The sequence below is a fragment of the Curcuma longa genome, chromosome 9 (assembly GCF_044706935.1).
Source record: "Curcuma longa cultivar G26 ecotype Majalengka, Jawa Barat chromosome 9, ITB_CL_G26_1.1, whole genome shotgun sequence".
Taxonomy (NCBI): domain Eukaryota; kingdom Viridiplantae; phylum Streptophyta; class Magnoliopsida; order Zingiberales; family Zingiberaceae; genus Curcuma; species Curcuma longa.
The window spans coordinates 8,624,844-8,740,991 of NC_133869.1; the positions used below are offsets into that span (position 1 = coordinate 8,624,844).

Here is a 116,148-nt window from a genome sequence, read left to right on the forward strand (position 1 = left end):
GGCTCACGAGTGGCTGGCAAGGCAACGAGGATGACATTGTCTTCACTTTGAGCTCACGCTTCTTCCCTCCCTAGGTAGAAAAGTTTGTTGACTGTCATTTGAGTATGATTAAACGTAGCATAGGCTCTCAGTTTTCGAAGTCGCAGCATCTCTTTCCAACTGTGCAACATTTCTTGACTAGAAAACTGATCACAATTGAAATTAAAACTCATCTGTTCCAAACATTCCAAACAATTAATGTGCTCCATGCTTGAATAATTTTATGTAATGGATAAAGCAAAAGCAATGATTTGGAATGGGAGTCCAGCTGCCATGAAAGTGAAATTTGATGAGGAAAACTACTAGTCCAAGGAAAGTTCAAGAAATCAAATATGGCCTTCAAGCCTACAGCTGCAACAGAAAAAGCAAAGAAAATATGAGAACGAGATCTTCTTTTAAATACTATACTTTCATTTGATCTGGTAGGAGCACACCTCTTAACTGAAGACTTTGTATTGAGTTTGTTTTTGAGTAGCAACATGTGAAGACTTTGACCTTGAGTGCAGCAAGAACACCTTAAGGCATTGTCAGAATCACCATATGCCTTAATTTTCTCAGGTCGTTCCTTGTTGGTTTGCCTTCAAATAGAATGCCTTTTGTTGGGCAGCATATCCTAATGCAATAGCTTAGGATTAATGGTTGAAACATGTCACTCTTTTTATTTGGTTTCATTAGTTGTCGTATTGCATCACTATTTCATTTAGTTATTTTACTCGATCGGTCACTTTATTACTTCTGAGTTAGATTAGGGGAGGTTGAAAAGTTATTTTATTTGAATGTGAATGAGTTTACTAAAATTAAATGAAAGTGATTTTATGTTGGCCAATCATAATATTTTATTTATTTCAGGTTAATTATATTTTAGCATCTTAGGCCATCTTTTTCATTTTTAATTATTGATATTTTGTTATTTATAATCTATAACTAACTATTATTTGTAATAGGAATGACTCATAAGTATCGAATTAATAGGAAATCTTATTTTACTATTCTACAAAAAGGTGGAATCTGTCACCTTAGCAACCCCACACGATCGGCTCCACGATCATCTGTGAGGAAGTGAATCGAGAAACTACAAGGAAATCTTATTTTACACTTCAACCTGAGGTAGATATACAACAACTAATTATAAGTACAAATCACACAAATAGACATTCAATTGAACAAGATAACATCTCATTTTATGCATCATAAATTTATTTATCGATTGTATTTAATTCTTATTTATCTTTTTTTAATAGAATCAATACTTTTAGAGACGGTCAAAACATACAAGGTACCTTAATAAGAGAGGTAGCTTTAAATCTACTACATGTTAATGTGCAAGGTAATATCCCACATGTTGAAAACATGTCTTTAGTTTTAGAGCAGAGTAATGATATGAACGAAGAATCTAATGAAGATAACATATATGAAAAATATAATAATTTATTTTAATATTTTTATTCTGTCTTATATTTTTGTGTATAAATAGTGAAATTGAATTTCGTAATATTAAGAAGAAAAAGGAGGACTTACATTTATGAAAGAAATTTGGGGCCAACCTAGCACACTGTCACATATTAAGATTCCATATGATGATATAGGACATTATATAAGAATAAAAGGAAATAAATTTATTGATTTTTTCGGTTCTTTTGGAAAAGAATGATAAATATTTCTTTTCTGCAAAAAAGGTGAAATCTGCCATCTCAGCAGCCCTACATGATCGGCCCCATGATCATCTGTGAGGAAGTAAAATCGAGAAACTGCAATTGGCCATGATGAAGAAGGGCATTGCCTCGATTTTGATGCTCACCCTTGCCCACTTCTACAAACGTAATCAACTCAACTATGTCCAAAGGTAAATATTTCTCAATTATACTCGTTGTCTTGAATATCTAGCCATGTTTCCCATTATATTGAAAAATTGGCAATTGATATATATATATATATATATATATATATATATATTTTGTGGTGGAGGGCATGGCTAAGGCCAAGAGCACTCAATGGAGAGAGGGTGATATTAAAAATAGTAGTGAAACTATATTGAGAAACATACTTGTTTCTGAATAATTTCAAAACTTGGTGAAGAGTTCATTAATACTGACATCAGAAGTTTCCACAAACTGTAATAACAAAGGTGTCATCACAATTTAATTTCTACTCTTTAATCCTTGTTTCTTGTTGTGTGCTAATGCTTTATGATGGTGAGCAATCGCAAAACTTTGTGCCATTTGTGCAACAAAAAACACATTATGTTGGACTTGACAATACATCTACAACTAATTGGATATCAATTCTTCTTAGTTCTAAATTTTTTTGCAAACTGAATGTATTTCAAATAAGAGTTTAAGCTCTCATCCTATCTCTTCACCTGGGAATTTAGTTCATACTTCTTCATGCACATTCTTAAAATATACTTACTCCAAGAACCAAGACATTTGTGTATGTATCAAGGTGAGTTTGTTGCATATGATCCTGATCCTTATCCTGTCCTCCATTTCGGTGCAGCAAAATGGAGGAGACAAGCGCATGTTACAGAGACATAATTGCAGGGCACTCAAGATTAATGGGCTGGAAGTAGCTCAGGAGCATGCATGCATGCATGGCTACCTGACAACCATCCAATGTTGCTGCATCAACAAGAATTAAAGGTTCTGTCAGACTCACTCTTTTGCCTGTAAAGCCTTGGCTGGAGCTGTGTGGGTCCTTTCTCCCCATCCTTTCCCATGTTTTCAAATTTGAACAATCTGATCTATCCTGTCTGTTATGAACTCAGACCTGCCTGAATTAGTACTCAGAGCAGCAAAAGTGGAGAACAGAAGCAGCTGGTGCAACTAACAATGTTATGTTACAGCAGGAGCACGATATCTTAATGCCCCTAGCAGCCACTATGTCCCCCTCTAGGATCTCCCTTTTTCTTCTTTCCTTTGATTAAAGCACTTGCACATCAGAGCTGGTAGTTAAAGGTTTGAGTTGACATCATTACAAAGGTATATGCAATTTCTCAGCTTTCAGATTTAAGAGTATAAACAGTGCCCTATCTATTCTGCAACAGATACCAAGTCTCTAGGTCTAGAGAAACAAATTAAGTATACAGAAATGACAAGAATATGAAATTAAAAATTGATATGACTAGAAATCACACATTGTTGTCCAGCATTTGTAAAGGAAAAGAAAAATCAGGAAAGGAATTAACAAACAATGGTTCAAATTTAAGCATTCAAAGATCATATTAACCACCTCAATCCCATTAAAAGCAGCAAATTGTTAGAAGTAATCAGAATGTTTGCAGTTTCCAGCTTTATAGATGCTAATAGCTAAACAGGAGTATGATCACATGTTCTGTATCAGTAACTTTTCTGATAATCATGTGTTCCTGACTGATATTCCAAGATTCACTATTGGACCTCCTTCAAGTTTTCTAACAAAAGTTTTGGGCACCTTGAACTCGGCAAAAAGCACCCTATTACTCTACATCTGCAGCATGCTTGGGCTGCCAATGTGTAACTTTATATGCACAGATTCAGGAGGAGACATTTGATTCCAATACAGCAATCCTTATTCGATAGATTATTTTCTACACGTACACTATACATAGACCTCAACCTTTCACAACCCTAGACTTCACATCCCAAGTCACTTTGGACTTGCTCATTTTGATGGTATCCTCTGTCAAATGATTCATTGGCAGATCAATTGGGAGCCATCGAAAACAACTATGACATTTTCAGTGGTAGGGAAGTACTTGAGTTACTTTGCTAAATGGCTTTTAGTAAAAATATGGCATATGTTTCTCAAATAAGCTTGTAGTGATTATTGATTTATGAATGGGTGCTAATTTCACCATGTTGCAGCTATATATCATAATTGTTTGATTTAAAAGAGATATTAGAAATTCAACAAGAAGATTTTATTTATGGATTTAGAAAAAGAAATCTCCAAGCTTATCTTGATTGATTTGTTGGGAAAATGGTTTCTTATCAAATCAAATCATTTACCTATTCATTCCTAAGGAGGTATATGGCCCAGAAACCCACAACTTTCTCATCTTCAAAGGAGCTGCTGCATAGCCCCAAGTCCAACTCAACCCAGCCTTGAGCAAAACTGCTGATCGATGTTCAGTGTTGGTAGTCAGTCCATGGTAATGATTCTGTAACCTCATCTTGCTCCTGATACAGTACTGTTCTAGGACAAGTATTAAGCAACACAGTTTCCTATTACTAATTCAGATCAAAGAAAATGTGCATGTTCCCATACTTCTCAAACTTCAAGCCATGACAGTCCAATGCTTTTGAAAGCTAAGGAGCCAAATCAAGAAGGTTAGAGAAGTATTTGTATCCTGTATTTGGCTTCTCTGACTTGGAGTAGTAGCTTATAGGACATTTCACCAAAGACTTCTGCTCTCTTGGCAACAGACATGCCAATACTACAGATTACTCTGACATATATTAGTATTTGATGCCTATAACAGAAACATTTCACATAAACAAATACTTAATAGAGAATGTAAATTTAAAGGTGATGGATGAACAAAAACTTTTTTTGTATATATCTCCTTTAAGCAATTGTGTCCTAAAGGAGGCAAACATATTCGAAATCGATGAAGACAATGAGGAACCAAAAATACATATTCTTTCAACTGAAATTCACCCCAAGAGTTTGTAACCTCAGCTGTGATCGACAATAACTGACTGCCATAGGCAGATCATTAATTTATAACAATCATAATGTATAGGGAAGTTGTTCATGTGACGAAGGTGTTCTTAGATTCTGCAGCTGGTGGAACATTGATGAATAAAAGATTGGATGAGACCGAAGAGATTATAGAAAGTGTAGTGCTCAACCACCACCAATGGACGATTAAACGAGGTAACCCCACGTAAGGTACGCACGTATTGCTGCAAAGATGGATGTGCTCACCAAAATATTTGACACTTTTAATATTAATGTGGTGAACGTAACTAATGCAACTTTTGAGATTTGTGATTTGATAAGATATGCAGCGGATGGTTGTCAAGTTGGAGTCACTTCTGCATAGGTGGCCCAGATTGAATAAGAGGACACCATCAATAACTTCAACAAGAGACAAAATAATCCTTATTCAAACACACACAACTCTGATCGGAGGAATCATCTGAACTTCTCTTACATAAACAATCAGGATCAAGGAGGGCAAGGCAACGATAGGAAATTAATAGGAGAACAGCAAGGACCATCGAAGTCTAGACTGAAAAATATGATCAAAGTCTTCATAACACAACAAGCGCATGCGAACGAGGAGTTCCAACAGTGGCATTCGACCACTGAGGCGGCCATCAAGCAACTGAAAGGTACGGTTGATAATCTTATAAATCACACCAAAATGCTTGAAACTCAAATTGCACAAATTTCTAACTCGTCATCAAGGACTTTGAGGAGTTTTTTAGGATAACCAAAAATAAAACCCATTGAGCATTACAATGTCATTGTTTTGAGGAGTGGAAAAGCCTTAACCGAACCACATATGCCCAAAAGAGACAAGGATAGTGATCTAAACAACAAGGACAGAGCAACTCCGATAATAATTGATGAAGATGACAATTCCAAAGAATTTGAGGAAAAGATAGAAGAACTTAGCTCCAAAACTCTGTTAAGGACGTATGCACCACCGGTGCCTTTCCCTCATAAATTGGTCAAAGCTAAGAAGGATATGAGCAGTTTGAAATTTTTTTAGAGATGTTCAAGTCATTCTGCGTGAACATACCCTTACATGATGCTCTGCATTAGATGTTGACGTTCCCAAAATTCATGAAGGATATTCTTGTGCATCGAAGGAAGGTTGAAGACTTCGAGACTATCACTTTGACGGAAGAGTGCAGTGCGTTGATTCAGGATAAATTACCTTCAAAACTCAAGGATCTAAGGAGATTTTCAATTCCATGTACCATTGATGCGACCAAAATAAGTAAGGTCTTTTGTGACCTTGGTGCAAGCATAAGTTTTATGTATTTTTTTAATTTACAAGAAATTAGAGTTAGGGGACTGGAAACTAATGACTATAACCTTGCAACTTGCCAACCACTCTTGTAGATACCCATTGGGTACTCTAGAAAAAGTGTGAGTAAAAGTAGGTGAATTTGTGGTACCTAGTGATTTATCATTTTAGAGATGGATGGGGACTCTAGAACCCCTATCATACTAGGGAGGCCTTTCCTAGCCACCGTCGGAGCGATAACTGACATGAAAAATCATAAGCTCTCTTTGATAGTAAGCGAGGACAAAACTGAATTTAACTCATCTTGAGCCACTAATGTTTTGCATGACGAGAGCGTTTGTTATAGGATAGATGGTGTGTAGAAGGAAGAAAAGGGTGCACCCAATGAGCAACCACCGGATGGACCCCGAGCTCAAGAAGTCGAAAAGTGGAATTGAAGGAGAAGCCTAACAAGTACATTATTCCAACAAGAGCAAAAATTATACTTAGGCCTCATGATGGAGTTATCTTCAGCGGAGAGGAACACACACCCTAAAGGCAAAAGCTCTGAGCTAGAACGGAGATAGGAGTTGAGCTAATGATATAAAATAAGTGTTTCTTGAGAGGCGATCAAAGTTCATTTTCGTTATTTGTTTAATTTTTCCTCTTAGTTTCTCATTTTAGTATTTATTTTTAACTTATCTTAGGGCCAAGAGCACCCATGAACAGATCGTGGCAATTGCCACGGCGTGGGATGGATCCAAAAGGCAACATGACCTGGTTGTGCTGCCAAGCATGATCGTGCCCATAACTCCCGTGAAGAACACTGTCGTACCCAATCACGGCCGCAAAAAAACCCAAACGGAACACACCTAATCGTGCTTTTTGTCATGGGCATGACCACTGATGGACACACCCGCCAAGTGCACTTGAAACAAACATGGCACAACTGTGCCCTAGGGCATGCTGATAACCATCATTTTATCACGGTATTTAGGTTTCTAAATTCATGATTTTAATCCTCCTGTTGGTTTAAATTCACGTTTATATCATATTACACAAGTTGAATTCATTCTTGGACTTTGATGTAAATTATCTCATATTTGTGATATTTTATCTAAATATTTAAATGTGATCTTTGTAGGTGATCAAAGGGCCATGAACTCAAGTTAGATCGAAGCAAGTTGAGCTCAAAGTAAAGGTTAAAGGAGGAGGACCCATCTGGTTAATCTGGACTGTTCATTTAAGATCAAGAGTGATCTAAGCCATTCATCAAGATCTGGTCCATCCAAGTCAAAGAGGGAGTAGATCATGATCGATGATGAAAATCTAAGCCTTTGGATCATATCTGGAATGATCTCAAGCCTTGGATTGGATTTGAAAATTTCTCAGCCATGGATGCAAATCTAGATCAAGGGTTTGAATTTAAATGAGAACACTACAGTAATCACTATAGCTTCATCAATAAAACAAAGAGATCGGCCAGAACAGAGGGCGGAGGTGGGAAACAGAGGATTGCCACTCCACTTCCCATCTCCAACCATCGAAACTCCACCGGATTACTCTTCTACAACTTTTAATTTTGTACTTCGGATGCACCAAGCTCGTTGGCTCCCTTCTCGTGTCATCCTTTTCGCTTGCTTACATCTTCTACTAAGGTTTTGTTGTCTCCAATGCTTCTCATTATTTTTTGTTCCTCAAGTGTCTCATTTCATCTTTTATCACACTCCATCAGATTCTGAACCATCGGATACCTGTATAATATCCTAAGTCCCTACATACTTAGATACACATATCAATAATAAAAGCAAGGTCTAATTTAAACTAGTTTTACAACACATCAAAATAATCGTTGTTCACACCATTTGGAATTTCATAGATCTCATCCTTAACCACTTGGAGTACTAACAACATGGACTTATATGAATAGATAGCACGTAACAAAATTATATTTTTGTAAGATATGTTTTTATGGAGAAAAACATATTTTGTATAAAACTTTATTTTGTCAAAATGTAGTCCATGTAAAATGTTCAAATGTTCTCATTTTATGAAATAATAATAGCAATAATAATAATAAAGCATTAACTGTATTCATATTATTTTCCTTGAATTTTGTTATCTTGGTAGCATAACTTTACATATGAAAAAAACATAAAGTTGTAGTGTAGGTTTATATAGGAATGCTCTAATTTTCAGTAATTAGATTTATGCTATTTCTTTCAAGTTTGGATGCTTGGTTAATACATAATAATAAAGCCTTGTGTACACTATATAATTTCATAAGAAGTTAAAGATAACAAATGATTCATTATATATGAATGTCACTTTCAATTCTAATTTGAACACTATAGATGATGTGTTGTTATATATATCATTATAATTAATTAAAACACTTATATTTGTGTTAAAGAATCATATTCTACTGGTGGGAAGTCAAAGAAATTGTATAAAATTAAATCATTTGAGCATTTTGTAACCATACTGATTAATTGGATTTTGGTCTTCAAGTTAATTAATACCTGGTCGATCTAACCTAGCATTAAGGAAAATATCATGAAAAACAAAATAAGAACAGCTTTTAACAGTGCAGTTAATTTGGATGACTAGCCAGTTGCCTCCCAATTAAAGCTCCTTTATGATAAGCTTTTTTGTTGGTGCAACCTCATTCAATGCAGTTGAGAGCGAGAGAGAGAGAGAGATCCATTTGTTTTGATTTCTTCTTCACAAGCAATCCCTGCGTATTTTTACTTTTCTTTTGTTTCATATATTGATATCTTTAATTTGCTGACTAGAGTAACTTGATTCTTCCTGCTGTCTTGTCTGACAGCTCTTTCTTGGAAGAAGAAATAGCAACCTGTTCCTGTAATATATAGTCAAAGATCTAAAATTAAGAATCGAGTGGAAAAAATTGATAGGATAGCATTTCATGGGAAGGCCGCCTTGCTGTGACAAGGAAGGAGTGAAGAAGGGGCCATGGACGCCAGAAGAGGACCTTGTGCTCGTCTCCTACATCCAACAACATGGCCCTGGCAACTGGAGATATGTTCCTACAAACACTGGTAATTAATTTCCTCTTCTTTAATTTCTTTGAGGATTCGATCGATCGGTCTAAATTAGGGTTTTCTCGATCCTGCCCTACTTCATTATTAATCTGCTATTTCTAGGGCTGCTGAGGTGCAGCAAGAGCTGCAGACTCAGATGGACTAATTATCTGCGGCCGGGGATCAAGCGTGGCAACTTTACAGATCAGGAAGAGAAGCTCATCGTCCATCTCCAAGCTCTTCTCGGCAACAGGTACACGGATCGATCGATCGTTCCTTGCTTTTTTCTCATTGTTACTACTGTTTGTGTTTCGGCAGGTGGGCAGCGATCGCCTCGTACCTTCCTGAGAGGACGGACAACGACATCAAGAACTACTGGAACACTCACCTCAAGAAGAAGTTGAAGAAGATGCAGAATAATTATCCTCTTCAAGATGGCAGCCTCCAGCACAACCTCTCAAAGGGCGAGTGGGAGAGGAAAGCCCTCGCCGACGCCATGGCCTTGCAAGCCAAGCCTAAAGCTCCCCTCTCGTCCGCCGCCACCGCTTCCACTGCCGCCGCCAGCAGCTATGCCTCGAGCACTGAGAATATTTCGCGGTTGCTCCAGCAGGGATGGATGAAGAAGCATACTCCCTCACTTAAGACTATGCAATTAGGTGGCTGCGCCTCTGCGAGTACTGCTGCACTTAGCAAGAAGGACTTTTCGGCGATGGAGTCCTCCTTGTTTAGCCTTGATGACTCGCCGTCGGCGGGGGTGTCCGACACTAGCTTTTCTCATGATGACATCGTCAAGGCGGCGATCCTTCCCACTTCTGTGTTTGAGACTTGGCTATTGGAAGAAGAAGAGAACTAAGTGGTCGATCGATGCCATTAATTAGTTTGTGTGCTTAGCTTGTTGTTACAATGAGTTGTGTGATGGATCACAAAGATCACCTCAGCTCATATAAGAAAACTAAGTGTAAATATATATAGATAGATATAGGTTGTCAAGTGATGCATATTTATTCAACCTATTAGTAGTACATACTAGAGGGAATATTGCTCAAGAAATGTGTAATTATTATTATTATTTTTTATTTTTAGGGGAATTATGGTAGTTTAATTTGGGTGATATAAGTGGGAGCATGTGCTTGTGGCTTGAGCTTTTGCATTGATGTAATAAAATGTAATATGAGTACTTTGTGTGTTCTTCTATTGTATTGAAAGATCCTTATAAATCATGATTTATGTATACAATTAGACACAACAGTAGTAGTTACTTTTCTCTATGATGCTATAAGTTATAAGACAATTGATTTGGTACTTTCGATCATTGTTTAGCTATATATCTTAGCCATTATATGGATCTTTGTCATACAAATTATGTTGGAGGTGTTTATATATCCTCTCGAGTTCGGGCATCATTGAGGAGGAGGTGTTTCTCCTCTCGAGTGTGGGCATCATCGAGGAGGAGGAAGTTATGTTGAAGAGGTGTTTATATATGATCCTCTCAAGGAAAGAGTAGAGAAAAATATAAGTTGCACATATATAGTAAACTTTGTTTTGGGGTTTTCATGAAGAACAAGAACTAGTAATTAAGCCACATAAGCCACATAAGCAATTGGAGTGCAAATGAATTGAACATATTACCTTTTGCGAGCAGCAATTTGGGTAGCTAAATTGTTTTAGCCAAGACTATCGAACATATAATATTTTATTTGATTGTTACAAATATAGCCAAATTCGAAATGAATTATTTTGATAGTGATTTTAATTTAAATATGCTCAAATTAAGGTTTGAATAATTTAAACTGAATTTGAATTTAAATCATTTCGAACTCTAGTTCAATTATGCTCAAATCGAGGTTCAAACAAGTCTAACCATAGTTAAATTTTATTTTGATCTGACCAAAATTATTTATATTTTTGAGCTTTAAATAGAATTTGAATATCATTTATATTTTTTGAATTCAAACTCAAATATCAATGTTTTCATATTATTCGATTTGATTTGATTTGTTTGCACTCCTATAGGCAACAATATAATATAATTAATAAAATAAAAAAATATATAAAATCTTATAATCATTTAAAGCACCATAAAATAATTACTTTACAATTATTTCAAGTTGATCATCAAGTACGATGAGATTAATCTTGAAAAATCTTATGGATAAAACTCAGCTAGTTGCATCAATTTTTTTTTATCAAAAGTCAAAAATGAATTTTGTGAGCACAAACAAGCTACACAAAGGAGTAACTCCGTACCAACCTCTAAAAAATGATCATTTAACTTTTGAAATTGCATATCAATAATGTCATAGAATAAATCAACATGATAGTGATGCAAATTTGTCACTTATGATGGATTGCGATGGAATATTGTAAATCAGTAGAAAATCAATTTCAATGTAATTATATCTATCTATAAATATCTTTATGAAATAGTGAGTTTTAGTAGACTACTTGATTTTGAAGATTCATTGTATACTCTTTTATCTAATGGGCTCATCATTTAATGATTATGTTTTTATTCTTAAATATTTTTTTAATTTCATGTATCATTTTTTGGGGTCTAGTGTGGACCCCACACTAGCTAAGCCTACATTAGCTCCGGCCATTATTGTGATATAATTGCATATTAATAGTCACATTAGTTGCATAGTTAATAAATAATAAAAATCATAAAAAAGTACTACTACATTATATTGGATTGAAAGTGGCTTCCAACTAACTGAGTTGGCTGCAATTTGAATGACAAACTGCAGTTTCTCGATTTACTTCCTCATAGAAGAGAGAAATTCCACCTTTTGCAGAAAAAAAATTAACAGCGCTGCAAAGGAGTTCATTAACAGAAAGGGGAAGGAAGGGAAAGAGAGGAGAAGTAAATTATTTATATATATGTTCCTCTTTGTTTGGTATGGATGGAAGATTGTTAATTAATGTAACATGTGTTACCTTATTTAGGAGGAAAGGAAGAGTTTAAATATATAAAGTTGCAAAAATACTCTAACTTTTTAAAAAAACCAACGCATGTAAAGGACGAATGAGAAACTATAAAATTATGTCAGTATTGTATATAGAAGCTGGAATATGGAAGGTCCTAAAATAGACAACGCATGTTCTTTGGATAAATCTATGCCTTGGAGGAGGAGGAGGAGAAGATTAGTGTTATCTGTCTCTCTGTAAAATTCTGTCAGTATTACATATAGAAGCTGAGATATGGAAAGTCTTAAAATAGACAACGCATGCTCTTTGGATAACTCTCTGTCCTTAGAGGAGGAGAAAAAGAAGATTAGTATTATCTATCTTTATCCTCTTGAGTCTTGTCCTCGAAGAGATTTACGGCGAGGGTTGGCGCCGACGTCGTGGATTGTGAACAGTTGGACACTGGATGGTATTGACGCGCGTTGTGTGAGGAGCGACGACGCAAAGACGAGATACATAAATAAATAAGTTAATTTAAAAATTAATATTTTAAAATAGGAATAAAAGTGGAATAAAATATTTTTGAATTTTATTTCCCATTTCTTATATTCAAATTGGAGTGTAAAAAATTATAATGATTCATGAATATGCAAGAGTAAAATTTATCATTTCCTCTTCTTCCCCTCCTTAATTCACTTCCATCCTCAAAAATTTTCTTTTCCTTATTGACCCTTCCCTCTCCTTCTTTCACCTTCTCCTAAACAGAGCGTAAGGGGAAAGGAGGGTGAATACTAAAAAATCTGAAATAGAAATACTAACTCAAAAGGAAATCTTAATTAAAATTTTAGATAATGCAATGGATAATAAAAATTGATAAGCAATGTCAACAAAAGTCATTTAACTTTGTTTTGAATTTTCAAATCCTACCTCATAGTCTATATATTATTCCTTTTGAGTGGTCCTACTCTTATATCAAATGTAAAATTAAATGTAATGGTCATGAGAATTAATTCTCCATTTATTACTTAAATAAAAAATATTAATTATCAAATAACAAATAAATTAAATCTCTAATTGTCATAGTCATTTTATTCTTAAATATTTTTTTTATTATTGAAGCGTCAATTTGAAATCAACTTAAAATTTTTTTCCATCAAGCGTTGTTTGTATTATTTAGAACCACTTAAAAAAATCATGTAAAAAACATGTTTGTTACACACTTACGTACACATTAAGTATTACAATTGAAAAAAAAGTCAATAGATCAAATATTATATTATATAAAACTCTTAAATCAAAGTTAATTGGAGCATGAGTTGAAAATTGACTTGACTATTGTTTTAGATATAGAGAATCACATTTTAGTTTTTTTTTTTTACCCCCGGAGCATAGCTGAGTTGGTTATGTCAGAGAAAATTTACAGAAGAGGACAAGGATTTGAATCTCGACGAAGTCGAGCAATACTCTTCTTGCATCGTGACCAACTGTAATTTTTCGATTTATTTTCTCATAAATGGTCATGAGATTGATCATGTGAGGCCAGTGACAGATTTCTTTTTTTTTTTAGAAAATAGAAGAATAACATTTAATTTTTGAATTAAAAAGAAAAAGAAAGAAAATTTTGGACCGAATGATTTAATTGTTCAAATCAAATTCCGTTGAGGATGGTTCCAGGAAGCAACGTTTTCTTTTCTCTCCTTTGATTCCACCAACTTTCCACGCCCCCGCACCTTCCGCCCTCTTTCCCTCCCCCACCTTGTCTCCCTCTCTTTAAGTAAACGCAAGCCCCGGGCCGCCCTAGACAGACGGACAGACTTCTTCTTCTTCTTCTTCCCTTCTCTCAACGCCATGGAGAAGTCGTCGTCGCCCGCCGCCGCCGCCGCCTCTCTCGCTCTCGCTGACCCCATCCTCCTCCTCCTCTTCCAGACCCTCTCCTTCTGGTTTAACCTCCTCCGGAAGCTCGCCCTCCGCCTCCTATCCTACCGCCGCTCCGCCGTCCCCAACCTCCACAATCTGGAAGACCGCCTCGATCTCGCGCCCGAGGACGTGGCGGCGGTCATGGAGGCCATCGGAGTCGGGAGGGATGGCGCGGATGGAGGGTTCGAATTAGGGGCGGGGGACCTGGCTGGGATGTTCGTGGAAAGAGCGCCCAGCCTCGAGGAACTGGAGGCCGCCTTCCAGGTGTTCGACGAGGGGCGTGATGGGTTCATCGACGCCGCCGAGCTGCGGTGCGTGATGGCCAGGCTAGGGCTCGTGGAAGGGACGGGGATCGACGCGTGCCGGAGGATGATCGCGGTGTACGACAAGAATGGCGATGGCAGGATCGATTTTGAGGAGTTCGTCGACTTCATGGAGACTACCTTCGTCTGCTGACGATGATTCCATTCATTTTTTTTCCTTATTTGGGAGAAAAATTAATTTAATTTTTTTTTTCTCCTTCGTGTTGATATCGAAAACGAAGGATTTGATCCATCAAAAGTGGGAATACAAAACATAAAACATGTTTATGTGCATGGCCGCGTGTAAATTGAGTTGGCTCGCTCCTTTTTGATGAATCAATTCAAAAGAATTGAGAAATTATAATCGACCATGACAACAAAAAGAATTTTAGTTAAAATTTAAATTTTTGTTCTCTTCTATAATTTTATTTTATCATAACCAATTCAATTATATTTTAGTAAAGCTTGAATTTACTTTGTCTAATAAGGTTAGGATTACATTTGGATACATATTTTAATTCAGTTCACCATAAGCAATAACTTATGCTTGGTTACCATTTGATTTTTTTCCTACTACCTCAAACATGAAGCATACAAATTAATGGTCGTTGCCTGAAATTATGAGTCATTAAGAGGTGATTAATGGTCATTATTTAGGTTAATTGTAGAGGATTAATAGCTATCATGATTTTTTTTTATACTAGCTATAATGATTTTGAGTTTATGAATAGAAGCTCTTCCCTAGCAAATGGATCATCTAGCAACAAGTAAATTGTCTTGTCTTCCTCTATTCTTTCTTCGACTTCCCAATCCTCTTCTGTTCTTCAGTGCTCTAGTGATAGAGTTTGGCTGACACACATGGAACAATTCTGGAGCATTGATTTGGCGTGATCAGGACAACATGGAACCTTCTGGATAAAAAAGATTGCTTGCAGCAGACTGAGGGATCGTAGGATTAAAAGCATCTGCAACGCGCTGTTAATCGCGCGTTAACAGCGGACGTGGAGGAGCGAGGAAAGGACGTGGAGGAGCGAGGGAGGAGTGAGGTATTTAACGCGTTCAGAGTTCTGAGTTAATCGGTGACTTCATGCAAGAAAAGTCGAACCTGATCGACTACCATTGAGCCCATGACGTTATAACACCAGTCGTGGGCTCTAAGATGCAAGTACATCTAAAAAATATAGGACTTGAAGGAAGAGGGCTTCGAGGTAAGGGCAAGCTAGAAGGGCAAGTTTTTAGTGAGCACTGACCTGTACCAATGGGGCACAAGGGTAGAACTTAATTTAGGTGGACTCGGCCTTAGGAGGTCATCATAATCGGTGTTCAATTTGTATATATGGTAGATCCTACACAATTACACACACACATCAAATATAACAATAGACCTAACATAAACTTTGTCCAACTCATCAAGAATTATCAATATAAATGTAGTTATTGTCCCCGGATCATAATTGAATTGGTTACGACGAAACAGAATTGCTGAAATGGGTAAAGGTCGAATTTTGACGAAATCGAGGCAATGTCCTCCTTTGTCGTGATCAACTGTAGCTTCTTGATTTACCTCCTCACAAATGATCGTGGGATCAATCGTGTGGGCCGCTGGGGTGGTAGATTATATCTTATGTTGAAGTAAAAAAAGATAAAAGTTCTAACATCAAATACCAAATTTGACACGTTATGCATGTTGACTTCGTTAATGAGTCAAAATCCTAATTCTGACACATTTTATTCAACTCTGATAGCTAGAGATGAAAGATGCACCAACAATATACTAATTATTTATTTGGTGCAACCTCCAAAATCAATTCTAACATGAATAACAAGTTTGTTTAGATGATTTTCTAAGTTGAAAAATCTCAATTTAGCTTTTTCTTCCTTCTATTAATTGACTCGTGCTATATCCTAGTCAACTGCTTTTTTGAAAATCCTAGTCATGCTAATATTAGAAAATCATCAAAATTTCACAAACCTCATAAATTTTTTAAAATTTCCGGAGTGATTTGTTTAACTCAATTTCAATAAATGAAGGTTGAAGATAGTAAAAGCTATAAAAGGAGGATAAAGAGGAGTTTTTGAAGGTTAGAGAACAAAAATATTGATAATATAGTCGTTCTCATGCAATCAAAAGCATATGTAAATCTTTATAAGAAAAAACTGTTATAAAAGATTTCTCTACCTTTGAAAACTATTAGCAATTCACCAAGGAGTCATAGGTTTGATCATAGCAAGCCGATCAAGATGAGCCAACTGTGACGAATCAATCTGAGTCAATCAGAATGAGTGGGAGGGTAGACAACATGAGGGAATGGATAGATCAAGGCATGTAAATCATGCCCCCAATAGGTAAAATAAACCAATTGGGCTAAACAAGTCAATCAAGCTAAGCAAGTTAGGTGAACAAACTAGTCAGCTTGGTTTGACTATAATTAATTAATCAGACACACCTAGCCAACCAATCAAGACAATTATACTAGTCGAACAAGTCAAAACAAACCAACCAATTAATTGAGTTAATCGACACACTTAGCATATGGGTCAAGCAAATCAAAGTGATAAGGACAAACAAACCAATTGAGCAAGTCAAATTAATCAACATAAACAAACACAATTGAGTGAGACATTTAGCTAATCAATATAATCAAGTCAACCAAGCTAAATGGTCTAATCAAATAGATGATAATGTGGAAATTGATAGATAATTCATAAAACATAAGCTTGATGCAAGATTGATAAACATAAAAATTCACTTACTCAATAGAACAAATTGAAGGCCATATTGATGAAGGGATTCCTACTCAAGAGTTTAGGGGTAAGTGGAACTGAAGAATATTCATTAGACATTAGTTCAATGTTCATTCATGTTCTGGGCCAGCCAAATGAAGTCCAAGATTTCCTCATCATTTATCCAGCGAAGTTCTTAAACTCGGTCCACATTTTTGGTATGTAATCCAAAATTTTCACAGGTAGTTGAGGGCATTAAACAATTACTAACAGTGCATGGTTGTTTAATTTAGTCATTCTAAAAACGCTAGTGCATGAACTGTTCCTGCTTCCAGCCACTTGACAGCCATATCTACCAAATTAATATCCCTGCCTCAACTTCTCTTCGTGCCGATTCTTCTCGTCCTGCAAATAGGTTGCTAAAAGTGAGCTTCTTCACAAATTTTGTAACAGAAATGACGCACTGTTCTTATGATGCATTACAGGAATGGGAACCATGCTATTCATGAATCATTGTGTCGACATAATTGACAATTTGAATTTAAGAGCATAATTTTCACCAAAATAGACTTTAGGAAAGCTAAAGAAAAAACATGAAATTAGAACAGCGCTAACATATTTTACCGAACTAGTCATTGATAGGACATTCAATCCTCCTCCATGATCAGTTTCATTACTTTTGAATGTCAATGTTCATATGAGAAGGAATGATGTCGTTCTTGGCCTCAACCTTTCATCAGGCTAGATTAAAGATCGTGCTTTCATCCTCAGGAAAGGGCACAAGAAGATACAAACATGCTCTAGATGATTAGAAGGTTTCCTTCATCAGCCAAGTTGGTTAATTAAACTTTGTATAACCTTTTGCATTGTTATAGGATAGTAGAGCTCATAATAAAGTCCGTTTGCTTACTCTATTGCTGGTGTTCTATTTTCAAGTTTCTTCTTCAGAATTCAATAAATGTAATAATGAATTTTCATTTAAGAATGGACTCAATAGTTAAAATAACCATGGGTGATTTGTTGGCTTCTGCGAACTCAATTCAATCTGTTTCATGATTTTGCAGAAAATGGCTTACAGATAATTTTGTAAGATTCAGTTTTAATCAAACATAAATTCAGCAGTAAATGTCTAGATGAGTTAAATTTTTTCTAACCAATTAGTAGCCGGATACATTTCAGGAGTTAACAAAATAAACAACTCTACTTGAAAAAGGAATGGGTATTGAGCACCAGACCTCAAAAGATTTCTTCAGATAGTCAAGCTCCTTGTCAAGATCATCAATTGCCTGTGTATAAGCTTGTGTCGGAGAAGACTGACTCGTTGTTTGGATCTGGAAAGAACAAACCGATTTTATTTTCTCTTTTGCATGAATGCATACTAAAGAAAAAAAATTGATGTAACACCACATTGACTCCTCAAAGCACACAAGACTGACAAAATTGAATTCTAACCAATGCATATTCCTTGTTTGCATTAATTGTGTTCTGATCTAATCTATAAGAATATAAAAAATGACTGTAATACGTACCCGAACTATAATTTTGTACTGCAGAGGATGAGGGAGCTTGTAGCCTGCGAAGAGCACATTAGGGTCCCTGTGCAACTGCCTACAACGACAATATGTTTAAAGGATTTTCATTTTTTTAAGAAAAAAAAGTAACATTAATAATAAAATGAAAAAGTCACATTCGAAGGATGTTTCCTATAGTGTGTTCTTCACGTTCAATAGTGAAAGCAGCTGCATTAACAATCTTGGTGTCCCTCTCATATGAAACCCTATTTTTCAAGCAAAAGAAAATTCACATGATAAGGAACCAAAAGATGCTTGACAAGTCAGAGTAACCAAGCTACAAACATCCAACTTGTTTCATATCACCAAATAAGAACTAATTTATCCATAGTCAAGCAAAAGCATTGACAAAGAAATTGGGGCAAGAGGAAGAAAACAGACTAGCCGTTTTCCTTACTTTTTGGTGCCTTCAGGCACAACGAATCGCTCATAACGGTCAGGAGCATTCATCCTTCTCTGCCTCTAGATATGAATGGGAAAGAGAAAGATGTGATTTGCTGCAAATCAACATAAATAGAGATTGAGATAATCACATGACACTAAATGGCAAACATTCATAGAGCAGAACATCATCAACAATGTCATGCCCTGCTCAATTTGGGTCCACCAAATGGTGGACTTTCTTCAGAGTGCATGATTTGAAGTAATGTCAGGGCAAACTTAATTCAAGCACATACCTCCAACAAGGAATCACGACCTGGGTAGAAATGTAGTCGATTGAGAAACCAACCTGTAATTAAAGACAAAAAATCATCAATAATAGTGAATACAAATGTGCACAATGGATCAACAATAAATGCAAATGAATTAAATTTCTTCTAGAAGAATATCTAAGTAGCATTAACAAGATTAAGTTACCAATAGTTTTAAGATATCACCAATTACCAAGTTATCACCAATAATCAAGCTTTATCACCAATTATCCAGCTTTAGGTTCTCACCAACTAATAAACTTTAAGCCAACAGTGATTAGCAGCTTTATGTTAACATCAATTGTCAGCTTTAGGTTATTAATAATTATCCAACTTTAAGTTGACACCAATTCTCAATATTAAAATTATCAACAATTTATCAACTTTAATGGTACATTTACTTGCATTGAATGGAGAGAGAGGAATTTCAGAGAAAGGAAAGAATGAATTCATGAAGAAAAGGAGAGAAAGAAAGTAGGGTAAAAACTTGATTACTTCAAGGGCAGAAGGGAAAGAAAAGAAAGCCTTGTTTCCACCATTCCTGTGCGTAATTAAAAAGAAGGGAAATAAACAAATAGTAAAAGATTAAAATACCCTTAACCAGTTTCATTACGATTGATATAATCGACTTGTGTCAGTTTGAGATCAATTTATGCCATCTCAATTATAGCACAATTGGTTTTGGATACAATTGGTTCTCATTTAAGGAATCGATCTTGGGTGTAAATTAAACAACAAATCATGGAATGGCACATTTGTAAATAAGTAGATTAAATCATTTAAGTAAATGGAGAGTTCATACAAGGAGAGCAATTATACATTGTAATGCTATAATAATCTCTCTCTCTCTCTCTCTCTCTCTCTCTCTGGCACTCTGATTCTCTTAGATGTTGCTCCATAGCCACACCACTCATCGTCAACTCATCCCTTTTCTCTCAATTCAACAACTTTCCATTACAAAAGGTGGCTCTTTGAGGGAAAAAGAGGGGTCTCAGAACCAAGTCCAAATTACAAACACTACTCACAAGTGGACTCAATCCATCGCATGCACCCATAACAGATGGGTATCAAAGCCAACCATGGACAATGACATCATGCAACACTTTCTTGATAAATCTAAATAGACAATCAAAGTGTTAGCGAAGATTAACATCGATTAAACACATTAAAAAAGAGAAGCAAAAAAAGCTACCCGCAACTATCACATCATTGGCAAAGAAGATGAAGACCGAACAAATGGCCCTCAAAAGGATTGAAGAAGATTTTCACAGACCTAACTGTAATCCCATATGACCGAAGCACTTAGACGCATAAGATCACACTAGTCATCCTTTCTTAGAGCTCCTCCCTATGGTATAGGACTAGCCAGGGGACCAAAACCTTTAAAAAAAGCTATATGCAACTATCACATCATTGACAAAGAAGATGATGACCGAACAAATGACCCTCAAAAGGATTGAAGAAGATTGTCACAGACCTGACTATAATCCCATATGACTGAAGCGCTTAGACGGATAAGATTACACTAGTCATCCTTTCTTAGAGCTCCTCCCTATGGTATAGGACCAGTCAGGGATGCAACATTGAAGATACTCTTCCTTACCTATCTAAGTGCAAGCGCTATTTAAGGCACAGTCATTGAAATGCCAGGGAAGAAGAAATAATGCAAACAAGGTAGTGAATAATGTGAACAAGGAAACAACTATCACGAGAAAGAAAATAATTTTGAAGAAAATAAATTAAAGATAAATTTCAAAATGTTTCATGCACGATAAAAAGAAAGAAATTGAAAATCCTCAAGAATCGAAAATATTTAAGATTGATGCATCTACAATAAATGAAAATAAATTGAAAAATATTCAAGATTTACACATCTACAATAAATTTGAAATTTAATTCTTGTTATTTGTTAATTAATATTTTTTTAATAATAAATAGGGAATAATTATAATGTTTATTAAGATTAGCATATTTTATTTATTTAGAATATTTATTTCTATATTTGCTATTGAGTTAAGTCTATAAAAGAAGTCTAGAGTCCTATATTTTAATTATCTTTGAATTAATATAATTTTTAATTTAACTACTCTAGGTGAGGTTATTTGCATATTCACTCCATCAATTTCATCCTAAGTTCCAAGACTCTTATGGTTAACACAATTAGCCATATTTTTCACCCTTAATTATCAAGCAACCTTGATCTACTAGTCTAAAGAAATTAAACAAGCAACAGCTGCCGGCAACAGAAAGGAGAAAGGGAAATAACACCTAAATAGCATGATTCTTGCTTAACTAAAACTCTTCAACAACCATACTTGATTTCTATGATAATGCTTTAAGAATCAGCAGGGAACTGCTGCCTCCGTCACACATCAAAGTTTGCTCCCCTTTCAAGCAATCCAGCTGGCTTGCTGTACCACTCCATCGAGTTCTGTTCTGTGCAAAAACCACCACCTCAGTACGAACCGTATCACTAGCATAAATCCACCTCCCCGGCAGCATCCCACAATGCACCACTGGAAGTGAGAGCTTCCGATCGAAGATCAAGCGACTGTAGCCATGAAGCACTTCCCAAACTCTTGCACCATTTCCCTTCTGCTTCTAGCTGCCTTCGCTTACCAAACTCTTGCTCAGACAGCCACAGCTCCGGCCCCTGCAGGCCCCAAGAACATCACGGCCATTCTGGAGAAGGCTGGCCAGTACACGACATTCATCCGCCTCCTCTGCAGCACGCAGCTTGGCGACCAAATCGACAACCAGCTCAACAACCCCAATACCGGCCTCACCGTCTTTGCTCCCACAGACAACGCCTTCTCCAACCTCCCTCCCAGCACGCTCAATTCCCTCTCCGACCAGCAGAAGGTCTCCCTGCTCCAATTCCATGTTCTGTCTACGGCCATTTCGATGCCACAGTTCCAAACGGTGAGCAACCTGGTGAGGACACAAGTGGGGGATGCTAACGACGGCAGGTTCCCGCTGAACGTGACGACGACCGCAATCCAAGTGAACATCTCCACCGGCGCGGTCAACACCCCCATTTCGAACACCATATTCTGAGGTGGTTCAACAATTTGCAGCACCAAATTCGAATTATCAAACTAGATTGGCGTAGCACTAAATTCAAATGTCAAACTACCCAGGAACACAGACAAAATTGATGGAGTAAATAAACAAAATAACCTCACTCAAAGGGAAAATTCTTGGCACAAAAAAGTCAAAATGGAAATTATATTAATTCAAAGATGAATCATCTTTGAATTAATATAATGATAAGGATGATTTTGCAAAACTATACCAAAATTTACTTTTTATTACACATTAATGACAAAGCTTTCTCCAATGATCTAAATAGATCTATGTGGAATAACACACTATTATAAGCGCTAGAGTGGGTACCAACTCGACTACGCCCTCTAATGGATCCCAGGGATCTCGGGTTCAAGACTCAACTACGGCATACTGCAGGGGTGATTTGCCTCCCGTGAGTAGAGGGCCAGAGAAAGGGGTTGTCTGGATGAGCCACCGCAAGCGCTTTCCGATTTACTCGGGTGGTCGGTGGGAAACTTCCGTCGGATTGGACCGGTTATCATAGGATTAGTCAACGTAAGCTAGATATCTGGTACCAACTAAAAAAAAAAAGTGGTCCAATAATATCCCTCTAATGCTTAAGTTAGACTCTGATAATCCAACTTGAGAGAAAAAATAAAATGTATTGGGAGAGAAAATACGAGATTAAGGAACATATCCCTTTACCTTTACAAATGTTACCTTTTTTATATAATTGGTCTATTGGGTCCTACAAGTGGTTGTTTCTTAGAGCACAGATTGACAACGGTATGCCCAAGGATGGTCTAGGCTGTGCAGACCATTCCCATGTCAGGTGTTTATCAAATTATAATTTACTTGTCTTAGGCATATGCCTTGATAGCTTTTTCTATTAGGATGCCCACCTAATTATGGTCGGTCTACTCTAGTCGTACTTTGTAGGAGGCAAGGTTGTTCTTGCAAAAGCATGCCTAAAGACACCTAGGGCAACAAGGCAAAAGAGATATGGGAATTGGAAGGGTGAATTATATGCGGAGCTCAGCCACAACCTCGAGTAAAGCTTTGTGAGCCTACGATGATGGTCTAGGCTTGCACAAACCATTCCCACTGTAGTCTCCATGTTAGGTGCTTATCAAATTATGGTTTACTTGTCTTGGGATACCTTCTTCTAGTAGGATGCCCACTTAATTATGCTCAGTATACTCTATCGTACTTGTTGGACAATATTCCACAATCTAGTTACCGGAAATACCATGGATGTTCTAAATTGAAATTATAGAAAACCAATTCAGACTTATTTGTTGAGATGGTTTGAGTTGATAATCTCAAGCTGTAAGCCTGGGCTAATTAGGCCAAGTTGTTAGGAATTCGTTGACTAACTGTCGAGTGCTCTGAAGCGCTTCCTGAGTCTAAGTGAGAAGTTGAGATATTGAGTCTAAGTTAGGAAGTCCAGTGCCCAGTCGACCGAGTTGCCCAATTGCCTAGTCTAAATGGCTCGTTGCCTGAGCGCCTAGTCGGGAGACCAAATCCCACAACCGCCAAGTACCTGAGTTGTCGAATGTTGAGTACCGACTTGGACAAGTCGCGCCAAGTCATCGAGTCACAAAGTGCAGTCTCCGAGCTCCCAAGTACCAAGTGGGGCATCAAGTGCTCAGGAGTGGAGTCACAATGCTGAGGAGGACGTTCGACCGGTAAGGAATCGAGGCTGAGTACTCGGGAAGTAATCCTGAATCCGAATGGGTCGCTGCCACCTAAGCGACGAGTCAGAACAATGACGAAACCATGTCAACAACCAAGCATAGGTTGTTCGTGACAAACTGAGCATATACCCTAACGTTATAACGGGTAGACCTATCGAGTGGTATATACAACAAGGGAGAACAAAGTAGATGGAGTTTCAATTTTTCATCTGTATCCTTTCCTCCTGCTAGTAGCCTCCCTATATAGGGGCTCCAATCCTCAACCACATTTAAATGGCCGAATAAAGGTCATTCAATGCTTGAGTGTAAAGATAGTCGCCGACAATCAATGGTTAGCCATTTCTATCCGATGATTACAAATTCGTCATTAACATCCAATCATTTCAGATCTGGCACATTAATGCGTCTGCTACCCACGTGAGCAAGAAGCAAAAAGAAATTCGGGTCGCAAATCTCGGTTGATTCAACTTGGGCAGACCTAACCCCATTCAATGTGTGCAAGTAGTGCTTGGACACGAGCCATGTTGGGTTAATGCAATCTTAGCCCTAGATTCTCACCCCCTCTTGCAGGCTACGCATGCACATGCATCCACAGCTTCCACAATTGCAATTTATTTTAAACCAGACTTAATGTCACTCAAACTCACAATGTGGAACTAAAGTCTCATTCACAATGGAGTCGTTTTCCATCCACCACTTTTTCATTCACATTTTCCAACATAGCTTGGGTTTGAAGGGGCAGTGAAACAATTCAAGTATCAAGGGTATCCACCTACCGACCAACCTGATGACTTTTTGGACTATGAGGTAGCTTTACTTAACTATCCTCCAAAGGCCTTCAAGGCCGAATTAGATTAGGATCCTTATATTTTATCTATAATGTCTTAAAATTAGCCTTATAATATCTGCAATTTGAAACATTATGCTTTCTGGATCACTTTATTGTGTTAGCATCCTTACATGGCAAAGTACTTCTAAATACACTTTGATGCTAAAACTTGTTAATTTGCATCCCTTAATGAGTTATCTAAAGATCAAGATATTTTTATCCATAATCAAGCCTAAGACTTCAAGTATATTGGTGGGCTAATGCTCCAAAAGAATTTTAAGTAAACAAAGCAAACATCAAGTGTGTAATCGAGCTAAGAACTTGAAAACTTATCAATCACTCGCATGCTTAACTATACTGAGGATCCACTCGAGTTGTCAGATATGTAATCGCACTAAGGATTCGAACAGTTGTTTGTGGGTCGAACTTCTCAAGTATGAATCTCAACCAAGGACTCCGAAGGTTTGGCAAATCAGTTCAGGCTTTATCCCACACAACTGAGTCAAGGACTCAGAAGATAGCCAACTCGGGATTGGATTTTATTTTATGCAACCAAATTAAGGACTTGGAAGGTTACCAATTCAGTCCGAGCTTATTTTTAGGCAACTGGGTCGAGGACTCGAAGGGCTTACCAAATCAGTTCGGGATTTATTATGCAATCGAGCAAAGGCCTTGGAAGGTTGCCGATAGACTCAGAAGGTTGTCGACTTAGGGTCAGGCTTTACTACGCAACTGAGCAAGACTTAAAAGATTGCTAACTCAATTCGGGCTTATTTTTGTGTAGCCTAGCCGAGGATTTAGAAGGCTTGCCGAATTAGTTTAGGCTTTATTATGCAATCGTGCCAAGGACTCAGAAAGTTGCTAAATCAAGGTTAGGATGTACTATGCAACCGAGCCAAGGACTCGAAAGGTTGTTGACTCGGAGTTGACTTTTATTTTACAGAACAAGTCAAGGACTCAGAAGGATCAAGCCGTTTTTCATTTATCATCAGTGGTGTGGTCTTCTGGCTTCTGTAGAAGCATGGTGATCTATTGGGCTACTTTGTCGTTGAAGCACTTCTTCCACGGTGGCCCGAATCAGCTGCACTAACGAGTGTGATCTAAGGGGGCCTCTCCCCCTTCTAGAGTAAAGGCGCGAGGCGAAACCCCCCCTCTGACTGGTAGTACGGTGTGTGTGTACCATCGACAATATCTTAATCTCAGATGTTTCCCACAGACAACGTGAAGCTCCTAGCTGAGTAACGTTGATGACCAAATGCTTTTTGCCTTCTCCATACCAAATAGAAGTGTTCATGCTCAAAGTTTCTCCATACCGAATAGAAGTGTTCATGCTCAAAGTCAACACAAAGTTAGAGGGTATCGATCTAGCCCTGGCGAAGACCCTCTGATGCTAAAGTAAGATGACGAGAGTAGAAAATAATAGAGTTGTAGTAGATGATGTTGGACAACGTGGCTGAGTTACAGGAATATTCTGAATTTGAAATTACTGAAACAACTCAGACTTATCTATCAAGATGACCTGAGCTAATAATCTCAGACTGCCAAGCTCGACTAGTTGGGTTGCGTTGCTTGGTTATCCGAGCTGAGCTGCCGAGTGCCCACGCCATCGATTGCTTGAGTTGTTGAGTGCTCAAGCAGCCGAGTGCTTGAGTTGGTCGAGGAGCCCAAGCACCAAGTTGAGTTTGGGTGTTGACAATTCTCACAAGGGTTTGTGTTCTCTTTTAGGGAATTATCCTAAGTTTCCTTATGATATCTCTAAATTTCAAGTTGTCTATTGTAAATACCATTAATAAATTTTAATAGGGGATAACAATTTGATAAAACGATAAGTGTATAAAAGGACAAGCAAAATGTAAAGGATAATGATCAAGCAATAGAGATATATAGAAGGATGCAATTTATTATTTTCTAATAGATATAATCACATTATTATTTACTTATTATCATAAGCACTAAAGCAACTTGTAACATTAGTCAATATTTGAAATTAAATTGTTAATCAACTTTCTAATCAAACGGAAAGGTACTTTGAATTGAATCAGAAACAAGCTCAGACATTCCTTAAGTAAATGAACACAGCATATATTCTCTTGAATGGAAGCTACACCTAATGGTGTATATTAATCATGCACGAAGGTGATTAAAAGGGATCGAGTAAGAAAACTCCACCTAAATCGAAGTCTCTAAGCGCGTGCACTACTGTGTAGCGTCGGTGGGCCACAGCGACGGTGCGATGGCGGTGACGCGACGACGACGGCGCTGGAAATCACTATAGGGAGGTGGCTGTCGGCGACGGAGGCAACAGCAGCTACACTGGTTGGCGGCGGCGGAAGCGTGGGCGAAGGGTTTGAGGGTGAGCAAAATGGGTTGAGGAAGATTTAGGGTTACGGCGACAGAAATAGGAAAAAGGCTGGTGAAGGAGGAAGATAAGGTTTGCTCCCGTGCGTGTTTTCTTTTTTTTTCTTTTTCTTTTTTGGCACTTTTACAAAAAAAATCTAGAATGTTTTAAAGTTTATAACTAAATCCTTTTTAATTTAATTAAAATTTTCCTAATATACAACAATCTTCTTCACGAACCATTTATCATTTTGACCATAATATATAAAATTACTTTTTTAATTTTTTAGCATATATTGGATTTTTTTTAGAACATTCGCGAGTACAACTTCATTAATTTTTTACTTATTTTTATAAAATCCTTCACCAATTTAAAAAAAATTCTTACAGTGCATTTAAAATGAAGATAGAAGTACAATTTGTCTCTTTTTTTCTTTTTAGATTGATTATGCATTACATTATTAATATGTTGGGATGACCCCATCAAATTTTTATTCCTTCTCTCACATATATGAAGCAAATAGGTGGTTCTATCATTTTAGTAAGATTATTAAGCAAATAGCTCTATCATAATAAAATCTTTAAGAAAAATTATAGTAAATTTATAGGTGGTTCTATCATTTTAGTAAGATTACTAATTATATACAATTTGATAAAATAACTTCTAATTTGTTTCTAAAAAGTTAAAACAAACCCTAGAAAATTAAACTCAAACAATTAAAAGAAGGAAAGATAATAAAAGATGAACCGAGCAATACCTCGTGGAATATGGCAGAAATAAAGAAGGAAATAAAAGAAGAAACTCCCTGCAATAAAAATATGAAGCAACATATAAGAAACCAATGTTTATAAAGAAAGTGCTTTGTTGCACAACAAAACATTTTACAACTTAAAATGTATAACAGAAACACAAAGAAAAGTATTAGTTCTACTTTGTCATTAGCTATTTTGGACAAAAATTACTCATTAGGGGGATACAAGGCATGATACTTCATTAACATTCTGGATAGCTATCTGTACAATCTTCACAGTGTTATACAGCAAAAATCCCTATTATGCAGGTTTAATATTGCTATGTTGCTGAAGATTACAAGACTGAAGATGATGTGGACTTACAAATTTATTTATTTTTTTAAATGCAGAAGCTGCATTTTCTTTTTGTGTTAGAAGTCTCAAGGCTCCATTAGCAGAAGCTAACTTACACTATGTCCTATTGGTAGAGTTATGAACAATCATGATTTATTATAATTATAATAGCACGAAAGCACGAAAGCACCCGATTTCATTAAAAGACTGAAGATAGATTAAAAGTCACCCAAAAGCACGAAAGCACCCGATTTCATTAAATCGCCCGAAAGCACGACCTTAGTTCCGAAAAAAATCAAAAACAAATTTCTCACCTTGTAAGAGCTCCTCCTGCTCGTTCGCTTGGCCGCGTACACAGGCTCCCACGACCGGCGTTGGTGAGGGGAGAACAAATGCGAGGAGTCGCTAGGGTTTTGACGATTTGCAAAGCGGAGAACAGATGCGAGAGGGGCGGAGCGGTGGGTTTTGGAATCGCGAGTTGCAAAGGCTAGGGTTTCGGAGATGCGAAGGGTCGGGGGGTTTTGGAATCGGGAGTTGCAAACGACGAGTTAAAATGGATCGATGGGGATTAAAGGGGTATTTCTGTTTAAATGTAAATATTGAAGGATATTTTTGTACTAAATTTGTTGTTAATCCCGGATTTATCAAATACCTTAGTCTGCTTAGGTAATCAGATTACAGGCTTATAACCCTTTTACTGATGTGGCGGTCATATTATATTACTTGAAAATTATTGATAATCTAAACCAAACAAGATTATCATTGATAACTTGGACAGATAACCAAAATTATCAAAGATAATTCTGAACCAAACGTCCCCTAAGAGACAAAGAAGATGCACAACCAATATGGATAAAAAAAAATACACATACATATTTTTTAATTTATCATATTTCAATTATCAAATCCTTACGAATTAACATCATTAAGAAAAATAAAATAATAAAGATAATATATCTTATTTGATGAAAGTGAATACTCTAATGAAAATTATGAAGTCAATTTTTTTTAAATCAACAATTCTAACTTTCAAATTTTTTATCCGGATACTTCAACATATTTAATTGATAAGGCTTCATCTTTAGATATAAATATTTTATTTCATCTCATATATTAATATAATATTGATATAAATATTTTATTTCATCTCATATATTAATATAATATTTACATATCTATTTTTTTCTTGGATCTCATTTTTTTCTTGGATCTCGTTCTTATAGACGGTTGATCATCGCTAAGAGAGGAAATTGAAGAAATTTGAATATTAAAAATTGAAAGATTTTTATTAGATTGAAGTTCCATTATTAAAGATGGTAAGAATTGAAGTACAATCTTTCATTTCTTTACAGTGAATTGATGTTTTATTTTAATAGTTGAAGTTATATCTTTAAAAAGATAAAAATAAATAAATAAATAATAATTGACTCAATTACTTTATTAAATAAATTTAAATAAAATAAAGATTAAACCAGTTTAGCATTCTCTGAACATAAATTAATAATTTTGTTTTTTTCCTAAAATAATAATAATAATATAAAAATGAAAAAAAAATCATGTTGAATACTATTTTGAAAAATGATACGCTATATGAAAAATGTAACATGAAATTCAACATGACACATTCAACTCTAAGCCATGAATTAAGAATTGAGAATTTTGACTCGTGTAAAATTCTAAATGTTCTCGTGCTTATGTTGTTTTATATTTATTTCTTTTATATTTTTACTACGTATTAATTTTTATAGACGAGGTCATGACCGACCAACAAAGAACTAAATGGATAAAACTTTTAAATGGGAAGAATTAGCGAGGACATGAAATTTAAATAGAATATATAAATTAACATTTAATTTTGCGAATTAAAAAGAAAAAAAAATTGGACCGAAGGATTCAACGGTTCAAATCAAATTCCATTGAGGATGGTTCCAGGAAGCAACGTTTTCCTTTTTCTCCTTTGACCCCACCAACTTTCCACGCCCCCGCACCTTCCGCCCTCTTTCCCTCCCCACAGAGTCTCTCTATAAGTAAACGCAAGCCCCGTACCACCCTCTTCCAACTGAAGACAGGCTTCTTCTTCTTCTTCCCTTCTCTCAACGCCATGGAGAAGTCGTCGTCGCCGGCCGCCGCCTCCCTCGCTCTCTCTGACCCGATCCTCCTCCTTCTCTTCCAGACCATCTCCTTCTGGTTCGTCTTCCGCAAGCTCGCCCTCCGCTTCCTCTCCTACCGCCGCTCCGCCGTCCCCAACCTCCACGATCTGGAAGACCGCCTCGATCTCGCGCCCGAGGACGTGGCGGCCGTCATGGAGGCCATCGGCGTCAGGGGGGACGGGGTCGATGGAGGATTCGAGGGGCCGGGGGACCTGGCCCGGATGTTCGTCGAAAGGGCGCCCAGCCTCGAGGAACTGGAGGCCGCCTTCCAGGTGTTCGACGAGGGGCGTGATGGGTTCATCGACGCCGCCGAGCTGCGGCGCGTGATGACAAGGCTAGGGCTCGTGGAAGGGACGGGGATCGACGGGTGCCGGCGCATGATCGCGGTGTACGACAAGAACGGCGATGGCAGGATCGATTTTGAGGAGTTCGTCGACTTCATGGAGACTACCTTCGTCTGCTGATGATGATTCCATTCATTTTTTTCCCTTATTAAAGAGAAAAATTAATTAATTTTTTTTCTCTCCTTCGTGTTGATATCGAAAACGAAGGATTTGATCCATCAAAAGTGGGAATACAAAGCATCAAACATGTTTTGTGCATGACTGCCTGTAAATTGAGTTGGCTTGCTCCTTTTGATGAATCAATTCAAAAGATGTTCAAAAGATGCAAAAAAAAAAAAAAAAAAAAAAAAAAAACAAACAAACAAACAAACAAAAACAGATGTTTGTGGATTTGATATTGAAACTGAAAAAGTGATTTTGTTCTCGTATAAGAAACAAAGTTGCAACAAACAAAGTTGCAACATGGGGGGTTTGCTCTCAGGAGATAACTGAGTTGATTACAATAGAGTAGAATTGTAAAAGTGAGCAAAGATTTAAATCTCAACAAAATCAAGATAATATTTTTTTTCTTTATGATTTACTTCCTTACATATGATCGTGAAGTCGATCATGTATGACTGATGAGGTGGTGGATTTCATCCATGCAAAAAAAAAAGTTGCAATATGGTTCAACCACTACCTTGGACCTCAAATTCTATCTTTGCAGAAGAAAGTTGCAACATGATTCAACCACTACTTTTGGACCTCAAATTCTATCAAAGAAAGTTGCAACATGATTCAATCACTACTTTTGGACCTCTGAACAAACTTCTACATTATAAATAATTGTCGGAGGAAGAATATGTCTTAATATTTTATACTTTGTGTCTGTACATAATTGATTATGACGAAGTATATTTATTGAAATGGATAAAAATCAAATTTCTTCTGCAAAAGATAGAATCTGCCACCTTAACGATTCTACACAATCGATCTCACTTTTCTTCTGCAAAAGGTGGAATCCCTCATCTTAGCGGCTTCACATGATCGATCCCACGATCATTTGTGAGGAGGTAAATCGAAAAACTACAGTTGGTCACGACGTAAGAGGGTATTGGCTGACTTCACCAGGATTCGAACCCTTGCCCTCTTCTGCAAGTCTGCTACGTCGTAACCAACTCAGCTATGCTTCGGGGGCCCACACGGTCAGTCTTACGACTATCTATGAAAAAATAAATCGAAAAATTACAATTGATCTACAGAAAAATATTATTGCTTGACTTCGCTATAAAAAAAAAAATCAAATCTCGATTAAGTAATTCAACGTATCATACACGGAAAATAAAAAATTATTTTAATATTATTATAATTATAACAATAAAATAAAGGCGTTGATACGTAATATTCACGCAGACAACGACACAAAGGCCAAAGGGCCAAAACCACTCTGCCTTCTCTCTTCCTCTTGTTCGTTCTTTAATAATGTTAATGTAGCTGTAGCGATGGGAGACCAAGAGCGTAACCACCCGGTCGTTTCCGCCATGCGGCCGTCAATCGCCCGGCGATTTGATCGTGAACTGGCAACTTTAGAATTTGGGATCGCTGTAATCGGCTCGCGACAGCGATTTTGTGCATGAAATTGAACATCTGGCGACGGTTTTGGAGCAGTTACTCTAGGGTTCTTTGGCCGGAAAGGGCAGATGAAGGTCGTGTTCGGAAGCCCGGGGACTCGGAGCGGGCTCCTGCTCAGGACTGGGCAGATCGCCTTCGCTGGAGTTTCAATCGCCTTCATGCTCTCTGCCTTCGGGTTCTCCAATTACACCGCTTTCTGGTACCGATTGTCGATTTGTCTGTATGCTTGTTTCTTTTCTGGAGTTAATACTTCTTCCAATTTTAGTGCCTAGTTAGTTTGTTGAATGTTTCGATCGTTTAGTTTTAAAATTTAATATTGTCTTATTCGGATCGTATGGGAGCAAGGTTTCAAGTTCGAGTATAAAAAGTGAGTTCCACAATGTTGGAATCCAGAAGTGTCTCTTGATATCAGCCGAGATAATTGACTTCAGAAATATCTAGATCGATTGGAGGGGCATGGTAATTGATTTGCCTTACTAAATTCAGTTAAGGATACACGATATGTTCTCATAGGATTCAATTTATCTGAACCAATATCTCAGCGGAATTGCAGGGGCCGCTGTCCTAGTACCTAAGAAAATTTAACATCGGGATGAGGAGATTTTGATAATCAATATGTTCAAGCAATGTGTGTAATGGTCTTCACAAGATTGCTTGGAGTTCTTGAAAATTCCATCCTTTATCATTACTTGTTCTATTCTAGGATCTGTGTTGACTATATCTTGAGTTCTCTCCATCATATTCTAGGATATCCAGAATTCTTTTCATCAATGAACCTCACCTATTCCTGCTCCCATGGAATGATCTGCGACTGTAATGATAAGATATTAAATCATACAATTACAATTTAAGTTTGAATCCTAACTCACAACACTAATGATGCTTTTGTTACGGGCCCTTGTTTAGGTATATAACACAACCACACTGGACTCATATGAAGCCATGCATCTTTAACTTGCATTCTTTTTGTAAATTCATTGTTCAAGCTTAGTTTAATGGTTTTGTTAGTGAGGAGAGATGCTAAATTATGTATATAAATTGGTTCCTTTTAAACTTAGGCTTCAACCAGTAGAATTTTCTAACAGAATCAATTGATACAATGAGAACTTTAGACGTCATATATTGTTTGAATGGTCAAACAAATTAAAAAGTAGTACTGACAAACATGTCCTTTTAAATGATTGATATATGTATATAACTGCACTACATTCAACTTTAGGAATCATCTATTATAGAGTGTTGTTGTGTCAATGTTGATTAAGATACTTGTTTAACCTTTATTATTTCAGGAATGAGCATGTTGATAATATCACCATAAGAATAGATGAATTACAATGAACTGGCAGTTTCAGAGTATTGTCACTGATTTGAGAAGGGAGATCTTGTACATGACACTTGCTAGCTATTTTATTGGTTTAATCAATCGGCCAGTTTATAGGTTAATGGTTAAACATAATTTTAGACCTTTAAGGTAGTTATTATTCACCAATAGATATCCACTACTTTTCCATTTATTTATTTAATTTTTTTATAAAAGGTTAGGGTGACAAATAGATTACCTAAGCTTTTGTATTATGGACAAGAGAAGAGGGACTACTGCCACCTGATAACAGAACTCATATAAAAGACAAGTAGAAGCGTCGTGTCAACTATTGCCAGTTGATATAAACATAATTATAGATTCATTCCATGCATTATCTCAGAACTACTACTGTGCTATCCAGATACAAATACTCAGATAAAACACCTTCAATTCAAGAAACAGTGGAAATGGGCATTGAACAATAAAAACACAAGATTCAGAAAGGTTAGGAATTGGTCGACCACCAACAGTAATCTTATTAGTGGTAGTAGTGAAAATAAATGCAGCTTAACACTGATCTGAATGGACTGGACAATCCAGCTGAATAGAGTCATGCCACCTGAAAAGCAAGCTGCACAAGTCATCCCACTTGACTTTAGAGGTTATGCTGCATGTAGCTTTCGAAAGGGTAAACATCCAAGCTTAAAATGAATGAATTTTCCATAATGGATTCACTTCTTGTTAAAACTCAAGGGCATATGCCCTGTGCTCTGGTGAGCATGATCCTCCCCATGCATATAATTTAGCTTTACTCAAAGTGCATTGCATGGTTGAGCCTCCTTGGTGGAAAATTTTCAGAACCTGTCAGTAAATAGGTTGAACAAGTAATCATAACTTTGCTGCTTACTCTAGGTATTGTAATGCTTAATATATTGTGGTGCCTATCCAAGAGTGAAAAAAACAAAATTCCTTACAGCTTTTATCAAATTATCCTCTTCTTCATCAAAGTTTTCTGACTAATATGCATATTTTTATCATTAATGTCTATATTAAAATATTAAAGGAAGTCATGAACTTGCAATCTGATAAAACCAGATGTCCAAAATTAATATTCAAATGTAGTGGTATTATTCTTTCTATAAACATCAATTTCAAGGTCTTCTATTCTGATTAATATACTACTTTGAGGATTATTGTTCCTTAGATCTGATTCTGGTACAAACAATATGTTACTGAAAATTATTTTTAAAGCACTAATTAGATTATTAGTGTGATCTTGCTCATAAATTTTAAGAATGTTTGTTTTGCATGCAGTTACTTGGTTGCTTCTATGGGACTGCAAGCTCTGTGGAGTTTGGGCCTAGCATGCCTTGATATATATGCTATAAAGGTCAAAAGAGATCTACACAATCATTTGCTAGTAAGCTTGTTCATAGTTGGTGACTGGGTAAGTATGTTTTAGTTATTTGATTTTTTTTAGCTGAGTTCCTTTTTTATGATTTTTTTTTATGTTAAGATCATAGTTAGTTTGCCAGTTGTGAATCTATATATTCAATTAGTCATTCGTATGTGATGCTATCATTGATCTTTATTTCACTTATTTTGATCATATATACACTGAACTTTTAAATAGTGCATCAAAGACATGTCTACCTAATGCCATCTTAACAATAAATGACAGGTATATACTCCCATGAACTGATCTATTGCTTAAACATGATGCAAGCATAAATAACAAATGTCCTGGCATGAAAGTATGGGATGCCATGGTAGGCAAGATCTGTATTTGGACTCAGCCATAAACCATGTGAAGACAGCATGGCGATTTTGACTTCATTTTTCAAGATGCATCATCCAATTTGACTAAACCCATCTACTTATAAAATGCCATACAGTTCCATGAAGAATAAGTGAAAAAATGTGAGAAGTATGCAAGATAGGTAGTTTATTGTCTGATTGCAATATTCTAGACAATCCATAATGTCATATAACAACAACAACCACTAAACTTTTATTCTATAAATAACCAATTTTCCTTATTTGACTGTACTGTGTTTGAAAATATGTTGTTATGGCATCAACTCTAGGCTGAGAAGTTGTCATAATCTAATGATTACATCAGTGTATCTGTTCTCGAGACAGATGTCCAACCCATTATTAGTATGAATGCAAACAAATAAACACACATATTTCAAGCGTTGCGATACTTACATTCATTCATTGTATTGTATAATGCAGGTAACAGCAACTCTGTCTCTGGCAGCAGCATGTTCCTCAGCAGGGGTGACTGTTTTGTTTGCGAGGGACACAAACTTCTGCAAATCATATTCTCAGTTTTCATGCGGCAAATATCAAGTTTCTACCGCCATGGCTTTTATCAGCTGGATGTTTGTCTCAGCATCTGCTCTAGTCATGTTTTGGATCCTGACATCTAGCTGATCATAAATATGTTTATTCTTTTTCTCTTTTTTTTTGTTGTCGAAATATCAGTTCTGCTCTAGCCATGATTTGGATCCTAACATCTGGCTGATCATACATGTACCCTGTTTTTTTTTATTTTTAAAATTGTAAAGATACTGCAGAGATTTGTGTAGTGAAATAGTTTGAGTTAATAGTGTTTGAGACCAGGAATTTGAATTTTATGAAGATTACAGAAAATTCATGATTCTAATATGCCACCATAATCGTCGTTAACAGTAAAATTACCAGTAATCTTCAATGATAGCGGCTTTTGATCCACCACCACCATTCCCCACCTCATGCTTTCCACTTTAAGCTTCCCCCATACATGTGCCATTGTCTTCCGGTGCACTACCACCATTCATCACCTCATTCTTTTCCCCTTTAACTTCCTCTATGCACATGCCATTATCATCCCTCGTCTCATACATATAATATTAGTCGATTGACACTCTAATTTTAGTCATTCTAAGGATAAATCCGTGTTATGCCAATATATCTCATGTCTCTAGGACTTTACTACAAGTTGATTTTAACTTATGAGAATTTTATTTTTGTTTAATATTCAGTCGATCTCAACCTACCAAGATTTATCGTGCCTTGAGACTTCTCACCTTTGAGGCTTCCAATGCATGGAGACTATTTCTCTAGAACATCCATTATCAATGTTGGTATAAGGAGCATCAGAATCTATATTTTAATGTTGGCAACAATTTAAGGTTAAGTATCATTGTGATCTAATGGCTCTATTGAATGTGCAGATAACTCAATCAAGAAAGTCCTAATAAATCAAATCGACTAGGCAAGTGAACACTACTACCCCTGACCTAAAGAACAAAGCAACTAGTACACCTCGAGATGCATGGTTGACAAAGGACTTATCTCTCTTGGTAAATGTAAACATATAACAATTTGATAAACAACTATTCTAATTAAATCTATGCATAGTTGAGAAGGATTCATAAGTTGGTATTGTTGGTGTAATTAACCTTTGATCAAGGTTGACTAAGTTCGAATTAGATTTTGATGTTTGATTAATATGTTAAATGGTTAAATGAGATATTAAGAAGGTTAAATTTGATTGGATACTTGACAAAAATCTAAGAATATTATGGAGGATTAGATACTTACCTAGAGATATTTGACAAAAATAATAATAATAATAACACTAGGGGTTTATGAAGTGCTGATAGATGTATAACATGATAACATTTTATTTAAATTAATATTGACTTCTTCAAGGTAAGAATAAAATTATTTTATTTTAATTTGAACTAATATTATAAAAAAGAACATTGTCAAAAAAAAAGACAAATACATACGCAATAAAATTAATCTCCAAGCAATAAATGTAACTTAAATTATCTTCATAAGTATAGTACAATGATAAAATATTTAAGATAATAAATAAGAGGATCAGAGAATTCGAATCTTTACTTGGATTATCAAAAAAATATAATTGAAATTGATTGATTGAATTTGATTACATCAAAGAGTTTGAAAAAAATAAAATAGAAAATGTAGTCAATATGGTGATAGCAATGACCATCATAAATTGCCTAATAACTACAATGGGTCTAAACTATTAACACTGACTCAACACATGCCTCGAGCTAAATTATAGATATCTGTTGATGATGCTCAACTTATTATGCAAAACACTAAACATAAAAAATAATGATTAAGGTACTTGATAAAAGACATTGAAGACACTGGTGCACTAGTTGAAAATCTCCCCTTGAAAACTACAAGTGTGGATGCTAAAATTCAAAATAATCTTTTTTCCTAAATTCCCTCAAATTGAAACCCAAAATACTGTCTAAAATGAAGAGGCGAATCGTGAAGAAAAGAAAAAAATTCTAGTTCAAATGGTTATTTTTTACTAGATAAAGTTCCAATGTCTGTTTGTGATTAAATGAGCAGACAAATGATTGTTTGACAATGAAATATTAGAGAAGAGATGTCGTCTAGCAAGGTCATTGTGTTTTCTTTTTTCAAAATTCCAATTAATAGAGTTCACTAGCAGCACTGTGAGAAAAACAAAACAAAAACAGATGATTGGCATATGATTAAATATTTTACTCCTTAAAGTCAAATAGTTAGGTAAGCACTTATTTATCATTGCACTAAGTATTTATTTGAATACAGACATAAATCTTCCACCATTATTCCAATAATTTAAGATTCTGATATTTCAGTTCATGTAGTCACATTTAAACTTAGAGAAACCAATCAATCACATTCAGAAAAATTCTCTCATCCAGTATCAAAATATATCCCTCGGTGATGAAGCTGGTCGTTCATGGTTTCACACGATAAAATTGTCACAGTCCATTTACAAAGAATCTCAAGTAAGGAGCGGATGTTTGCATCTACAATTTCTTAAAACGACAACAATTTGCAGAAAAAACTTCTTCCTGACAGACAGATGGAGTATAGCAGAGTATTTTTGCAACTGCTTATGCATCCAGACGGAAGAAGGGAAATGGAAGATCCCAAGTCTGGGGGAAAAAACTCTATGTAGCAGGTCTAATTATCGAAAGGACAAATTTCTAACTGGATTCAATTACAAAAGCACAAAAATAGCAAAAAGAAGAAAGAAGCTTTGGGTGTTCTACTGAGCGAAAATGTTCCAGTGGTGATCTGATGGCAGGCTCTCTTTCAGCTTTTCAAGTGTCCTGAGAATCTCAAGAAAGGTTGGCCTCTTATTCATATCCATAGCCCAACATTGCACTGTCAAGCTGCAAACAAGTCACATACCAAATTATGTATCCTATTTCCCTTCGAGGAAACATTAATGGATGAGTATCCTGGTGTACTACAATCAAGTATGTATCCTATTTCCCTTCGAGGAAACATTAATGGATAAGTATCCTGGTGTACTACAATCAAGACAGATGGTATAACAAAGTCGAGCACTAGGATTGAAACGTTCTGTTGATTGCTCATACCTGTGTCCAAAGGTGAAGCTTGGTTTTTAGTTTCAATATAGTGATTTACACTCTGCAACTTTCACCATTTATAGTAATTTAACAAGTCTCAATCCCATTTAAAAAATATATGAAAGATATTAGTGTGTCTTTATTTGTCTTCTAATTTGTGTGTAGTTGAAGTTGAAATATAACTCACAAGTCATAACCTTAAGTCTCCTAATTTCTTTCATTTCTAAGGCCTTACTTCTTAGAAAGGAAGAAAATAGTTAAGGAAAGAAAAAAAGGTAGAAAAAATAATGTCATAAGAAAATATTTTTCATCAGATTGCTTCTTTTAAAGGAAAGAGAGAGATAAAAATTAAATTTTATTTTATTTATTAGTACCATAAAAAATATTAATTAAAAATATATTTGAAAAGATTTAAACTTTTCTAAATTCGAATTTGAACTATATATTGCACACAAAAATAAGTTTTCCAAACAAATCGAAAGGATACAATATAGAAGGAAAAAAACTAAGAAAATGTCTTGTCTTTTCCTTCCCTCTCTCATTTTCGTCAAAGGAAATGAAAACAAAGATCAAGAAAATATTTTTTCACTTTTGTACAAGAAAACAAATTATATATAAACATCAAGAATAGAAAGCAAGTATAATTAATTTATGAGAAAAAATTCCTAATTTACCATATCCAAATCTTTGATATAGTCAACAAAAGTATAGGCTCAGTAGGCTTTCCGCTCATATTATTTTACAATTTGACCTAGAACGCTAATAACACCGTCCATTGGTGAGGGAAGAGTACAACAAAAGACGGAACTGAAGTTGGTTGCCTTTGCTCTAATACCATTAGACACAACATGAGTAAGGTTGTTTGCCACAATCAACAATAAAGCTAATACTATATTCCTTGAAGGCTAAAAGATGACCATACTTTTTCTTAGATTATTCTAAGGAAAGACCAAAGGAATATCATGACAACTCATATGGAGTCGAGCTCTCTTGGTGGAGAATGATATGATAAAAAAAAATGAAATATTTAAAAAGCTAAATTCAACCAATAAAATAAATTAGCACGTGATCTAAATTTTATTTTAATTTTTTTTACTATTTTCTTCAAATCTATCACATAGAGTCAGAGATCATGATATTATAACCTACCTCTTTCATCCAAGTTACATTCATTAAAGAATTAAATATTAATAAGAAAGTTTTCTATTTGGAATTTCTCTTTTCTATTTCATGATAGCAAGGAATGAAGGCACACGGTATTCTAGATGGTCACTAATGCGCTTAAATTTATCCCTGCATCACATAGAGTCTCATGAGATTGCAAAACGAGGCAGAAAACCTTGCTCGAGTCTGTCAGCATGACTCGTCACTTAAACCTTCAAGTTTATTTGTTTCAAGCATTCATATAACTTACATCTGATCCAAAACTAAGGTTATGTTTAGTTGGAGGAATCAAGATTGACGAGAAAGGATCAGACAGAGAGGGAGAGTGGGATAGAAGGGAAGGGAAGGGAAGGGATGGGAAGAGGAGATAAAATCAAATTTACTTGGATGAAGAGACAAAAGTAAGAGGTAAAGAAAACTTTCATCTAGATTGACACCCCTCATCAACAACCTCCTATCAACTCCAAGATGAGATGGTAGGAATGGCTAACAATGTCCTACGATGTTCAATAATTGCACACAACCAAAAACTAGTTTGGCAACTGCCAGTAACTAGAGATTAGTAACAAATGGGAATGGTGTTCATTGAAGAAAGGGTATAATGTACTTTATCACTTCAGTTCATTTTCCTCATCGATCTGTCCAATTTTGGATGGATCAATTTTGATGGAGAGGCTGAGGTATTCCTCCTTGGTTCAGATCCATAGTAAAAGGTTTTTTATCTCTCCATTCAGGATCCATTCCCTCCAAGTAGACACTCTAAAAGTGGCTAAACTAGAGAATTAGGGTTGATGAAATATCATATGGCCTGCTCTAATCGTTGAGGAGATTAACCATTCAGTAGGTCCATTTTCCCATCCAAATAGTGACGATTATAGAAGTGGGCAATGTTGGAATATCAGAGATGTCTAAGTGCACTTAAACTATGTCTGTTTGGTAAGCATCCTATTGTGAGAGAAATAAATCTTCTAGAGCATCCGCACAGAAACAATGGGAGAGCCATAGTTGGTCAAAACTATAAACCCTTGGCCTTATCCTGTGTTTAGTAGTAGTTACAGGAAGAGGGAAAACCACAAACCTTTGTCTTATCCAGTGCTTAAATGTACTTACAGGAAGAGGAAAAACCTGTAATTAAGTATAGCAGTATATTCAGAGGCCATAAGTATATAGTTTCTGTTAATCAAATGACTGGGCAAATTGTTCCAACCAGTTGGTGATTTAAAATTTGTGGTGGTTGCAAGTGAGGAAAATGTATCCAGATGGTCCCTTGTGGCAAGTTTAATCCTCCATAACAATGCTATGACGTACAATCCAATAATAAAAACAACAACCAAACCTTATCCCACTAGGTTGGGTCGGATGGTGTACAATCCAATGCAAGTGTAATTTATTAAATTTCATTAGGAAAAAAAAGTGAGGAAAAGGTTTAAATGAATGTGAAAAAAAATGAAGACAGTTTCAATACTTACTCCCTCAATTCCTGAATATATCCTTTATTATGGAACAATGGACGTTTTCCCTCAGCAACAAGCTTGGCAGCTTCATAAGGTTTATGGGCTGAAAATGGGGGAACACCTTCCAGCATCTGAGTAAATATAAAAAATTGTTAAGGATACATCCAAGCATAGATAAGTCAATTGCTACTCAAAAATATGCATACCTCATACAATATCATCGCAAAAGAGAAAACATCAACTTTCTTATCATATTTTCTATGCTTGAATACTTCAGGAGCCATGTATCTATCTGGTTTATTTGAATACAAATCAGAAGTTAACTAAATCACGTGAAATCAATGTTGATAAACTGTATTTGCCACTCACAGCTTCCAGTTTCTCCAGTCATTTTGTACACATCGTGCGAATGTTCTACTCTAATTAGCTTGCTCAATCCAAAGTCTCCAACCTTCAAATGGTCTGCATTTGAATTCACCAAAAGGACATTCCTGATAGTACAATTAGCAAAATCAACGTCTGAAAGATCTCCAACAGCAGAATGATCATTAAGTGAACTTACCTTGGTTTTAGATCTCGGTGTATTATAACATTTGGTTCATTATGGAGATACGCCATGCCCCTGTCTCATGGTATAAATTAAACATCAGTAACTACAACTTACTATGCCCGGTTAAAAAGTTGCATAATCAACTAGTATTCAGACAAGTGGGGAAGATTTGATTCAAATCATATATAGTTTAGGTCCGAAGTGATTTGAGTTGTAGATACTTGCAAAGTAAGATTTACCTGGCCATATCTAGGGCAAAGTTGATGGCCAATGATGGACTAAGTGGACCTTTATCCTCTAGAAACTGATGAAGGTCACCCTGAGACAAAAGGGATAAAAATCACTCAGCAAACAAGATGATCTTGCTGTCCCTTTGGAGGGGGAAAAAACAGGCTACGAAAATTATTTTCAAACCCCTCTCAAAAATTCGGTGATTAACATCAAGGGTTTCCTATCTGTGACAGCTCCAAGAAATTGGACAATATTAGGATGGCGTAGCTTTACAAGTAAATGTACTTCATGCCTGAAATCTTGGCTGTATCATAACAAGAGAACAGTAAGAAGATACTAGCAGAGTTTTCATTGTTAGAACAAAACATATTTTTATAAGGTTGAATTAAAACAGAAAACTGTCACTAAACTGCTAAAATGATAGTACAATAATATCATGTTGCATTCTTGATGAAAAATGTCAAGGATTGTGCTAGGTCTTGACAGCTAGCATTAAAAATATCAAAACCATGAGGATGGATCTTAATCCACTCCAAATAGTTGGATGAAGATGATTTTGGAAGATCCATTCCAAATATGGAAATGTCAATTGTATGGAAATTCAGGTTTTACTAGAACACATTTCTCTGACATAAAAAATTAATAATAAAAGACCAAACCAGCGTAAGAAAGACTATTCAGATTTTTTGAGGGATGAGGATGGAAAAGAAATGAACTGTTGCATACTTGCATAATTTTTAACAAGAGATCTCTCCCCTTCATTGAAGAAACAGTGTCATGGCTTTATGTGTTTACCATACAACAATTATGTGGTAGCTTAGCCATAGAAATCTCTCAAATTCCTAATCAAAGTGAGACACACAAAACCCCCTATTAAAGATTTGTTGAAACTATCAAGATTGATGAACCGGCTAGAAGGACAGTGAATAGCTATGACATGAAATTGCAATCTCTCAACTCAAGTCCTTGCTTGGTTAGTTATTAGTTGCATAGCAGATACATAAACAAATAACAAAATGAAATAGATGAGGCTAATACTTTTATTTTATGTGATTCAGAACCCCAACTCCTATTCCATGTCCTATGACTTGATCGGTGAGTCACCCCTTGAATCCCACTATCTTTCTCCTTCCTAATTTCTTTTGGAAGGCAAAGAAATTCTTAAAATAAGGAGACTAAAACATGTAAATAAAATAATAACAATATAATAAAGAAAGCAATACAAGTATGGAGCTCTTCTACAATATATTGATCTGGTTCAACCCACTATCCTTTATTCAGTTGAATTTTGTGATAGCATAAGATTTTGCCTAGCAGCGAATCTATCAGTCGACTTGATATGCTTCTACTTACAACGGATACTTCGACTACTATTCTCACTCGACTGATCTACCAGATCAATGATTTTCTTCTAAAAACTTTAGCCAACTTTCTAATCGACACTAAACAAAATCATTCTATTCGTAAGAAAATCATTCTAAGTTGAGTGCCTAGTCAACTTACACACCAGTTGACTAAAATCAAATAAAGTCAACTAAATTATCGAATACAACCAATCTAATGTCGAGTCATTGCCAAAATCATAGTTTGCCTAAAACCCAAAGTATAGGTCACCTATACACTCTCAACTGACCTTATACTTTCCTTGTTAAGAGTTCGCTCTAAGACTTCCTCATCTTGTGAAGAGGTCTCGCCTCCGGGACTTCCTCATTTGCCAAGAGGAGCCTCCAAGTCTTCCTCTACCAAGAAGCCTTTCTTTCGAGTTTTCCATATTTGCCTACTATTCAATCCATCTTGACCTAGCAAGATTTCATGCGCTAAGCATATGATCAACCTTGACCTGCTTAGCCTTCCATCTATCTAGTATCAAGTCACTATCGGTCTACTTGTACTTATCCAACTACCAAATAAGAATTCACTCTTGACCTATTTGGATTTCTCTTCTGCCAACACATGTTGGAAACCTTAGATGTTAACATTTGTTGAAGTCCTCTAATTGCCAAGTATCTGGTCAACCTTAACCTACTTTATAAATCACATTACTTTAATTTAAACCTATCATCCAAACATAAAAACTACTTGGTCGAGCATGATTGCACCAATAATCCAACCAATATCTTAATCTCCTTAATATCAATCAATTGGTCAAATTCGACTACTTAGGGCACAATTGCACTAACAAGAACTCCCCACCAAGCCTAAAAATTGGTGTCTCTAATAACTAGAATAAGACACAACTTAATAAGAAATGTGATTCATTACAATGTTGTGCTAGATTTCATAATGCTAAACTCATATAAATGGCAGTAAACTCATTTAAGTTAGTTAGAGATTAACTCAACTAGCATTTACCATTTCTGTTACATTTTTTTTGTTTTTTAAAATAATAATTAAAGGATAGGAATTTATTTTGTATTCAAGTAACAAGAATTATTAAATTCAAATTAATACAAATCCTTGTAAGTATGAATGTTTCATAAATCTACTTGTCTAATTTTAAATTTTGAATTTAAAAGGATAAAGATTATTTTAGGAATTGCCAGTTTCTCCTATTTTATTAATTCTAAAAATTTAAAAAAAAGGTGTAATCAACTAATTATCTTTCTTTCTGTTATAATTTGATAGTTCTTAAAATCTATTGACATCCTCTTTTATGTTCAACTTCATATTCATATCTTTTACTCAGTTGAATGAACATATAGTTGATGATTCAAATTTATACTCTGATTTTGTATAAACCTAGTTCAATTGATTAAAATTAATTTGTTATTCACATTTGTTGATAAAGTATTTTATTCTTTTTTTATGTGCGATAAGCTTAGAAAATAAATTCTATATGTAAAATTAGCTGTAGTATTTGATATGGATAATCTGATTAGTAATTCAAGCTGATTGATTAAATTATCTAAATATTTGAAATTTTGGATCCCCTTTGATGTATAATCTAATTTTCTTTAATTTTTAATTTTTGAGAAAATTTATTTGTTCAATACTATAGTTCTGGTAGATGCTTAATTCAATATACAATCTAATTGTATAGTATTATTTGTTGTCAAATAATTTCACAAATTAATTAATTATCAGTATTCAATACACAAACTTAAATTTATCTGCAAGATTCCATATAATTGGTAACTTAATCATTACATGAATTTCTAATTTAATTAAGATTCTAGTCAATTAATTAGCATAAGTTTTCTAGTTTAATAAAAACTAAGATGTTGTTTAATCAACTAACCTAAATTTTCTGATTTGGCTAATTAAAATTATGATTAATTACTAAATTTAAATTTTTGGTTTAATTAGATCAAAGTTTCTGATTAATTTAAACATAAAGTTTATTGTTTTAATAAAACAAAGTCCTGTTCAAATCAACAATAAGTTTGCTGATTTAATCAAACTAAGGTTTACTAGATTAATTAAACTAAGTTCTCTGATTAAATTAGATCAACGTTTACTTGTTTAATAAAATAACGTTCTGTTCAAATTAACTAAAAGTTACTGGTTTAACCAAACTAAGGCTTACTAGATTAATTAAATCAAGGTTTCTGAATAATTTAGAAAAGTTTACTAGTTTAAAAATAAAAGTTTTGATTAATGTATAACTAGAATGCTTGGTTAAATTAAAACTAAAATTTCTAGTTTATTAAACTAAAGTTTTTATTTAATATTAATTCATTAAATAGGGGTAAAATGACGTTCCTGTAGGAATATGAAGCTTCGAAAACTCAAACCAAGATTAATTCAATTGATTATTTTAATATAATAATAAATTTTTTTTCATATTGTCTATACATCCTTCCGACCCCATCTAGTGGGATAAGTCTTGATTGTTATTGTTGTTACTGTAGTGTCTATACACGTTAATTCTATTCCTTGCCTTGCATGCCTAGACACGTGTTGCCCCACGATGCAAGAGTATGTCATGTGATGATCTTTTAGGATTTGAGTTGTTAGACATGGTGATGGAGTTCATTGTTCTTGCAAGGGTAAACGTGAACTCATGGCACACAATGGTAAGTATGTACACAGTCTGAGGGAGTGTCGAAATTTCATTAGCCATTTGTTATGATTCATGATGAGTGTATGTGTTTTATGCTTTTGTTATGATGTGATATAATATTTTGCTTGCATCTTTTACAATAACAACAATCAAGCTTTATCCCACTAGGTGAGTCGGTGCTTGCATCTTTTACCCTTCATATAAATCTTTGCTTGTAATTATTTGTTAACTTATCCACATTGACCCAGGGAAACTCAACTTAGCGGTTGTGTTGACCTACTACTATAATTAGGGTTGTAAACAAAGTCAAACCAAGCCGAACTTTATGGCGTTTAAGCTTGTTTGATAAAATAACCAAGCCAAGCCTAAAAATGAACAAAACTTTTGAAATGATTGTTCAAGCTTGGCTTGGTTTCTTTGTTATGAACTTGAGCTTGACTCGTTTAGATGTTATCGAGCTCTCAATTCAAACTTATTTGAAACTTTTACATTTTAAGCTTGTTTGGTTGGTTATTGAGTTTGATAATATAAACATATCTATTCATTTTAAAATATTCTTTCTTTATTTAGCATGTTGATAAGAGTTTTATTAATGAATATAGTTTATAAATATTGTTCACGAATGTTATTCACAATGTTGCTCACGAATATTAACGAGCTGAACACATATGTGTTCAAGCTTGTTCGTTTAATTTCACGAGTTATTCAAGCTTGTTTATTTAGTTAATCTTGTGTGTATTGAATGGACATAAACAAGCTCTTACCAAGCCGAACACCAAGCTTGTTCATGAACGTTCGGTTCATTTACAACTCTAACTATAATATATATATATTTGAAATTCTAGCAAGTGGTCAAGCAAACCTATTAGGAAAAAGGTTGTAGTACTACCCTACTACTTTAATGTAGTTCTTTTATTATTCTAGCAAACCTATTGGGAAAAGTTCAAGTACTTAAGACATGGTTGCTTACCTCTATTTCCTTAACAACATTTTTTTATAGTTGTAATAAGGTCATTATAGCATATTTTAGAAATTGTAAGAAACATTTGAAAAATATGTCAATTGATGTTCTTATTTTTCCTCTCAACGTCATCATTTTTTATATGGATGATCATTGTTGTAATATTCTAAGGTATTTAATAGTGGGTGTGTAGGGATGTGACAACTTATGTGAGACTAAACATAGGTGCCATATATTATATGCTAATAGCGTATAAGACATTCTTTCCAATTGACATAACAGCATACTTATTGCAATTCATGAGTGGAAGAAATCGTGCAGAGAATTAACAGAGGATAATATACATGGTCTTAAACTAATCAATGTGGGTGAAGAAGGAAATTCCATTATGTCAGAAAAAGTAATTCACAAAAAAAAAACAATGAGCTCTTGAAAACCAATCTTAGATTTTTTTTTCCCCCCAAGGGTTTCAATTCTGAAGGTACATAATCATTTTATTTCCAAACATATAAGAAGCTCAAAATTCTGCAATAAATAATAGAGCAAAAATTACAAATTCTAGAAGATAGAACAACATTAGGATCTTACACCACCAATCTGTCATCTGACAAAGAAGGAAGAATACGTTTGACTGCCACAGGTGTTCCACGCCAATAGGCTTTTATGATTTCACCAAATGAACCCTGCAACCATGAGCTACAACATTCTAGTAAGACTTGGATAACTAGTAAGATGCAAATACCAGAAGAATTTAACATCAAACACCAAACTTCCTAATTGAACTTCAAATTAAATCTGAAAATTAGTTTGAGTCAAAACTGCTCAAACAATAATGAAAAGGAAGAAGCATCATTCTGGAAAGGACTGTAGATTGATCCTACTTGCAACATTAACCACTGTTATTACTCAATACTAAAAAATGGACACTTTTTAAAGAATTTGAAAACTACGATGCATCACTAAGAAATTTCAACCAGCTGTCTCTTATTCAAATCCATAATTCCAAACCAAGGCTAACGTGTGCTAGGCAGCAACAGTAAACACAAACTCGAGAAGAGCTAGTATAGAGCTTTTAAACTATACCTGTGAAAACATTCAATCAGAAAGTTTGTGTGAAGTTCTAGCGTGCAAACACATTGAACACCTATGGACAAAGCATGAAAACTCTCTTTTCACATATAAACAGATAAATCATCAACAGGGTATTTACTTGACATAAACATATCAATCCTAGCCATCTCTCCAAACCCTAGTCATCTCTCGTCCTAGGCATTGAACAACTGCGAACATATTCCATTGTTGATCAATGTTGATAATCCTTGCTTGTTATATTGCAAGCAATCATCTATTTCCTACCCTACAACATCTGACATCACAACATCAACGTCAAAATTCAGAATGGCCACAGAAAGACTTAGTTCCTCCACAACATCTGACATCACCTCTCATGAAAATTTCATTGTCTTCAACGCTAGTGGAATATCAAACAGCAATCAAATCCTCATTACAAGACACAAACTCAATGGGCACAATTATCTTCAATGGTCCCAATAGATGAGGATGCTCATATGTGGCAAATGAAAGCACAATTATTTATCAGGAGGCACAGCCCCTCCAAAGGTAGACAACACAAGATTTAGAAGTAGAAAATCATAATGTCGTGGTTAATTAATTCCATGAACAACGAGATATAAGAAAAGATTTTTCTATATGGGACAGTGAGAGAAATCTGAGAAATAATGAGGGGGACTTATTCAAATAAGGAGAATACATTGTTCAAAATACAAAATATTCTACATGATTTGTGACAAGAAGATTTGACAGTGACCTAATGTTCTCACATTATTGGCAGCAAGTTGATATGTGCAGAGAACATTCATGGAATTGTGCTAAAGACAGAGTCAAGTATAGGCAAATTGTTGAAAAGAAACAAATGTACAAATTTTTATTCAAGCTCAACAAAAATCTTGATAAATCCTGAGGAAGAATTTAAGGGATGAGGTCAAACTCAACCTTCAAGAAGTTTTTTCGAAGATTCAGAAAGAAGAAAGCAGGAAAAAAAGTGATGCTACGGACTCCAGCCACTACACATCAAGTGGAAAATTCTGCCCTAACTGCTCATAGGCCTCAGAATGAAGGCACTAGCAATCAGCAAAGGAGGCAATGCACAAGATTCTTAATTCCTTTAACAATTCTTAATTCCTTTAATTTCACATGTTCATTCAATATACACAAGATTCTTAAAGGAATTAAGAATTGTTATTAAAGAACCTATGAAAATATTCTGCAATACTTAATCAACTATTAGTATTGCAAAGAACCTGGTGCATCATTATAGAACGAAGCACGTGAAGATTAATCGCCACTTCATAAATAAAGGAAAAGATAGAAGAGGGAATAATAAGCTATTGCATCAAAGTTGTATGCAATAGAATAAAAATATGTTTATTGTGTAATATAATAAAATATAATAAATAAAAGTTTGCAAGCAGCTCGTAAACAATTGAACAAAATATTATGGGCTCGAATTTGGCTCAAAAAATTATCGAACATGTTCGAGTTTTAAGACTACTGCGAACATCTATGTCATAAATAAGTACAATTCCAGTGGTATCTGCAAAAATATTAAAATTCACCAGCATGTTGCCAAAGGTCTAACAAATTATTAGAATTATAAAGCTTAGATATTGCTTTCTCCAAAATAAGTAAATTTAGCGGGACAATTACGTGGTTAGCACCTAAGACCAAGAATAATAAAAGTAACTTAACAGAAAGTTCTAACGTTTAAGAAAATAAACTTTCATACAAGTGGATGCACCCCTAAAGCACAAAACTTAAGTTATGGCACAGCTGAGGCATTTGAGTTATAATTATATCAACACCTGCTATGAAACAGCGTAATGAACTGACAAACATATAACTTTGCTTATCCAAACTCCAACTACCAGTTCTCTCTTAAGACAAATGTGAAACAGAAATACTACAAATCTTTCAGTATCAGCCTGATCTGCCAAGGCTATGAGGTAATATGAAATGCCATGATGTTTGCAAAAGGGGAAGAAATAAAAGGAAGAACAACCTTGCCAATTAGTGTTGCGGTTGTAAAATCCAACTCCGATGGGTCAATTTCCCAGTCACACTTGTTAGGAAGTGGGGGAGGAACCGACTTTGCTTCAAAATGACTTCCATCTTGTCCCTGCAAAGTGAACATAGAAAAGTAGTTTTTCTTTAAAAAAATGAAGAGATCTGACAATCAAAAGTATGCTAAAGTATCAAGGCAGTAAACTCACAAAAGACAAGCCTCCATTTAACTTTAGGAGATGGATCATGGCCTCCTTCTTAGCTCCTTCTGCATCAGCCAGTGGCTGTCAACAAACAGAAAAAGTTCATGAACAATTAAATGAAGATGTGTATTTCAATTGTCCAAAAATATAAAATAAAAAATAAAGCAAACAAAGCAGTATCCTCAAATATGTGAAAGAAATAAGCAAATATAACTGTGACAGAGAATTCAAGCATGTAAAAAGTAATCATAGGAGTCAAATGATCATAGAGAGACATCTATCCTATGTAGGATCATTTAAAAAAACTTTCACAGGAGTATTGTCGCATTCAGTAATACCAGGTACTCATCTTTTTCTTTCTCCATTAATCAAAACAATATCAAAGTCAGGCATTCCTTTAAAATAGCCCAATTAACACAAGAAATATTCCAAAACATTAAAAATAGAAAAAATGCCTAATGACGATAGAAAACGTTATTCAACCAATCGAATTATCTGAAAAGTAGTTGAACATCTCTTTTCTATCCTTCTCTGATCCCACTCCACACAAAATATCCTTCACTTGATGGATCCCATTTATGTAACGAAAGAAAGATAAAGAAATCCACATAACTCGACTAATCGAATTCAGCATATCGCGACGAAGAAAATATATATATATCGCGATTTGGTAACAGAGATACAAATCCAAACCAAGATCCAACGAACCGGTGGTGAAAAGGGCAAAAGACGCGGCTCACCGTATTGTTCCACCGGTCCTGGGCATTGACGTCGGCACCAAACTCGAGGAGGCACTTGGCTACATCGATCCAGCCTTGGAGGGCCGCAACGTGGAGCGGAGTCCGTCTGTCGTAGTCAAGAGCGCTGACGAGGCTGCGGTCCTCCTCGAGGAGCTTGCGGACGGCCGAGACGTCGTTCTGGTGTGCGTGCCACAGAATCAGCGACGTGCGGCTAACTCGCGCCTTTTCTTTCCGCTTCTCCGAGCCCTTCGGCGGAGAGGACGAGGCCCCCTCGCCGGAGCTGCCTCCGGAGCCATCGCCAGCGGCGGTGTTCACTTCGTCGCTGTTCATCGGCCTCCTTGACTTTGGGAATCGGGATCGCCGACGATCTTCTCTTCTGATTTGGGGGAAAACGGATCCTTGGCCTGCGACCGTTCGTTAAATTGTTGTTATCCGACGCATTACTTTTCTCTGTATATAAAAGTATAAGCAGCACCAGGTAAAAAGGATTATTATTAATTTTAAATCCAAAAAATTAATTGAACATAAAGCGACAAAAATCATCATATTTTTTTTTCAACTTTTACTTTTTAATTAAAAAAATATTCTTTGTCATTATTCAATCTTATATTTATCCTCCTACACTCTTCTGCATGTATTAATGCATGTATTAAGGTGGAATACATTATCACGACGGTCTCAGATCAGTTCCACGACTATTTATGGCTTCTTAAATTAAAAAATTACAATTGACCACAATCGTAACTCAGCTATGTCCCGAGGACTATCCTCCTACAGTCAATCCAGGTTTCGTTCGGGCTTGATTAATTAATTTGCAACTCATTTCGTATTGAAACCTTAAATCGATTGGGTGTTCAGAAAAAAATAATAATAATTTTAGTATTTTGTGTTTCTTAAAAAGCAAACTTTTAGAATCTTCTTACTTCGAAATCTCTCATTCACCGTTTTCAATCTTCACCGATCAATTCCATCCCACCGCCGGCCTACCACCTCCTCGTATTCCCTCTTTGTCGTAGGTATGTTTGCATTTTATGACGTGTTTAGGATTTGGTATTTATCGAGATTAAGAACTGCCCTTCTGCTTGCTCAGATGTCTTTTAGATCAGCTCCATCGCTTATCGTCTCCTCATATTCTTATATGTTGTCGAAGATATGTTTGTCGTTTATGATAGGGTTATAGGGTTAGGTTTAGGATTCCATTGATGGTTTATAATACTATATGAGGTCCAAAGTTCATAATGATTCAAGTATTGATGTTTGCAGTCTAGTGTAGTTGTAGCAGCTATTGATCCGTAGCTATTGTAAGGTTCAAGTCTAGTCTACTATAACAACTGTTGATATGTAATTGTCACAAGGTTCATAATCAAATATAGTTGTAGCAATTATTAATTCGTAGTTGCTACAATGATAAAGTCTAACTAGTTGTAACAACTATTGTTTTGTAGTTACTATAAGATTCTGGTATAATATAGTTGTAGTAGCTAGTAGCTACTAGTTTAAACTAATTGTACCAGTTATTGTTTTGTAATTACTACAAGGTTCAAATCTAATTTAGCTATAGCAGCTATTGTTCTGTAATTGCTACACTGTTGTATCTTTATCAGAACTAGCTCAAATATTATTTTATTATTCAAAATTAATATTGTAATGTCTCACTAAGATATCAAATATTTATTTTACAAAATTAATTGACATCTAGTCCTCCAACCTACCACAAAAGTTCTATTTCTTTTGTACATAAGAAAATGCAATGGAAAAGTAAGACCAATTTAAGTCATTCCTATCATCTTCTGCAAAAAGGTGGATCCGCCACCTTAGCGGCCCCACACGGTCAGCCCTACGACCATCTATGAGGAGGTAAATCGAGAAAGTACAGTTGGCTATCATCAATATAACCAAAGGATCGTTAGATGGAGTTGATAAATAGAAATTAATTTTCTTAAGTTTTAGATATACCTAATAAGATCAGATGCTTTTTATAAAATATATTTGACAATTCATACTAAATTAAGTATTTAATTTTCAAAATTATAAGATTAGATGAACGTATTCCAACTTTTCTATAATTTTGGGTGGCTCTCTCGACAGCCCGGACGGCAACCCAAAATGCTACCCAAACAGGATATCTTACGTGGGTCGGTGGCTCGCCCGGGGCTTTCGCCACTAGGCAGAAGGGTAGGCATGGGCCCACGAGAAGGGTAGAAACGACACGACGGAAAAGATAAAATACGAACGACGAGGCATATCCATAAAGTGGGACCGTTTTCTTGAGAACCTCCAATAACTAGGCGACACGTGGGACCGTTGTGGATTTCCTGAATCCAACCGCTCATTTCAGAGAATCGCCGAACGCTGCTCTTCACCTCCTCTGTCTCTCTGATTTCCCTGCCACTCTCTCTCGTGCATCTGCTCTCTTCAGAGCCCAAATTCCGAATTCCGAACCCTAATCTGAGTGCAGTCTCTGTCTTCCTCAAGCTTTGCTCAATCTCTTTTACCGCTCGAGTTCCTTTGGCCGAAGAGGAGTGGCAGTGGCAGGGGAGAAGGCGGCGATGGCCATGGAGTGCTTCAGTCGAGCGAGCACTGCTGCAATATCTTTACATGCTGACGAGTGGATGTTCCGGAGGCGGAGTGTGCCAGTTACGGGGCAGAAGCTCCTTCGAAGCCAGCGGCGCCAGTCGCTGGCCTTGCTCAGGGTGCGGGCGGCAGTTGGAGGCGGCGCGGACAGCTGCGTCGCCACCAGGAACGAGGTCTCTGGAGTGGTGGAAGAGTTTGCGGACGAGGAGGATTTTGTTAAGGCGGGAGGGAGTGAGCGGCTGTTTGTCCGAATGCAGGAAACTAAACAAATGGAGAGACAGAGCAAGATCGCTGACAAGGTTTTATCTGGCTCCTCTTTCATACACTGATGTGATTTTTTTTTTTTCAAATCTTATCTTTTTTTCTATTCTGGTTGTTTCGGTTAGATGCCGTGGACGGTCAAATCATCAGTCAAGAATCTACCACCTCACTCATCGTCGATCACGCTAGTGAAAGAATCTGAAAATGAAAATTGAGCGGACGGATTAGCAAGGTATCGGAGATTCCCGACAGGTTACTCCGACGCTCAAGTTCGTAAAGATAAAAAGATGATGGAGTGTGTGTAGTTAGAATCAAGAGAGCATTTTCATACCTACAGAGGAGATTATAATATACTTACAAGAAGGAACCTTCCTGCTGATATGGGGACAGACTACTGTGGTGTCTGAGGAGACAGGTTTTGTGAATTGCTGACAAGTGAGTCTATAATACAACATCTAGGAGACCGAGTATGTAAACCTCATAACCGCCTTATAGCTTGGTCGTGCTAATTATTCTTACTTTTTAGTCGTAGACAGCGACACGAGGGGATCTAGGAGATCAGACCTAGCGACTTAGTAATCATCCTAATTAACCCTTTGGTAGAATTTCGCACGCTTGAAAGCTTTTGTCGTCTTCTTGACTTAGAATGCCGAGAAAGACCAAGTCAAAGTTGGGCCGAGTGGCCGAATTTGCTGAAGTCGGGCTGGCCGAGACGAAGGTCGAGTGATCGAGGATGGGCTCGCCGAGAGCGAAGCCGAGAGACCGAGGCGATTTAGGTCAGGCTGGCTGAGTGCGAGGCCGAGTGATCGAGGCGGTTGAGATCGGACTGACCGAGAGCAAGGCCGAGTGATCGAGGTCAGGCAGGCCAAGAAGAGGGTCGAATGACTGAGGGTGGGCTCGCAGAGAGCAAAGCTGAGAGACCGAGACGATTGAGGTCGGATTGGTCGAGATGAGGGTCGAGTGACTGAGACAAGCGAGATCGAGAGTGGCCGAGGGAGGCCAAGTTCATAGAGGTAGGGAGTGTCGAATCAGTTCATCGGAAGTTGACTGTTGACCTCTTGACTTACCATATCAGTCTGTCTCTTGACCTTCATGAGATCACTTAGGATCTGCCGCATCACCTGTGTTTGTTAGATGAATGTCAAACCAAGTTGCTAGTTCACTTCCTCTCAGCACCGCATACAATGTTAAATCTTTATGGTCTCAACGTTAAGCATCTTAGCAAGTGACAGCATGACATGAATCAGGTGCCTGAACTGTGGAAGATAAGTTTCTGCCTGAGGTTCAACCTTGTTATGACAAATCATGGATTGCAGCTGAGTTTTGTAATGGACTTGTGTATATTGTGAAATCGTCTGACTGTTATGGTTGTAGTGAGGAAAGTGCCCTTTGCTAATAAGTCTGAAATCCTACAAGGATGATAGAAGTAAGATTTCCAGTATCTTTTCTCAAAATGTTTGAGATAGTAAGATGGCTAGAATTGACTTTTCATTGTAAGCTAAAGAAATGCTTATCAGTGACTTATTTATTTTTCCCTGTTGACATGCATTTCAATATATTTAGTGCTTCCTCATTGTTGCATCAACTTTCAATTTATACTAGAGAGTGAAGTTACAGGAAAACATTATGATGTAACAGATTTGCTGATCTTTGTGAATTAACAGAAGGAATATTACCAGAGCACAGGCAGTGTGTATTAGTTTTTAGATCTTAATGTACAGTTCATTTTTGTTTGGACTAGTAATTTTCCTATCTGATAAAATTAGTTGCAAATCCTTCTTTCAGCTGTCGCCTATATCTGCTGAGGGTTCTACATTGGATTTAATAATAATTGGCTGTGGTCCAGCTGGTCTTTCTCTTGCTGCAGAATCAGCTAAAAAAGGATTGCAAGTTGGTCTCATTGGACCAGATCTTCCATTTACCAATAATTATGGTGTGTGGGAAGATGAGTTTAAGGGTAATATTCTATCATCTTTTCATATATTGACAAAGTTTCTTCTCTCTTAGAGTACAAATTAGTTTTTATAGTTTATTTGTTTTTTCTCTCGCTGACAAAAGATACTTTTGACTTCTTCTTCTTAGTTTTATGCTGGAAACTATATTCTTATCATACTTCATCTAGCCAAAAGAGATTTTGTCATAAATCATAAATTCAAAGGAATTAATCCCTTCAACTATACAGTTTTTACCAAGTCAGATAATTGATTATGTTCTTTTGTACTTACTAAGTTGATTGATACTGAAATTTGCCATTGTTGATCATAAAATGGGATGAGAATGACGTCCTATTATTATACTAAAAGGGAAATTTAGTACACAAAGCTCCTGTCAATATGGATCCCGGAAAGGATCAGATTATATTGGGTCTATTATACGCAGTCTTATCTTGCATTACAAAAAGCTATTTCTGCGACTCAGAATCCGTGATCACAAGGTCATACAGTAACAATTTTACCGTTGCGCTAAAACTTCCCTTCTATCCTATTATTATACTAGATGCAAAAAAAAAAAATGTTCAAGTACCTGACACAAGACTTAAAATAGATTTGATCAATCAAGATTGGACTATGTTGAAACACAAGGAAATTTCTCACAAAGTTGTAGAGAGTAAATACTACTCGAGCACAAAATTTCATAGACAAAAAATACATAAAAATGATAAATCCCAATTAGCCCCATTGACTATCTCTGGGGGTGACCAACCCGGTCCCATGGAAGTTTCCCACTGGCCACCAGGGTAAATCGGGAAGTGCACGCAGCGGTCAGCCCAGACGCCCAGCATCCTTTGATTGCACTCCCCATTTGGAGGAAAATTCCTGCAAATACGCCGTAGCTGGGGATCGAACCGCAGGTGCCTGGGTGACAACCTGGATGTATTACTGCGGCACCATTGCCCCAGGGACAGACGAAAAACACACAAGCCTAGATCGGAGAGGGAATTAAAGATTCAAATTAACATCTTAGAAGGCTTTACAAAAACACACTTTATAGCATGTTGAGGTATGGCGAGTTGTCAGCAAGGTAGAATACTCATTGACACGAGTACAATTGGCATGGGAGAGAATACCCATACCTACCATGATTGAGGTTTGATAATTTACTGAACTGGCTAAGATCTCAATTGTGTCGTTTGACACACCGCAAGATTTCAAACCATGATTGGTTTTCTTTTAGAGTTGTGTGAATGTATTTGTATTAGTTCTACATCAAAATGAAAAGTATAACATAGCATGTATATATTAATGTAGAAAGAATTGAATAAGGAGTTACACACCTTACCAATTGCATTAGTTAAGTAAAAACACTAAGTTAAAAGAAGTTTAGAATCTTATTTCCAGCCAGGATATCAGTCATCGATCGGAATGAGACATGCTAGTGTTTATATCAGTTATTATGATCTTGGTGTCGGTCCTTGTATAGCACCCTAATGAAAGAAACAGAGCTTCCTGCCTTGTTGGTCCCTATGATCTTGCCCACACCTTGCATAAGACTTGTTGTTCCTCGTCTTCATAAAGGAAGCATTGATTGCACCTCCTCATCATGTAGGAAGGCTCATTGTTTGCTCCATAATGGCTCACTGCTTGTCATCTTTATGGAGGAAGGCTTGTCATGCCTTTGCCTTATCTTCTGGAGGAAGGTCAAAAGCCTCAATTGTATCTACTGACTTTGTTTTCCATCACATTTTTATCTATTTCATTAGTATCAATCAAAGCTAGACTAAGCAGAATATTTAAGAAATGGCTGGCTACCTTAGTATTTGATTTCCTCTTGTTTGTCTTGAGAGCTATTGGATAATATCTAACTTTTGTTGTTGATCCTATTTGGCCTTTTAGATCTTGGCTTAGAGAGCTGCATTGAGCATGTCTGGCGCGACACAATTGTCTATCTTGATAGTAATGAACCAATTTTCATTGGTCGTCCATATGGTAGAGTTAGCCGATACTTATTGCACGAAGCATTGCTGAGAAGGTAACATGATTGTTTGTAATTCACTTCTCATCAAAACATAGTGATTAAATGTAATGGTAACTGATACCTTCTGCATCTTCAGGTGCCATGAATATGGAGTCATGTACCTCAATTCAAAAGTGGAAAAAATTATTGAAGGAAGCAATGGATGTAGCATAGTTGTTTGTGAAAAGAATTATATGATTCCTTGCAGGTACTTCAAGATATGTATGTTATTACGGATATGAGAGTTCAGTGCTAAATTGCTAACTTCCAAAAGTGCAGGCTCGCTACTGTTGCTTCTGGAGCTGCGTCAGGAAAACTTCTCGAGTATGATGTAGGAGGTCCTCGTGTTTCAGTGCAAACAGCATATGGAGTTGAAGTGGAGGTACAGCACAATTATTATTAATCTTTGTGTCACTCTGTTGTTACACTTAGATTCCACAGGCTAGATTTTCTTCTCAATGTCAAGTTATCAACTATTGTTTGATAGATGGAATTTATAGTGCTTATTACATCTTTTAATTTGAGGTAGCTACTAACTTTTGACAGAAAAGAGGGAAAGGATGAGAAGCATATGCTTACTTAGATGAAACTATGGGGAGAGCAGAAAATTAAGGATCCCTTGGCCTCTTGGCATCCAAATTTAATACACCCAATTATGGAAAGATTGAAAGAAGAGAGAGGGAAATGGTAAAAGACCAATATCATTGGATGTCAAACCACCATTGGACCATCATCGACTGCCTCGAGTCATCACTCTCAACCATCATCAACTTTTGCTGAACCATTGCAAACTGTCATTGATTGTTGATGGACCATTGCAGCTACCAATCTAATTGTCAAACCACCATTGACTATTAAATTTGATCACAGAACCATTGCAAATCATTGTTAGACCATTAGACCATTATGACCTATATATCTGATCCTTGAACCACTGCTAGCCATTGTTGGACCTTGACTGGACCATCATTGGACATTGATCATCATCATCACTTTCCAAATAGAGTGGAAAACATGTTGAAGCAATGCTTCAGAAGCATAGATTTTTTTCCCTTCCTCTCTTCCCATCCAATTAGAGAATTTTTTTTTTATCACTCTTCTCTCTTTCCCTTCTTTCTCCTTCCCCCTCCTCCCTTTCTTTTCCCTCTAAACCCCCTCTCTCTAAATATATATATAGCCTAAGAGGATTTGTACAACCATAAATAAAGTTATGTAAATATGTTTCATAAAATATTTATTTAGGAGGATTGAGAAACTAAAGATTTTAATTGTTGTAGTTGTAATATTTAAGGTTTGCCTTTCAGATATGCTATTCTTAGGGTTTAGGCTTGGTTTGAAATCTCATGTTGTGTCAAGCAACACGATCGAAATGGAGCATTTTGATATATTACTGAAACCTACTATTGATTGGCACGAGTAATCTCCCGTATTGCTCAACTGATGGCATGTTTGCTCCTGTTGGCAAGTGCTAAAATGAATTTTAAAAATGCTTTATATCTTTTTGTAACATGTTTTTCTAAAGCTCTAGTCTTATTTTTAAAAGTAACATGTTAAGTGAAAACATTTTAGGAGGAATTTTATATGAATTCATCTCGACATTCTTTTTTTAATGAAATTATTAAAAGAGTCAAATCAGTCTAAATTGATCTCTGCATACTTCAAAGTGTCTCTTATCAACATAACATGGTGCTGAAACCATACTATTCTGGGTTTGGGTGACGACTAAAACTTCAACATGGAACATATTTTAAACTTCACTTCTATCTGATCCACTACACTCATTTGATATTAGTAAGGTGTAATTGGAAAGGAGACATTAAAACTTCATGACAATAATTCATCTCTTCTTTGACAATTAAAATTATGAGTGAGGAGACCAAGAAGAACATGAAAAGATTTGTAGAAGAGCTCTTTATCTTCAAAAGACTTTCTAGGAAGCTTGCATTAAGCATTTTTTTAAAATCCAAATGACTAAAGGTACTCCAGTCAATACACTCCAGAATATAAGAAAGACGATATTATATTGCCTTGTGATGATTACGTTGAGATATCCATTTTATGGCTATATATAGATATATTAAAATCTTTAATCTCGACTCACTATATAATATCCTATCAACTTAATACTCTTAACATTCTCTTGTAAGCTCAAAGTAAAAATACTATCTATGTCTAACTCGTTACATAAAACTTAGATTTGCATATAACCAACCATGTCTTTGTCTATAAATTAAACACATTGACAAAGAAAGAGAAAAAAGATAGAGCAAAGTGAGAAATCTTAGAAACTAGTCTCTCAATTGAATTGAGTATTTCTTTTAAAGCGGGAATTACATCAAGGTAAAGAAAAAACATTCAAGGGTTTTAGCAGAAAGATAGAATAACTTGACCTTCTACTTGACATAGCAAAATGATAAAATAATATTTCTCTGGTATGTATTCACATCTTAGTCCTTCTGAAACTTTGCCTACTACTTAACTAATTCTTTTGTTCAAGCCAAATGAATATTAACAAGGTAAGGAAACTAAAAATGGAAAATAATTTTTTTTTATTTCAATAAAGTCACATGTGATGTATATTTGACATGAAAACTTTAACTTTAATTATTTTTGGTAATCATTCTATTTGATGTCATCTTCAGGTGGAAAACAACCCATATGATCCCGACTTAATGGTTTTCATGGACTACAGGGACTACATGAAGGAAAAACAAAGATGTCCTGAGGCAGAATATCCAACATTTCTCTATGCCATGCCCATGTCACCTACAAGGGTCTTTTTTGAGGTTTCATTTTTAACATTGTTTTTCAACTTTCCCTCTTTTATGCAATCTCATTTTACATTGTAATGGATGGCTTAAACATGACATGATTACAGGAAACATGTTTAGCATCAAGAAATGCTATGCCTTTTGATCTTCTAAAGAAGAAACTAATGTCTCGTTTGGACACTATGGGTGTTAAAGTGCTGAAAGTATATGAAGAGGTAAAAGATTTGAAAGTTTCAATATTGTATATAGGAAAAACAGAAAAAAAAAAAAAGAAAGAAAAAGAGTATACTTACACATGAAAGCTGAGCTGTCAGACTACTAGCAGTGTCTTTGAAAGTTCATTTGAATATCATGTATGTGCCATCAAGATATATAGTCCTTTTCTTTGCTAAGAAATCATGTTGTTTGCTGATACATGATCTTTCTTATTCACCAACCATGAAAGAAACATAAAAAATTAAATTTTTCTGAAACTGAAGCCAAGACCATGAACGAAACATAAAAAATTAAATTTTTCTGAAACTGAAGCCAAGACTTTGAACAGAATAGTTCATTGTTATACCTGAAAATTTCCATTTTGGCATAAGTTTCAACAGTCATGTCCTTCCTTTATCATATGAATTTGAATAAAAACAACAATCTTTTGGGAATGGTACTACTGTTGTTGACACTTAAAAAAGTTCTTTATTACCTTATGTTTTGATGCAAACATTTCAATTTTCAAGTTTGTTCACTCTCTTATCCTGACAGTTTGTATATTTTTATAGTGGATTTTGTAGTAGTTGTTTCTACTTGGACACTGATTCTCTTGGCTAGTTGGACACTGATTTTCTTGGTTAGTTGCCTTAAACAATATGCCCTAGGAGAAAGATTGTCATGCACTTTTTGAAGTCTTACGATTGCTGGCTATAAATTTCTACTAAATAAAGTTTAAGGAGAGCTTGTTGATATGCATGGAGTTTCACGGCTCTGCCTTTTCAGGCAATAACTTTGTAGAATATTCTGTAGGAATGGTCATACATTCCTGTTGGCGGGTCGTTACCAAACACAGAACAGAAGAACCTTGCATTTGGTGCTGCAGCTAGCATGGTGCATCCAGCTACAGGTAGGAACTCAATTTCCATTATGGTTTCACTGACCTAGTAATTTCTTTCTATGTTCATGTCTGCAGCAACATTACTTATTGCACGTAAATAAACAGGATATTCGGTTGTCCGATCCCTATCTGAAGCTCCAGATTATGCATCTGCGATAGCAACTATATTGAAGAAAGATATATATTGTGAAAAGAACTCAATGATGCAAAATTATCGTAGTCCCTCGATGCTCGGTATGAATTATCATTTTTTGCTTGTTTTTCTTTTCAGGATTGTTGGGTTTTTTTTTTAATTTCAAACTATATTTTGCCTTCTCCTAATTAGTACCAATCAACACCAACTTGATAAATACATCTTGTTTTAGTTGGGATTGAAACCCTAGCAGGTGGAAGGATACCTCAGAGTTTGCTATGAAATAGCTTATATGATTAATGATGTATGAATTTGTTGATAACAAAACTTACTATTTTGCATGAATTTATCATTGTCGTTACTATTTTGCATGTGTTGATTTCTTCCTTTCCTTTCTAAAACACATTCAATTATGATGGATCATTAATATCTTTTTATTTATAAACAAAGAGAGGACCAATGTATATATGTTGTCCCTTTAATTTTGTGCATCCATTAAGTATCTATTATGACGTCGGACAAAATAACGATTATCCTGCGGACAATATTGATTCTGCTAGTTCGAACACGAACATTGAAAAGAATCTTGCAAAATCTATTGATTCAAAAGAATAGCAGGAAATAGAAAAAAGGGAAATAAACGGCATGGTCGAAAATATTATTCAATCAAAAATTTACTCCGACATCAAATAAATCATTATTTAAATAGTTTAAAACCCTAAGGATATTGAGAATACAAAACTAACCCTAAAATAACAAAAATAGGTTGTTTGTTGATTCGGTCCGCTTGAACTGTGGCAGCACCACACGGCCATACTGGTTGGCATGGCTCGACCATGTCAGGGAACATGGTTAAGTCATGTTCCCAACTAGAACGACTTGTTTGGCTTTGTTAAAAAGTCGAATACAACACAACCGTATCAAGGGGCACAACCTGACCGTATTGGCTACTGGAAAGCTTGATTTCACCTTGTCAGAGCTCAGAATGAAACTTGCTCGTACCAGAGGGTCATGAACTGATCCTCTTGCATCATATTATTATTTTATTTTATGTGGATAGATGAGAGTCATTTTAGGAAGTTACTTATGAGAATTAAGTAGTTTTTTTTTAATTTAGTTCATTTATTCAGTCACCCAACTACAATTATTTAACATTGAGCCCTACCTAACAACAATTGCGGTAAAAGAGAAGAAAATGGAGTCTTGTGTTGAGCTCTAACAGCAAACATAGAAGAGGATGAGTAAAAGAGGAGGACGAGGTGGGTGGAGCTATTGAAAAAAAGACTCCAAATCTGAAGGAAGCTTGTGCCTGTTGTCACTAAAGGAAGAAAACTCTAATCTGAAAGAGGCAGCTCATGTTCATCATCAAGGAAGAAGATTTGTTGCTAGAGGAGACTGGTTTTCTGCCTTATCCATGCTCACTTCATTCCGTGAAGAAACATAAAGAGTTTGTCTCAATTTGTCCACGTCCCAGTCAGCAGGTGGAACAACATGTTTTGTTCATTTTGACCAGCAAAACCCACCCTTGTCTCTCTGAATTGGCACTCAAGTATCACATTCAAATATGGCCATCTGTTAGATCATAGCAAAAAAGTTAAGTGGCCCTTTTGGTTTATGAACGCAGAGTATAGATGTTCTAAAACAACTAGTGCATACAAATCACATCTAGAAACAATGATCATGTGTATGTGTTTCTGCCTGCCACTATGGAGTTCCCCGATCACTCACCCATTAGCAAATTCTCAAAGGACAAAGCTCTGAAACTTGATCAGCTGCAGAAAATCAGTTACTTGCTGGACCTCAAGTATACAAGAAAGGCGACAGAACAATTTCAGAGTAGATATAATTTAGGCCATAGAGGATGGATGTAATGTAATAAAGGACATCTTTGAATTAGGGAGATAGAGATTAATATTCGATTTCTTTAGTCACTGATTTTATTTTGGAACCCAAGCATTATGAGGGATTATGTATTATCGTTCAAATTACTGGTTGTCCTGCACTAATATTCTTATATCATCTATCCTGTTGTTTTCTTGCAGCATGGAAAGTTCTTTGGCCACAAGAAAGAAAAAGGCAAAGGTCATTCTTTCTTTTTGGGCTAGCACTAATACTAGAACTTGATATTGAGGGAATCAGGACTTTCTTCCAGACATTCTTCCGTTTACCAAATTGGTATGCCCTATACATCAACATTACAATGTAAAAGAAGCACATGAACACCAACTCAAGTACTAGAGATGGATGGTGTTTCAGTTAATATCTATTGCAACTACACCTAATTACTCTTTAGTTCATGTATTGTCCTAAAAGGATAGGGACTTTGATCTAAACCTATAGCTATTAGAAAATCATTCATCGTGGTGTTATTACATCTTGTATTTTGCAGGATGTGGCAAGGTTTTCTTGGATCGACACTCTCCTCTGTGGACCTGATATGGTTTGCCTTCTACATGTTTGTGTTAGCCCCGAACAGCATGAGAATGTGCCTTGTGAGGCACTTGATGTCTGATCCAACAGGCGCAACAATGCTGAAAACATATCTTGTATATTCTCAAGACTAGCTACTTCTCCATAAGTTTTTGAATGTACATATGATCATCTTGATGACTCAGGTATGTATCATTTCGTATATCTACTAGTCTTGAACCATAGTAATGAAATTCTTAGATGTAACATAAATGAAACTCATGAGGATTATAAGAATAGATATTGAGCATCAACTGCAGAAATTACTATTGTTTTTCATAATAAAAAAATTAAGAAAGTTATTGTTCCTAGCAAGTTGGTTTTCAAATTGTTAAGAAAATTACTATTCCATTGGGATATAAATGTCAGTTATGGTGCATTTAGTTCATACAATTGACTAAGAATGAGATAGACATTGTTCCTAGCAATAAAATAGTTAGAATAGTCAAGGAATAGATTGTTCTTTGTTTCTTCCGTGGCAATAAAATGTGCATAAGTTGTGTTCCAAATTTATCCAATAGACAATAGACTATCTCCAAAATTAATCGAGTGAAGTCTGAATACCTAAATTTCAAGAAAACCTTTTAACTAATTTCTAGCATCCAAATAACATCCCTAACTTTCTAACAACCAACAAAACTTAATAATCATTTCAGAACCAGAGAGCAACTTAATAATCCATCTCCAAATACAATATATCCATCTCAGTTTTCAGAATAAAACAACCACCAATAATAGTCGCAAAACCTGAAAGCTTTTCTAGAACCATAGAACAGCCAACCATCTATTTAGGAACAATATCTTTCTGATGCAAAATTTAATACCATTCTAGCATCTGTATCAAGCAATCAATATCAAACAAAACAATTATGAAGTAGTATCAGTTTCCAATAAAAAAGATATGTAGATACACCACTGGAAATCCATCTATTTGTCAAAAGAAGTTATAGCAGAAATACATCTGCAACAAACAATTTAATATAGCGTAAAAGCTAAAGAGTATTAGATTCTTGACTAACCAAGCTAATCCAATAATTGCAACTTGGTCTGGATTTAAAATGAAACTACTGTGATGAAAATTAGTAAGTATAAAATTAACTTGCATGATGCGGATCTACATTGTTTTTGGTAGATACTCAATATGTGAATTATCATGAGCAACACTGAAAACCAAATTTCAAGCAATGGAGTGTTGAAATAAAAATGTGCACAAAGATGAAATAGCATGATGGAGACCTGATACATTGTTTAACGCAAGTCTCAAGCACAAATATTAACAATCCAACGACTTTTCTCAAACCCAAATTTAGAGTTGAATTACAGTTCTTAATACTAACATTATGTGTCATGTATCATTTTGTTACTTCAATTATGAATCTGGATGAGGTCACTAAAACAAAATAGTCATCACATGATGCATGTGCTTGAGTTACATAGCTAAGATACAAGCATTTGTGCTTCTCTTTGCAAGAATAGTGTCGGATAGGCATTTGTTATTGGTGGTGATTGATGTTGGAGAAATTTTCATAAGAAATAACTAGTTTTTTATTTAATTGATATGTTTTAAATCTAGACTTATTCGGTGAGAAACACAATTACCACACACTAGAATAGTTTAAGAGTTGAACATTACTAACTAGTTTAAGAAGAGAATATAGTTTACCTCAGAACTAAGACAAGATAAGAATATCAAATCTAGTGATGAATTATCAAAAAAAAAAAAGACACATTATGGCCAATTCTAGAATTCATTTGGTGTTGGAAGTGCTGAAACAGTAAGCTCCTTGTGAAAACACTATGAATAATTGAATCAAACAAATATAATCCAACACTAAACTAAATGAGGATGATATGGTTTGAGCTCTCACCGGCAGAAGGAAGGTTGACCAGCTTGGCTTTTATACCACTCTTCATAGTAGAAATGCAGGTTATGCCCATATCAATGTTGAATCAATCTAAAATAGAAGGAAAAAAATAGTAAAACACCATTTGATGTCTTGGATTGATCTAAAATAGAAGAAAAAAAATCCATAAAACACCAATCAAACAATCCATATCTGTGATCCAACATAAAAAAAAACATGTTTTGTTTTTTCAAAACGATCACTATGTACAGAAGAATATTGCATTAGATAATATTTTCTTTGACCTGCCATTACTCCCTCATACTTTAATAAATTCTATGGAATATATTGATCAGACTGTCAACTGATTATTTTCAACATAGACAATTAAATAAGGATAAGTTTAAGCAATCAAGGCTACTTGTTCTGATAGGCTTTAGATCAAGTGTAGGGAATGCTGTAACCACCCACAACCATCACCAGTTGTATAAAACCATAGGAAGAATCCCCATAAGAAGATGCCAATAAAGCATTTGCCTAGCATCCATACTTTATTCCTATAAAGAAACAACTTTTCATGAAAATTATCCCATAGAATCCAAGATGAAAACAAAAAAGAGAATTCAATTGTTCATTACTTGGCCAGGTTTTCACCTTTCAATGTAAGGAAATCATTTATAAAGTATGCAGAAGCAGTACCACTCGGACAGACCAGCTTGTAGTCTATGAACATTACCTGAAACAATTTTAAGTAAGCATCCTGACTTGCATTGTCTCCCAGATTTCTTCAAAAAATAATGGAAAGCAGTTTAAGTGCAATGGCCATTCATCTGAAGTGAAGTGGCAGTTCATTTCAAAGGATGATAAAAACGCTTTAAAATTACACTTTTTGAGCTCATCAAGAAAAAAAAAGAAGAAGAAATTTAAATCCGGACAATATAATTCCAATTCTAAACAGAGAACATCTCTAGATGATCTTTTCTCAAACAAATCCAGAGATTAAGAAACCCAAATATAGTCACTTCTACATTGAAGTCCGTAGGAGAAATATCAGGTTTCAAAATCACTTCTTTGGAGAATGGCGAGAGTAACAAAGAGGGCAAAAAGCAACGATTTTTAGGATTTTGAAAGCATTTGTAGATGAAAGGCTCTCCTGTCGATCGAACAGGGTCCAAAGCAGCCTGATCGGCTCGAGCGCCTCAGTCCACAACTTGAGGAAGAAAAATCCGAGGAGGCCGGAGGTGAGGTTGAGCGAGGGGAACATACCCGTCGTTAGGTTAAACTTCATTACGATAGCTCATTACCAGCGCGTGGAACGGTTCCTCTTGCTTGTCCTTCCGCCACCGCCGCAGCTTCTCTTCCTTGACCACGCTCTGCAACTCTCAATCTCTTCAGAAGCCATGGCGTGAAGGAGAGATCATAATGTTAAAAGTCATTAATATCTTAAAAAGGTTTGGTTTTTTTTGCATTAGTAAAAGAAAGAAATCTAATTCAGTAATTTCATGATAAAAAGTAAATTAAAAAATTATAATTAAATACGATGGAAAAAGATATTATTTCAATTATTGAAAGAAAAGAAAAATATTTACAAGTATTAGACGTATGTAAAATATTTTTTTTTACATAATAATAGAGATGACGGTTGATTATTTTGATAATTTAGATTTTATCGTAGATATTCAAATTAAAATTCTTTTATTTATAATAATTATTATTTTCACTGCTTCTAGAACATTCTGTGCTGTGGAATCAGATAAAACTAAGCGGTGGTTGCGGTTTGCGATTGGGTCTGCCATGGTGAGGGGAGCCTTTTCGCTTCTCTTCAGGACCGGAAGCAGAAGCGGCGGCGGCGGCGACGTATTCGGCAAGCTGGTCTCCGACATCTTGGTTTGTCCTCTCTCCAGGCAAACCCTCAGGTTCGTCCCCTTCATGGCACCTACGTCGAGTAAGATCTCCCGATCCAATTTCTAAAGTAAAAGAAATATCTCTTCTGTTTCAGATATTGTCCCGATTCCCAGTCCTTAATCAGCGATTCGATCGGCGTTTCTTTCCCGGTATGTCTTGATTTTCCTTCTCCCGGTAGCTTGCATATCGCCAACGTTCACTTCGATGCGGAGTTGTGGAGGAAGGTTACAGTGTTTGTTCATCTGACTAGTAGTTGTTGATGATTGTTGAATGTTGATGTGGTATCCTTGTTGGAATTGAAGGATGCGGAATTGAAGGCTGTATTATGCTTATCACATTACTTTATTTTCTAATCATCATTATTTCTAAATATTTAGATTGACATGAAAAGAGAAACTTCTCCAATTATCACTAAATCTATGGGAAATACTATGAGACATATCAACTAAACTATACTCATGCAAATGAAATTAGAAAAAAAAACCCACCTAAACAATTATTCTTACACTTTCCGTGAGTAGTAAACAAACTCATATATGATCAAATTACTCTATCTCTATAAAAGAATTAATTTTTTTGAAAGATAATAATGGTTGTACATCTATGCATGTTTATGCCCTTATTTTTTATGGTAAAATGGAACCTAATATATTTCTTCATCGGTTGGATGATATTGAAAGTTATTTTGACCAACACAATATGAGCTCTACTAAATGAGTATGATTTGCTAAATATGCACTTAGTGGATCCACTAAAAATATTAACAACTTATCTGGTCCTTTTGAGGCCGACCAAGAAGAATAAGATTTCATCACATATTAACATGAAATGAAAATATAATTGATGAAGAGATATATTCCACTTAACTTTAAGAGACAACTGCCTAATAGTATGTAAACACAAAAAATCTTAACTAAACGAAATTTGACTATAAAACTTCAAGTTAGTTCATTTGCAATTCATGAACTTTTAGCTAAAATAAAAAAATTGTGTTCAAATAAACCTCTTAATAACTAGGCTTTAAGGAAGTCCTCAAATGACACTATAGAAGAGATCTCTAAAGGCATTGTAGATGAATCCTGTAAAGATAACCTTAGAAAAACTCTTTAATAGCATTTGAGAAGAATCTTCTAATAACATTTTAGAGGAACTCCTACATGATAAACTTTAGAAGAAATACTTACTTGACTTGATCTGTTTAGTAAATAATCAACTTGATCAAGATATCAGTTGTTCATGTTATCTAGAAAAAAAAAAAAAAATAAAGAAACTAAACAAAATAAACATTATGAATTAGTAATACAAGATAGCAAGTTAAAAATCTACAAGTTACTTGCATATTAATGGTCATCAATTAACTTAGTTTCTTTATTTACTTGTATCTACCAAAATGTGAGCTCCACCTAGCATATGAGAGCTGTAATGAATGATATGATAGAGCATCCAGTGATACGGTAAATTTTCATATTGTATTAATGAATTTGAATTTTCTCATAACATTTAATATAGAGACATTTATATCTGCTGTATTGGCCATATTGTGAGGAGAATTGATTAAACTTTTTTATTCTATTTCATTTTCAAACTTATTTAAACATAAGTTTAATTTTTAAATTAGGAATACATTAAAACTAGTTTGGGTTGGACTAAATCACATAAAAACCTTGATTATTACTTGGGGAGTTTCTTCTCAAGTAACAAGTGTTGTTATGAGGTTATCTCTTACAGGATTAATTCTCATGATTATGAAACACTTTTTTAAGCTAAATTTATTGGATGGTTACTTATAATTATTCATTTAAATACTTATTTTGCTAGTGTTCAAGTACATGCATGTTCATTGTATTTCATCATTACTTATTAGTATATACAAGCTAAATTTATTGGATGATAATTTATAATTATTCGTTTAAGTACTTGTTTTACAAATGTTCAAGTACTTGCATGTTATTTCAGCATTGATGATTAATATATGTTGTTATATACTATGTTTTTGCATTGTATTACTACTTTTTTGTGTGGAAATCATTAATTGGATTGATTAATTATTAGATTACACTGGTGCATTATTGCAAATTTATTCCACTTTTGAAGTTGCAGCCAGTGCATCTGTTGTTTTCATCCTTCATGCAGTGTCGTGAAACAGTAGTTTTAGTTGGAAGTACTTGTAAAATCTGTTCACCTTTGATGAGTTAGCTTTTAGCAATCAATGAAGGCCTAAAATTTGCAAGGAATGTTGTTGTTAGAGCAACAGTCCTGCTAACTTCGTCTACATGGCTCAAGGACATTGTGGAGCAGGAAGTGATGTTATGTTAAAAGGTGTTTCAGTGAGGAGTTTTACAATCTTTTAATGATCCTGCAGTCTTGGTTGAACCATCCGTCCTAAGTGTCATACTGCCAAAGAATTAACAAATTTGTCAACTTTAGGATATAAACAACTGAACAATTTGCATTCACTTACTATGCCTGGTTGCTCTAATTTTTGATGGAACTGTCTTCATGACCTTTTATTTTGCTTGATTCAGATAATAAATGGAATCCCTTGTTTGGTACCTAAAGATGGAAAAATTCTAGAAGATCAAATCAAATTGACAGACGATGATGATTCATCTGGTGGTGCTGATAGAGGAATTTGAAAATATCATACTTCAAGTTTTGCAAGACAAGGTACTTCAAGTGCTCTAATTGCAAACTTTGCTATTGTATTCTTCTGTAACTTTTGAGGGGGAAAAGTGAATATGATTCCTTGTCCCATTATAATAAGTTTGTCATTCCTCTAATCAATTGGGCATTTTCTGTGGGAACACTTCAGTAAAAAGTGAAATCTACTATTCTAGCAGTTCTACACGGTCGATTTCATGACTATTTATGAGAAAGTAAATTGAAAAGTTACAGTTGATCATGACGGATGAAGGTATTATTTCGATTTCGTTAAAATTTGATCTAGTCTACCTTCGGTGGAAATATGATTGTCTTATCGAGTGATTCCTGATTGGGCAAGTGGAGTGCTTACTTCAAGGGGAGGGAAAATCAGAGATAACTGTCACGCTCGCAATTACTAGCTGTTGCAGTTGCTTGCACTCCTCCGTTGCCCTTCCACAAAGTCGCGTTGAAAAGAGGCATCAAATCGATATTTATTAACATAGCGATCGCTCTCTGGTTAAGTAATTAAAGCCGAAGATTAATCAAATTGAAGTTCTTCATTTCTTGAATTTGATAATGCAATATTATCAACTTCTTCATGGCCCTCGTGATCGAGCATAAATAGGACGATTGTCTCCGGGATAATAGTGTCACGATAGAACATTCAGGTTGTCACTTAGGTAATAGTGTCGCGGTAGGACATGCAAGTTGTCGGATTCCACCTTTTGCAAAAGATAGAATTTGCTACTTTAACAGTGACCAACTGTAATTTCTCGATTTACCTCCTCATAAATGGTCGAGAGCACAATCAAAGATATTGGGTGAATTCCACCTTTTGTAAAAGTGCAATTTCCGATTTATTCTGATGGTCTACTGGCTGATTTTGTTAAAATTTAAACTTTTACTTTCTTTTGAAAAATTATGTCATAACCAACTCAACTCCCGAATGTTCCGAGAGCATGTCAATTTCATTCATGACCCTCGTGATCGGGCTTCATAAAATAGGACGGTTGTCGTTGCAGCAGATCATTTCCTTCCGATGCGACTGGCTGATAGGAGAAAAATGGAGCCCCAAAAGGCATGCTCGATCTACACGAGCTACCGACACCTCAAGCTTCTCTCGGGGCTTCTTCTCGTCGGCTTCGGATTCGGCCTCGGCGTCATCTCCAGCTTCTACGTCGGTAACGCCCGGAGTACTTCACCTTCCCCCTGCTGGAATTGTCGACTTTGCGATCTTCAGCGATCAATCACACAGTCGCATCAATTTTGCCGAGCGAGCCGAGGATGCACGGCATGACGGAGGAGGAGCTGCTGTGGAGAGCGTCCATGGCGCCGAGGATCCGAAGCCGGCCGCCCTCCTACCAATTGATTCCATTGGATGAGCATTCGACTTGAGCTAACAACTACATCTCTAGTTGACTCCTTGGACCTTTAATTGACTCCACTAGATAGCTTTGCATTTGAATCTTTAGACGACAATATCATTAGTCGACTAATCAAACCACCAATTATCTCACTTGGATAATCCTTCGTTCTTTTACCTGTTGACCAGATGTTAATCGACTCCAACTGCTTTTAATTGACTCATATTCTCTGTCACAAACTTTATTCTAAAAAGACAAACTCACATGACCATTTTAGGTTAATTTTAATTTTAAAATACAAAACTAGTCGACTAGAAACTCGACTTAAGTAGCCTCAATCAATTGTTCTACCTTTCAGGTAACTCGAGCCATAATAGAAAATCTTTTGTGCTTAAGCAACAAGCCAAAAGTAAATTATAATGCCAACTCAACTTATTAATCGACTAAATATCAATACCCAATTAGCTATTGAATTTGTTTGACCGAAACTATTTCATTAACTTCATAGAACACAAGTTCTACACACTTAAGTAGAAAATTTATACCCAAAATATCAAATTATATTTCTCCCATCTCATATATCTTCATGTTGATCATTGCTCAATCCATCATGACCTCCTCACCATGCCTACACATTTTTTGGATCTCTTGCTTGAACAAGTAAGAGACTTGCGACTTATTCAAAGCTCTTACTTAAATTAAAATTAATTTTGCTTGGCCAAATCTTAGCCCACCTTTTTGGTTGAATCGTATATTTTGGGCAAATGCCCTCTCTCGTTATGATCAATTGCAGCTTCTTGAATTATCTCCTCATATATGGTCATGAGACCGACCGTGTGGAACCGCTGAGGTGGCGAAATCTACCTTTTTACTGAAGTGTATTTAGGGCTACACCCAACCATGTTAATCCTAAGTCCATAGATTGTTTGGTCAATCTAAATCAACTAGTTTCATTCACCATTTCACCTAGACTCATAGATGCAACTGGTTGCACAACTTCACCCAAAATCAACACTCTTGTTCTTCACATGACTCGTTCCCTTCAGTAAAAAGGTGGAATCTGTCACTCCAGCGGCTCTATACGGTCGGCCCTACAATCATTTGTGAAAAGGTAAATCAGAAAACTACAGTTGACTATTAATTATAAAGGAAGATATTACTTCAATTTCGCCGAAATTCACATGACTTGTTCCCATATCAACCATCCTATGCCTTAAATGAACGCTAGCTTCTAACAATGACAACATATATATTAAGCACATGCTATCAGAAAACTGTGATTTAACGATCGATTAATCTTGAAAGGTCATCTATCTGATAAAACAAATAAATGTGGAGATCCGATATATCATATCATGCATTTGTTAATTTTATTGTTAGTTCGAACTACTGTTGGGTCCAGATGATTGAGCCGATGAACCGTTCACCTGCAGGCCACTTAATTTAACTGCAAACCTGCAGCTCTTACGCCGATTGTCTTGAAGCGTATGTATGATCATGCAGCTGCAATAACTCTTGTTCCTGATTCTCATGAAAACAAGCAACGTAAGGTGGGGCCGCCCCGGCCGTTTCCTCAGATTGAGAACCAAATCTTAGATTTTAGTTGACTTTTGTCCGAGATTGGATTTGGATGTATATATCTGCTTCTAACTTGTGCAAATTTAATTTGTCTGCGATCTCTCGAGATCTTTGCGTGTTGCATGGCCGCAGATCGATCGATCACCTTCCTTCCCTATAAAAATGAAGTAGTTCAGCTGCGTTTGGACGAAGCACTTCTTCGATCGTGCCGATGATTCCGTCGGCGGCTAATTTCCTGCTCGCTATTTGGCTTGCAGCGGCGACCGCCGTCCACGTCTCGGCAGCTGAGCGCTGCGGCCGATGGCTTTGGCCGCCCGCGCTGCCGCGAGGCCTCCTTGCGCTCGATGTCGCTGCGAAACTCAACTGCGACCCCAACGTCACCGCCCGTTTCTCCACCGACTACGGGCGCCTCACTGCGGCGGCGCCGCCAGCGGCGGTCCTCTACCCGTCGGGTCCTGAGGACATCGCGGCCCTCGTCCGCTTCGCTTACTCGCTCCCCCGCCGATATTCCTTCGCGATCGCCGCTCGGGGTCGCGGGCACTCGGTCAGGGGGCAGGCCCTTGCTCCCGGCGGCGTCGTCGTCGACATGGCGTCTCTGTCCGACGGCCGGCGACGCCGTCGCGTTGACGTGCGCATGGACGGCGCGAAGCGGTACGTCGACGTCGGCGGCGAGCAGCTATGGATAGACGTCCTCCGTGCGACGCTCAAGCATGGCATGGCGCCGAGGTCTTGGACGGATTACCTCTATCTCACCGTCGGCGGCACGCTCTCTAACGCCGGGATAAGCGGCCAGGCCTTCCGCCACGGCCCGCAGATCTCCAACGTCTACGAATTGGACGTCGTAACAGGTAATTAATTTTCACACAAGATTTTTATGCAACAAAATCGTTTCCATTTACTTAAACCTTGTTCAACGACAGGGAGAGGCGAGATGATGGCATGCTCGCCGGAGAAGAACCCTCAACTGTTCTACGGCGTCCTGGGAGGGCTGGGTCAATTGGGAATCATCACAAGAGCTCGGGTGGCCGTCGAGCCGGCGCCTCGACGGGTCCTGTGGGTGCGGCTCTTCTACGCCGACTTCGCCACCTTCGCCGGCGACCAAGAGCTGTGCATCTCGATGGCGGCGAAGGGTTTTGACTACGTAGAGGGCCAATTGGTGGTGAAGGGAGGACTCGACAACTCGACTTTCTTCTCCGAGGACGACGCCGAGAAGATCAATGCACTCGCTGGCGAGTTCGACGCCGTATACTTTCTAGAGGCTGCACTGTATTATGATTTGGACACTGCAACGCTGATTAATAAGGTAATCTTTTTTAGAGATATAATTAAACTGATAATTTAATAATTCAATCCATAGTCTATAGTATGTTTCATCATCTTTGGAGCTGCCAACTTTAAAATTTTAACGTGGTTTACGTACGTTGGCACAGAGACTTGACTTGTTGCTGAAAAAGTTGAGTTTTGTCCCTGGCTTTGCGTTCACGAAAGACGTCTCCTACCTTCGTTTCCTGAACAGAGTCCACTACGAGGAGACGAAACTGCGCTCGCTTGGCCTCTGGGACGTGCCTCATCCGTGGCTCAATCTGTTCGTGCCCAAGTCTCGGATCCAAGACTTCGACGCCGGGGTATTCAAACGGATCCTCAACGTCGGCGGCGGCGACGATCCTCCGGGAACGGTGCTGATAAGCGCCACGAACAAGAGCAAGTAATTCAAGAATATTATTGATCGAGTAGTATCTGAATCATTATATATATTAATTGCTGCAAGAAACGTTAACTATATATGTGAATAATGAAATGCAGATGGGAAAACGTGGATAAAATGACGGTGGCGGTTCCGGACGAAGAGGTGTTCTACACGGTGGGTCTGCTGCGGTCTGCTGCGACGATGGGGGAGCGGAGGCGGATGGATTACCAGAACGAGCAAATACTGAGGTTCTGCGATGAGGCAGGAATCGGGTCGAAGCAGTATCTGCCGCATTATGCAGCGCCAGCTGAGTGGCGGCGGCATTTCGGCGACAAATGGCCGGGGTTTGTGGGATCCAAGAGGCGATTCGACCCCAAAGCACTGTTATCTCCAGGTCAACGACTGTTTGCTGCACCATTTTACTAGTCATGCCAGTGAGTATGGCAAGTGGGAGTCGATATATTCTTGTTATGTATTCTTGGAAATTAAACTGAATAGAAAAAAAAAAGGTTGAATCAACGTTTGGTTAGGAACATGGTTGAACTATTGTATCATAGAAAATACTAAATACTATGAATCTATTTTTAAAAAAATTATATTAACACGTCTCTTACCTACTAACTTGATCTCTCAGTTTTTTGAGTCGTTTGATAGTTCAACGTTTTGACTTTCTCAGTAACTCATCTTCCAAAAAGATGGATCCACTACCTTAGCAGCCTCACACGGTCGACCCCAGGGTATTTTCTGTGAGGAGATAAATCTCACGACCAAATATGTGAGGAGGTAAATCAAGAAACTTTTTGACTTTCTAATTCCATGTAAGAGAGTTTAGAAACTAGTTGAGAGATAAATCTAGTAGAGTGGTGACCAGGTACACTGCATGAAACCATAGCATGAAATTGTAGGCCCACCTCACACTCACATTGGCAGTGGCAAAGTCCTAACTAACATCCAGTGGGACCCAGCAAAGATGCATGCAATTGCCGAGTGTCATGCCTCCCCAAATCGGCCACTCCCGACCTTCGTCTGCGGCATGCCATTTTCATGGTAAAGTATACTTACCTTGTTCAACGCCACGGCCCGCAGATCTCCAACGTCTACGAATTGGACGTCGTAACAGGTAATTAATTTTCACACAAGATTTTTATGCAACAAAATCGTTTCCATTTAATTTACTTAAACCTTGTTCAACGACAGGGAGAGGCGAGATGATGGCATGCTCGCCGGAGAAGAACCCTCAACTGTTCTATGGCGTCCTGGGAGGGCTCGATCAATCATTCTTACCAGCCTTCCAAATGGTAGCATGAATTGTAGCATGACACTCACAATTACATGCAGTGGGTCCCACTGCATGTTAGTGCTCAACTCGACACTGCCAATGTGAGTGTCATACTACAATTTAATGCTATGGTTTCATACAGTGTATCAGTCTGGACACACTTGAGAGAAATCTAGTAGGATACTTTACGAAATTATCATTTTAATGATGAATTAAAAAGTAATTCATACTACAAATTTTGCAAATTTAGAAGTTTTGAAGTGAGGGACTAAGCTAAATTAGCATCCAAATATACCCTTATTATTTACTAATTAGAACTTAAATAAGTATAAATTGGTAGAGTATCTTTCATCCCTTTCACATTCACATCTCTTCCTCGCGGCTTACTCTCGTTCTGTTCCGTTCTGTTCTGTTTTGTTCTGTTCTGCGGTTATATTGGTCAACGCAAAGCGACGGCGTATGGATTACAGCTTTCTCACGGCTGCCACCGCCTTCTCCGCTCTCTCCGACTCCGACAACAGCAGCAGCGTTCACTTGCCCATTCACGCTGGGGCTTCGCTGGACTACGCCGCCCCCACCGGGGAGGTCGATGCCCTTCGCCGCCTCTCGGACAATCTTGGCTCCGTTTTTCAGTCGCCTGACTTCGACTTCCTTGCCGACGCTCGCATCGTCGTTGGACCCTGCAGCGACGGAGGCGGCGGCGCGCTTCCCTGCGAGCTCCGGGTGCACCAGTGCGTGCTTTCCTCTCGGAGCCCCTTCTTTAAGGAGGAGTTAGCTCGGCGACGTAGGGAGCCGTCGGCGCCACACCCGGTGACATTGGAGTTGAAGGAGCTGTTCAAGGAAGTGGATGTCGGCTACGACGCCCTGGTGGTGGTGCTCGGGTACCTCTACACTGGGAGGCTTTCGCCGCTTCCAAAGGAGGTCTGGATGTGCGTCGACGAGGAGTGCCAGCACGAGGCTTGCCGACCAGCCGTTGATTTCTTCATGGAGATGCTCTATGCTTCCTTCGTCTTCCAAATCTCCGAGCTTGTTAGCCTCTTTCAGGCAAGCTGATGCCTGATGAACTATTCGGATCTCTCTGTTGTCACCCCATTGCTCTTCTTTCTCACATTTCTAGCTGCTTTTCTGCGTATTAGGCCATAGATTACAACTTCGAAGCATGATCTTTCTACCAAATCTTGCTTAAATATTGTTATCCTACAAAGTAGCATAACTTTTATGACTATCAGGCAAATATATATATCCTTTTTTATAGCCAACTAGTTTCTAAGTTATCTTATAATCCCTCCACTAATGTTTCGTTCCATATGAATGTCGCACCAGCTTTAGAATGTTAGTTAACTTGATTTGTAGACAAGATCACAATATAGAGCATCACTCTTTTTTCTGAAAAATAGTCTTGGTTGATAATAGTGATCATCCAGATTACCTGTAAGTAGGTTTTAGCTTTTTCATTCCTATCAGATATGCTGGTGTTTTCAATTTGATTGTGCTATCATCAGGCTAGTTTAATGAAATGTGCTGTTTCTGAAGTTATTGTAGTTATAATAGCAATTTTTATTTTGATTCAGATATGCTTACTGTTACTAAACAGTATCCATGGGGCTCAAAGTTATCTTAATAAACTTGAAACATGAATGAAAGGATCCAAAGAAAAGAACCAGGGAATATTACCACCAATAGAACATCAAATATGGAATGATGCTGTGTAAGGTTCTATAGAATTTAAAACTAAAAGAGAGGTCTTTAGCACTTTCAATGTACATTAGCACATCTCAAAGAGTTTCACATCTTTACATATGTTGTTACATGCAACAAAGAAAATTTCATTTCTCACCACTTGTTTGTAGCTAGGCTAATGTGTTCATAATTTGTAGTTGAGCTATTGTTTCCATAGTTAACCCATTAGTGGCAAAAACTAAGAACATTTTATTGGTGCAATTGTGCCCTGAGAGGTCCGATATGACTTTGAGTTTTAATATTTGAGCAAAGGGATTAAGTGATACTTTGTTTTGTGATTTGATATGTGTATTTAAGTGTATAGGGATTTATAGGAACACACATGAAACTTGGAGAGCTTGTGGATTGATGAGACCGAGTTGTATATGATGATGACTTGGTGTGACTAAGGTGACACGCTTAGTGTTGAAGGTTTGTAAAGATTGGAAAAGGATAACATGAGACATTCGAGGGACCGCAAGATGTGAGCACTGGGATGGTGTTAGAACTTTAAAGCGATGACTTGATGCTACCAAGTTAGTAGCTCGATGGCTTGAGGTGTGTAAAGATCGAAGACATATGACATGAATCATCTGAGGGACCATTGGGCAAGGAGCATTGGTGCAATAAGGACAAAAACCAATAGACACGCACTACATGTTAGGACAGCGATGACGGGCTAGAGGAGGGTGAATAACGATTTAAACCTATAAGTATAATTCCAATACTCTCATTATCGAACTAGCAAGGTCAAATACAATTAGTATTAACAGAAATTAAATAAATACAAGCAAGCTTACTAGAATCACTAACACGAGGTGTTTACGTGGTGATAGTCCCTCGAACTCATACTTGACGTCTTTGATCCATCGGTGAATTACTACTAGAAAGCTACTATCTTTCTCGTTCTCAGTCAACTACTGGAGGTGCAAAAACCTCTTACAAGCACAAGGATTACAAGAAATGTTTAGAGTACAAGGCAAAAGCTCTAATGATGTTAACCAGTCTTATTTTGTCAGCTTCAATAATCTTCACCGTGCTCTCTTTAAATAGCCTTCAACCCTTCATCCCTCACTTGTCTATCGTCCAACAATCGATTGATATAAACCATCAATCGACTGCTCCATTACAATATGATAATTGTTGCACAGTAACTTACCATAAGTCGATCGATGTGCCATCGATCAACTAATATTCTATTAGTCGACTGCTCACTCGATTGTTCAATTGAATATAACTTTCTGTTCATTGCCTCCTCGCTCGACTGCTTTCTCAGTCAATTGGTCAAATCCTAAACCTTGGATCTTTAGGGTGTTGATTTTCCCATTCCACCAATCGACTATTGCCCATTGCTAGTCGATTGGGAACCCTAACTATGACTAAATCTAAGATCGAGACCGTCTACGTTGAGTTCGACCCTCACTCTATACGCACAAGTCACTTAACACTCAACTCACACTAGAGTTCATTCACAGTTTGACTTCTTCCCGCGATTATCTCCTGTTAGATTATTCAGTCCCTTGAATGCACATGAGCCCTTGGATCCTCCACATGCTATCCTTCACGTTTTCACCTATATAGTCAACCTCTATCGATTGTCGTCCTTGTTGCTCCTTGTCTTGTGATCCCTCAGTTTGCTATTGTGTTGCCAACTTGGTTGCCCTAAGTCATTGCTCTAGAGTTGTGCTTCTCGTCCTACGGTCCCTCAAATGTCTCGTACCATCCTTTTTCTATCTCTACAAACCTCCAAGCCATTGGGTGTGCTACCTTGACCACGCCAAGTCAATCAATCATCACTTGATATCTTATTCCTGCAAGTTCCTGTACACTCAAATACACATATCAAAATATCATGCAAGGCCTAAATTGAACCCTTTGCTTAAACATCAAAGGCCAAGGTCTCATTGGATTACTTGGGGCACAACTACATCAACACTACATAAGTGAAGACGTGAAGGATGACATGTTGAGAAGCTGAGAGCTCGTGTGCATCCGAGGGACCAAATAACTTGATAGGAGATGACCGAGGGGCAAAGCAAGTTGCGGTGGTAAGACTCCTGTTGTGAGCTGTGAGAGTTGAGTGACCTATATGCATGGGGCAAGGGTAGAACTCAACTTAGGTGGATTTAATCATTAGGATGATCATAGTTGTGAGTCCAGTTGATTGGAATGGGAATTGATCGATTGGTGGAATAGAGAAACCTAAAACCCTAGAGTTTTGAGGTTTCTAGTTTTGATCAGTTGATGTGGAATCCAATCGACTGATGGTCAAGTCAATTGGATTGTCGACGTAGGTTGCAAAGGCAACAAATATAATGTTCAGTTCAGGAGAGTAGTTGACTGGGCAATCGACCGATGACACATTAGTCGATTGATACTATGATTCCTATTGATTGATGCTTAAGATGAAACAAGAAAGAGTCGTTGCTATTCGCCAGCAGTCGGGAGATTGGTGGAGGGCAAAATAATGTTGGTCAAACCCTATTATAGGCCTTCTTCCTTGCGGTAAGCTTTTGTAATCTTCAACTATAATCTTATACTTGTAAGAGGTTTTTCCACTTTTGGTAGTTGACCAAGAAAGAGAAAGTTAGCAACATTCCGATAGTGATCCACTGACGAATCATATATTGTGGAATAGGAATTCAAGGGATTGCCGAACCACATAAACACCATATCCTAGTGATTATGGATAACAAGAGAAGTTAGAAATTACATTTGGAAGTACCAGATGCCTCCCACCCCACCCCTAATCATCTCAGCCACATACCTAACTCCCCTAACACATTTCTAGTCAAATAAGGGTTGAAGTGCACACCGACCATAGGACGTAGAGTAGGAACTGGAGTTTTAAATCACATTAAATCCCTAGAGTTAGCATTTTCATTTCCTGTGTTTATATCTTTACTAATTTCCCTACACTTAACTTGTTTATTTTGACCTTTTATTAAAAAAAAAAAATCATACCCTGCCCTCACCCCTTCCCCACTAGCTCTTCGGTCATCATAGATCCTCATGCATCTCCAATTTCCACCAACTTCTTCCCATTTTTTAATTCACACCAAGCAATATATTTTACCATTTTTTGTATTACAGAACTTGTAAGTAGTGATGTCATTGCTCAGAACATTTAAATTTTCTCCACAATCACCAGAGTTTATAGCTAAATAGACCAAATGTATAGCTTCGAGGTTGGAGTTAATGTAGGTCTATCAGGGGCCATTGAAGCTAATCTTTTACCAAAAAATAAAAGTAATAAAGAACTCTAAGTTTCATGATCTTACAAAAAGTGGAATCACCTCACAATACCGTTGTAGGATCTCCTTCATTTTGCATGACTCTTACCTATTTAAGTTCTTAGATGGTGAAAAACAATTGTTGTATCTTCCTTGTAGTCATTTTTTATTAGGCTTTGTATCTTTATCTAAGATGAGAAACTTGGATGTTATGAGACTTCAAATCAACATGGAGTATTCATAATTAGATATGGCTCAAATAGATGATAAAGCATGATAAAATATACGGAGATGGAATGAACATGTTCAAAAGTTATCAAGAAATTCTTTGATTGGAAGACTTGAATGGATTAGAGCATAAGTTGTAAAGGGAAGAGGGAGGGCAAACAAAATTTTAATTTTATATATTATAATCTATCTGTATATATAAATATATTTGTTGGAAAAGTGAATGGAAAAATGAAAAATGGATTCCAATATGAATGAGAGTTTAGTCCCATATTGGGAGTTTCATGGAATTAAGGCTGAGTTTATATTGAATCACAATTTTAGATGTTATGAATATGCATGGATGAGAGTCTTTCTCAAGTGCGTGCTCTTTGCACTAAACCCAGTTCACTCGTGTGCGAGCATCTTGCCTGACAACCTTTCTCCTTGGCAACATTGTCGGGCTTGACCTACCTCTCCTTGGCAAACCTCCCTGCCCAACCTCCCGTTTGATGACTCCCGATTGGCAGCTTGGCAATTCCTTGTGCATTCGGTGGCTCCTAGTCCAACCTCCCGCTAGGTGGCTCCCACCTAGCCTCCCGGTCAGCAATTCGACACCTTCATGCTCGGTCAGCAATCCGGCTACTTGACACCTCAATCACCACTCAACAGCTCGGCCACTCGGCTTACTCGGTAGCTTGGCCACTTGGCCAGCTCAATAGTCCAGTAGCTCAGTGAACTAGTACTTAACTCCGGCAGCTTGGTCTTCCTTGGCCAGCTCAGCTTTCCCTGATAGCTCAGCTTGCCCAATTAATTCGGCCTTTCATCAGCTCACCTACCTAGCTCGGCAATTTGACCTCCTAGCTCGGTAATTTTTAATTCAGTAATTCTCATTTATCTCTGTAACAATCTTAAAGCAAAGATTATCCAACAATAATTTAGTTGATTTGGATCCTAATAATATATAGACTCATAGAGCTTAATGAATGATCCATGTAGTCGAGTTTAAAGCCTAGGCCACTTCACTAGTACTTTGACCAAAAACATGTTTGGCTCGATGATGATGATAATAATGGTATTATGTAAATTTTCTGATTTGTTTTTATTGATACATACATAATTCTATAACTTTGAGGCATGGTTGAGACGTCTGTCTCTTTTGTTGTTAGCTACCATTATTTTAGACTGCTATTTCCACATGTTTTCCTTGCACTTGTTTAAAAAATTGTCATTCATGGATATTTTTTTGATATTATTTTCTTGAATTGATGCAAAAGTAGTTACTTTGATCACAGAGACACCTCCTTGATATTCTTGAGAAGGTGGCCATAGATGATATACCAATGATTCTAGTTGTGGCGAAATTATGTGAGAACTTATGCATCAGTTTGGTCAACAAGTGCATAGACATCATAATAAAGTCAGATTTGGATATTGTTACCCTTGAGAAGACAGTGCCTCCTGATCTTGCTGAGCAAATTATGGATTCACGCTTGAAATTGGGACTGGTAGAACCTGAAAGCAGTGGCTTCCCTGATAAACATATGAGGAGAATACATAAAGCTCTTGACATTGACGATCTTGAATTAGTGAGAATGCTATTAATAGAAGGGAACACCACTCTAGATAATGCATATGCATTGCATTATGCAGTAGCATTTTGCGATCCGAAAATTACAACTGAACTCTTAGATCTTGCACTCGCAGATGTTAATCATAGAAACCTCAGAGGTTATACTGTACTCCACATAGCTGCAATGCGCAAGGAACCTAAGATAATTGTGTCTCTTCTAACAAAGGGAGCTAGACCCTCTGATCTCACATCAGACAGAAGGAAAGCCATTCAGATTGCCAAAAGACTTACCAAGTCTGTGGAGTATCTCAGATCAACTGGAGAAGGAGAAGCATCTCCCAAGAGTCGCTTGTGTATTGAGATATTAGAGCAAGCTGAAAGAAGAGATCCACAATTGGGAGAAGCTTCAGTTTCTCTTGCAATTGCTGGTGATGATTTGCGAGGAAAATTATTGTACCTTGAAAATCGAGGTCATACTATTTCTGATTCTATCCTTTCAAATTCAGTAGTTCTATTTTTCCATATTGATCAAGTTGTGATGAATAGATTGTAGATTACAGATAAATTAACCTGAGTTTTTTTTCACTTTTATTTATATGAAATTAGTTGGAGCTAAGAAACATTAATTATGCAAACATGAATGAGGACAGTTACAGTCTGATCCTAGTGAACACGTCTTAGATAGATGAGACCAATTGGTGCTAAGAAGAATTAATGGTAGTTTGTTGGTTTGTCAGAATCTCCTTTAAGGCTGTGGTAGTGATATTCAATTTAACCTTGACGACAAACTATTTATTGATGTTTCTAATGTTCTATGTCCATGACACAACTTTTTTATCCCCAACCTATTCTTGTATGCTCCATATGTGGTTGGTTTGTTCTACCTGGTTCAAAAGTTGGAGGCTTGGAGCTATGAAACAAAAGTTGTGCTTACTGCTAGCCACCGCCTCCAGGGTGCAGCAGCTGCGTAAACAGTAGCTGGATAGAGGTTGTTCCAACCGTGAGGGAGCCTCTTCCACCACCCTTAGGTATTGTTCCAACGAGCAATTGTTGCTATCGAAACTCCGACGACATTAGGCCTGTTGTCACTCATTGGCAGAGAGCCTTCCGACCTTAGAACAGTGGCTTCATCGCCTTCATTCAGTTCATTTCGTATCGTCAGGTTATCTTGTTCTATTGGATACCGAATCGGACTATGAGTCCTCTCTCGGATCTCTTTGTCTCCCTCCTTCGACAAGTATCAAAATGGAGACATGACATGTAGCTTAGTGAAGTCATCTCGTGGATACGAGTAGAGATAATCTTTCAAAAGGTTGCTAGTTAATGTCATTTAGGCTTCATGTTATCCAATAGGTATAATTTCATTATGCTACTTAATTCTATGATTATGTCTACACATGTGTGTATCCTTGTATGTGTATGATGCACATTGTAATAATTTAGATTATTATACTTCCATTGATTGTTTATTGAAATAAAAATTTTAACACGCATAGACACCCACTAGAAGGATTTTTTAATTATTAAGTTAGATGAATTCTTTTGCAATTTTGAACTTCATAAACAAGCTAATCATGATCAAAAAGAGAAGGGTGTAGTCTTGATTGTAAGAAAACCAAATCAAGATCCAAACCAAAGGAGGAAGGCGAGTTGGAATCCAAGTCCAGACCATCAATTGATAAAGATGATTTATCTTCAGAAGTTGCTCATATGGTCAAACAGATGATCCTATGGAAGAAGATCTCTCAGAGATTCGTAAAGAAGAAGATTTTGAAAAAGGATCTTATAAATGTCTGGTGCTTCAAATGCAACAAGAAGGGATACTTTAAAGTTGGCTACCCACTTCTAAAAGAAAAGGATCTTGACAAGAATAAAAGAAGAAGAAGAAAGCCTTAAAAGAAATATGGGATGAGTCATCTTCAGAATCTGATTCAGACTCAGATCAAGTCAATGCTTTGGTGGCAACCGAGGATGCATCCAATGTCGAGTCCGAGTCAGAGTATGACTCAACCTTAGATTTGAGTCAAATCAACGACTTATACAAGTTGATGAAGTAACAAATCCTATCATTGAAAAATTACACGCTACTATTTTACCAAACTATGACTCTAGCTGTACAAGTCACAAGTCAAGTCTCTACTTAGGAGGTCAAAGATCTCAAGGAAAAGACTAATTTTGACTTATTGGCACATATTAGTCAAGTTGGAATCTCAACTCAAGTGTCAAAGCTTGAGGAAGAGAATTTTAAGTTGAAAAACAAAGTTGATGAGTTGAAATCAATGTTGGGCAGGTTCACATCTAAGTCTAAGTATCTAAATATGATGCTCAAGGTCAAGATGAGTTGCATACAATAGGAGTGGACTTGGATGTAGTTCAAATCAAAATCATATTTCTTACTTGTCATTAGTAAATAGAAATCCTAGACATAAGATGGCTTGGGTTCCGAAGTCCTATCTAGTTAACTAAGTAGGCAATAAATATTTTTGGGTGCCAAAATAACATATTTATTATATTAACTTAACTCATGCTAATACTTGCTACACTAACTCGAGCTCTAAATTATAACGTGTTAAACCTCCAACTTAGGGGAGCTAATTCTTAGGCTTGTTTAGGCTGATTTAGAATCATACCCTGTTCATATGTTTAAATTGTTATCTCTAATATACGGAATTGATATACCGCGCGACTCCTCTGCGCGACATATCCGCGACTCTGAGCTGGCATCGCGCGGAGCTTGCCGACGTGGTTGGGAGCGTGGCGGAAAACCCTAAAATTGACTCGAATTCTATTCTGGCCTTTGTGTCGCTGCTCTCGTCCCGTCCCTCTCTCGCCCGTCGCTCCTCTCGCCGCATCCCTCACTGCTCTCGTCGCTCTGCTCGCTCTGCCCGCCAGACGCGTCCGACGACTCGTGCGCGACGTGGTTGGGATTTTCTCACCGTCGCGTGGCAAGCGAATCACACTGTCAAAAAACTCGCCGAGGTTAGGTTTTCCGCCTCCACCATCGCCTCTTTGCCCGTCCCTGTCCCTGTCCCGATCCCACGCTCGCCTCTCTGCCCGTCGCCCTACACTGGCCTCTCTGCTCGTTGCCCCACGCTCGCCTCTCTGCTCGTCGCCCGTTGTCCGTCGCCGCTGGCTAACCCTAAAACCCCATGCTCGCCTCTCTGCCGTGTCGCCGTCGCCAAGGTTAGGCTTTCCGCCTCCGCCGTCGCTTCTCTGCGGCTTTGCTCTCGCAGTCGTCGGTCTTGTCCAACTCCGAGGGGATGCTCTGTACGCGCTGCGGGAGAGTCTTTCGGATCCTGACAATGTGCTTCAGAGTTGGGATCCGACGCTTGTGAATCCCTGCACTTGGTTCCATATCACTTGCAACCAGGACAATCGTGTCTTAGCTTTTGATTTCTCTTAATTTTTGAAGGAATGTCTTTGGATTTGATTAGTCAATCTCAGTGTTATTTTTTCATTTATTTTTGAAGGATATAACTGGTTGTTTGTGGTATAAAATTGGAAACTGAACGGCTTTTGAATAGGGAAGTATAATCTCTAGGTATGCTAATTGTATGGAATCTTTGTTTTCTTTATCATTATTCATTCCCATTTCATTTACCAATATTAGTTTATGCCATTTTAGAATTGTCTATTGACACTACCCATTATTTTTTAATTTATTAGATTAAATGAAGCAATTATGCATTTTGGAGAAAGCATCAAAGAGATCATTAATGAAGAACTTGGTGATGGCATGTAAGTGAATCTGAAGCCTATCTTGTGTTATATTGTTGATACTGTTTCCTTTGTGACTTGAATGACCTTGAATGGCCTTATGTAGATTGTGTACAATTAACGCATTCCTACTTGAGGGACTACTGACCTTGAATAAATCTCCTAATATTAAATCAGGCCCAAGGTTAACTATGTGGTTTGCATTGTCTGTCAAGTAATTGGTTTGAATTCAAAAAACTGGTTGTAAAGAAAACTTGTTATCAGGCTTGGTGAGAGGATCAATAATTGTGTACTACTGAGGTCTTGAGCCATTAAATAACTGGTATTATCATTTTCTATCGTTGGATGTATCTCATTACTCAACAAAAAAGTAAAACCAGCTGGCTACAAGTAGCCATATTGCTGAAAGCCTGAAATGCTTAAGCAAACTTATCCTGGAAGTCTATGCTTATAAAACCAACACAAATGACCTACCATATCTGTTATAGAAATAATTATCAACTGCAAATGCTGAGGAAGATTCACAGTCAATCCTAGGATTCTAGCAGATTTGTGTACACTAATTTGCCTATTGCATGCTAGCTTTGATGCAAGTTATTGCCTCTTCACACCTACTGAGACTTGTGAAATCTTACTATAATATAAAATTACATATGACTTCTTGCATTGGCTTCATGATGGTTCTGATTCACCTCTCTTTTGATTCTTTTCCTTCAAGCTATTTTCTCCTCTTTCTTCCTCTCTCCTAGGGAACTGATATTTTAATGGCTGGTTTTACATTTCAGTATGTCGGCTATAGATTTCTACTGTTTGGTTAACAAAGTAAAGGGCGTTGACGGAAAAGATCGAGTGGTTGTTACTTTTGATGGCAAGTATCTGCCTTATTCTGAGCAGGTTAGTTGCTTACTTTGTTTTCAAAGCTTGCATTTGCATTTTTTTATGCTACTGTGCTTGTGAAGTGCAGACGAATATAATCCTCTCGTTTTGAGGAAGCATAGTTGGTTACATCTTTTTTCTGTGTTCTAATATACCAGGAGTGCTATCGTCTCTAACTGGTTATCTAACTTCTAAGAACCACACAAATTTCAAAGTTAATGTCCTTAAATCTAGTCGTAGTTTATATAGATGCATTCATCACAAGCTCACTGGAAAAAATTTAATTCGTGGAGAATAACTTTTTTTCAATGTTTGCTATTCATCTATTTATTCTAGCTGATGTTTGTCTCTTTCATTGTAACAGAAGTCTGAGCATATGGTTTCCAAGTTGAAACAGTGATGGGGTTCGTTGGGTTCTTCGTCAAGCTAATTTTTATTCCGATCAACAACATCATCGTTGGTTCTGGTTAGGTAATTAATCAGACCGGTTCTCACTTATTTGAATTCAAAAACGTTGATTTTTGAAGTAGTTTATTAGAATCGATGATGTTCTAATATTTCTTCAGAATCAATGTTTGATTATTCTGGTTCTTTTGTTTGTCTCGTTACTATGGATCCAACACTTGCTTCGTTAATTTGATCCAAAAGCGTTTCTTTTCTTTTCTGTTTGAAACATATTGCTTGGTCAGGTTAGTGTGCAATTTATTTACTAGTCCTTAGCAATATTAGCATCCACAACCTTTTTGCCATTATGCAATCAGTGACAGGAAATAAAGCATGATCAAGAAAATTTTGACGATATCAACAAACTGTCTACATATTTGTTAATTCCCCTACACAGAATGTCTGAAAAGAGTAGCAAATATTATTGAGCCTTAACAAGTGTGATATTAGCAGATTAATGCTCCAATTTGAACAAGAGTAATTATATGGATAAGTACCATATGTAGAGGAAATAAGTCATGTTTTCTTACTCTTTTCCTTTCCTAGCGTATTGGTCTAGTATGCTAGTCTAGTATATGTGGAAGTCATAGGAAAAAACAAAGATGTGCCATGGCAAGGTTAGTTTATAATTTGCGATAAACTACTATCTTTTCCTGACTCTTTCTTGCTAATTCTTTTATTAACCATTTTGGCATTATGCAATCAGTCGAAGGAAATAAAGCATGATAAAGGAAATTTTGATTATCAAATTGTAGTCTACATAATTATTAGATCCCTTCCTAGAATGCCGAAAAGAAATAACAGCTTTTTGTTACTTATTCCAAAGCTTTAATATGTGCTGATATATGGTTCAAGTAACCAGATATAATTAAATGGACAACTACATTGCTTTAGTTTCACATGCTTTCCTTGTATATTGGTTTTGTGATGTCATGGAATGCACTGAATTGTGCCTTTTTGAGCTGGAAGGGTATAAATGTTCTTGAAGTCTTTGTATGTATATGCATGTACATGTTATATTTGTTCATAGTGATCTTAAAATCTGGGTGCATGTGCATGTGTATGTGTGTGTATGTATTTCTTTTACCGAAGTTAACATGTTGGCTGATTGTGTGCTTTCTTATACTCACATGTTTTGTTTGCTTTGTTGCATTAGGTTCACCTAGAGCTTCTATATTGTCCTTTCGGCACAGAGAGTCAATTTTCTAATCCTTTTGCCAATCAAAAATACTCTATGACTTCTTTGGAGAAGGTTCTCAAGAGTAGCACAAATGGAGCTGATGCTGAAAGCATAGAGCACACAGCTAATCCAAAGAAAAAGGAGGTGATAGTAAGAGGAGTGCTTTCTGTAACAATTATTGATGTATAAATGGAGATGCTAATCTGATTTGTCACTTCTCCTTCATTAGCTGGTGTAAATTAGGACAGAAGCACAAATTCAGTGTAGTAAAATTTTCATCTATGATTCATTGTGTGTGATAGCATCACAGAGCTTGTGCCATTTATTAAGTGGCAGTTTGTAATAAGGTGACTTGGTTCATTGTGTACTACTTCATTTCCTAGTTGTAAATTGCAGTTGAGGTGACTATGATTGGTGACGAGTCTGTCAATTTTCTTTGAAAACTTTCATTGTCCAACATCTCCTAGTGATGTATCATTTAGAATTTTATTTTATGGTCTCTTGGAAGTAAAATATAATATCTGCTTCGATAAACAAGTTGCACCGGCGACTTGGAGCAGGATTACAACTTTTCAAAGTGTATTACATTGCTTATGAGAGTAAAGATTACAGAGATCCACAAGTAGATTTAATTTCAGTGATCCACTGGACAAAGTTTATTATCATATGATGAAATGAATCCACCATCAATCTGAACAAGTTTGATGAATGAAACACGCTAAATACGATAAACATGTTTAGATGAACCCCTTTGATCGCTCCCCTTTTACACTAAGCAATAGTGTAAACTAAACTTAAGCCATAGTATCAACTCAGTCAGAGTCAGAAACACACTAATCAATAATCTAGAAACAGTGGAGATTGAATGAATCCAATCCAGCATCTCTCGTTCATGCAGAAAACACAACCATGTCATTGAATTACTCCCTTCGAGAGAAGGAGCAACTTCCTCCGGTTGTCATCAACAAACGGGTTCAATGAGTTTTGCTTCAGAGAGAAGAGATTGGGAAGAAACCCCTAATCACTGTCTCCAAATGCTACCCATTTCTCTCCACATCCGCCATCATCATGTTGGTCTCTAGCACCACTTCTGATGGCCTCCATCTCGCCGACATGATCCTTGAACTCCTTCCTCACGACATCGAGCACAATGTCTCCATATTTGTCGCACCATGACCTACAATGCCCCATTTCATATTCATATAAGCTGCCAACAATCTAAACTAAAGGCTTCAAGTTCTTCAAATCTCACCTTGGAAAGAATTTGTTCAAATCAGCCTTGTCAACTGGAAGCTTGGTTGAGATTGCTTCAATTTGTTCTTCCCTGTCGCAAGGAGAATTGCCAATCGGTAATTATGAACTGAAGTGAAAGTAGTGATAAAAAAGATAGAGCTTTTACGATAAATCGAGGGTTTGATTCTTCGTGCTCAGTTCCGATTGGATTTGACAAAGCTCCTTCTTTATGTTGTCACCTATGACCTTCAGGCAAGAAGACGGAAGTGAAATATACATCTACAAGCGACTGCTGCGCGACTGTTGTCCTTGGCTCAGGACGGGGAGGAGCGACGGGCGAGCCGGCTGCTCGTAGAGGGACGGGCGAGCAGGGGCGGAGTGGACCAGACGCAGCGACGGGGGCCGCGAGGGTGAGGAGCGATGGGCTAATAGGGGTCCGAGCCGAACGCAACGTAGAGAGGATTTAGGGCGCGTCGCGAACAGGGGTCGGATTTTCTTTTGCTCCGCGTCGCGACGATTGCCGGTGGCGTGGGGTGGATGACGGTGATTTGGGGATCTCGAATCGGCGTGGAGCAGACGACAGCGAGGGAAGCTCGGATTATTCGGCCGCGCGATTTTGGGAGTTCTTGATAGAGTTAGACCACTAGAGTGCATGACCATGCCCAAATGAGTCAACATGAGATGTTGAGCTTGTTTGATTGGAGTGAGTCTACTTGGAATTCAAGACATAGATTGATTAGAGGATGGCACGGTCTATGCCTCGGTTTAATCAATCTTGATATCAAGGATAGAAGGACATGGTCACATATTGTGAGAGTCACAATTAGTAGTCACAAGGTGATGTTGGATCTCAACATTCTTGTAACTTTGGTAGTAGTGATGTGTTGCTAGATACCTTTCACTACTTATGCACCTAAATGAGTTTAGGGCATTGCCAACGTTACAAGAACCTAAAGGGTCACACTCAAAGGGCAATTAGGTGGAATTAGGTTCATATGATGAACCAAGAGGATGAGATTCATGTGATGAATCAAGTTGGGTTAGGTGTAATCCAAACTAGATTAGTGGAGTTGATTTGATCAACTTTGGGAGATTAGAAGTCAAGTTTGACTTGACTTGAGAAGGAGAAATTTTGGGAGTCAAGTTTGACTTGACTTTGTGCCATGTCATCATCCATGTTGACTTGACTTTATGCCATGTCATCATAGATGTTGACTTGACTCATGCCACCTCATGGTCAAGTCTTGACTTGACCACTTGACTTTATGTTGAGGTGGCATAAGTGATGGCCAATAGAATGGTGCCACATCACCTTGGTTGCCACCTCATGGGAGGTTACAAATCTTCTTTGTAACTCATGGATGGTTTAAGGCCTTTAATGGGGATTAATTGGCCATTGATGTGACATGCAAAAAGGAGAATGAAATAGAGTTTTTTTTATTTCATTGGTGCACTTCACGTTAAGGTGCTTCTCCCTCTCCTTCTTCTTGTTTTTCCTTCTCCCTCTCCCTCTCCTCTTGCTAGCCAAAACTCTCTTGGGTGCTAGCACACCTTGAGTTTTGATTTTTCCACCCATATTGTCCGAGTGGATACCGTTAGAGAGGAGTACACTTGACTCCTTTGAGATCCGGCGAACCAAAGGAGCGAGCGGGATACGCGAAGGGCTTCGTACGGATCCGGTGGCAAGAGAAACGGGGTTTTCCGCAACGCAAAAAGCGGTTTTTGCGGCCCGATTTCCTTACAGCAAGACCTAGAGAAACCCTTGAACAACGTACTTTGAGACAACGTTTGGAATGTATGGAAATCAGATTCAGTCAAATCCTTGGCAGACTAGAGAGGCAAGATGCTCTAATTACTGGACTACAAAATACTCAAATTAGTAGAGTTCCTAAGCGAAGTGCAAGGCAGCATAACTGTGATGACAATGATGATGATGACATTTCTGAGGACTTTGTTGATAGAGCTTCTAGTGGCAGATCTGGTCCTATTAGAATTGGTGGAAGAAAAGGAAGGGCAAATGAATATGTTGATAGAAACTTGGCAATATCAAGATAAAGATTCCCTCATTTCAAGGCAAAAGTGATCCAGATGTATATTTAGAATGGGAAAAGAAAGTGGAATTAGTATTTGATTGTCACAACTACTCTGAAGAAAAGAAGGTAAAACTTGCTGCTGTTGAGTTTATTGATTATGCTATTATTTGGTGGGATCAAATTATTCTAAGCAGGAGAAGAAAAAAAGAGAGATCTATTGATACATGGGAGGAGATGAAATGTATAATGAGAAAAAGGTTCATTCCCTCACATTACTATCAAGATTTGTACCAAAGATTACAAAGTCTAACACAAGGGTTCAAGACTATGGAGGAATACCACAAAGAGATGGAGATTGCCATGATTCGAGCCAATGTGGAGGAGGACTGAGAAGCAACCATGGCAGAATTTTTACAAGGTTTGAATCTAGAAATTATAAATATAGTCGAGTTGCAACATTATGTGGAGCTTGAAGATATGGTGCATATGCCCATGAAAGTTGAAAGGCAGCTCAAAAGGAAGGGTTCAATCAAGCATGGGCAAAGTCATAATCCATCCACTTGGAAATCTAGCTAGAATAAAAAAGATGATAAAGTTGCAGCAAAGGGTAAAAACGAGTTTTTGAAAAATAAAGATGATAGTTCTCCATTGGCCAAAGGTAAAAAATCTATCCAATCTTCAAGAAACAGAGATATTAAATGCTTTAAGTGTTTGGGAAGAGGACATATTGCATCACAATATCCAAACAAAAGAATTATGATTTTGAAAAAAAATGATGATATTGAAACTGAGAGTGAGTCCGAAGATGATAGGAGTTTGAAGAAAAAGAGTGTGAGAAAAGAAAAAAATGAAAAAGAAAAGGAGTGTGAGAAAATAAAAAGTGTGGATGAGAAGAGTGAAAAGAAGAATGAAAAAGAAAAAAAACTTCAAGAGTAAAAAAGTGAGCTTTTATGCAAAAGAAAGAGAGGTTAAGAGAGTTTTTTATTCTCAACTGCCAATGATTTTACTTTTGTACAAGGAGGCTTATTTCAAACTAACAATCTTAACTCTTCTTTGGCAAGTGTTGTTAAATCTCTTTTGCAGGAGTTTGATGGTGTATGAGTATTTTGTCTGTATGTAAAAGTTTGTATGAGTTGGACATGTTGTTATGGGTTGCGTAATTGTATGAGTATTTTGTCTGTATGTAAAAGTTTGTATTGATCAAACTAAGAGGATATAGCATTGTCATGTTGACAGATGTGCAATCGTTTGTCTAATACAAGTGCTATAGTCTGATTGCATTTGACAAAAGTTTGCAACCTATGGTGTTATGTTGATGAAATTGCATCATTCTGTTGAGAACGAATTGTGATAAATTTTTCACGATCTGTTGTGAACAGATTGTGCGATTTTTGTCATAAGGATGCATCAACAGAACAAGAGGATCTCGGGTTTATTTTGATGAATAAAGGGCAGTGACTCATTCAAAGAGTTGTAAATAAAATTTTACTTCGGAGGTGCTGCCCCCTTGACCCCTACCTGCTAATCAGTTAGCGGGACCGCTGTAACGTTCTTGCTCATGAGTAATTTTGTAAACATAATAATATTGATGTCTTAGATCTATTTGTTGTGTGTTGGTTGCCATGGTGCATGGTTATGCCCCTTAATCCTGATGTGATTGTGGTTGTGTTGTGTGTGCATGTTGTAATTCATAATACGGCCTGTATGTCGTGTCTTTCTCTCTATTTTTCTAGTTGTAAAAATAGATTCATACTTAAATGTAACTCAAGTATTCCTATTTTATAATATACAAAATGAGGAGAGGAAAGTCCATTAGAGGATGAAGTTGCAAGAAGGATGCCGACGACACATGATGACCAAAGGAAGCACTTGGAGAAGATGTTATCCCTAGGTTGACCATTCGATCTTTTCATTGGCTTGAGAGAATCGTAGAATATGGATCATAACCATGTCACGTTTAAGCTTATATGTTGATATATGCTATCTGTGTATGTGATACATGTTAGATAATAATTTTATCTTAATTAATTCCACTCGATATGCCTATCAAAATTTGGTACTCACTACTATCTTGATCATTTGTTGTTAGATTTGCCAAAGCATAGTGACACAATTTATCTTGGTAGAGTGTGAGAGGACAATTGTGGTGTCTCGCTATCGAATTTTGGATAAGACTTAACTAAATTACCTCAATTAGATTGAGGAGAACTTAGAGGCATATTCCAAAAGTTGAGAAAGTTGGGTAAGAGAACAATTATACTAAGTCTTGAGTGATTAGTCAAAGCTAACTTAAGATGATGTGTAATGTGGATCTTGACCCTTTTATTTCTAAGAGTTGCATAAGATGTAATTGGTAAAATATTGTCTACCTAATTATATTAAGTTTTGGGTGATTAGCCAAAGCCAACTCAAGGTGAGGTATGATGTGGATCTTATCCCACATGAATTATTAGCTATTGGGTTAGAAGCTAGTAGTGTGGGCAAAATACGTTTGCCTACATCTATGACTAGCCTCTATTAAAGCTCTATGATTCAGTGGGAGTATTATTTAATTAAATACATAATTAAATGATTTAGATATGATACTTATTTCTGTATTTTATTGTTGTAGATCACCATGTGAACTAACATGTCAAATACTCTGTCTCTGTGGTCTATGGTCTGTCCTTGAGAAGGTTAAGCTCAACGAAACTAATTTTCTAGACTGGTACAAAATTTGAGGATCTTCCTCAAGCAAGAACGAAAACTGTACATTTTAGAGCAACATCTTCCTAAAGCACCTCCACTCGTGCAGAGAAAGATGCTTACAAGAAGAAGCATTAAGATGATGCATTGGATGTATCATGCCTAATGCTTGATACTATAAACTCTGAGCTTCAAAGCAACATGAGAACATGGATGCACATGATATGGTTGAGCACTTGAAATAACTATATCAAGGGCAAGCTAGGCACGAGCTGTTTAAGGTGTCTAAGGCCTTATTTGCATGCAAGATGCAAGAAGGACTAAGATTTTCACTGAACCAAAAATTGGCCATTGACCTTATCCTACAATCATTGTTGGAAGAGTATAGTCAATTTGTCATGAACTATGAAAGAAATTGACAAGCCTCTACCTGAGATGCTCAGCATGTTGAAAACAGCTGAACCCAATCTCAAAAAGACTAAGTTTGGTACCGTACTGATGGTATAGAAAGGCAAAGGCAAATAGAAGCCCAAAGGTTAGGGTAAGACCCAATATAAGGGCAAGGCCAACACATCTGCACTGAAACCCAAAGGCAGGGTAGCTAAGGAAGAAACCTGCTTTTATTGTGGTGAGACCGAACATTGGAAGAGGAACTGCAAGCTTAACTTGAAGGAAGTTAAGAAGAAAAAAAGTGAGACTTTTGCCTCAGATATATATGTTATAGAAGTCAATTTATCTATTTCTTCATCATGGGTATTAGATACCGATTGCACATCTCACATTTGTACCAATGTGCAGGGCCTATGAAGATCTAGAACATTGAAAAAGGGCAAAGTAGACCTATGAGTACGCAATGGTGCAAGAATTGCTACTATAATTGTAGGAAAATATTCCTATCTTTTCCCATAGGGCTTGTCTTAGAACTAGAGGAGTGCTATATTATGTACTTGCATTAACAAAGAACATAATCTCTGTATCTTCTTTGGACAAGAAAGGTTTTTCGTTTATCATAAAGGATAACTGTTGTTCTTTAATGTTAAATGATACGTTCTATTGTAGTGTACCACTTATGAATGGATTATATGTTTTAGACTTAGATAGTCCAATCTATAAAATAAATACCAAAAGGTTCAAATCGAATGATTTGAACCAAACATATCTCTAGTATTATCGCCTGGGTCACATAAATGAGAGTCGCATATCCCAGCTCCATAAGGATGGATTACTAGACTTATTTGATTTATAATCATATGAGGCATGTGAATCTTATCTTTTAGGTAAAATGACCAAGACTCCATTTAGTGGGCATAACAAAAGAGCAACAGACTTGTTAGGACTCATACATACTGATGTATGTGGTCCTTTCAATATCACTACTAGAGGAAGCTATCAGTACTTCATTTTATTGATGATATCAATAGATACGACTATGTGTATCTTATGAAACATAAGTTGGAATCCTTTGAAAAGTTCAAAGAATTCAAGAGTGAAGTACGAAATCAACTTGAGAAAAGTACTAAGATGCTTTGATCAAATCGAGGTGGTGAATATTTTAGCCAAGATCAAGGTGGTGAATACCTTAGCTAAGAGTTTCATGACCATCTAGTTGAGTGTGGGATCATATCCCAACTCACACCACCTAGAACACCACAATGGAATGATGTATCCGAGCGAAGAAATCATATTTTATTAAATATGGTATGATCAATAATGAGTCAGACTGATCAACTTACTTTCTTCTGGGGATTCACTCTAGAGACGGTTGTATTCACACTTAACCATGTTCCGTCTGAAGCCATCATAAAGACACCATATATGATATGGACTAGGAAGAGTTCCAAGTGTCTTTTATGAAGATTTGGGATTGTGAGGCTTACGTTTAACGTCAAGTCTCAGACAAGCTAGGTCCCAAATCAAACAAGTGCTACTTTGTAGGATATCCCTACTTTTACAATCCCACACAAGGCAAAGTGTTTGTCGTAAGAAATGATATTTTTTTAAAAAGAGAGTTCATTTGTAAAAGAACTAGTGAGAGTAAAATCCATCTTGAAGAAGTTTAAGATGCAGATAGCATTAAGGTCTCGATGGAAATTGAATAGGTACCACAAAGTATTGTGGATGATGAGATTATTGCACAAGAAGATATGGAGCAACAAACTGTTTAAGTAGACCAGCCTCATTGCAGGTCTGCATGATTATGTTGGCGATCTATTTGAGGATGTGATCTCCGTTCTGCGATCCGGCAATTCTATCCGCTCCGAAAGAGCATAGAACCCCACAGAACAAAAAAAACTTTAATCCCGCCTTGGATCAATTGACAAAGTCTATAAGGAAGACAAAATCAATTGATCCTTCAGGATCGCCGATTCCTAAATTATTTCTACGGTTTATAAAATTAATTCTAGTAAATAAAAACTTGGAAAAAATAAAATTTACCAGAACCTTTTGTCGACCTCGCTGCCTTCCGCTGTATTCCTGTCTTCTTCCTGAACGTTGGGTGGACAACGATCCTCCAGGAACTAAGGAACTGCAACCTCCGATGAAGTTTTGGATCTCCTTTCTTCTTCTCGCAACAACTTGGCCTTGTCTTGTCTCCTTGCTTGGATCCGGCCACCACCTTGGATGGGAGGTTCGGCCACCACAAGAGAGAGAAGGAAAGGGGCGGTGGAAGAAGAGAAAAAAGAAAAGGAAGGAGAGGAAGAAGTGGGCGGCGGCTAGGGTTAGAGAGGAGAGGGGATCGGCCACCTCTCTTCCTGTTGTTTTTGTAATTAATGTGCCGCCCCCTTCAAGGCTTCTTTTATAGCCTTACGCCCAAGACCAAGCACCCCTTGCCAATTCTTAAGAATTATTCTAATTTGAATTAATTCCATGAATTATTTCCAAATTAAAGAAACATCTTAAGCCTAGGCCCTTGGATTTAACTTGCTTGGTTTCTAGCCGTTAGATCTTTATGGAAACAACAAAAATAATTATTTCCATCATTATCTTATTATGGCCGGCCATAATTGATTTATTTCCATGATTAATTATATTAAAAAGAAAATAAACTTGAACCGAAGAGATCTCATCCATAGGATGCAACTTAATCTCATCTAACGGTTACGATATAATCTTGTTTAATATAACTTGATCACATCAATCCAATGGCCATGATCAATGTCTTGGGCGTGTGGTTCACATGAACCATCTCTGGTTCACCTCGTGAACCGGTTCTTCCTTCCAAAGAGAATTAAAACCGAACCGGATAGATCTCGTCCATCGGAGACGACTTAATCTCATCCAACGGTTCTAATCTATTCTCTTTTATTCCTTTTTATTTATTTCGATCCAATGGATGCAACTTGATCTAATCCCACGGATACAAGTTGATCTCATCCATTAACTCATCCTACGGTTGAGAACCAATCTCATCCAACGGTCGAGATTCAATCTCATCCGACGGCTGAGAACTAATCTCATCCGTTTGATTGCATCCTTTTGAAGATGACTTTAGGCTACAGCGGGGACCTCGAGGAGGTATTGGATCTGGCCTTCTGATGGGTTTCGGATCCCGTATTCAACCCCGAATACACACCTACATCCATCAATAACGATCCATTCCACTAGAGGATCATTATTGCACTACCAATCTAATCCCCAAATTACATTTTGGGTTCCTTCTTATTATATTATGCATTGCTCCCCGTGTTTAAGATATCGTATGTCCGTCAATTATCTGAGTTCACTGACAACTCAATAATCGACATCTAGGACCTTGAATAGTACCACTCAACCTTATTGTCAGCCGGACCAAGTCCACTTGCAAGATTTGACTTGACAATCCTTATGAGCTCTCCAAGGGGACATCATCAGCCCTACTGGGACACGGATTCCTTCTGTAATTAATGGCACACCGTATAGATAATAACATCACCCAACTTACCGGGAATAATTGATCTGACGGAAAGATCTCACCCTTTGGTAAATCAAAGCAATAATTACTACCTATAGATGCCCATTTATTACATCGGGATTAAGAGTGCATAATCTATAATAACAGAGGTCTTGTTCAATTTGTGAGTCAGAGTAAATTGAACAACCTCAATGGTCCTACTCAATACACACAAAGTGCACTAGTGTAATTCTACAGTCAAGACAGACAGTAACCGAATTACACTACAACCGTTCCCAATGGGTTGTCCAAGGCCATCTTGGTTGTGAGCCTTAGTTTATAATTCACAGGGAACTGATAATCATGGTCTTCTGTGTCTCACAGACACCAAGTTATCTACAGTGTGAACTAAGAGGACTTTATTGCAAAATGCACTATTGCTATTGACCAAAACATTATAATCATAAATGTTTATGACAAAAGACCTAATCTTTTGATATTTCTAACAGAACCTGTGTCTATAAGAGGGTTATGGGAGCACAATACTCTTCATTGAAAATGATATCCCTTCACTACAGTCTGTGAAAACGTGGCTAGGGAATTATTTCTCAATAAAGAATTAGGTGAAGAAGCCTATATTCTAGGTATCAAGATCTATAGAGATAGATCTAAGAAATTACTTGGCCTACGTCAGAGTACATACATCGACATAGTGCTTAATTATTTTGCTATGCAGAATTCGAAAAAGGGATTCCTGCCATTGTCACATAGTGTAAGTCTTTCGAAGACTCAATATCCTTCTTCTAAAGAAGCAAGAGATCGCATGGATCAAATTCTTTATGCATCTGCTATAGGGTCTATCATGTACGCCATGCTTTGTACTCGCCCCGATGTCTTGTATGCTTTGAGCATGATGAGTAGATACCAGTTAGATCCAGGTGAAAGGTACTGAACACCGGCAAGAATATTCTTAAGTACTTACGAAGGAAAAAAGAATATTTCTTGATATTTGGAGGCGATGAGAAGCTAGTTATAAAGGGTTATAGTGATGCAAGCTTCCAAAGCAATAGAGATGATTTTAGATCATAGTTGATGTGGACCAAGGAGGGGATACAAGCTTACAAGATAAAGCCAAGGAGGAAGAGGCATTGAAGGGAATTGGAAGACCCATGACAAGATCCAAGACTAAGAGAATGAAGCAGCTTTGGAAGGCTTAATAATGGAGCTCAAGGAAAAGGAGGATCAATGCACAATGGAGGCAACAACTAAATTGATCACATTCGTTCAACTTGAAAGTGAAATTGAGCCAACATAAAGACAAAACTTGAAGGCCCAAATCTACATGATCCAAGATGCATTCAAGGGCTACAGGTGTTCAATTTCGTAGGTATTTTTGGGGGAATTTTCTAAAGTGACTTTGGATGTCTTTTGGTGGGTTTTTAATGCTTTTTGGGAGTTCCTAAGCTAGTATTAGGGAATTGTGGGAAATAAATGTCATGCATGCATGATAATGGTGCATAATTAGTACCTAGTGGGTCTTAGTGGATATTAAAATTTTAGTGGGAAGTGTGGTAGAGGTTAATGTTTCAACCTCCACTAAGTCTATATATAAGAGAACTCTTGTATGGCTAAGGCATGTTGAGTTTGAATAAAATCAGAGTTTTCTCTATTGTGAGAGCTTCCTTTGGTTCTTAGGCAAAGAAACTAATCTTGATCTTATCAAGGCAACTTGTGGCGATCAAAACCCTCATGACTTATCACTCACCTTCTCATCTTTCTTGAGTGTGGCGTCAATATCCTTCCCTACATCTGAATATCAAGGCTATCCGTTCCAAGGTATTTATCATTTGGTATCAGAGCTTTGGCTCCTTGATTTTCAGGTTTGTGTTTTGTTCTTGTTCATTTTTTTGTTCTTATTCATCTTTGTTGATCTCTCATCCTTAGTATTCCATTGGTGTTTTCATTCTCCATCTCTATTTATCGCTTATCTATTTGGTCCTAAACTCAAAAAAAAAAAGAGCTGGAAAAAAAAGGAAAACTCAAAAAAAAAATCTAGGCAGAATCAAAAACAAAAAAAGGATTTGTGAAGTAAAAGGGCCCAATATTCCTCTCATTGCTCTTGATCATTACTGAATTTCTTGTTCTATCCATTTATTTCTCTTGTTATACTCATATTTTTCTTGTTGGTTTCTTGCTCATTTGATCGTCTACTTGTTGTCTTGAGAAAAATCATTGATAAGGTTCTTTTCTTAAGAGCGTATAAAGGAAGCTGAGTGGATAAATTTGAGTGCAACCACGTGAGGTGACTGGTGAGGTCTTTCTAACATTTCTTTTGTAATTTTCCTTATCATCTTTTTTGTTGCAAGCATGAGTGGGGAAAATTCCCCTAGGCAAGATTCTAATAGGCTTCAAATGGAGGCACTTACTCAACACTTTGAGAGCATGCTTCAAAGACAACTTGAAGGCTTACATGAAAGGATGGACCGACTTGAAGGAGGAAGAGTTTGTAACCATGGGGGCAATTCTAATCATGAAGAATCTCATCAAGAAAGTGACCTATTCTATGGTTCTCCAAGAGAAATAAGGAGGCATGAAGGGGGAAGAAGACATGAAAGAGGAGGTAGAGACTATCGACATGAAGATGATCTAAGAGGTGTGAAAGTCAAGACCTTCCTTAGAGGAATGACCCCAACACATATCTTGAGTGGGAAATGAAAATAGAGCAAATCTTCTCATGCCACAACTACAATGATGTAAAGAAAGTGAAGGTGATTGCCCTTGAGTTCACTGATTATGCTTTAATTTGGTGGGATCAAATGCAAAAGGAGAGAAGAAGGTATGGAGAGCATCCTATCAACACTTGGGATGAAATGAAGACTTTGATGAGAAGGAGATTTGTGCCTTCCCACTACCACAGGTGATAAATATCTTGGAACGGATCGCCTTGATATTCAGTTGTAGGGAAGGATATTGACGCCACACTCAAGAAAGATGAGAAGGTGAGTGATAAGTCATGGGAGTTTTGATTGCCACAAGTTGCCTTGATAAGATCAAGATTAGTTCTTTGCCTAAGAACCAAAGGAAGCGCTCACAATAGAGAAAACTCTAATTTCATTCAAACTCAACATGCCTTAGCCATACAAGAGTTCTCCTATATATAGACTTAGTGGAGGTTGACGCATTATTCACAAATGGAGGCAACAACTAATGTAGCTTTGATACCATTTATTCCTTGAGCTCCATTATTAAGCCTTCCAAAGCTTGCTTCATTCTCTTAGTCTTGAATCTTGTCATGGGTCCTCCAATTTCCTTCAATGCCTCTTCCTCCTTGGCTTTGTCTTGTAAGCTTGTATCCCCTCCTTGGTCCATATCATTCCCTCCTTTAGGCGAATTCGTCCTTGAATTTAGATCTTCATCACCTACATCAAAAGGATGCAAATCAGCCACATTAAATGTTGCACTAACACCATAATTACCGGGCAAGTCGATTTTGTAAGCATTGTCATTAATTCTTTCCAACACTTGGAATGGTCCATCTCCTCTTGGTTGAAGCTTTGATTTCCTTTGGGCAGGAAATCTTTCCTTTCTCATATGAACCCACACCCAATCACCGGGTTCAAGGACAACTCTTTTTCTCCCTTTATTGGCTCTATTCGCATATTGCTCCATTTTCTTCTCAATTTGAGTTTTAACTTGCTCATGAAGCTTCTTCACATATTCTGCCTTTGCTTTGCCATCCTTGTGAACTAAAGAAGAAGTGTTAGGTAAAGGAAGCAAATCAAGAGGTGTTAGCGGATTGAACCCATAAACAATCTCAAAAGGAGAAAATTGAGTAGTAGAATGGACAACCCTATTATAAGCAAATTCAACATGAGGTAAACATTCTTCCCAAGACTTAATGTTCTTCTTAATAATTGCTCTAAGAAGAGTAGAAAGAGTCCTATTTACCACCTCAGTTTCGCCGTCAGTTTGAGGGTGGCATGTGGTGGAGAAAAGAAGCTTTGTTCCTAGCTTGTTCCATAAGGTCCTCCAAAAATGGCTTAAGAATTTGGTGTCACGATCTGAAACAATGCTCCTAGGCATGCCATGAAGTCTTACCACCTCTTTGAAAAACAAATCTGCCACATGAGTTGCATCATCCACTTTGTGGCAAGGTATGAAGTGTGCCATCTTGGAAAATCTGTCAACTACCACAAAAATGGAGTCCTTACCTTTTTGAGTGCGTGGTAGACCTAACACAAAATCCATAGACAAGTCAATCCAAGGGGAATCAGGAATAGGCAAAGGAGTGTAAAATCTCAAAGGAGTGTAAAGTCCATGAGGTGATACCTTAGATTTTGCTTGTCTACACACAATGCACCTTTCACAAAATTTCTGCACATCATGCTTCATGTGTGGCCAATGAAAATGTTCATGCAACATTTCTAAGGTCTTTTGGACCCCAAAGTGTCCCATTAAACCCCCCTCATGGGCTTCCCTAACTAGCAATTCACGCATGGATCCTCGAGGCACACAAAGTCTATTGTTCTTAAACAAGTAATTATCATGCCTAACAAATCCATTTTGTGATATCTTTTCACACGCAGCATATAATTGGGAAAATTCATTATCATGCACATACAACTCCTTAATATGTTCAAAGCCAAGCAATTTAGTTTCAAGTGTAACAAGCAAATTATACCTTCGTGAAAGTGCATCTGCTACCACATTTACCTTTCCTTGCTTATGCTTAATCACATACAGAAATTGTTCAAGAAATTCAACCCATTTGGCATGCCTTTTGTTGAGCTTCCTCTGCCCTTTCAAATACTTCAAAGATTCATGATCACTATGAATGACAAATTCTTTAGGCAAAAGATAATGTTGCCATGTTTGCAAAGCTCTAACAAGTGCATACAATTTTATATCATAAGTGGAATAGTTGAGAGTGACACCACCTAACTTCTCACTAAAATATGCAATGGGATGTCCATCTTGAAGTAAAACAACCCCAATACCCACATGAGATGCATCACATTCAATTTCAAATGATTTGGAAAAATCAGGCAAAGCAAGAATGGGTGCATGTGTGAGTTTGTCCTTAAGTGCTTGAAATGCATTTTCTTGATTCTCCCCCCACTTAAAACCCATATTTTTCTTGACAATTTCATTTAGGGGTGCTGCCAATGTGCTAAAATCCTTCACAAACCTTCTATAAAAACTTGCCAACCCATGGAAGCTCCTAACCTCACTCACAGTTTTAGGGGTTGGCCAATCTCTAATGGCCTTAACCTTCTCTTCATCAACCTGCACTCCTTTAGAACTTATGACAAATCCAAGAAAAACCACATGATCAGTGCAAAAAGAACACTTTTCTAAGTTAGCATATAGTTTCTCCTTTCTAAGGGCATGCAAGACAAATTTGAGATGTGCTACATATTTCTAAGGGCATTCATGATCACTATGAATGACATTCTTTAGGCAAAAGATAATGTTGTCATGTTTGCAAAGCTCTAACAAGTGCATACAATTCTATATCATATGGAATAGTTGAGAGTGGCGCCACCTGACTTCTCACTAAAATATGCAATGGGATGTCCATCTTGAAGTAAAACAGCCCCAATACCCACATGAGATGCATCACATTCAATTTCAAATGATTTGGAAAAATCAGGCAAAGCAAGAATGGGTGCATGTGTGAGTTTGTCCTTAAGTGCTTGAAATGCATTTTTTTGATTCTCCCCCCACTTAAAACCCATATTTTCTTGACAATTTCATTTAGGGGTGCTGCCAATGTGCTAAAATCCTTCACAAACCTCCTATAAAAACTTGCCAACCCATGGAAGCTCCTAACCTCACTCACAGTTTTAGGGGTTGGCCAATCTCTAATGGCCTTAACCTTCTCTTCATCAACCTGCACTCCTTTAGAACCTATGACAAATCCAAGAAAAACCACATGATCAGTGCAAAAAGAACACTTTTCTAAGTTAGCATATAGTTTCTCCGTTCTAAGGACATGCAAGACAAATTTGAGATGTGCTACATGCTCAACCAAACTCTTGGAATATACCAAAATATCATCAAAGTATACTACCACAAATTTTCCAAGAAATTCTCGTAAAACATGGTTCATAAGCCTTATAAAAGTGCTTGGTGCATTAGTTAACCCGAAAGGCATTACCAACCATTCATACAATCCATATTTAGTTTTGAATACCAACGAAAATTGGACACTTGTAGCCCTTGAATGCATCTTGGATCATGTAGATTTGGGCCTTCAAGTTTTATCTTTATGTTGGCCCAATTTCACTTTCAAGTTTTGCACTGATCATGTGGTTTTTCTTGGATTTGTCATAAGTTCTAAAGGAGTATAGGTTGATGAAGAGAAGGTTAAGGCCATTAGAGATTGGCCAACCCCTAAAACTGTGAGTGAGGTTAGGAGCTTCCATGGGTTGGCAACTTTTTATAGGAGGTTTGTGAAGGATTTTAGCACATTGGTAGCACCCCTAAATGAAATTGTCAAGAAAAATATGGGTTTTAAGTGGGGGGAGAATCAAAAAAATGCATTTCAAGCACTTAAGGACAATCTCACACATGCACCCATTCTTGCTTTGCCTGATTTTTCCAAATCATTTGAAATTGAATGTGATGCATCTCATGTGGGTATTGGGACTATTTTACTTCAAGATGGACATCTCATTGCAAATTTTAGTGAGAAGTTAGGTGGCGCCACTCTCAACTATTCCACTTATGATATAGAATTGTATGTACTTGTTAGAGCTTTGCAAACATGGCAGCATTATCTTTTGCCTAAAGAATTTGTTATTCATAGTGATCATGAATCTTTGAAGTATTTGAAAGGGAAGGGGAAGCTCAACAAAAGGCATGCCAAACGGGTTGAATTTCTTGAACAATTTCTGTATGTGATTAAGCATAAGCAAGGAAAGGTAATTATTGTAGAAGATGCATTTTCACGAAGGTATAATTTGCTTGTTACACTTGAAACTAAATTACTTGGCTTTGAACATATCAGGGAGTTGTATGTTCATGATAATGAATTTTCCCAATTATATGCTGCGTGTGAAAAGAAATCACAAAATGGGTTTGTTAGGCATGATAATTACCTGTTTAAGAATAATAGACTTTGTGTGCCTAGAGGATCCATGCGTGAATTGCTAGTTAAGGAAGCACATAAGGGGGGGGGGGGGTTTAATGGGACACTTTGGGGTCCAAAAGACCTTAGAAATGTTGCATGAACGTTTTCATTGGCCACACATGAAGCATGATGTGCAGAAATTTTGTGAAAGGTGCATTGTGTGTAGAAAAGCAAAATCTAAGGTATCACCTCATGGACTTTACACTTCTTTACCTATTCCTGATTCCCCTTGGATTGACTTGTCTATGGATTTTATTTTAGGGCTACCACGCACTCAAAAAGGTAAGGACTCCATTTTTGTGGTAGTTGATAGATTTTCTAAGATGACACACTTCATACCTTGCCACAAAGTGGATGATGCAACTCATGCGGCAGATTTGTTTTTCAAAGAGGTGGTAAGACTTCATGGCATGCCTAGGAGCATTGTTTCAGATCGTAACACCAAATTCTTAAGCCATTTTTGGAGGACCTTATAGAACAAGCTAGGAACAAAGCTTCTTTTCTCCACCACATGCCACCCTCAAACTAACGGCCAAACTACGATTCTCTACATAAGGAGTTATGTACTTTGGAGTTGTCAAATGTCACCCAAAACAAGATGGACTATACAGGTGATTACTGGGTATCTAACAAATTATGCCAAGGGATATGAGTGATGTAAATGGGTTCTATCCCTCCAATATAACAGGAGTGATATCTTGCTATTTCTTGATAGAGTAGGATCACGAAATGCATGGTCATGTTCAAATGAGTCAATATGAAATATTGAACTCATTTGCTTGAGTGAGTCTACTTGGGGATCAAGGAACATAAAAATTGATAAGAGGATGACACAGTTTATGCCTCATTGATCAATCTAGATATCGAGAATAGAAGGACATGGTCATACATTATCATAGTCACGAAGTTTATGTCGTATCTCAACATTCTTGTCACTTAGGTAGCAATGATGCATTGCTATATGTCCTCATTACTTATATTTCTAAAATGGGTTTTAGAGACATTGTCAACGTTACAAGAACCTATTGGGTCACACACAAATAACATTCTATTTTGGAGATGGGTTCATTTTAGTTTGACTAAAGGAATAATTAAGCTTATTGGATGGCCAAGACTTAAGTTAGACTCAAGTTGGTTGAATTTGAGTTAGACTTAAATTAAACCAAGTTGATGAATGAAGTTTGATTCATCATGCATGATTAATGTGGATTAATCATGTATTGAAGAAGATGACGTTATCATACATGATTAAAAAAGATTAGTCATGCATTGATGATGTAATACCAAAAGCCTAAAAACCTTTGGTATTCATGGCTTGAGTATAAAAGAGTTTTTTCTTTCCAAAACTCATGTTGGATGTTCATCTTCTTAACCCTCCTCTTCTTGGCCAAACACACCACCAAAGGGTTGCTAGCACAATCAAAATTTTCTCCAAAAGTGAGAGTTCGTGTGGATACGCATAGAGGTACAGACACTTGAACGTGCAAGAGATTCGATAAACTTTGGACGAGCGAGATAACCGAAGGGCTTGCTCCAAAGGTATACCCTATTAGATAGGATTTTGTAGAGTTAAACTTGTATAAGTTTTCTGTCGCATGGATCGCTCAAGGGATCCTTTTTCACTACGATTTATTATTTATCGCATAGGATTGCCTGCAGTTAGTATTTCAACTAAGAGTGAACCTTCACAACATTGAGGGGTTCACGCGGACTCTTGCTGCTCTCTACCACACTTGCTAACTAGCAGACGAGGTACTCACTTTTAGTTAGAGGATAGGAGGCTCAGGCTCTCCAAGGGGCTTCCCTAGTCGAGGTGTTGAAGTCAGGTGATTGCGCTTCTAAGTTGGGCTCTCCTTCTATTCTCTGCACTTAGGTGCAGTCTTATGTATAACGACTCCTTTACTACAATAAAGAAAGTTCGTGGTTATGTTAGACCTTTGGCCTTGACTTACTCATTGCCTGCTATCCCTATCCCTCCTAGTCACCGAACTTTGATAGGCTTCTAGTATTCCAAGTTCTGTTCCCTAACTGAAACGAGGGGTTTAAGCTAGCATATGAGAGTCCATAGTGCTCTGTTGCTTAAGCACTCCATCCTGATCCCTTGTCTGAAGCTTAAGTTCAGGACATACCAAATGTTAGACCAATGTAAGTGGACTAATGCTACTTAGGATAGCTCGACCCTCACATAATTGGTAGTTTTTTTCTCAAATCAAGTCAACTAAAGTCAAGGGCTGAGCAGTAGCGATGGGGATCAGCCAAGTCAAGGGGGAGGAAGGTTTAGATAAGAACATGAAGGGTGCCATTCTAGGTTATTTGTACACCAGAGGGACTACTCATAGTCTCAGGTGCAGGTGAAGGGTAGCTAGCATCACTTCCTTCTAAGGTCTACTTATCCTAAAGTCTACTCATCTATCAGAAGTAGTTGATTCATAATCTCATGGAATCACACAACATCAGCACATAATTGCACTTTTGCTGCTTAATAAAGATGTTCATAGCCTCAAACTACCCACTACTAAGTAACAGTAAGATGCAATATATGAAACTTAAGCAGCACAAAAAAGCAGCCAATCTAAGCAAGCAATCTTTTTGGACTGTTATTGTTTTATGATTAAAGGGAATAAGAAATGTGAAGCTTTTTCATGCATTATTGAATCTTTTTCGAGGGCTTCACCTTGAAATCCTCTCTTGGTGCTTTTGATTGATGTTATCTTCTCCCCTTTCAAGCTTCCGCACCCTCACTACCCTAATTTATCACCTTTTCTTTTAGTGTTGCAAAATGTAGCATCCAAGGGACTTTGGAAAGAAAGGCCCATGGCTTCGCAAATAGTGGGGGCCGCCCCTAAGTTCTTGATCTCGAATTCACATCACTCTATTTCCCTTTCTGGGACTCATCCCATGCATTCCATGTTTTTTTGCTTGTGAACCAAATGAAAGAGAGGGTATCAACAGATAGTTCAGTCGATAGGGCCGAATGTAATGACAAGATCGATTATCAGGGAGATTGTATCGAATGATAGCACCCTTAGGAATGAACAACTTTCGAGATAGGATATGCGTAATCAGGTACAGAACCAGACTTAGGATAGCAACAATTAGTAGGGAAAATTTGGCATATGCTCCTAATGTAGTTCCTGTTTGGTTCAATTCAATAAGGCTATGCACTTTTCCTTAAAGAACTGGTTCAAAGAGGTTCCACTCCGCACCACTTGCTCCTTGGCTTCTATGTTGCTTTGATGCATTATAAAGAGGGCATCTGTTAAGCATATAGCAGATACTAATATTTTCTCTTGATAGAAGCGAACTAATGAAAATTAGCTTCTTTGAGTAATTCATTCTCAGTTGGAGGGGGGCATAACTACCTTGTATTTAATGTAAAGTTTGTGTCTTATTAGGGGAATAATCAATCTCTTTCTTTAGATATTGCTTGAAAGGAACTATGACTTTATTTGTCAATTGTTTGGAGCGCCTACCTTAAGTTTTTTGGCACCACATTTTTGAACATGTGGGGTAGTTACATGGGTTTTGATCAAAATCCATTTGACCATTACTAGATATCTTATATTAGAAGGAGATGTGTTCTTGTCATCATGTGAAGAGTAATGGAACTTGTACGTAAGTCAGGCTTATTATTTACTTACTTATATTTGAAAGAGTGTGTTGTTAATTTGCAACAGTGCTATGCTAGATCTCCTATAATAATGGGTAATATGATGGGAAAAAGGGGTGTACACATGGCAGAATCAAGGTAAAAGGCAAGCTTAGGTGGAGGTCAAAAGTCCAGCCTAGGTGGAGATCAAGACGGCCACCTGATTCTAGAGGACTCAGGCTCCTCGATTTTGTTAGCTCGGTCTACCTAATTCTAGAGGACTTAGACTCCTTGATTCCATCAGCTCGGCCACCTGATTTTAGAGGACTTAGGCCCCTCAACTCCATCAGCTCAGTCCACCTAATCCCTCACTCAACTCGGCCACTCGATTCTAGAGGACTTATGCTCCTTGACTTATTAGCTCGGTCCCCCTATTCTAGTGGACTCAAGCTCGTTGACTCAATCTGCTTGGTTCTTCGGATTCTAAAGGACTCAGGCTCCTCAATTTCATCAGCTCGATCTGCCCAATCTAAAGGATTTAGGCTCCTCGACTCCATCAACTTGGTGTACCAAATTCTAGAGGACTTAGGCTCCTTGATTCCATCATCTTCGTCCCCCTACAGAGACCATTAATGGTTACTATGAATATTCCTGAATATGGCACTACTAGTGAATAGAGGAGCAATCATATGAGTGTTAGACTTGGTCCTTTAAATGCTTTCCTATATACACGTGAAGGCATGCAACGAGGGTATGCACAAGAACACTCTCGTTTTTTTCTTCTTCCACATTTTTCCATTGCTTTCATTCTCCTTGAGTCTCTGTGCTAACTTGAGCATCAGAGTGGCCCTACCGAGCTCCCTCAACACTAATCTCTATTTGCGTGGTGCAGATTTTTCTCGTTTCTTCTTCATTCTCAATCAATCGCTCTATTCGCCATCAAAATCTACAACACCGCCTCTTTAGCTATCATCTCCCATTGATTCACCATATCAAGATCTTAGATAGGAATAGTGGGTAAAGTCCACTGTGAGTCTCTATTTAAGTTGTGCAAGTTGTCGGTGATACAACCAAAGCATCATCATTTTTTATTATTAAACGAGGTGATTGACTAGTTAAGTTATATCTCTTTTGGTTTAGTGTGCGTAGGATCATCCATCTCACTAAGTGTATTAGCAAACTAACATTTGAAAGCGTGCCATACAAAATATAGCTCAGCTCAAATTTTTGATGGGCATTTTAAAGGGCAATTTAATAGCCTTTAGTGTAAGTATCTACCATGGATTTTTGAGATCCCTATTCACAAAGGGTTATCTTGGAAATCAACCTAGAAATCTTTGCCTAATTGTCAACTAGCGGATTGAATGGCATCTTGGTATGATCTGGTCAAAGAGGGCATCCTCTAAATTATAGTTATAATACTAGGTGTGTTTGGCATATTTATGCTCTTTTCAGAAAGAATTGAGCCTATTTTATATGGGATCTATAAACATATAGGCCTTTTAAATCTTCGTCGTAGTCTTTTGATGTGCATCCTTACGAGAGTTGGTAAGAAATGTTTGTTTGCCATTGATAACTTTGTGTGGCAGTGACTTTTACACCCTGTGCATGATTGGGGTATGTGCATCTTATCCCGTATTCCTATGGATGGTGTTGTTAATCAAAAAGGTCCCATCGTCCATCTTAGCTGAATGAGTCCCTCCGATATACTTTCCTGTGTTTTATCCTCGACTACATACAGATTTGCAGTGGTAGTCCTAAAAGCTGTGTTTACATGCGTCTTTGAATGAGCCATTTAGTCGTGCATTGTTTCTGGGCCCTTGTGGTGGAATGTCTTTTGGACTCATCACCCTTTATTAAAGAAAGCAAGATACATTAGCTTTGCTGTGCCCTGAGGGTATTATGGTTTTTGGGCACTCTTCAGTTTCTCACACCATTTCATGGTGTGGTTGGCTGTGTGGTTTGTTTACCAAGAGAAAGGCACCTTTTGGAAAGTACACTCTTCTCGATGATGACATAGTAATCATCAATAGAGCTATGTTGAAAAGTACAAGGCTCTGCTAGATATTCTTTGTCTCTCTATATTTGAGTCTAAGTCAATTGACTCTAAAATGGGGGCACTTTAATTTGCGAAGCAGTTTTGGGTTAAAAAGGTTCAAGTTAATCTTACTCCAATCTCTACTAAGGCAATGCTAGATCGGTATGAGCTAGAGCTACAACCGACGTATTATAATGAAGAGATGGATATACGCCTTCACCAGATTCAACTAAAAGCATATGGGAATTGATGAAACTCACAAAGCAAAGAAACTGGACGATAATTATTCGCTTTGCCAGGGGGATGCCCCATGACTTATTGGGTTCTCTTATGTGAAAAACAACAATATATGTAGCGGAAAACATGATCCCTTCCAATGATATGTGGAAAAAATTCATACAAAGTTCTAACTAAAAGTTATACTTTTGTTGCGTATTCTTAACGTATCTTGCTAGTCCTTGATTCGTTGGATCTCTGCACGATCAGAATGGTCGAGCATGTAATAGTATCTACACGAACACGATCTCGATCTCAGAGATAAACCACCTTAATTGTGCTAACAACTTGGAATGGTTCATAAGACAAGAGGACCAAAAACACACCTTGTGTGTTTCAGCCAAGAAGAAGAAAAATGATGATCACTCTATCTATTTTAAAAATGCAAGAAACCTTTTTGTATTCATCCAATAAATATAATGGGTCTTTTACCCTTGAGCTTTCCCTCCTCTTAATGTCCATAAATCACAATAAATAACAAAAACTCTTGGTATTCTTTTTTCGCTCTTCATCTTCTATTCTCATCCAATGAATAGAATGTCTCTTGGCCTTCCTCTTTAATAATGTTTCATTAAACTTTTTAATGAACATTATCCATTATTAAGTAGTTGAGTCTAATCTAAATGAGTCTAACTTGGATTAGACTCAATCCCATAATCCAATTAGATTTATTTGAGTTTAACTCAATTAATCTAATTTCGGATCATATTTTAGTCAAACTAAAATCAACTTATCTCTAAAACATCGTGTCCATTATGTGTGTGACCCAATAGGTTCTCATAACGTTGACAATTTATCTAAACTGCTTTAGACACATAAATAATGAGTGAGATTTAGCAATGCATTATTACTACCCAAGTAACGAGAAAGTCGAGATCTGATCTAACATTTCTTTGTCTATTATAATGTATGACTTTGTCCTTCTATCCTCAATATTGAAATTGATCAATGAGGCATAGACTGTGCCATCCTCTTATCAAACTTTGTGTTTTAATCTTCAAGTTGACTCACTCAAGCAAATAAGTTTCAATATCTCATATTAATTCATTTGAGCATGACTATATGATCTAGTAGTCCTTACTCGATCAAGGGGCCCATAGATATCACTCCCGTCATATGGGAGGGATCGATCACATCTACATTACTCATATCCCTCCGTATAATTCATTATATACCCAGTGATCAACTTTATAGTTCACCATATTACGGGTGACGTTTGATAATATAGGAAACTCTAGTGACTTTAGATTTAAGAACTATTCATATGAATAGTCACTATGAGAAGGTTTATGACACTCATATAACGATCCATAAAACTTTTTCATGGCGGATCAATTCAATATTTATTCTCCAATATATATATATCATGTGTCAACATGATATCTCATATCCATGACTTATGAGATCAAGTCATCAATTGACCTACACACTAGTCCCAATGCACTAATATTGTCCTTGTATATTAATGTTTGACTAGGAGTCAAGAGTAGTATTCTCTATATCATCTCACTATCAATTCAATCAATTGATATGATATAGATTAGAACCTATTATCCAAAGAAATTATTATACTTATTCATTTGACACAAATATGAAGTAATATAATAATCAAAACTTTATCTTTACTAATAAAATACGATATAAAAAGTTTCTTAGTCAATCATCTCATGATTGGCTATAGGGCTAACACTAACATGACTTCCTAGTGATGGTTCCATCTGGGAAAACACATATGCAACTGACTCGAGAGTAGAAGAAGACAAGAGGGCTGAGGCAAAAACATCCAATCCCTAAGTTGTTGCTCTTGCCGTTCGAAGTGCAATGCCTTTGACTATATCTGCAGTAGTTGGATCCCTCACATCTAACCTCATCGCCACTTAGCTATTGCTCGTCGCTCAATAACAGGTCGTGAATGGAAAGAGTTCATGTGATGGAGTCAAACCAAGTGATCAAGTTGCCCAACAAGCTAATATGGATCATGCTCAACCCACTCTAGATGTTGTTGATGATCCATTGTGCATCAATGGAAGTCCAATTACAAGAGTTAAGGCTAAAAAGATGAAGGAAACACTTAATGTGCTAATTGAAGATATGAAAGTCAAAGTTACAATTGAAGAAGGTTTGACTAAAAACAAATCAAACGGCTTAGTCAACCTAATTCAAGCCTTGAATGGGCTTAAATAGCTACTTAAGTCTCATATTTATGTGGTAGGGATATGTAGGCTTAATTTAGGTTCAATTTCTAGCTTTATTTGGATTGTAATGATGTCATAAGCTTAAAATGGCTAACTAGTCTACATAGGTCTTTACTAAATAGGTTTTCTTTTGGCCTTTTAGGGTTTTTTGATCACCCTATAGCTATAAATAAAGGAGGTGATAGAAACACATGTATCTTTTGGCATATTTTCAATCTAAAGAATGGTGAGGCTTACTTGTTGGTTCTTTATTGAACTAGAACTTATCAAGGCATCCCCTTGTGGCGTTCAGAGACTTATCAACCTCCATCACAAGGTTGTGGTGTCTTCCCTTTTCCTCTATACTAAGGTTCAGCTTTTCTAAGTATCGGGTCGATGTTCTATTCATCCTTCTTATCGATTTAGTCTCTCCTTCTTTCTTTTTTCAATTAGTTGTGGGTTCTTGAGATTTTTCTCTCTTGGGTTCACATCATCATGGCTATGAATAAGCAAGAGTCGTGAATGGTATTTAAGTTCAATATGTTAGGAAATTCAATGATAAGTACTAGTATCATCATGAACTACTTTATTTCAAGTACTTTCTTTCCCTAGCACAAGTCTAAAAATGTCCATTTTCAAAACTATGAAAGATATACTATTCAAGATGTTAGCAAATGAGTTATATTATGATTCACTACTTTCTTTCCTCTACATGAGTAAACTTTGAACTAGAATTCCTGTTGATCGAGAAAGCTTCGCCCTATAAAGAGGCAAAATCGAAGTAGAAAGAGTTATGACCTCTCCTTCTTCATTTGTTCCAATCTTCAACAACATCTTGCATTGAAGCCAAAAGTGAATGAAAGTATGGGATTCTTATATCAATCAAAACTCAGCCCCCATATGAAGAGGTTAGAGCAAGAGTGTGATCCCGCAACCCTTGATCTTAAGCCTTTTTGGTTTTTTCTAGATCAAAAGTCCTGGATAGAGAGGTAAGCTCATTTGTGAAATCAAGGTTGGCAAAAGATAAGTAGAAAGATTTTGTCCCTGGATATAGAGGATCAAGAGGTCTGAGCAAAAGATAAGTAGAAAGACTTTGTCCTTGGATAAAGAGGATCAAGAGGTCTAAGCAATAGTTTTCTCCTTCCTTTTCTTAGCCAAGAGAAAAGAAACTAAAGGCAATAGAATCCAAGATAAAATACACTTATTCCCAATATAAGGGGGAAAATAGGTCTAAGCTAGAATAAGACTTATTCACTCTTTCCATGAGCTCACTTTA

General features: G+C 37.1%; 10 protein-coding genes across 10 annotated transcripts; 8 read left to right on the forward strand and 2 right to left on the reverse strand.

Annotated features, from left to right (window-relative positions):
- Positions 1-8,850: 8,850 nt before the first annotated feature.
- On the forward strand, positions 8,851-10,112 carry LOC141834742 (transcription factor MYB96-like). The gene is made up of 3 exons (XM_074722086.1): positions 8,851-9,042; positions 9,148-9,277; positions 9,343-10,112. Exons 1-3 carry the CDS (start codon positions 8,910-8,912, stop codon positions 9,875-9,877), a joined length of 798 nt encoding a protein of 265 aa, XP_074578187.1. The 5' UTR covers positions 8,851-8,909; the 3' UTR covers positions 9,878-10,112.
- A 6,763-nt stretch (positions 10,113-16,875) lies between these two features.
- On the reverse strand, positions 16,876-28,660 carry LOC141835107 (DNA-directed RNA polymerases II, IV and V subunit 11). The gene is made up of 8 exons (XM_074722534.1): positions 28,449-28,660; positions 27,807-27,854; positions 19,123-19,175; positions 18,843-18,942; positions 18,562-18,651; positions 18,404-18,482; positions 18,110-18,205; positions 16,876-17,279 (listed from the first exon to the last, which is right to left on the reverse strand). Exons 4-8 carry the CDS (start codon positions 18,893-18,895, stop codon positions 17,235-17,237), a joined length of 363 nt encoding a protein of 120 aa, XP_074578635.1. The 5' UTR covers positions 18,896-18,942; positions 19,123-19,175; positions 27,807-27,854; positions 28,449-28,660; the 3' UTR covers positions 16,876-17,234.
- LOC141835397 (fasciclin-like arabinogalactan protein 11) lies at positions 21,697-22,248 on the forward strand. Its single transcript, XM_074722855.1, has one exon. It carries the CDS (start codon positions 21,697-21,699, stop codon positions 22,192-22,194), a length of 498 nt encoding a protein of 165 aa, XP_074578956.1. The 3' UTR covers positions 22,195-22,248.
- Positions 28,661-30,235: 1,575 nt separating the features above from the next.
- LOC141834501 (putative calcium-binding protein CML46) lies at positions 30,236-30,748 on the forward strand. Its single transcript, XM_074721821.1, has one exon. It carries the CDS (start codon positions 30,236-30,238, stop codon positions 30,746-30,748), a length of 513 nt encoding a protein of 170 aa, XP_074577922.1.
- Positions 30,749-32,096: 1,348 nt separating this feature from the next.
- LOC141835097 (CASP-like protein 5B3) lies at positions 32,097-36,159 on the forward strand. The gene is made up of 3 exons (XM_074722524.1): positions 32,097-32,438; positions 34,857-34,989; positions 35,781-36,159. Exons 1-3 carry the CDS (start codon positions 32,308-32,310, stop codon positions 35,979-35,981), a joined length of 465 nt encoding a protein of 154 aa, XP_074578625.1. The 5' UTR covers positions 32,097-32,307; the 3' UTR covers positions 35,982-36,159.
- A 2,127-nt stretch (positions 36,160-38,286) lies between these two features.
- LOC141834725 (serine/threonine-protein kinase VIK-like) lies at positions 38,287-51,753 on the reverse strand. The gene is made up of 11 exons (XM_074722070.1): positions 51,332-51,753; positions 50,598-50,672; positions 50,387-50,503; positions 47,896-47,990; positions 42,527-42,647; positions 42,352-42,431; positions 42,125-42,184; positions 41,932-42,053; positions 41,769-41,854; positions 41,578-41,693; positions 38,287-38,743 (listed from the first exon to the last, which is right to left on the reverse strand). The coding sequence occupies exons 1-11, from the start codon at positions 51,659-51,661 to the stop codon at positions 38,617-38,619; spliced, it is 1,329 nt and encodes a 442-aa protein (XP_074578171.1). The 5' UTR covers positions 51,662-51,753; the 3' UTR covers positions 38,287-38,616.
- Positions 51,754-53,709: 1,956 nt separating this feature from the next.
- On the forward strand, positions 53,710-64,843 carry LOC141835207 (lycopene epsilon cyclase, chloroplastic). The gene is made up of 11 exons (XM_074722638.1): positions 53,710-54,204; positions 55,952-56,123; positions 58,000-58,135; positions 58,218-58,328; positions 58,400-58,502; positions 60,763-60,906; positions 60,999-61,106; positions 61,900-61,996; positions 62,093-62,221; positions 64,163-64,295; positions 64,510-64,843. Exons 1-11 carry the CDS (start codon positions 53,881-53,883, stop codon positions 64,682-64,684), a joined length of 1,632 nt encoding a protein of 543 aa, XP_074578739.1. The 5' UTR covers positions 53,710-53,880; the 3' UTR covers positions 64,685-64,843.
- On the forward strand, positions 64,709-71,122 carry LOC141835208 (uncharacterized). The gene is made up of 4 exons (XM_074722639.1): positions 64,709-64,735; positions 68,164-68,349; positions 68,433-68,487; positions 70,864-71,122. The coding sequence occupies exons 2-4, from the start codon at positions 68,228-68,230 to the stop codon at positions 70,972-70,974; spliced, it is 288 nt and encodes a 95-aa protein (XP_074578740.1). The 5' UTR covers positions 64,709-64,735; positions 68,164-68,227; the 3' UTR covers positions 70,975-71,122.
- Positions 71,123-72,010: 888 nt separating this feature from the next.
- LOC141834502 (cytokinin dehydrogenase 6-like) lies at positions 72,011-85,854 on the forward strand. Its single transcript, XM_074721822.1, has 6 exons — positions 72,011-72,350; positions 74,241-74,771; positions 74,844-75,226; positions 75,354-75,628; positions 75,727-76,021; positions 85,819-85,854. Exons 1-6 carry the CDS (start codon positions 72,266-72,268, stop codon positions 85,852-85,854), a joined length of 1,605 nt encoding a protein of 534 aa, XP_074577923.1. The 5' UTR covers positions 72,011-72,265.
- Positions 77,286-84,174, forward strand: LOC141835002 (BTB/POZ domain and ankyrin repeat-containing protein NPR1-like). Its single transcript, XM_074722416.1, has 2 exons — positions 77,286-77,933; positions 83,344-84,174. Exons 1-2 carry the CDS (start codon positions 77,349-77,351, stop codon positions 84,172-84,174), a joined length of 1,416 nt encoding a protein of 471 aa, XP_074578517.1. The 5' UTR covers positions 77,286-77,348.
- Positions 85,855-116,148: the final 30,294 nt, after the last annotated feature.

Coding starts and splice junctions, on each gene's coding strand:
- LOC141834742 (XM_074722086.1), top strand. CDS start 8,910: ATGGGAAGGCCGCCTTGCTGTGACAAGGAAGGAGTGAAGAAGGGGCCA. Junction 9,043..9,147: donor ATATGTTCCTACAAACACTG/GTAATTAATTTC, acceptor TGCTATTTCTAG/GGCTGCTGAGGTGCAGCAAG. Junction 9,278..9,342: donor CAAGCTCTTCTCGGCAACAG/GTACACGGATCG, acceptor GTGTTTCGGCAG/GTGGGCAGCGATCGCCTCGT.
- LOC141835107 (XM_074722534.1), bottom strand. CDS start 18,895: ATGAATGCTCCTGACCGTTATGAGCGATTCGTTGTGCCTGAAGGCACC. Junction 18,652..18,842: donor GTGCCTGAAGGCACCAAAAA/GTAAGGAAAACG, acceptor CTTGAAAAATAG/GGTTTCATATGAGAGGGACA. Junction 18,483..18,561: donor ATAGGAAACATCCTTCGAAT/GTGACTTTTTCA, acceptor TTGTCGTTGTAG/GCAGTTGCACAGGGACCCTA.
- LOC141835397 (XM_074722855.1), top strand. CDS start 21,697: ATGAAGCACTTCCCAAACTCTTGCACCATTTCCCTTCTGCTTCTAGCT.
- LOC141834501 (XM_074721821.1), top strand. CDS start 30,236: ATGGAGAAGTCGTCGTCGCCGGCCGCCGCCTCCCTCGCTCTCTCTGAC.
- LOC141835097 (XM_074722524.1), top strand. CDS start 32,308: ATGAAGGTCGTGTTCGGAAGCCCGGGGACTCGGAGCGGGCTCCTGCTC. Junction 32,439..34,856: donor TCCAATTACACCGCTTTCTG/GTACCGATTGTC, acceptor TTTTGCATGCAG/TTACTTGGTTGCTTCTATGG. Junction 34,990..35,780: donor TGTTCATAGTTGGTGACTGG/GTAAGTATGTTT, acceptor TGTATAATGCAG/GTAACAGCAACTCTGTCTCT.
- LOC141834725 (XM_074722070.1), bottom strand. CDS start 51,661: ATGAACAGCGACGAAGTGAACACCGCCGCTGGCGATGGCTCCGGAGGC. Junction 50,673..51,331: donor AGGACCGGTGGAACAATACG/GTGAGCCGCGTC, acceptor GTTTGTTGACAG/CCACTGGCTGATGCAGAAGG. Junction 47,991..50,386: donor CCGCAACACTAATTGGCAAG/GTTGTTCTTCCT, acceptor TCATGGTTGCAG/GGTTCATTTGGTGAAATCAT.
- LOC141835207 (XM_074722638.1), top strand. CDS start 53,881: ATGGCCATGGAGTGCTTCAGTCGAGCGAGCACTGCTGCAATATCTTTA. Junction 58,136..58,217: donor CACGAAGCATTGCTGAGAAG/GTAACATGATTG, acceptor CTGCATCTTCAG/GTGCCATGAATATGGAGTCA. Junction 60,907..60,998: donor CTACAAGGGTCTTTTTTGAG/GTTTCATTTTTA, acceptor ACATGATTACAG/GAAACATGTTTAGCATCAAG.
- LOC141835208 (XM_074722639.1), top strand. CDS start 68,228: ATGGTGAGGGGAGCCTTTTCGCTTCTCTTCAGGACCGGAAGCAGAAGC. Junction 68,350..68,432: donor CTCTCCAGGCAAACCCTCAG/GTTCGTCCCCTT, acceptor CTTCTGTTTCAG/ATATTGTCCCGATTCCCAGT. Junction 68,488..70,863: donor CGATCGGCGTTTCTTTCCCG/GTATGTCTTGAT, acceptor TGCTTGATTCAG/ATAATAAATGGAATCCCTTG.
- LOC141834502 (XM_074721822.1), top strand. CDS start 72,266: ATGCACGGCATGACGGAGGAGGAGCTGCTGTGGAGAGCGTCCATGGCG. Junction 75,227..75,353: donor CTGCAACGCTGATTAATAAG/GTAATCTTTTTT, acceptor ACGTTGGCACAG/AGACTTGACTTGTTGCTGAA. Junction 76,022..85,818: donor CAGGTCAACGACTGTTTGCT/GCACCATTTTAC, acceptor GGCACATATTAG/TCAAGTTGGAATCTCAACTC.
- LOC141835002 (XM_074722416.1), top strand. CDS start 77,349: ATGGATTACAGCTTTCTCACGGCTGCCACCGCCTTCTCCGCTCTCTCC. Junction 77,934..83,343: donor AGCTTGTTAGCCTCTTTCAG/GCAAGCTGATGC, acceptor CTTTGATCACAG/AGACACCTCCTTGATATTCT.